Here is a 141,170-nt window from a genome sequence, read left to right as displayed (position 1 = left end):
TTTAAAAAAAAATAGTGTTTAATGGATTTCCGATGAATTGTTTGTTAAAAACATTTTGAACGAAATTCGCTTTAGTTAAATAGTATTTTTGCATAACTTTATGTATATGTGTTGAAGTAATTGTATTGGTGGGAAATTATCTCTATTTCTATTAACCTTACACAAATATTGACGAAAATCTCACAGTTAAAGAGATTTTTGATTGAAACAACAATAACAAACCCTCTCCAATCCCATAGCTAGGGTCTAAGGAGGGTAAAGTGTACACATACCTTACTCATAGCTCGTGAAGGTAGAGAGACTGTTTCCAAAAGATTCTTCACTCAAATTTTTAATTGAAAGTCGACTGTAAATGTTTCGTACGAGCTAATATTTGACGGAATTTATTAGAAATTCTACTCATTTTTAGTTTATTAAGAAAGTATTTTCTTATATTCAATTTTGTTGTTAATTTTCATAACCTCATGTATATTGTTGTATATGTTATGTATATTAGTGGGTTTTACATGATTGGAGTGATGAAGAATGCATTCAAATATTAACAAAGTGTAGAGAAGCAATTCCACAAGACAATGGGAAAGTGATAATATTGGAAGCAATAATTGGTGAAAAAGAAGAAAGTATTATTAGAGGATCAAATAATGAGAAGCTCAAAGATGTTGGTTTAATGTTGGATATGGTGATGATGGCTCACACAACCAATGGAAAAGAGAGAACTTCTAAAGAATGGACTTATGTTTTGAATGAAGCTGGATTTAATAGACACACAATTAGTCACATTAATGCTGTTCAATCTGTTATTCAAGCTTATCCTTCTTCATTTTTACGATGTTCGGAGACGAATTCAAAATGTAAACTCTATTGGTTTATCTTTAAGGTTCTTAGTAAGCATTGAACACGCATGTTATTTTTTTAATATTATGAATTCTAATCTACTATTTGCTGCAACAACATATCTAGTGTACTGATCTCATAAGCATTGGACATGCATGTTGTATTTTTATTTTATGAATTTAATCTATACAATTTCTAGCATGAAATTTGTTGTATTTTTCAACTTATGAACTCAAGCATATTATTATTATACTAGATATTTGATGCCCATGCCAGCACATGCCCAAAATATATGTTACTATTTTTTCCCTCAAATTTATGTGATATAAAGGAATTTTGAAGAATCAATCAAAAACAATTATATGTTTTTTTAAAAATATATTTGAAGTTATTAATTTGTTTTGATTTATAGTATTTTTTGCGTCATTTTTAAATAATATATGTTACTTCTGTTCCAATTCACATGAATAATCATAAATATTTTCAGTTGTTAATTTACTACGAATTTTAGAACTTTTGACGTTATTTTCAAATAATACATGTTACTTCTTCTATTTCAATTAGTCAACCAAATTTCTTATAATATTTTCAATTGTTAATTATTGTGATTTATAACATCTTTTATGTAATTTTAATAATAATATATATTATTTCATTTGTTCCAATTCATATAACAATAATAAAATTTTAAGAGTCAACTAAATATTTTTTTTTAAAAAAAAGAAGGTTATACCTCTAATATATTTTGTAGTTAAAATATAATAAATATAGTAGTTAAATTTCAAGAAGTATAACATGTTGAACAAAAGAATTAGAAACAAAACATAGACAAATTTTATGGCGGAAGAGGCACAAATATGACTTGATATGTGAGGCATTATTTTTAAATTAAAAAAATATTTACATCCCGCCTTTCTTATTCAATATTGTTGTTTCTCTCTCCTGTCTTACTTAATTTATGAATAAAAAAATATGTGGGTCCTATTCGTTTTATTTTACATTGTTATTCCTTTTCCCATACATTTTACTCCACATTCGTACACTTGTCCATTTCTTTTCTTTTCCCCTTTTTTTTTTATAAAAAAAATCTTTTATTCTTCTTTCCTCTAATATTTCAGATCAATTTTAAGTTATGAATTTTATTTATTCAATTTTTTTTATATAATTCGTATATATTATTTTTTTTCATATTTGATAGTTAACAAATATATTATTTTTAAATTTTTTAAATTACATAAAAATATGAGAATAAAAAATGGTGGAGAAAATTACAAAATGAAGAATAAAACCTTCATCTACGAAATAAAAGTTTAGATAGTCAATCAACTAAACTATTAATATCCCTCATTTGGTACATGTATTTAAGCATGATTGATTAATTTTCACTTATCAAATTGAATTATTTCATCAATTTTTATATTAATCAACCATACCAAATTAATGAAATTAGGTTTTTCGATTTTCTTAATTTTTTTTATCTCGATTTGAAACATTTTACAATAAAATGAATTTTATTTTTATGAAATATAATGTAAATATCATACTATTTTGTATCATTATTATTTATTTAATATAATTCATTGTAAACCGTTATATAAAAAACTACCAACCATAATGCCATAAAAATGGGAAATATATTATATATATATATATATTGATATTTGTATATACAAAATATTGTTTTCCTTGTTTATGCGTTAAAATGATAGTGTTTATATAATTATTTATAATAAATTGAAGTAGATATAATTGTATGAAATAGTGACATTTGCATCATATTTCATAAAAAAATAATTTAATTTCAGTGTAACATGTTTCAAATGGAACTTTAAAAAAAACTGAGAAAATTGAAAAACTTGATTTTATTGATTCGTTGTGGTTTGACAGTGAAAAAAAAAACTAACCAATCAAATGTATATATACATATCAAATAAACGATTTTTTTAGCTTAGTTAATTAACTATCTAGACATTCATTTCATAGATGAAAATTATAATTTTTATTTTGCAATTTCCTCCCATATTTTTTTCTTGTATTCTCAAATATTTTTTTTTAAAAAATAATCAACGTGATAATTATCAAATGGAGAACATATATAAATATAAAATGATATAAGAAAATTGGATAAATAAAATTAACCATTGAAAAAATTGATTAAAAAATTAAACAAAGAATTAGAAAAATAAAAAATAAAAAGGTGAAAGGAAAGAAATTACAAAAAAGAGGGGTGAGAGGAGAGAGAAATAACAATATAGAATGAGAAGGATAGGAGTAATTGGACCCATGTATTTTTTAATTCAAAAATAATGCCTCACATATAAGTCATACTTGTACGGTTGAAATTTTTCCAAAACATATATTGAAAACACATGATAAATGAAAATCAGAAAACACATGAGATGAGGAAAAGTAATGGGCCTAAATGTCTAACATTTCGGCTGAGAGATAAGTAATGGCTGGGTTAAATTGTCCAATAATTAAAGGTACAATTATAAAATAAGCAAGTATTGATTTATAACATATTTTATGTAATTTTAATAGTAATATATATTATTTCATTTGTTCCAATTCATATGATAATAATAAAATTTTAAAAGTCAACTAAATATTTATTTTTTAAAAAAAGGTTATACCTCTAATATATTTTGTAGTTAAAATATAATAAATGTAGTAGTTAAATTTCAAGAATTATAAAAGGTTGAACAAAAGAATTAGATACAAAATATATATTGAAAACACATGATTAATGAAAATCAGAAAACACATGAGATGAGGAAAAGTAAATGTGCCTAAATGAAAGTCTAACATTTCGGTTGAGAGATAAGTAATGGTTGGGTTAAATTGTCCAATAATTAAAGGGAAAATTAGCAAACTAGTCACAAAATCCTAACTTAATTAGTAAAAACATCTACACTTTAAAATAATTATTTAAAATGTCAAAATGTCAATATTTTAGAAAATAATTTGTATCCAAATATTATTATTTGCCTTTCCTTTTATTTCTCAAAACAGTCCAACATGAAATACATTCACTATCCATTTACACTTCTTCCTAGGCTTTACTACCATTAAATTTATTTTCATCTTTCACGTTTTTTAATTTTTTTCTCTTTCATCAACTTTTCAGTTTTCACCATTGTCCCCGTCATTCACGTTTTCTCATTCATCAAATTTTCACCATTATTCTCTCCTTCATTGTTGAAGAAGAACTAATTATTCAAGTTCATACCAATTTGTTCAGATCTATCAATTAATTCAAGAAATCTCTCAATAACTGATGAGAATTTTAAGTTATATGTTCCTTTTTTAAAAAATATTCTCCCTTGATTTTCTCCTTTCTAAATAGTTGTAATTTTGAAAATCAAACAAATAAAAAATACATAACAAACTAAAATATTGACATTTTAGATAAATATTAAAAGTGTGGCAAAGGAAACCTATTAAATGTCAAAATATTGACATTTTGAAAATTTTCTCATAATTAAAGGTACAATTATAAAATAAGCAAGTACTGATTTATAACATCTTTTATGTAATTTTAATAATAATAATATAGATTATTTCATTTGTTCCAATTCATATGACATGATAAAATTTTAAGAGTCAACTAAATATATATTTTTTTAAAAGGTTGTACCTCTAATATATTTTGTAGTTAAAATATAATAAATGTAGTAGTTAAATTTCAAGAAGAATAAAAGATTGAACAAAAGAATTAGATACAAAACATATATTGAAAACACACGATAAATGAAAATCAGAAAACACATGAGATGAGGAAAAGTAAATGTGCCTAAATGAGAGTCTAACATTTCGGCTGAGAGATAAGTAATAGCTGGGTTAAATTGTCCAATAATTAAATGTACAATTATAAAATAAGCAAGTACAACATTATTTAAGCATGAACATTGTGCAAAAATCAAAAATACCCTTGGCAAGGAAGCACACATGTCGTCCAACACTTATCTGCTTCCTAGTCTCTTATATATAGTAGTAATAATAGTAAATCCTAATGAATTGTTTATATATATAAATTTATATTATACATTGAATTTAGATAAATTCGATATTTGAATGTGACATCCTACTGATTGCATTTGCATGCATGTGCCTTTCTCTTATTGACATATTTTTGTTTGTCTGAATAGGGTAAAGAGTTTTGATCGATTTTTACTATTTAAAAAAAGAAGTAAATAAAACATGAAAAATGACTCTAAAAATAATTTATAAAAGAAAAAAGAACAAAAATAGTCCCTTGTGTCTAGAATATGTTTAAAATGATCATGTAAATATAATTTTGAATAGTTTTGTCTATTATATTTATTAAAGTAAATGTTTTTTTATACTAATAAATCCTGATAGTTAGATTTAACGAGAATTACCATAAAACTTAACAAGAGCTCCTATTTGGATGTACATTTCTTATATCCTTTTATTTACTATTTTAGTTTATTTATATTACAATTTTTTCTATTTTTGATTTATTACATTTCTAAAATTTGACATACTATAATTGTTTAACGAGTCTGTCAGAAATCTAATTTTAATCTATCATTTTTTATTTGGACCAAATAAATCCTCTAAAATAGAGCAAAACTTAGTTAAATAGCTAATCTACACCAGACTCATTCGATTCTAAATTTCTAACCAATAACCCATAAACAATCAAGATAGATAGTATCACATGTAGAGTTGTCAATATGGGTTGGCCCACCCCATCCGGACTAATCCATACATGCTTTGAAATTTGACGGGTCAGGCCAGGCTAGCCTATTTTCGATGTGGGCCAAAAAATAGTCGGTCCAACCCACAAGTACGTGGGCTACGGGCTTTGTCGGGCAAGCCCTCTTTTCTTATATATATATATATTATAATTTTTAAAATTAAATTATAATTTAAAAATATGATCATAAATATCGACAAGACAATATTATATGGGGCAAGTGTTACTACTTGTTAATTAAATCAACAAATAAAATTATCTTTATAATATTTATTAAGTTTGATTTCAAGTAAAAGCATAAATAACTAAATATAAATATTAACTTAATTGTTTTCCAATGATCATAATAAAACACAAAAACTATGACAATATTACATAGGCTACGGCCTATGTAGTGATTCCCTAGAAATTTTAGGAAATTTTTATTTTATGTAGTACATATTTTATAAACATAATTTGTATTTAAATTGTAATATTTCAAACTTTAAACCGATTTTGAATTTAGAATCTTGTTATTTAAAGGACAAATTACTTAACTACACTACACTTAGGGCTGGGCATAATATGGTTAAAACCGAAAAAACCGACCGAACCGATTTTTTTTAAATTTCGGTTTTGGTTTCAGTTTTTAATATTTCAGTTTTTCGGTTTTTAGCTTAAAAAATTCGGTTAACCGAAAAACCGAAATTATATGTATATATTCTTTACCCCTTAATTAAAAGGATCTCAGCCCATGTCCAGGCTCCAGCCGGCCCATAGCTAATAGCCCACAACCTTAATTCTCAGCCCATGCCCAGCCCAAATTCCAATAAAAAAAAATCAGAAATCCCTAAAAACTAATTTCCCTAAAATCAGTCGTCTAACTCGTCTCTCATCTCTCAACAGTCAACATACGCCGCAACTCTCATCTCTCATCTCTCACCTCTGAACTCTCAACTATCAACTATCATCGCTCGTCAGTCAACTCTCGTCTCTCAACTCTCAGTTACTACTTACGCGGTGTGATTATTCCTTCAGGCTCTGTCTATGTTTGTTTATGAGTGTTTTATTCATGTCTGTTTCAATAATTAGGTTTCAGAGAGATAAATAGATTTCTATTCCATCTACAATAGACCTCTCAAATTGCATAAGAAAGTGAAAAGTGGTGTTTCAGACTTGCAGTTGAAAAGAATTTGTCTGCTCCTTGAACATGTTAAATGTTTGGATATTTTAGTCGATAATATGGTAGTTTGTTAATGTTGATGAGAATATGCACTTGTTGTGCTCACAAGTCACAAGAGTTGTGACAGACTTGTGACTGTGAGTTGTGTCCTGCACTTGTTGAGTTGCTTCAAATTTTCAATACATGTTAAATTCCTGCACTTTTGAAGTCTGCACTTCCGATTTCTAAAGCTTTTTTTTTTTTCACTTTACTAAAAATTATCCAGATGCCACATGAATAACATGATACCCCTCTGCCCTTTGTAAACAACGAGCTCATGAACGGTACTTACTTTTCCAAGTGCTAGTTATTAATTTGGTCATTTCTCTAGCGTTAATTTAACAAGCACAAATGTGAATTGCAATGTTCATAATACTGCTTTGCTTATGGCCATGCCTGATGCCACAGCCCACAACCACAGGCCACTGTTAATTAAATTTGGTTAAACCGAAAACCAAACCGAAATAAACCGAACCGAAATTGTAATAACCGAACCAAACCGAATTTATTTCAATTTGGTTTGGTTTCACATTTTTGTCAAACCGAAAACCGAAAAACCGAACCGAAATTCACAAACCGAACCGAACCGACCGAACGCCCAACCCTATCAAATCACGGGTTAGGCCGGGCCGGCCCAACGGGCCTAGCCCATATTGACGGCTCTAATCGCATGAACTCTAAATCAAGTATCCAAACTAGCCCAACCCGACTGGATTGAACCCAGTAACCAACTCCGAGTCTAAAACCGGCCGAGTTGTATTTTGTTGCCCCGACCCGACCCTTGACGTTCTCTTCTCCCCCATTTTTGTCATTTTCAAGGTCTGCGAAATGGTTTTTGAAGAAACTGTAAATATTATGAAGGCAAAAAATCGTTCGAGCTAGACGAAGACGACGAAGAAGAAGATGTCAACGGAAATACATTCTTCTTTAATTTCAGAATCACCAGACGAAAACAGTCTGTAAGTGCAAAAAAATCCTCCAATTTATTATACTGATTGTAATTTGTACTTGGAATTTCAAATATATCATATTTTGTTAATTATCTGCTAAGTAAATGTTTTGTAATTTAGTAATTCATCATTTTCTAGCTCAACAACCTAAAAAATCACTAAAATACTTGTACTATTTCATTTTTGGGGATCATATTCGTTTTTTTAGAAAAATGAAATTAGGGATTTGAACTGGTTGAAAGGGGGACTGTAATTTGGTTGAGGAAACCTTGATTTTGGGAAGTGAAGGGCGTCGTTATGATAGTTTTCCAAGGGGTGACTCGTTGTGTGTCAATTGGCACTCAACAACAATTACTACATATCCAATGTATTTTCATGAATGGGTCTGGGGAGGGTAGAGTATATGCAAATTTTATTGCCACCTTGTAGAGATAGAGAGGTTTGTTTTCGAAAGACCCTTGGCTCGAGTGATACATGACAAGGCAGTTTTAAAAAGACACTACAAAGGTAGACAAGGCTTGACAAATAATAGAGAAAATGTAATACACCATACATAGTAGACTAATGTGATAAATGAAGACAAGAAACAACACAGTAATTGAAGAATAAGAAATTGCGAGACCTTCAATAGAATAGTCTCGTACCTTTTCTAAGCCACATTTCCTCGCAAAAAATTAGGTAGCTTCTGGCATATTAAAGAACTTTTTTTTTTATAAAACTCACTGGCCCATAAATCACATTCTTCTGAAATGGTAGGAAACTCATATATAATTCGATTCAACACAGACATTAGACAAGTAGTTTTAAGTGCAATGACTACTTACTGACTGCACCTATACGGAGTAAACTCATATATACCTTTTTTTTTTGTAAGAATCAAAAGAAGAGAAACACTACTACTTATATATAGAAAAAGCAATTTCTAAGACAAAACAACTTTCAATTGCAAGCATCACAATCATATAACTTCATCGCACAAGTTCCCTGCTTGTCAGATCCACATTTTACCAAGCAGTACAATTCCACTGGCATGTAACACAGTTTTTTTCTTTTGATAAGGTAAAGGTTTATTAACTAAGTACCAAGAAGGTACCAAAACCAAAAGTTACAAATCCACTGGCATGTAACACAGTTTGCAACACCAGAACTATTTACATTGCCCAAATCCTCAAAATGACGCAATTTTGTTCCAAAGTTTTGATCTTTTTACTTCCAAGTTAATTTGAGAGATAATGGACAAAAACACGTGAACTATCACTTTTTTCGCGAGTTTCACACTTCAACAATCGATTGTTCCCTTTTTCTTTTCCTACCTGAACTATCACCATCTATGTATTATAAGAGAAATAGTAATGATTTTTTTATGTTGAATGGACATCTTCCACCTAATAATCTAGTCTTTTGGATTGCGCTCTCCTGTCAGTCTACAACAATTGATATTAGGACAGGTCAATTAATGCTTGAGACTGAGACTCGAAGTGATGGCCTAATAGACCACTGAGAGTGGGTATCGATCTAGAAGGGTGCCAGATGTGACCAACTAGTAGAGTGCCAGCAGTGGTAGCCTAGATCCAAGTGGGGTGCCGGTTGTGATCAACTGAGCGCAATAAGGAAAAAAGGAATGAGATGCCAGTCGTGACCAACTTGGCCAGAGGGGTTCTAAGAGTGCCAGCCTGGATTAAAAAGAAGTGGTGCCAGTCATGATCAACAAAGTCGTTGGTCCTCAAGCAAGGAGAATTGTCGTGTGTCAATTGTTCCTCATTGATTAAACAGAGACATAGTAATGAATTTATAGGCTCAATGAACTCTCCCATCTAATAGGTAGTCTTTTGGGTTGAGTTCTCTGATTCAGACTGTAACATTATCCATAAGGGATTCCTAGTGGTTGAAGAGATGGAGTAATAAACTTGGGAGTTGGGATCAAGGCTGGAATCCTTGCAGATGCGAATCTAGGTGTACTCCTCCGGCTAATTATACCTTGATGGGTAGAGTTACCCAATACTGGTGTTGATTGAAGATAACATCTACGGTCTACCTAGTATTCATTAAGAAAAAAGATAACCTCTACCTAGTAAACTAATCAAGGTGTGCTCATGTTGATTCGGAAGCAATTTGCAAAGGCGCTATTGTAATTCGTGTTGAACTAACAGCAACAACAATATACCTAGTGTAATTCCATTAGTTGGGTCTGGGAAGGGTGGTGTGTATGCAACCTTACCCCTACCTTATGAAGGTAGAGAGGTATTTCCAATAGAGTATTTCGTGGTCAACTGACGGAAAATATTACTCCTTCCATTTCAATTTATATGGCGGTGTTTGATAGGAATGAAGTTTAAGAAAAAACTAAAGACTTTCGAATCTTATGGTTTAAAACCAAACACATTTGTGTGACTAGAAATCATCTCAACAACAACAACAACAACATATTGTCATACCCAGTGTAGTCCCAACAAGTGGGATGACTATAGATCATCTCATTTAGGGTAAAGTGTGAAATTTAAAGTTAAATTGGTTATACATACAGAAAGTTGTCATTCGTTCAGGGGCAAACTTAAAAAGAAAGTCTATCACATAAATGAGAAGTATGCCACATTTAATGAGACAGAGAGAATTGGTGATTTCTATTTTCTTCCCATGTTAAATCCTCCAATACTAATTTGTTGGGATGTTGCCAACTAGGTATGTGCAACATTGGCTTGGAATGGAATGGTCTAAATAGAATAACATGGATACAGAGGACTCATATAGTCCATCCCAACCAATTTGGGATTGAGGTATAGTTGATTTGAGTTTCTTATATGAGCTCCTTCCAAATATTAATGATTTTCTTGTAATTCTCTGAGTGACTATACTCTAATGATTTTTGAAGTCTGAACCTAGACACTAAGTGGCTGTAATTTTTGAGAGTATCCCTAAGGAATTGAATAAATTAAAGGAATGGAGGGGGTGAACTAGGATGGTATACAGTTGTGTGTAAGCAAAGTAGAGATGTCTCTTGGGAATCATATGACTATTCAAGTTAAATGATGAGACTAAACAATAGGTTGTTCCTGTTTTGACTTAATACTTCAACTTCTCTTTCTAATTACTAATTATGCTGCTTATTCAACTGTAGGTTCATGGACGTACTGCATGAAGCACCTCTATCCGGTCATAGGAAGCCTACGACCCTCATTGGGAGTATTTTCTACTGTTTCTTATTGGCAAGTATCAGTTCATGAATTCTTGGTGGCTGTGACAAAGATGCAAATTTAGCCACCTTCTAGGTGAACTAATTATGACAAATTGTAGGCAGGCTTTGCTGTTTTGGCGGTGGGAGCTACATGGATATTTCACCCGATAAAAGGATTAGTGTTCCCACTTCTTTGCAGCTGTAATGTTGCCCTCCTTGTTGTCACAGGTGCGCATTCTCTGTCTTCTTTCGTATGCTTTCAGCAAATCATAAGATTTAAATCTCCTGCATATCATTGTATTTTTCCAGCATATGACTTCCCTCTATAGCTCTAATTTTTCCAGCATGTGACTTCCCTCTGTAGGCATTTTTCAGCAATATTTGGTCTATCAAGTCAAGAAAATACGGTTACAGGTCAGTATTTTTACTATTTTTCATGATTGTAATATGTATGGAGCCCAACTAGCTTGAGATCAAGGTTTTGTTGTTGAAATGGCCATTAATGATAAATATTATTCTTTCAATGTGTAGCTTGAGATGAAAGTTATTGGGGAAGAGAGTTAAAAACAACACTGGAAGGGCAATTTCAAGCTTTCTTAGCTATAAATGAATATATGACCTCATTGACATAACTTTCATCCATACCTCACCCTTCTCCTCTCCCTTCTCTTGTGACATGTGCTCAGAAGAAAACATGGAGTTAAAAATCTCTCCTTATCTATACTTTGTTATCAAAAAAAAAAGATTCTCTCCTTGTATATAATCTTGGTAGAAATCATCTACTTGTGGGGTCTTTGGCATATTAATGATGTTATGGTGCCGAAAAAATCATATTATTCAAGTGTCATTCCTTAGTATGCACTCTGTTGGGTGTCCAAAGTGGGTGGTACCAGTAAGCTGGAGAAACAGATCAGTATGGTCAAAGAACCTGATTTACAAACTGTATGGAACTAAAGGTTTCCCAAATGAGGTAGAGCATAATCTCACTGGAGGCAAATTGTAGGAGGGCCTAAGACCTTGAAAATGGATCTAGGAAATCATGAATTGTACTTTTTAAGCAGAGGGACGAATTGAGTCGCATATGGATTTCAAACTTTTGCTATTTGTTTTCTTTCTCCTTTCTATTCTGTGGGTACAAAGTAACGAAATTCAGTTAAGCGAGTTGGCAACTTCTCTGCTCTACAATTCAGATACATATTCTCAGGGTTCCTGATATCTTTCTTTTTTGTTGAATGAAAGACTTCTGGCAACTTTACTTGGATGGGAAATAGAATTTACTGATATATATCAGCTATCAATATAGATCATCTTCATTTTAGTGTCTTCATTCAAAATCATATGTTCTATAAACAACAATTTCTAATATTTGCAATAATATGAACTTTAATTTTGTAGGGGTACTATATTTTCAGCCAGAAACTGAAGCATATTATTCGCCTACCATTTGCTACAATCGCATATGGTATGCATTACCTGATTCTCTAGTTTATGCGGCAGTCTTTTCTTTTACTATCCTTTTTCTCAATTAGTTTTGATCATCTCTACCACAAATCTGTGGTCAAATCAAATCTTGCTGTTAGTTTTCAACTATTTTCCTTATGACGGTGGTGTCTGGGCCAGCTTGTGTGCAACTCAACTATTCCACCGGGACTTGCTACCTCCCACCAACACAATTGTTGGTTTAACTTTGCCACAAGACTTAGGCAGATGGGAAGAAATCACCTATCATGCCAACTAATCTGCTATAAGTGAATTGCATCTCTGCTATTTTCTTACAGAAATTACAATTATTTTCTATGTATGATCTGTTAATTTGCACATGAGGATCTGATCTTGGACCTTCTCAATCCTCCACTATAGCTCCCATAAGGGAAAAGAGAAGCTGATAAATCTGAGTGTGAAGTAATTAATGAACACCGTGCTTAAAAGATACTAATATTCAAGAGATCAAAATGTGTGCATGAAACAAGCTAAGACCATTATTTTTTTTCTTTTTAAAGAAAGCTGTACTGTTGTAATTTCTTCTCAGATTCGTCTGTCATTTGAATAATACTCCAGGAACAACTAACTAGTTAAATTTTAAGTTGCTTCCGTAATTGTTTTAAAAAGTAAGAATTATTTTCCTTTTGTTTCTTTTAAAATGAATATCCATTTGAAACACTTCAATTACAGGAACCGCTGCGATGCTGCTTGTCATGGTTTGGGACCCACATATTGGCATCCTCTCTATGTTGACACTATTCAGGTTTACATTCCAAGAAATTGACTGCATCGATTTTCTTAATTCTGTGCAGCTCCTTGCATAAAGAGATGTTTATTTAGCAACTTTCAGTATTGAAATGGTCCCGGGGGACTTTTTCCTTCTTAATTTGAGGATAATTTCTGATGTATTATGCATTAGTAAATTATATCTTTATCTAGGTGTTCTATGATACAGCTATCTTTTAGCAAAACATAAATGTTAAATCTAAGTTATGCTAGACACTTTTAGGCGAGGTAGCATTCAAGTCAGAGAGGTGGTTTTGAGGATAAAATTTATAAAAAGCTCTTCAAAATCTTTAGGATTTCAAGTTTGGATAGGTGAAGAAACTTAAAATATGGAAGTATGATGGGGAATAATAACTTTATTTACTATCCATAGATAAGTTGTAGACGAGGAAAATGAGACTCTCAAGGAGTCATATATGGGACTTTCTTGGAGCTTTAAGTATTGGCCGCCAGGTTCTAACATGAAAAAGGTAAAGGAACTGAATCTCTCTAATTCTTATTTTAATTTGCTTTGTTTTGAAATAAGAATTAAAAAAGAAACATCTTAACTATACAACCTGAAATTTTCAAGTAACGGTATTTCTCAAAAAACTCTCACAAATGTACAGTGTAATGAGGAAGATGGTAAAATATAAGTTGCTGCCATTTTCACTTTAGTTTAGAGAGCTCCACCTCAAGGACTGAAAGCAGATGAATGTGATTTTTTTAGTAATAGAGACACATTTTCCAGATTTGCACAGATGAAGAGTGTAATGAGGCAGGGTAAATTCTAAACAGCTGTCGTTCTCGCTTTGGTTTAGAGATATCCACTTCAAGGACTGAAAACAGTTGAGGTGGATTTGATATATCATATATCAATATGTTCTGTTGAATCCACGAAAAATTAGGACCAAAAATGTCAGATTGGTGGGGTGGATGTGGCACATGAACTTGATCTTAGTTCCCCAAATATAAGTTCATCTAAATCCTTAAAGTTGTCATTCATGGGTGGAAGAAGAAAGAGCTTGAAGGTTTCACTGGTTCAGGCTCAATGTAAAGGCTGCCTAGGCTTTACAATTATCAAAATAGTAGGACCTCAAGGATGTGTATATATATCTGATCGCATTTCTGTTCCTTTAGTTACATGCATAGTTGGAGGTTGCGTGGGCTATAACTGTGGTATTGAAGTTTATATATTTATTCTTTGTGATGTTTTCTGAACTTGCTTCATTTTTGTAGGATCGTCATGCTGACGGAAGTAGTATGTGTTAGTTCTTTCATGACAGTCTATATTGGTGAGTAACCTCCTTTAGGGGTTGCTTTTAACAAAAGTCAATTTCCTTGGTAAAATTTCATCATTTTTAAACCTCTTAACCGTCTAGAGAAGACTCCTACTGAATTGCATGCTTGAGAGATGATGTTAAAACATAAAGCATCTTCATGTTTGAGAATTTGAAAATAGTTTTTCTTTCTTTTAAATGTCCTATTAGAAATTCTAACTTGTTCTATATTATTAGAAAGTGCAGATGCAAAATAAAGTCAATTAAACTTTCTACTCTCTTCAGGTTGCGTTCACCAGTACAATTCATTGGATTCCCAGCCCGATGTTTTAAAGTCACTTTATTCTCCACTTCAACCATCAAGTTCTCTGGAAGGTTTGAGGTACCTCTCAGGTTTACAGTCTGATTATGGAGAAACATTTTGTCCAATAATTGGGTGACTATTACTTTACCTTTAGGGCATGCTTGAAAACACTATCTGATTACATGGCCGTTTGAAAACTAGTAATCACACAACCTAATAGCTACACAATATAGTAATTACAGGGTGATACTCAATCTCATGTTTGGTTGCATGTAATTACGTAGTTGAATATTCTTTTATTTTCAATAAAATTTAATTGTAATTTGTTTTTTTCATATGAACATGTAAATGAGTTTTAATGTGTGACAAACATATATGTGTATAAGAAATATTAAAAATGAAAAAAGAAAGAATTTGAAAAGCCATCTGGTAATTAGACTTTGTAATTACTTCCAATTCTTTGCTCCTCTTGAGAACTGGAAACTGTAATTACTCCCCTCAACTACACCCAATTCCATGCTGACGAAGTAATTACTTGGCCAGTCGTTAAAAGGGTAATTACACCCAATTACGCCCTAATTCAATTACGAGGTGGCCATCCAATCAGGCCCTAAATTTGTATAGGATAATGGAGGGCTCTTCCATGATTCTATTTACAACAAGGTGCTATGTGGGTGTAATTTCTGTGCTCTTTTAGTCTATTATTTTAATTAAACAATGAGTTCAACACACTTCTCTTTTTGAGTCTGTAAATGTATCAAAAAATTATGCTCTACTCTACTTGACAAGGAAACAAAAACTGCAATGTGTTTGGCAAGTCAAATTACTCTCCTAGTCCCTATATAGATAACTCTGAAAAGCTTTACTAGGTTTTGTTAATCGCAGTTTGTTAGAGGTGTGTAGTTGAAAACTGGGGAAGTGGGGAATTTTCTTGAAAAATGTGATATCAAAGCTATAAGAATATAAAGAAGTATTTATTTTATGGCAAGTGTAGATCTTGATGGTGGGGATCTTTGCATTAGAGGAAGGGGTAAAATGAGTTGGAATGACCAAAACTGAGTTGGGTCAAACAAATTGGGATTGACAATATTGTCATCTTTGTTTGAGTTCATGTTTAATGAGATATAGTTAGTAACTAATAAGTGTTTTTGCGACATGATATCTTATTTGATCTCTGATATGATAAGCCTTTGGCAGTTGGGGAAGTGGGAGGCCTTGAGAGGAATAACTGATGCTAAAATAATAAATCCCAAGTATTTTTTTGTCTTTCCCAAACCAATCATTATATGCAACAGGGATTTGTACTTTTATCATGTCATTGCGACTATCTTTATGGCCCTCAGATAGGACTTTTGAGAAGAGATAGAAGAAAGCTTCAATGCTTCTAGATATTTTTTCACCACTGCTTCTAGATGATAAAATGATGATTTTGCTAAGAGCCTTCTGTTGTACAGGTACCAGGACGGTGGTCGACTGTCAGATCAGCAGATGGCGTTGTTGCAATATCAGCAAGAAAATATACACTTTTTGGGTGAGGAGGTAAGCAGTTATAAGAATCTCCAAGATCTCGCTGGCAATATGCTTCTCAAACTTTTTGGGGGTTGGGAAGGATGTAGAAACTGGACTCTGGGCTGCTCTATATTAGTTGGTAAATCAAGTAGTAATTAATAACACATAGAAGTATATTTATTAGTATAAGTTAAGAATGACCTGCTTTTCTTGGAAAGAAAGTACACGTCTAGACATTTATACGTCTTGTCTCTTCAGGATGTATATATCTCTTATGAACAAATGGATTTTAATCCTGATTGTTTCTTATGGAAATTTTTCTTTCTTTTCTCGAGTTAATTTAATCCTTTTTCTTCTAGATTCTTAGACTGCAAGAAACCTTAAGCAAATTCGAAAGGTCTAATGATGGGACTGCACCTCAGGTATGTGTTTCTGCTGTTCAAAACTGTGTTGCTGTTTCTGTATTACCTGGAAAGAAACAAAATGTACTTGTTGGGCTGCATGGCAAGTTAATTGTTTTAAGCTATACAAATAAAACGGGAAAATGGAAGAACTTGAGAAACATGAACTTGTAAGATCTTAGTGATCTCTGTCTGTTTAAGATGATCATCCAGCTTTTCTGTCCTATTAGTAGGGGCGTTAAAGCTTGGCCCCGATCCTATCATTTTGATCACTCATGTCAATGAGTTTTGATGAACTGAACAAGTAGTATCTCGTAGCAACTAAAAGGGGATTTTTTTTTCAAAAAGACAAAATGTCATAGATGCTGCGAACGATATCGCATACACTAGCAATCATATCCTTATTGATTCTCTCATGATTTTTTTTGTCTGATAGAAAAATTGATAACCGTATGATATGGGACTGTTGATAATGAGATTAGCCTCCTTGAATAGTCATTAATCACTAGAATTTGGGATTAAGTTTTGAAAGTGATGAAGTTAACGACTTGTCTTGGTTCTTCCAGGTAGATCTTGCTCACCTGTTGGCAACTCGAGATCAAGAGTTACGTACACTCAAAGCTGAGGTAATATGTGACATGCAGTTTTGTCCTTTTTCGTTTCCAACAGACCTATGGTTCTGAACAACACACGTGCACTTGTATGTCTGTTTTGTGGTGGAAGAAGTTTTTATATTAAGAATGAAATTTCTTTTCTCACTTCAAACTGGATATTTAGCGCATCTTGTTTTATCCTTTTACCTCTTCTACTTAAATACTTGTGGGTTTCAGATGAATCAATTACAATCTGAGCTGAGGCTTGCTCGATCTATTGTAGAGGAGAAGGATGCCGAGATTCAGCGTATTCGCAATGCAAACAATCAGGTGTGTTTTAAAAGTCAAGTAACCTTAAGCAATTGGAACTTTTTTGCTATTAATAATGAACTTGTTATAAAATTACATTGTAGTATTAGTTTTCATGTAGTCATTTATCGGCCGAATAAAAGTGGACCATTCTGAAAGGATTTAGCACATTCTTCTTTATTTCTTTGGTCTCTTTGCTTCCCCTGTTAATTAGCTTGTTGTTTCTCAACTGTCATAGCAAGTTATATCTAAATTGTTAAACGTGGTCCGCTACACAAGTCTTGTACAACAACCACCTAGTCGATCACATCTAGGTTTATTCTATCTTCATTGTATGTCTTGTATAGTATTTGGACTCTCGCTGTCTCGCTTGGTCATGCCTCTTTTTTCCGAAGAAAGGTGCATGACATCTCTCTCTCTCTCTCTCTGAAACAGTATGTAGAAGAAAACGAGAGACTCAGAGCTATTCTGGGAGAATGGAGCAGCCGAGCAGCTAAGGTAGTACTTATTTGTGGTTCATTGCTATAATATTGTCGTTTCCTTTTCCTCTATTACACCAAATTTTTTTGTCTTGGCTGGATAAAAGCTCGAACGTGCTTTGGAGCTGGAAAGGATGTCAAACTTGGAACTGCAGAAAAAAATAACCACACTGAAGATTCAAATGCGTGAATAGTTCAGCCTGACTAACTGCTACATCTTTTGCTGTGTACAATAGATGCTTGTGGTTCGGCTCTTCCTCGGACCTTGTGCATAGCAGGAGCTTCCTTTTCAGATCTTTTGCAATACCATTCTTGGAAAACCTAATGGTCCCATCTGCACATGTACAGATTAAGCTCAGACGTTTGCTCATCTTTCAGACTTTCAGCTTTGTATAGTTTTTTCCACTACTGTTTATCTCATATCTTTTCTTCCTATATTAGGTTTCTTTTGGATGAATCTGTTCTAACAATTTGCTTTCACTGTAAATTAGTCATTTTATTGCCATAGCCAAAGCTTACAAGGTTGTTTTCCCAAAGACCATGTGTCCAATATGGATGACATCAAAAGATCAAAACGTGTATTCAAGATTTTAAGTTTATGGTTCTAGACACATGTAGGCAAAGTTTTCATCATTTGGCATAATTGGCAGCATTTGACAAGTAAGCACTCCAACTTGATCTTAATTGATAACTAAACGCTCCAACTCATTCCCATTGTGTTGTGAGGGGTGTATAGATGATTATCTTAAGTTGACGTGTTAAATTGACACAATGGAGACTAATTGGGGTATTTAGATATGTAATACTCCACCCTATTTATGAGTTTCCCACTCCGTCCCACCCGCCAATTGCCATCTTTAATGGTGATGGAATTTAAAAGATTCAAGTTTCCTAAAATTTTCAATAGTAATTAACAAGTATAATATATATCCTTTTTGAGCAAAAAATAATAATTGAAGAAGAAAGCTTTTACTCTCCAAAGTCCATAAAGTTCTTCAGACAAAAACACACATTTCCCTTTTATCTCACACAGTAAAAGGAAAAGAAATTATACTGATTTGAAACCATACTAGCTCTAAGCTTGCTCTGTACTGAGATTCTGGGTTTTAGTTGCAAGTATATAAGAAGTAGCTATATATCGACATCGCGTTTTACCTGCATATTCCGAATTTGTTCCTGAAAAAAAAGAGTACAACACAATTTAAAGAAAGCACACTCATGGATATCAGTAATCTCTATTCTGCTTGAGACCATGGTTCCTGGTTTTCAGAACACTTCAGTTTCTTTTGATGTTTTTGTGTGTTGAGAATACAACAGGTACCAAGGCCAAAATGTTATACTGTCAACAGAACATTATGCTACTTCCTAATTTCTCATTGGTTGTGATGATTGAGCTGTTGCTATCATTTGAGCCATGATGCTAGCATACTGTACAGCTGTGTGCTGTGAAGTGTATTGATCAGAGAGACCATACTCTGAAAAATTTGGTTCAACGTGCACAAAATGACCTGGTAATGATCGTTTTCCAAGAGCTTCCTGCCATATGTCGAAGAATTCACCCATAATTTGGTGCGATGTCTCCCATGAGGATATCGGAAGATACTCCATCTACAAAAGAAATAAACATTGAGGCCAGCATGCTCACAACAGAAACTGCTTAAAATTTGTGGAGAAACACACTGGGAAGTTATGAACTAGGCAACATCAGTCCATCTAACAGTACATAATGATGAGATAATCATCGTCTCTATCAGCATTTCAAGAACATCAGTATAATTTGACTATTTTTAGACTAGCCATCGATCTATAGCAACTCTCCTTATTCAAAGTTGGGGTCAGCCGGACAACAAGATAGTTCCCACACAGTGTCACATGTGATACATAAAGCACGCTGCTCCTAGAGACACCAACAACTATTGACTTGATTCTTATCCATTTCATTGTACCTTCATTTTTTCCATCACTGCTTCTATTAATGTGAAAATATGTTTACGTCACATCTTTTAGCATTAAAAAAAGGACACAAGTAGTAATTATTTTTCTAGGTAAAGCTCTATAAATGAATTCCTCTCCAGGCAGAATCAAAAGCATGATCACAGAAATCCTACATAGTTATGTTCCAAAAAAAAAGGCTCAACCACATAGCAAGCATTCAATTGAGAAGAAATATCTAGAGGTCTTCATACCTCCATAACTATTCCCCTCAAGTTCTCAGAGTGTATTGTAACAACTTTTCCCACTCGCAGCTGAAAGTCACCAAGTTGATACTGAAACCCCTGTATAAGTCAAATACACTAGTGAGTATTTTGAAGTAGTGCTAAGTAAGTCCTTTTTTAGAATTCTGAAGGATAAACCAAAGCAAGACAAACAATGACAAGTCTGCAAAAAATATCTTCTAATAATCACCATAGATAGCAAGCAACATTCACAACATATAATACTTTTGGTATTGCAAGGAACAAACTTGACCAGTTCAAATGAATGAGTCCTGTTTGAAAAAGTATAGTTGGCCAATGACCAACCAATTGGATGACACAACTCTATAAGAATTGAAACTTTATTTACATGTAGCCTGTTAAACAATTATCATCTTGAAGTTCTTCTATCTTCACTCTTTTTATAAAGTAAAATGATTATATAAAAGTGTGGAAGTTCTTCTATGGAAAGGAAATAGCACTAATCACAAGATTTACCTGGTGAAATGAACTTAAGTTACATTTCCAAAAGCACTTAGAGAACTGGGGGTCAAAGACTTACCCTTAAATAACAAAAGCATGTTGATGAAATGTAATTGAAGGTTTAAATAAGACGATACTGCCTTATGGAAAGACATTAGTATTGCAAAAGGTGGTAGATTCAGTCACTGGTGCTCTAAAGCTATTAGCATTTAGCACACCTCATGGCACATGATTATGGAAGAGCATTCACAATCTTCGGGGAGCTCTTCTCCAATGATGCCATTTTCAGATTGGTGATGGGGCAAACACAAAGTTTTGGACTGAAAAATGAGCAGGGGTTACAACACTTAAGGATGCTTTTCCAAATCTCTTTCTCATAGCAAGGAATCCAGACTCTTAGGTTGCACGAAGCAGAGAAGGCAATACATGGAGCCCAATTCTTAGAAAGAAACTGAAGGGTTACTTAGAAATGTGAAACTACTGGAAAGATGCACTACCAGCTCTCAACAGGACAAAATGAAATGGGGAAGCTCTAAGAGTGGAATGTACTCTGTCAAGGCTGGTTATGCTGATATGTGCTCAAACAACATGCTGATTAATTTGTGGACCTGGAAACTAGTTTGGAAAACAAAACTTCCTTCCAAAGTGTGCTGATTCAGTTGGTTGATCTTAAAGGATGCCTGCCTCATGCAAGACAACCTATCTAAAAGGGGTCTGCAGTTGAACAACAAGTGCTTCATATGTCAGTCAACCTCAGAATCCATAAACCACCTTTTTCTCCACTGTCCAGTAGCTTCAGATATCTGGCACACGTTCTTTAATATTTTTGGATTATACTGTGCTATGCCCTTCTGTCAGAGATGCCTATGTGAGCTGGAGCTCAAAGAAAGTTGACAGTACCATCAGGAAAATCTGGAATATGGTACCTGCTAGCATTTTTTGGTGTATTTGGAACGAAAGGAACAACAAATGTTTTGATTGGGTTTCAACTTCAATAGACTTCTTCATTTGGATTTCCTTAGCTCTTTTGTTTTGTTGCACTTTTTTCCTTGTTTTTTGTCAGCTCTATAGTTTTTGTAGCACTCATTTGTAAATGAGATGTCAAACTCACATCTTTTGTAGTCCTCTGCCTCTTCTTGATGCCCTTCATGTTATATATCACTTACTTCATCAAAAAAAAAAAGGGTTCTTCAATCTTCACGAAGCATTGAAGCACAATACATGCAGATGATATCACTCATAACAAAGCCGAGGTTGTAGATAAAGCTAGATAAGTTAATCATCTTCCTACAGTAAGAACAATAATTTGCAGATCTCAGTAATACCAACCTCAAAATTAAGTGCAACCCTCGTTTTGTATGACTGCAACTTCTCCATTATCGTCTGAATTGATGACTCTGCTTCAATGATCAACCGTTGCCCTCTAATTACCATGTAATACTTGTTGGGCTGTTCTTGAAGTGAAATCCCCAGAAAATCTCGGGGAAACTCCAGTGAATTTGCTTGCTCGACTAATAAAAAAAAATCACTCCACTATCAAATCTCCTATTAAGGTGCAAAAGTACCCACAAAAAATGACATGTAAGGTTGCTTTCTGGAAAGAGGGCAATGCATAATGTGTAAGTTAGATGTACGTCATCAGTTTGAAGCTTGCCGCAGACAAAAGCCAAGTATTAAAGTGGCTAAGTAGACAAGTGGGCCAATCAATAGATTTCTTGATTATAAGAAAATGACATGCGAGATTTTGAAACAGGTACACTAGTGCACAAGATATGCATTATCAAGTAAGCCTAACTAGCTTGTAAATGAATATCTTAAACTCATACTAACATATATATATATCAATGTATGTGTTCATCGGTTATATAGCCTAGAAGGCCAGGGCTTTTCTCCCAAAAGCCAAAGGACAAGACACCTTTTTCGGCCTCACTAGAGGCTGCTCAACTCAAAGGGAGTCCCAACTTTTCTTTTAAAATGTTCACTCGGTAAATCTTTACATCGTTGCCCAAATCTTCATTTTTAGTAATATAATTACCCTGTAAATGTTCAGATGCCCCCCACCCCCACCCAATTTCCTCTATGAGTTACCACTCTCCCGAAAGGCTGCCACACAGAAGAGGCCCAATCAATCAATTAACTATACAAACTTGGGGTCGGCTATGTGAATCCTCCTTGACCATTTTACTCTATTCTTGACTCAAATCATTCCAGATACTACTTTGCTTATAAATAATTTACCATATAGAAGATGAAACCTTCCCAAAAATCCAATCTTTTTAAGGAATTCAAATTAAAAAAGACCACCCTTTACAGTAAATCACAGGTATAACCAAAAAAAAATGCAAAGATACTAAACTACATGGTTTATTAAGCAATGAAATACCTCTAAGCATGGGTTTATAGAAACTAAGAGTATCTTTCCACCTTCCTTCTTTAACACCATTAATGCTCTCAACACATTGAGATACTTCTGTCAGTATTTGAGTGTTGACTGTTGTCCCTGCATTTGGCTGCCAGTGCAAAACCCTAGCAACACACAAATTGTACACCTAACTTACTTAATCTAACACCAAAATCTACAAATAATGTTACTTTTTAGTGAAATTCAAAATCCTTACCATTTGATTGGCATACTGTTGATTGCAGAAACAGCTCCTTTTTTTCCTCTCACCGGGAAATTCGCCGGAGAAAATTAAACCCCAAATTCCCTTTCCTCTCACCGGAAAGTTTGCCGGAGAAACTTTTACCTGAAAATCCCTTCAGCTCTTCTCGGCGGAAAGAACTAAGGTGATTCTTGAAAATACATACGAAAAAAGTAAAAAGAAAAAAAAAAAACATTATTAAAAAATCAATTTGACTAATTTCATCAATAAATTAGATTATTAATTTGATATTTTAAATAAAAAATTTAGATATTCAAAAACTTACGAAAAAGTACTATAAATTTCAATTTTTTGCATATCAATATGATGAAAAGTACATCATAAAATATTAGTCAAAGTTATTATCATTTGACTCTAAAAGAAAACTATGACAATTAAAAATAAAGTAGATAATAACTTCGAAATTTTTTGCTTCGTTGGACATAAGTATTTTATTGCATATCACAAGGATTTTGAAATTGAACTTTTGACTAGCTCAATAAAAGCTCTATAAGAACTAAGTTTGCATTTTACCAGACATAATTTATAGGTTCTGAACTTAATTTTTGCCTTTCTGTAATTATATTATGATATGAAAATATAAATTTATATCGAACAAAAATTATTTATTACTTTGGTGTCCAAGGTATTTCGATCACTTATTTTTTACTTAAAAATGTTAAAAGTCAAAATTAAATACCACAAAATTTGAGGGCAAACATTAAAAACCAATGATTTTCCACTAGTTGCCTATATTTTGGAGTGCTCTTTTTAACTTTTGCCCTCAATATGATATCTCATCTCTGTTATTGTTAGTAGCATATTAGTCCAACAATCTAACATTTAAACTCATAAAAATTACAATATGAGTAGTAATGGAGTCAAAATTTTCGCTTCGTAGAGTTGATATAAACATAATAAACAATAGATGACATATAACAAAAGCAAGAATAATTGAATTTAAGTACAATAACAAAATTTGAATGAGAAAATTAACACACTATATAGCTGGGCTAATTCATTGATGGAGACATAAAAATTCTTTGCCTCAAAACTAATGTGGTGATAAACTTCTTAGATCTAGCAAGAAGAATAAGAAATATGTGCCATGAGCCTAAAAATCCTGGTTCCGCCTCTGCCTCCTTCCTTTGGTACTCTTCCGCAACTGTGGTCAGCAAATTCTCCCTAGCTCATTTCTTCAACATTTTCTAGGAGGTCGATAATTTGTTGGGAAATGTCAATATCATCAATAACATGTCCTACAAATGAAACACAAGATAAACCAAATGTACTATTGTTAAATGAAGATAAATTCGACTTCAGTCTAGTTACATGTCCCTATAAATCAAACACGAGATATATATAGCAACAAACAAGTAAGGTCTGCGTATACTCGAGCCTCCCCAGACCTCACTTATGGGATTACACTGGGTTTGTTGTTGTAATTACGATGTCTTCAACATTACTGTACATTCAATGTGTTCTCAAGATAGAACCTGATGATAGCATCCTATGTTACAACAAACAGATTAAGTAAAGGTAGAACTCGAGATAATCAAACTTTCAGCACGAGCATCATTTAACAAAACATCCCCGTCAAAGACTCAAAGACGACCCATTATGATTTACAATGTTGGCTGTACAATCCACAGTGATTGATCATATCTTCCATTTTATGAGCTATCTACTTCTTTCCTACATGCTCGTTAGAAACTCCTTGGTGAAATGTGGTATTGTGTCGACTACTCTTGAACACTCAAGCAATTAAGTTCAAAATTATGCACCCGATGCTATTATACAGTTCTAACAAAACAGTGGTCTGCTACTATTTTTAACTAGTTTAGGACCATAATCTAGTAGACCACGTAAAGTTATAAAAACTCGGCTCCTAAGGTCTAAAAAGTGGCAGCAAGTCCCCCTTCCAATTTCCAGAATGTTCTTGCTGATGATACACACAGGTTTGGTAGTAATGAAGTAATTTCAGTGAAAAATGAGACAATCAACCAAGTCGAAACAAACAACTAAAAACGAACAGTACTGTAGAAAGGAGACATTTAAGAGAGTAGCCTTCCCCCTTGCCAACTCTTAATAGGACATTGACATTCAACAGTATGTTAAAATACCGAACATATTTGTGTTTCGTTCTCCTCCTTACGACTGCCCACCTCCTATCTCCCAAAAGAAGAACAAAGCAAAAACTGATATCATAAAAGTATGGCTTCCGAGGAAAGAACATAAAAGTAGCAACTTCGTTGATGAATAATGAAGTCCCTTGAGGTGTCTAAAACTCCATAAATGAAAATCTCAAGGTGATTTATGTTTTCCAAGGCAGATGCATGGTTTACGTGCAAAGTAAGATGAGACAGCTCTATTATGCAATCCTCATATCATAGTATTCAGATAAATGAAAGACCACCGAATGATAGAAGGCATAAGCAGGGACGATACCAAGAATGGACTGTGCTTATTGGGAAAAGATGGCCTCCACTCTATCCAGTGACGCTTGTAGTCGTCCAGAATTCATATTGAACAACGGTTCACCAGTGCCTAAAGCCCTGAAAAAGGAACCCAAATTTCATGTTAGGTAAAGGCGCCACCAAGTTTCAGTCAGTTTTATTTCTTACAAGATATAAGAAGCCGGTGATTTTCTTTAAAGTCAAGCACAAATGAGGATAAAGTAACTTGCCCAGTAACTTCTGGAAATACATAATCTGCTTTCCATCCAAAACGGAAATCCACACCAGGACATAATCCAAGAGATGTTTTATTCCGGATGCTGGAGATACCATCTCCGCCAAAACAAGTCGTGAGCTTCCATTTCCAACCAGTTGCCTGCAACTGAAAGCTATGGCCTACACCAACCTATATAAGTTCAAACGGTTACCCTATAACTTTTATGCTGATAAGAAACGGAAATAGTACAGTGTAGGGAAGAAGCTGAAAAAGTTCAACCTGAAGATTTAGAAATTTTGTCACCAGGATCTTCTTGGAAAGAAGGCGGACTTCATGATGCAAAGGTTCATATATGAACTTCCATCTCCGCTCAGGGGCTAAAGGTTTTAAGACCAGCTTAGCCAGATATTCATTGTATGGGACATTGTAAAACTAGTCAAAAGGCATCATAAAAGAAGAGTTAAAACTTAAAACCAGAAATACCCAACATAGACACAAAGTTAAAATGCTTGCTCTCAATATCCTTTCAGGTGATTTCAGCAACAACTACAGTGTTACTGCAGTAATTTTGCATATTGTGTCAATTCAGATTTCAGTATTGTGCATTAACTTTTATACTAACGAATTGTCTGGAAAGAAGCAGATCGCATTTCACCCAACAACCATCTCACAACAGATTATGTGTAAAGTATCCAATCATTAACATTAGCAAACTCTATATATTTGAGTTTGCTCATATTGCCAGTCTCAAACTTGCATGAAGAGTTGCGATAGGTTGATAGTCAACATAAAACAAGTCAATTTTTGATAATTCCTCACAATATAAAACATGTTTTTTCATGCTAAAGCACTGAGATAAGCTTAAATCAGAGTGACATGGCAAGTGAGGATTCATATAGCCGATCGCAAGAATTCAACACTTACACTGTTTGCAAAAGCTTAAATCGAGTAATACAAGTGAGGATTCATATAGCCGATCGTAACTTTGGAGATAGTTAATTGTTGAATAACTATGACATAAACACTTGCTCTGTTTGCAAAAGTAAATTGCTCAATCTCCATCCAAGGAAAAGAGGATTGCTCATTTGTATTAACTCATACTAACAAGTGCAATTACCTGAGTTAAGCTGAAAGTAACCCAAAAGGTCTTGAAACTTTTTAATACAATAGTCCCACTAAACTAATTAACAAAGGAAGCATCAAGGAAGAACCATATTCATATAATCAACCCTAATTGGTTTGGGACTGAGACTTAGTTTATTCATATATCACTAACGATATAGATGTCAGTGCGTACACTCTACCCTCCCCAGACCCCACCTGTGGGATTACATTGGGTTTGTTGTTGATAACTTAATATAGATGGTTAGTGAGAAATTAGTACCTCCAAGTTAACACCAACTCGATAGCCCTCAATTTCTTTTCTGAACTTGAGAAAAATCTCCGAAGGCATCAGATTGACATTGTAAAGCTCATCCCATGATTTGGGTTCTTCTCCACTTTGACTCAGACCACCCTCCTCCATTATCGGACCCGAGAATCAACTGAAACTGCAAATGGATCAACAACCAACCACCTCAAAATCAAATTGTTACACATTCAAATGAATGTTAATTCGTACTAGTTCATCAAACTTAATGCCAGAATCAAATCAAACTGCAACCAGGTCAGCAGCCAAACGCCACAAAATCAAATGTTAACATAAAAAGTGATTTCTCTATATCAAAAATTCGGCTTTAATCGAATTTACGTTAGAACCAATTCAAACTACAAATGGGTCAAGGACCAAACACCTAAAGATCAAATCTTTACACATAAAAATGATCCGCCNCCCCCAACAATATCAATTCACATTTGCTCATCAAATTTTAAGGCCAAGAATCAATCCAAAGTCCAAACTGCAAATGGGTCAAAGACCAAACACCTAAAAATCAAATCTTTACACATAAAAATGATTTTTCCCCCACAATATCAATTCATACTTGTTCATCAAATTTTAAGGCCAAGAATCAATCCAAAGTCCAAACTGCAAATGGGTCAATGACCAAACACCTCAAAATCAAATTTCTACACATACAAATGATATTCTATACTCCTATTTAAACTTGTTCATCAAACTTTATATGTCAAGAATCAATTTAAACAGCAATAGCCAACTGCTAAACTACCTTAAAAAAACAAATCTTCACACATAAAAATGATTTCTTTATGTATTAATTCATACTTTTTCATCAAATCTTGATGCTAGGAGGAAAATATGACAGATATAAGGGAGAAGGGTTACACAAAAAAGGGGTTTTGTGTATGGGGGATATAGCTCGAAATACAGCAAGTACATACCTTGAGGATAACTGGAACGGGGAGAGAAGCAGTGTGAATTCAGTACACAAATTTGCTGGATATTCACTGTTTCAATTGAATTCTATTATTTTAATTTGATACAAATTTAAGTGAGTGAATTTGAAATTAAGAATTATAAAAAGGGTTTAGTTTTAAATATATAAAATAATAATTAATTTATAATAAATATAGTCATTTTTTATTTACATAAAAACTATAAGAAATATGTACCAACTATATAATATAATTTGTCAAAAGTCATAAAAAGTATACACTATACAAATCAGCGATACAATATAGTTTGATACCTAGGTGCGCCAAAGCTGGACGGACACAGGATCATTAACACCTTGTTTGGATGGTTGTTACCCATTGTATTGAATTGTTAGTTTAAATACAATGTTTATATTGATTGTTAGTTAAATTTTATTGTATCGCTTAAAGATCTTTATGTATGAGAGCATCAATGGCGTTAAAGAAGGGAAGTGGAAAGATACTCTCAGTTTCTATAAACCCATAGAGGCATTTCCTTGTATAATAAACCATGTAGTATCTTGCATTTGTTTTTTGGTTATATCTATATTCTATTGTAATCAGTTATCACCGCCACTAGCCATCATTTACAATCATTGATATCAACCATCATTACCACAATAACCACCAATACACCAATTACGCAGGGATAGAGCTACAGTCATTTAAGGGTGGTCAGTTGAACACCCTTCGCCGAAAAATTACACCATATATAGAGGTCAGATTCTGGGTTCAAGGGATAAATATTTAATGTTGAACAACTTTGACATAAACTCTTATGTTGCACAGTGGTTAAGCGTAATCATTTTCACCTGAGGTGTGTAGGTTCGAATCCCACGTAGTAGCACACAACTTTTTTGGTTTTATTTTGAGAGTAGAACACAACCTCACACACCATTATTATGTTCGTCAAGTTTCTTAATTATTAATATTACAGTTTTAATAATATAAAGTAACATATATGAATACATTATTTTAATTTTGAATATTTCGTAATCATGTATTTCTAATTTTTATCTAGGATATATTGCACTTTCGAATAGTGAAAACAAAAAACCAACATTTTACATTAAAAATTTGTGTTTATATATGTTAACAACTTTAAACCCAAAGCTAAAATCAATACATGCGTTTTATCTTCTTTCTTTTTTTAAGAAAAACAAAATTCTACTGGTGTGATTTATGTTCTGTAAAGCTAGACGCATTTGTTCTATCAATATTTCACTTTAAAAACAATAATCATATATTTTCATCATATAAAATCAATGCATAAAAAAAAAAAACTCGATTGTTTATATTTGATATTGACAAATGTTGAGATCGTTCATGGTAGAATTCCTAGGTTAAACAAGTAACATTCAACTCACTTATTAAAAAAATAAATTCTTGAACACCCTTGATGAAAATTCTAGCTCCGCCACTGCAATTACATACTCAATGAATTTTCACAAGTGAGGTATAAGAAGGGTGGCGTGTGCGCAAACCTTATTATCACTACAAAATAGAAAGGTTCCGATAGACCTTCAACTCAAATAAAAACATTACAAAATAGTTTGAAAATGAAACAACGGAAATGAAGAAGGCAAGACAAAAATGCTAAACAAGTATGACAAACACACTAAAAATGGAACAGTTATCACCACAAAGTAATACAATAATCAAAGTGCCAATAAATAATAACAGAAATGTAATAACAAGACTCTTAAAGGTAATACTATGACTATTAGTATAAGAAAGACTAGGAAATATAACTCTCAACTACCGAACTAATCATCTACCCATTTATGACCTCCATAATCTTCTATCCAAGGTTGTTTCCTCAGTAAGCTGGAGTTGCGCCAGAGTGCAAAAGAGCCCCAAAACGACGCATTTTCAAGTGTAAAAGAGCCCCAATGCGGGAAAGGCCGAATTTACCTTTTTTCGTATGCTATAGTCTATGCATTTTTTATAATACGTGATTCTGACTTGTTTTTGGTGGAAAAATTTATGGATGTTCATTACGACTTTGTTAATGAAGTCAGTTTGTCCCAAGGGGTAAATAGACAAATTTTCAAGTTCAAAAGAGCCACAATGTGGGAAAGACCGAATTTATCATTTTTCGTGTGTTATAGTCCATGGATTTTTGGTGATACATGATCCGAACTTGTTTTTGACCGACAATTTTTATGGACATCCGTTACGACCTTATTTATGGAGTCAGTTAGTCCCGATGGAAAAACAAACGCATTTTCAAGTTCAATAGAGCCCCAATGACGGAAAGACCAAATTTCCATTTTTCGTGTGATAGTCCATGAAGTTTTTGTCACACGTGATCACGACTTGTTTATAGCAAAAGTAATTTTATGCACGTCTGTTATGACTTTATTAAAAAATTCAGTTGACCACGAGGGGCAAAGAGACACATTTTCATGTTCCGAAATAGCACCAATGTGAGAAAGATCTAATTTCTCAATTTTTGAGTGCATAGTCCATGATTTTTTTATGATATGTGATCCCGATTTTTTTTTGATAGAATTTTGTTATAAATGTCCATTACGACCTAATTAATGGAGTTAGTTGGTCACGAAAGACAAACATACACATTTTCAAGTTCAAAAGATCTGTAATGTGGGAAAGACCAAATTTACCATTTTTCGTGTGCTATATAGTCCATGGATTTTTGGTGATACATGATCTCGATTTTTTTTGGACCTTTACGACCTTATTAAATGAGTCAGTTGGTCTTGAAGGGCACACAAACACATCAAGTTCAAAAGAGCCCCAATGCAGGAAAGATCAAATTTACCATTTTTCGTGTGCTATAGTCCATTAATTTTTGGTGATATGTGGTCCCAAATTTATTTTGGCTAAAATTTTTTATAAACATCCATTACGACCTAATTGATTTTTCGTGTGTATTAATCCATTGATTTGATGTCTCACTAAAAGACTGTATTAGTGGCAACTTAAGTCGCCACTAATACTATAATATATCGCCACTAAAAGACTGTATTAGTGGCAACTTAAGTCGCCACCAAAGGAATATTAGTCGCCACTAAAAGACTGTATTAGTGGCAACTTAAGTCGCCACCAAAAGAAAAATACATCGCCACTGAAAGACTGTATTAGCAGCAACTTAAGTCGCCACTAATACTATCATATGTTGCCACTAATACTATTATATGTCGCCACTAAAAATCTATATTAGTGGCAACTTAAGTCGCCACCAAAAGAAAAATACGTCGCCACTAAAAGATTGTATTAGTAGCAACTTAAGTCGTAACTATACTATAATATGTTGCCACTAAAAGACTATATTTGTGGCAACTTAAGTCGCCACAAAAAGAATAATATGCCGCCACTAAAAAACTGTATTGGTGGCGACTTAAAGGAAAATATTCGCCACTAAAAGACTGTATTAGTGGCAACTCAAGTCGCCACCAAAAGGAAAATACGTCGCCACGAAAAGACTGTATTAGTGGCAACTTAAGTCGCTACCTAAGGAATATTAAGTCGCCACTAAAATACTGTATTAGTGGCAACTTAAGTTGCCACTAAAAGACTTTATTAGCAGCAACTTAAGTCGTAACTATAATATGTTGCCACTAAAAGGCTGTATTAGTGGCAACTTAAGTCGCCACTAATACTATAATATGTCACCACTAAAAGGCTGTATTAGTGGCAACTTAAGTCGGCATTAATGCTATAATATGTCGCCACTAAAAAGTTGTATTAGTGGCAACTTAAGTCGCTACTAATACTATAATATGTTGCCACTAAAGGCTGTATTAGTGGCAACTTAAGTCGCCTTCAAAAGAAAAACATGTAGCCACTAAAAGATTATATTAGTGGCAACATAAATCACCACTAAAAGAATAATATTTCGCCACCAAAAGACTGTATTAGTGGTAACTTTATTAGCCCATGATCTGGCGCCTTGAAGCGCCTTAAAAACATTTGAAAAAGTTTGATGAGGACCTCCGTAATGAGTTTGGAAACCACCACGTATACTCATACAATTTTTTTTAATGCCTATTTCTGCATTTACAAGTCTCTTTTTTAGGAATTACCCAAATTTCTTTATTTTTTCATGTGTATTAGCCCCTGGATGTAACGCCTTTGACCACCCAATTTTTTTTTTGTAAAAACTTTATGAGTACCTCTGTAATGAGTTAGGAAACCACCACGTGTATTCACACCATTTTTTAAAACCTATTTCCGCATTTACAAGCTTTTTTTTAGAAATTACCCAATTTTTTCTATTTTTCGTGTGTATTAGCCCATGAATCTGGCGTCTCGGAGCACCCTAATTTTTTTTTTAAAAAAAATTATGAGGACTTTCGTGATGAGTTGTGGAACCATCACGTATATTCACTCCATTTTTAATGTCTATTTCTGCATTTACAAGCCATATTTTAGGAATTACCCAAATTTCTCGATTTTTCGTGTGTAATCCCCATGGATTTGGCGCATCAGAGCATCTAACAATTTTTTTTAAAAAAAAAATATGAGCACCTCCGTAATGAGTTGGGGAACCACCACGTATACTCACACCATTTTTAATGTTTATTTCCGCATTTACAAGCCTATTTTTAGGAATTACCCAAATTCCTTGATTTTTCGGGTGTATTATTAGCACATGAATCTAACGCCTCAAAGCACTAAAAAAAATTTGAATTTTTTTATGAGGACCTCTTTTATGAGTTGGGGAACCACCACGTATATTCACACCATTTTTAACGCTTATTTTCGCATTTACAAGTCTTTTTTAGAAATTACCCAAATTCCTCAATTTTTTGTGTGTATTAGCCCATGAATTTGGCACCTCGGAGCACCCAAAAAGAAATTGAAAAAACTTATGGGACCTTACAATGAGTTGGGGAACCACTGCGTATATTCACACCATTTTTTTAATGCCTATTTTCGAATTTACAAGTCTTGTTTTAGAAATTATCCAATTTTTTTGATTTTTCGTGTGTATTAACACTTGGATCTAACACCTCGGAGCACCTTAAAAAAAAATTGAAAAACTTTATGAGGACCTCCATAATGAGTTGGGGAACCACTACGTATACTCACACCATATTTTAACACCTATTTTCGCATTTACAAGCTTGTTTTAGGAATTACCCAAATTCCTCAAATTTTTGTGTGTATTAGTCCATGGATTTTTTGTGATACGTTTTTTTTTCCTAAATTATGTATGGACATATGTTATGACCTATTAATAGAGTCAATTGTTCACGAGGGCAAACAAACGCATTTTCAAGTTCAAAAGATTCCCAATGTAGGAAAGACTTAATTTACCCTTTATCGTGTGCTATAGTCCATGGATTTGTGGTGATACGTGATCCCGACTTAATTTTGACCGAAAATTTATATGGACGTCCATTACGACCTTGTTAATGGATTCAGTTGGCCCCGAGGGGCAAACTGACACATTTTCAAGTTCGAAAGAACCCCAATGTGGGAAAGACCAAATTTTCCATTTTTCGTGTGCTATAGTCCATAAATTTTTGGTGATCCCGACTTGTTTTTGGACGAATTTTTGTATGGACGTTCGTTACGACCTTATTAATGGTGTCAGGTTTTTTTCGAGAGGCAAATGGATGCATTTTCAAGTTCAAAAGAGCCCAATGCAGAAAAGACCAAATTTACTATTTTTCGTGTATTATAGTCCATGGATTTTTAATGATATGTGATCCCAACTTGTTTTTGGCCAAAAAAAATTCTGGACGTCCGTTAAGACCTTATTAATAGAGGTAGTTGGTCCCGAAGGGAAAACATACACATTTTCAAATTCGAAAGATCCCCAACGTGGGAAAGATAGAATTTACCATTTTTGTGTGCTATAGTCCATGAATTTTTGCTGATACGTAATCCTGACTTATTTTTTACCAAAATTTTTTATGGACTTCTGTAGTGACCTTATTAATGGAATCAGTTTGTCATGAGGGGCAAACAGACGCATTTTCGAGTTCAAAAGAACCACAATGCGTGAAAGATCGAATTTACCATTTTTTTTGTGCTATAGTCCATGGATTTTTGGTGATACGTGATCTTGACTTTTTTTTGGCCAAAATTTTTTATGGACATTCGTTACGACGGATCCATGGGCTAGTACACAAGAAAAATCAAGAAAGCCGAGTAATTCCTAAAAGTTGGATTGTAAATGCAGAATATGTTTGAAAAATGGTAGGACAGTACGTAACGCTTCCCCCACTTGTTACGGAGGTCCTAATAAATATCTCTAAGAAATAAATTTTGGATGTTCAAAGCGTCAGATCATGGGCAAATACACACGAAAAACCAAAAATATCGCATAATTTCTTAAAGTGGCATGTAAATGCGAAAATGTCCGGAAAAAAATGATGGGATTGTACATACCGCTTCCCCAACTCATTATGGAGGTCGTTATAAAGTTATTTTTGGAAAAAAAATGGGGTTCTCCAAATCGCTAGATCCACGGTTCAAAGGGGTAAACGTCGACTTTTTGAAGTTCAAACGAGGTCCGGAACAAGAATAGGATTTTTTCTATTTTTCGTGTGTTATAGTCAATGAATTTTGGGTAACATGTGCGCCTAACGTTTTTTTGTTTGAACTTTTTTGTGGACGTCCGTGACGATCTATTTAATGGCATGCACTGGTTCAGAGGGCAAACATCGGCATTCTCAAGTTCAAACGAGGCATGAAATGAGAAATAGAGATTTTTCCATTCTTCGTGTGTAGTCCATTGATTTTGGGTGATATGTGAGTCCGACGACTTTTTGACTGAATTTTTTTGTGGGCATCGTGACGATCTATTTAATGGCGTGGATTGGTTCGGATGGGTAAACGTCGACATTTTCTAGTTCAAACGAGGCACGGTACGGGAAATAGGAATTTTTCCATTTTTCATGTGTTATAGTCAATGGAGTTTGGGTGGTATGCGTTTGGTGGTTTTTTTACCGAAATCCATATTTTTCAAATATTCATGTACTAACAAACACGAAAAACTGAGAAAATCGTTTAATTCTTGTTGAGTAGCTCCTAAATACTAAAAAGGAGGGTTGGATCATGGTGAGGCTATAGGTATTATTCTCCTACGTCATTACGGAGGGTCATGTAAAGGTTTTTTCCAAAAAAAAAAAGTTTGAAATCCATATCACCAAAAAAATCATATACTAACACACAAATATTTTTTTTGAGAAAATTGTCTAATTTCTGTTGATTGGACCCCTAAATACTAAAAAAAAGTGGTGCGAATCATGGTGAGGCTATAGGTAATGTTCCCTAGGTCATTAAGGAATACGGAGGGTCCTGTAAACTTTTTGCAAAAAAAAAGTATCAAATTCATATCACCAAAAAATCATGTACTAACACACAGGAAAAACAAAGAAAATCACCCAATTCACGAAAAATGCTAAAAATGTGATGTAAATCCTTTAGAGGCTATGGGTATCGTTCACTAGGTCATCGTTTATGGTACGAATAAATTGGGGGCACAAAATCATTTATCCATTTATTAATATTCATGGACTAATACACACGAAAAACTAAGAAAAATTTGAGTTCTTATCTCATGTTCTTGAAATGCTAAGAAAGTGGTGTATATCCTATAAAGGCTATGAGCATCGTTCACTAGGTCATTACGGATGCTAGCAAAATATTGGGATGCTAAAAAATTTGATTAGTCATATTTTCAAAATTTTATGGGTTAATACACATAAAAACTGAGAAAAAACTAAATTATTGTTTTGTGATCCCAAAAAAAAAAAATCCACGACTAATACACACGAAAAATTAAAAAATTGAATTTCTAATTTGCATCTTCTAAACGGTAAAAAAAAAGTCGTGTAGATTCTATAGAGGCTATAGGCATCCTTTACTAGGTCATTACGAATGTGAGCAAATAATTTGGATGCTAAAAAATTCAATTAGTCATGTAAATATTGTACACTAAGTCATTATAGATGAACCCACAAATTTGAGGTCAAATAAAGTTGATCAATCGAAAAATTCATAAACTAATACAAATTAAAAGAAGGTAAGGAATACAACAAAATATCATATCGATAAACTTAAAAGTGCACGAATTTTAACCAACTTACCTCCTCTTTAACTCAACATATATAAAATATTTCTTTTAGTAAGCCTTATGCATTGCGAATCTAAATTAAATGCAGAGCCAATCGTTTCGCACCAATTTACTAGAACATCATCACAACTTTACTATTTCAAATACCAAATGAATAAACAGAAAAATAAGTTAAAAGGAATTAATTGCCATGTAAACATACACAAATCATGATCAAATTTAACCTCTCTTAACAGGATCAAAGTTGGAGACACCAATAATAGCACCAATAATAGCACCAAGCACAACTCCACCAGACACAATGCTAAGTAAGAAGTTCTTGAGTGATGGTGACAAACCCTCAGCAGCATGTGCTACATCAGGTACAACCATTGATGCTGTGAGTACACCTGTTGTCAACCCCACCATTGCTTTTTCCTTAATTGAAGATGCCTTGATGACTACAAACTTTTTTGAAGTTGCAATTTGTTTTGAAGTCCTAATTGGCAATGGCTTGAAAAAAGCTTCAACAATTGGTTGCTTGTTTTGGGTTGTGTAAGTTAGTGGCATTGCCATTGAAACTATTGAAGAAGTAGCCATTTCTTTTGCTCTCAAGAATTACAAAACAAAAGTTAAAAGGATTATGGTATTGGTAGTAATATGATGTGATTTGAGAGGAAAAGGGGCCACTTAGATTGAGAGGATAAAGAGAGGATTTTTAATGAGAGGTGGAGAATTGAAATTTGGTTGTTGGCATATTTTTGTTTTGTTCTATGTGGCTGATTTTTATTGGTTATATTGGATATGGTTATCTTATTAGAAGGTTGTCATAACTTTATATCCACGTAGGCTGAAAAAAGATCCATGGTGCATCAAATTTTTGAGGACTTCGAGTGTTCGTTTGATCATGAATATTTTTTTAAGGAAATATGAATACCCCCACCACCACACCCCCTTCCCCTCCTTTTTAAAAAAATTGATTGTATATGAAAAAATTGTTAATTCTTAGTAGACGTAACATTAGAATTTGGCTCGTCTTGATGTACAGTGATAATTAGTAATAATTAGTGATAGTCGTGATTGGTGAAGATGATTGGCAGTAATGGTTCGTGGAGGTATAGTCAAAGTCTAATAGAATGGTTGTATATTTATGAGTGATGATAAAAGTGATTGGTGACGATGGTTAATAATTTTGATTATATAATGAAAGTTAGCGATAAAATTGATTGATAAGCTAGTGGTCAATTATGGTGATGGCCCTGTTAAGATTGGTAATGGTGATTGGGCAGTCTTAGTGAACGAAATTCTAAGAAAGATCACCTTTATAGTTATTTTTTAATTAAGTAAGAACATCTTCACAATTTTGCAATTATATAAAAATACAAATACTAAAAAAACAAACACTCGTTTTATGTGTCTCGTATGCATCTTTTTATATTTAAAATGAGTTTCTAATCCTACTTTTTGCTTTAGCTTTAATGGCATTCTTATATAATGACATGTTTAAGATCATAAATTTCAAAACGTTTGGTATGCTAGGAGAGATACAAGTGGGAGTGACCTTCGTGGCAATCAAGATGAGATAGATAAGGTTGAGATGGTTCGAACATGTCTAGAGAAGATGCACATATGCTCTAATAAGGAGGTGTGAGAGGTTGACAAGACATAGCACACTAGCAGCTCATCGAGGAGAGGCTCAAAATAGGAGGATATGAAGGTCAAGTATTAGAGTAAAAGTTTAGTAGATAGTTGAGCGATGTCTAATCTCCCTTGCCAGTTTTGGTATTATTACACTTCTATCTTATCGTCCGATTTTTATTATTACATGTTGATTCATTTATTTCAATTATCAATCGTTTTATTTGTTGTTGCTACTTGCTAGTGTTTCTCTTTAGCATTATATTCACCATGACTTCTCCATTACTATATTTTTTTTTATGCTTGAATTTGATATGCTTAATTGAGCTGAGAGTTTATCGGAAATAACCTCTCTACCTGCATAAAGAAGAGTTAGGTTGCGTATTTACCATCCCGTATATATAGTGGGACGGGATGGGACGAATTTTTATCCCCCCAATCCCGATCCCCCCCGAATCCCGGCCAGGTCGTCCCTTGTCCCGTCCCGTCCCCCAGTCCCCATCCCATCCCCTTGCCAGCCCTAGTGTAATTACATTTTAAATGATTTGATAGTGTAAAGATTTTTCACACTAGTGTACATACACTAGACCCAAACTAAAATAAAGGCATTTGTGTATTTATGGAAAAATTAAAACTAAAATTTAAACACTACCAAGGAGTGTAGTAGGATGGACGAGATTCTCCACCCTCAACTATATACAATTCTTATGTTCAAGTATTATAAGTGGAGAAACATATGATATGGAGCACTTCTTTTAATGAGCCATACACATTGCAAATTTAAATCAGTCCTATAGAAAACTATTTCACACGATCTTAAGAGAGACTAGTTTCACTGGTGCGTTATTATGAGCATTTACTATTTCGAATATCATATGAATAAATCGAAAAATAAGCTAGGGAATTAAATTGTCCATGTTAACATAAGACAAAACAATACTTGAAAACCAAACAATATCATATATATAAATACAATCAATTAAAGAAAAGGCACAAAATTAACCCCTCTTAACAGGATCAAAGTTGGAGACACCAATAATAGCACCAATAATAGCACCAAGCACAACTCCACCAGACACAATGCTAAGTAAGAAGTTCTTAAGTGATGGTGACAAACTCTCAGCAGCTTGTGCTACATCAGGTACAACCATTGATGCTGTGAGTACACCTGTTGTCAACCCTACCACTGCTTTTTCCTTAATTGAAGATGCCTTGATGACTACAAACTTTTTTGAGGTTGCAATTTGTTTTGAAGGCCTAATTGGCAATGGCTTGAAAAAACCTTCAACAATTGGTTGTTTCTTTTGGCTTTTGCAAGTTAGTGGCATTGCCATTGAAACTATTGAAGAAGTAGCCATTTCTTTTGCCTTTTTGCTCTCAAGAATTACAAAAACAAAAGTTGAAGAAGTATGGTATTGTTAATATGATGTGAATTTGTATTGAGATGATAAAGAGAGGGTTTTTAATGAGAGGTGGAAAATTAAAATTTGGAGTTGGCATATTTTATTTTGTCCTATGTGGCTGGTTCTTATTGGCTATTGGCTATGTGATGGATAAGGTTATCTTATTGTAAGGTTGACATAATTTTATGTTGAGAAAGCACCTATGGTACATCAAAGTTTGGGGACTCCAAAACTTCCTAGTTGAAGCATATGAGAATGAGGAAATATGAAACATTTATTTTTGTAATTTAATTATTTGAATGCATTTCTTAGTATTAAAATTATTTCAAAATTTAAACAATGGATGATTAATTTTTTGTATAATTAAAACTATTTATTTTTTCAATGTTTGAATATGTATAATTTATTTATCTTTATTTAAAAATTAAAATTAATAGAAATACATTTTAAATATAATTAATTAAATATTATAATCACAAAATATTAGAAAAAAATTTAATTTTCATGTAGTAAGGTGATATTGGTGGAGGAGGTAGATAGTGATGATTGTACAATAATGACTAGTTGGTGATTGACGGTGGTGGATGGCGTGCAGTAATAAGTGGTCATGGTTGGTGGAGGTTGTCGACAGTAATGATTGATGGTGGTATAGGTAAAGTCAAAGGTAATAATTGTCGAATGATGACTATCAGTAAAGAGTAATTAGTAGTAATGACCGATGATTCTGTCATTTGGTTGTGTGGCGGAAGCTAACAATGGTGGTTGTCAACAGAATTGATTGACCATGTGAGGGTCGATATACACGATAGTCTTGTAATTGTTGGTAATTATGATAGGATATTTGGTCTCTATTCATAAATAAATTTTTGACTTGTTAAGACCAACTTACATTTTTTTATTGAATTTGTGAATTTGACAAAGCCATATTTCAAATATTTTTACTTGAAGTTGTGACCTTGACAAGACTTCAGATATATAATGATTTTTCGAAGCTAACCTTAAATATTTTTTTACCGAAGTTGTGGACTTTAAAGGTCAAACTTCGAACATTTTTTAGTGAAGTTATAATCTTGCCTAGAGCCCTGGACTATATAATAGCTAATCAAGGCCAACTTTAAAACTATTGAAATCGTGACCTTGGGAATGCCTAACTTCAAAAGTTTTTGTTTTCGTCTAAAGTTGTGGCCTTGGCAAGGCCAAACTTCGAATATTATTATCTGAAATTTAGCTTAAAAATATTATATTCAGATTTTTTTTTTATCTAAAGTTTGACTTGACAATCTCAAAAATTCACTTTGACATAATGTTTCACTCATGGTACCTTTAATGCGTGAAGTTTGACTTTCACTTGGTGTTTCACTCATGATACCTTTATTTTACTTCACTCATTGTACAGTCAAACATTTTTTTTAAAACTAGGTACAACTTATTCCTTTTCACTCATGCATTTTATTATTTTTGTCTTATAATAGACACTAAATTTTTGAACAAGAGGTATCATATGAACCCCCTTGCTTCAACGTAGCTCCGCCACTGCTTTTAGTGTATGCACACTAATCCCAAATCAAAATTAAAGCATTCGCATATATTTCTAGCAAAATTACAACCAAGGAATTACCACCGAGTAGTGTGATAAGATGTACGAGAATCATGTATATCTAGTAAAATTGACATACATATCTTAGGTTTGAGTTGTATAAATGAAAAAAATCATGATATGAATCACTTCTTTTAGTGAATCCTAAACATTCCAAATGTGAATTAACTATATAGTAAACTCTTTCGCGCTATCTTAATAGAGCCTATTAAAAGCACTATGACGAGCCTTTACTATTTCGAATACCAAGATGATTAAACCAAAAAATAAGCTAAAAGGAATTAAACATACACAAAATCATACTTGAAAACCAAACAATATCATTTATATAGAAAGAAAGCACACAAAATTAACCCCTCTTAACAGGATCAAAATTGGATACACCAATAATAGCACCAATAATAGCACCAAGCACAACTCCACCAGACACAATGCTAAGCAAGAAGTTCTTGAGTGATGGTGACAAACCCTCAGCAGCTTGTGCTACATCAGGTACAACCATTGATGCTGTGAGTACACCTGTTGTCAACCCTACCACTGCCTTTTCCTTAATTGAAGTGGCCTTGATGACTACAAACTTTTTTGAAGTTGTAATTTGTTTTGAAGGTCTAATTGGCAATGGCTTGAAAAATGCTTCAACAATTGGTTGCTTGTTTTGGGTTGTGTAAGTTAGTGGCATTGCCATTGAAACTATTGAAGAAGTAGAAGCCATTATTATTATTTTGCCTTAATTTTTCTTCTTTTGATGAGTTGTTCTATGTCTCTATATTCTTGTGTTGTTTGTTGAGATATGTAAGTTGTGCTTTTGAGAGCCATTAAGATATGAGAGGTGGAAAATGGGGCAATTGGTGTTGCACATCTCTTCTTTATGTCCTACGTGGGGATTCTTCACTTGTCTATGGTGGATAACCTTATCCAATTGCAATCCCTATCATAATTTTAAGTTTAGTAGTAGCAGCAACAACAGAGGCGGAGCTAGAATTTAAAGTTTATGGATTCAAAATTCTAGCCCTTTTGTTACCTCCTCCTAAGAACTTTCACTTTTTTGCTCCCTTGATGACTGACGGACCACAATCTTGGGGTTGGAGGTGAAAAGTGTTTACTATCTACGCAACTCTCTCTTGTTAATTCTAGTCATTTTAAGTTATTGAGTTCTAAATTAACAGTTTATACTTTATACATATTGAATAAATTTCTTATGTCAAATACAGAATTTGAAACAAAGTTGCTAGGTTTGATTAAACCGTATATCGAAGACTAGCTACCTATATCCATGTCCATTAGCGTAACGAAATTAGTACACTATCAAAGCACCCAAAAGATAGGTACAAGTAATTAAGCCTTCAAAAATGTGAAGTCTTTAATCTTGTAGATTGGTCCCTCGATTATTGATAAACTATTATTTTGGTTCAATTGAAGTGTACACGTGTAATCCATCTACCCCATGAATCTTTATATTGGACTAAGGATCATATAGCTTCAACAATGAAATAAATACGAAAAAGGGGTCCAAAAAAATATCCCTAATGTATTAAAAATGACAACACAAAGTTGCCCTTCTTCCAATTATTAGGCACAAATTGTCCTTAAAGTTAATTAAATCTCCTCATATGTCATCTTATAATTACATTAAAAGGGTTAACATTTTAACCCCAAAAGTGAACGTCATGAAATTCATACCCTTTTCAAGAGGGGTATGGATTGAAGATGTGGAAGATATATTGGTTGAAGCTTCTTTCAAGAAGTTTTCATTTCTTCAAGAACTTCATAAACAGTCGGACACTATCAATATCTGAGTGAGGAGTCGTAATTGATTGGAAAGTGGCTTTCTTTACTTTAGGAGCCACTGCCATCGTCATAAGCAATGGAGAACACTATTAAACGGCCACAAAAAAACTAAAAATGGATAAACATATTGAAATAGAAAGGGTGAATCTTAGTAGCTTAGTTGACTGACTATCTAAACTTTCACCTTGCTAGTGAGGGTTCGATTCCTCACTTGTAACCTCTTTCCCCTTCCCTACCTTCTAATTATTTTATTTCATTTTTTGAAAAGAAAGGTGAAATAGGAAGGGAGTATATTACATCAAGAGGGGACAGAAAAAACTATTATAATATTTACCTAAAGATACACAACCTACTAAAAGATAAGCTTCACAAAGTAAATTAAAATCAAATTATCCATCAAACTTCCTGTTAAAAATGACAAAATAGGAGCTATAAAATCGACTTTGCTTGAAAAGTGACAGCAAATTTAGATGTCAATTTATTTGTCTTCTTCATTTGATTTCATGTTTCATCACAGTTTATTTAGCCTACAATATTCCTTCTTTATACTCCTTTGATTCCACGGCTTCATAATTAATAGTAGTTCATTATTTTTTTCCTCTATAAAAGTTAAAACATCAAACAGATAAAATCAAATTTCTTCCTTACAAGAATTTAAGTTATATACATTAATTTACACATCATATCACTCATAAAGGTAAATCCATTGATGCACACATTAACTAACAGGTAATCTCGTAAGGATGGTATGTAACCTATTATCACAAGTAGAATTCCACAAAGTATAAGAAAATAACATTATAATTAATATTATCCATGTAAATAACACTCCCTCCATGCCAATACAAATACCTATGACTTGTTTTAGACGACAAGTACTAAAAGTACGCAAGGTATACTATCAGATCACTTGAAGAAATAACTAAAGAACTGCCCATAAGAAGTGGAACTACTAAGCTGATAAATTAGACAGGTTAAAATGCACATATAGTACTTTTTTTTCTACCTCTTGTGTAATACAAGTTAAAGTCGTAGTAATAATATACTACTTTACTTGGTTATATATATCACTAGTTGGTGAATCAAATCTATCTCCTCATAATATTTGCTTCTCAAACAAAAAGCTTCAACTAATCAACCATGCCAGAAGCTCCTATGCCTTATATTCCTTCATATTCTCCTCCAAAACAATTGAACTTACCCAGTTTGTATTGCGCTCTTATCATTGTAGGAACAGCAGTTTTCCTGCTTGGTCTCTACAATTTCATTCACACTCGATGGTGCAACGAAAACAACCACACGAATCAGTCTCTTGAACAAAACACCATCCAGGTTCCTAATAACCTTAACGTGAACACAGTGTCCAGTTTCAGGTACAAGAAAGAAGGAGGAGGAAATCAACAGGAAAAGAGCAGTGATTATGAGTGTGCTGTGTGTTTATCAGCTTTCGAAGAAGGGGAAGAAGTGAAGCAACTTCCAATATGCAGACATTCTTTTCATGCTTCTTGCATTGATATGTGGCTTTATTCTCATTTGGATTGCCCTTTGTGTCGTTCTCCGGTGGAGCCACCAGTGCTTCACCGGAATAGTTTCACAAGGCAAGAGGGAAGTTCTCGAGACGGGTTGATAGTTCAAGGAAGTTCAGTTTAGTTTATTTTCTTTCATTTCATTTTGAGATTCTTTTCATAAAGGTATTTTCTTTCATTCCATTTTTGTGTTATGGTAGTTTCTGTTTCTAGGAAATATTGGTTTTGCATGAAGGCGTTCATTGATGAGGAGATCCCAGTGGGTGTGGTAATAGAGAAAGATGATAGTTGCACCCAAGTCCAGTGTTGTGAAAGGCAATCGCCATTCGCCTCGTCGCCAATAGCGAGAGGCGAGGTGAGACGACCCTTCATCGCCTATAAGCTTAGTGGCAAGGCAATCTTCAAAGGCGACGAAGGCAAAAAAGGCGTCGCCTTTTGTATTTTGTTAAAGTTAAAAAAAAAAAAAAAAAAAAATCAATTTAGGATTTTAAAAGTTAAAAGGTAATGTTAGGATTTTCTTTCCAAATTTGAACAGTTGGACTCTTAGACTTTGACTCCGATTCCAACCAATCGACTCGACTAGACTTCTCCGGCAAATTCAAAGTCCAACCAATATGTATTTCTTCTTCTTTACTTCTTTAGATTTCTTCTTCATCTGTTTCTTTTTCTTTATTCTTCTGCGGACGTCAAAGTAACTTCTACCTCTTTCTTTTCTCACTTCTTTGACTTTTGTTCTGTTTTTTTCTCATTCAAATTCTAAACTTTTAGTATGTACTATCTACTTCCAGTATTTGAATTGAATTTGCTAATATTTATTGCTATTAAGATTTTGATTATTTATATATGTAATTTAATATTTTAATTTTTGGTATTAATTGACAACGCACTTTAAAAAGGTGTGCCTTGCTACTCACCTCACGGTGGGCAGACCTATGTCGCCTTCTGTCATCCAAAACACTGCACCCAACATGACTTGATGGTCAATGAAGTGGGTTGAAAATGATGAGGTTTCAAGTTCAAATTTCCATAGACAAAAACATAAAAGTGATTCCTTTCAATCTATCCAATCATTGGTGGATAGAGTTATATTAATTCCTATGCTAGTGGGAGATATCACTTAGCCGATGGAATTACTCTCTTTTGTTTTTACATGTGGAATTAGTCAAGATGTGCGTAAATTGGCCCAGCCGAAACACCAGGTTACAGAAAAAGAAGAAAAAGATGATAGTTACAGGAAAATGCTTGTGTTCTATAATGTGAAAAAATGATGACCTGTAACAAGTTGTGGCAGATTTGATTTTTTGGAATATAATACAAGACTGTTACCTTCTCAAAAAAAAAGAATAAATAGAAAGCATAGGGTATGCTATGTTTTGCAAATTGCAATGACAGACACAATGCCTGATCATGAATTCCAGAATTTTCACAAATATTACAAGGCCATATAAAGTTTCCAATTCATTCTACAAGCAATTTACATTTTCCTCAAATTGTCTAACCTTGCTTGCAGATCACTGTCTATCCCACCATCGTCATTGTCAGTTGCCTCAGCTTGTGCAACCTTGCCTTTCGCTGCTGGAGCAGCCACCGCAGAAGAAGGAGCATTGACAAGCTGCCATTAATTCAAGGACCATAAGTAATTAGAGCATTGCAAACATATCATATACATCCAAATAGGTGTAACTAAAGAGTGGTAAAATACCTCATTGTTGATATTAATTCCAATCTCATCAAGGACCTGGCTCACCAACTCTTCAGTTTCTTCTTCTTCCTCATCCCCTTCCAAAGCATCATCAATGGCATCTCCCATCACCTCACTCACCATTTCCATCTTTTCATTTTGCATCTCAAATTCTTGCATTATTCTCTGCAATGCTGGCAAATTCATCTGCCTGTTCATCTGTCCCATTGCCTTTGTAACGCCTTTCATTGCTTCACCCATTGCTTGTGTTGATTTCAAAGTCTGATACCAATGATAATATTTGGGAATTTTGGAAAGAAGAAAAGAGTTAGGAAACAATTGATTTTTCAAGACAACCAAATATATGCAATTGAAAATCAACCATGTTAGGAACTCTTAATCAATCACAGCATAAATATTTTTGTCAACCAGTTTGCATATGCCTAAACAGTTTGAATGTGAAGAGAATAAATCATTATCAGGACATGTTAGTAGTTCCCTTGCAGCACCAAAAACAGAAGTGGATCCAGGACTTAACCCTTATGTGTTCAATCCTTTAAGATTCTTAGGATTGAACACATTGTATTTTTAAAATTATGAGTTCATACCTACTATTTATTTTTTTGAGAAAGGTAACTTATTCATACCTACTATTTATTGCAATTATAAAATACTTTTGCACAAAAATTTATGCTCTACGTCGAAAATAATGAGTTCAAATGAACCCAGTACCGCCATTTGTCTCCGCAATTGATGGAGAAGCTTTCCCAATTTTCCATTAACTGGTGACGGGAACTTACTGTTAAGATTGCAGAGTTTACTCCAGAGGAGGGAAGGAATAAATCAAGGATACTGTTTTGCAAATATTAAGCTTTGTAAACAACAGTTGAACGTATTTTATTCTCAATAAAGCTAACACTTCTCAAAAGCAAAACAGTAGCAATAGCAACAACAGCAAGAAAAACTGACGATAATGTAACTACCTGAATTCTGAGGGAGACACCTTGAAGTTGGGACTTAAGCTTGTAAAATTTTTCAATCTGATGCCTTGTTCTGATAAGATCTTTCGCCATCACCTTCACAGCGCCCTAGAATCAAAAGAACTTCAAATCACAAATGGGCTTAAGTATTGTTGTTAATCCTATTATTTCCTTGCACTATCTATAGAATAATACATTACAGAATTCAAGAAACAAAAGTGACGAAGTAGCCAGTGCCTTTTTCCAAGACTCGATGCACTTGCACTAACTGCATAATAGATTTTCTGTTCAACTAATTGAACCAAAAGTAAAGCTTAACTAGAAAACATAAGAGCTGGTGCTTTTTGGGTTCAACTCTGTGCAATGTTTGATTAACATTAACTACAGTACAGGCCTTCTTCAGCACTTCGTTACGTACAGCTAATTTTTAGTACTAGTTCAAGCAACTCAACACTAATAACAGAAATGCATGATAGGCTCCACCATCATAGAATAATCTACCTCTTAAAAAATCACAGCATGTGTGCCATTGATTTGAAAAAGTAAAGAGGCAAATAAAAAAGATGTAAAAAGTACTCTTTACTAAGTGGGGTTTAGATCCAGACAGAAGACATACCATCTGTCCTTGCTTTGCACTTTTCTTTATCTCTGCAATTAGTTTCTTTTCTTGTGTTTGTAAGCCCTGTCTCTCCCTTTCTATTTCTCGGATAGATTTATCAAGCATACGCTTGTTTTCACGCAGGAGTTCTGCAAATGAAAATAAAACATTAGAAACCAATGCAAGGAAATCCTTCAGAAAGGACTAACAACAATCACATCCCATCAAATTCCAAGGGAACAACATAGAACAGCATCATGCACTGACTTATATAAGAAACAACAAAATGGGGAAATTAGCAAGTAAAATTCATAAAACTGAGAATTAGCAAGAAAAGCTGTATTCTAGGGATTTCAAAACTAGTTCTCTATAAAAGAAAAGTGACATGAAATTTAACAAATATATAAGAAAATAAATGATGTGGGGAATCCCACATTGCCGTAATATTATTACCACATGCAGAGACTTTGAAAAATTTAGGAGAGGTGCATAGATAAATTTAAATTTCACAAAGAGAATTAAAAGTTCCCAAATTGCTCCTAAACAGATTGAGTTAATGGTAGTTTTTCCAACAACAATGAACTTCCCACTCACAGTGTAATAAAATTTTGAGAAGTAATGGATAGAGATAAGGTCTAAGAGATACAAATACCCTGGTAACGTTTCCAGCATAAAAAAAAATCGGAAATCAAATTCCTCCATAACCCCAAGTCCCAAAAAAACAACGAGATTTTGTATAGACTTGCAGAAAACAAGTGAGGCATAATAACAATAGGTTCAGACAAGGACGGGGAAAACAAAATGTTTGTAATTTGTAAAGATAACATTTGGGATCTAAAGTCACTCAAGGTAAGAAAATTATGGAGCTTGCTCTGATAAGTAAGCAGGTAAACCAGACACAAAAATAACGCCGAACTAGGTATTAAGGCATTTCATTAGTAGGAGGTGACTTCCAAAAAAAATAGGCAGCATGAGCACACACACATACACAGACAGAACATGCAATAGAAAAGCACCTGCACTTATCTGTGTCAAGTTGGTATTCATTTTCTTTTCTTTTTTTGGGTGTCAACGTAGTCTACCATGTGCAGTTGAACAAGACCAAGACCAACACAAAATTGCCATTTAAGTGTTTAAGGTTTAGCAGTAAAAAGTATAAACCAGAGCTTTCAAGTTTTAAGCCTTCTTGGCCTTTTGGCTAAGATCAAGTGTAGTATATGTCACTGTCAGTTTAGTATGATATATATGGGACAACACGCACGATGTCCACTCAATCTTTTACAGAATTAAACTTCCAACATTAAATTTGAGTAAGAAAATGCTCACAATCAGCAAAATAAAAAAACTCCAATCATTATACAATCTAGACAATGGAATACACATAACCAGGAATCATTTGGAGCACAATAATGTCTTCCTCAAATACCATCTGAAGAATGCCAAACCTTAAAAAGACATGACATTAAGGTGGCCAGATGGCCAGATGGCCAGACCCAACCTCTTGCCATCACTATAGCAAAATTTAAACTTAAAACATTCTAAATAAGAAACTTCATCATCCAAAGTCCACCTATGCATCATTTGTTTTTCATCTAAACTCACTAAACAAAAGCATCAAAACCGGATAAACTACAACTCACATCAAATAGAGATTTTACAAAATTATGAGCCAACGGTGTCAAGTAAAAAATTATCGACTTTACCATACTTCCCAACAATTAAAGGTGATCATGTGCCAATTCACATAGATCACAGAAACACATCACGAAACATGAAATATTCAAAAAGCAATAACTTCATTGAATAAATAAAAACAGGACACTAAGGCAACCACAGCCAAACTTTTGCCATCGCTAGCAAAATTTAAACTTCAAACATTCTAAGTAAAAAGAAAAAATCATTATCCTAAGTCCACTTATGCATCATTTTCTTTCCCTAAGCTCACTAAACAAAAAGCATCAAAACCGGCTATACCTAATTTCTCATCAAATATAAGATTCAGCAATTAAGATCCAGCAGTTTAAAGTCGCACTTATCAATATTACCATACTTCCCAACAATTCCAGGTGATCACGTCTCAATTCACAAAGGTTGCTACAGCCAAACTTTTGCCATCACTCCAGCAAAATTAAACATTTAAACACTCTAAATTTTTAAAAAATCATTATCCTAAATCCACTTATGCATCATTTCCTTTCCCTAAACTCACTAAACAAAAGCATCAAAACCTCATATACCTAATTTCTCATCAAATAAGAGAATCTACAATTACAAGACAACGGTTTAAAGTCAAAACTTATCAATTTCACCATATGTTCCAACAATTCGATGTGATCACATCTCAAATTCACATAGATCGCCAAAACAGGAATTTTCAAACCGCAATAAATTCATCGAAATAACAGTAAACAAAACATCAATTCGATCGATATCAAACATAAATTTTCTGATAAGAAACCGAACCTGCCGGAGTTTTTCTCTTGCCAAATAAAAAACTCATCGTGATTGATCGATCGGCGATTGATTTTTCTTCTTCTTCTGAAAAACCGTAATAGTATTTCGGATTTTTTGACGGAAGAAAAAGGGGAAAGTGTGGGGTTTTTGGGTTAAAGAAGATTCTTTTATGTACAACGCGGCAATAGTGGTTACCGAATCCATTCTACAACACGGCGAAGTTAGTGCGCGAATCCAAAAACGAAGTTTCCGGTCAGAGATGGGCTTTGTCTAATGGGCCGCGTATTGGACTCCAGGCCCATTGTGAACTTCACAATATTCGATTTTGAATATAATTTCATGGATTATGGACCCCCCCTATCGCGTAGTTTAAATACATATATATATATTTTACGACCGTTCGTTTAATTTCATGTTATATGAGTGTTGGTAAGTGAAGAACTTTTATGTCTAGAAAAATGTGAGTAGTGGAGATGAGGATGTTGATGTGGATGTGTGAGCGTATAAACGAGATAAGATTAGAAATGAAAATATTCATGATTAGGCGGGAGTGGCTCTCGTGGGTGTTATGATGTGGGATCCAAATGAGACTTGAGATAGTTTGGACATGTGTGAATAAGAGATTTGCAAATGCCTTGTTTTAGGTGTGAGAGGTTGACTGTACTGGTTGTGATGAGGGGTATAGGTAGTAGGTCTAAGGAGTATTGGAGTGGGGTGATTAAACAAGATATGACGCAACTTCAGCTTATTTAGGTCATTCCATGACAGAAGGTTGTAGAGGTCAGAAATTATAGTAAAAAGTTAGACGTAATTTATTCTCTTACTTAGTAGATAGTTACACTCTATTTAAATGATTATTAAGTATTATTTCATAATACATCATATTATTTTATATTATATTATATTATACTATTCTATATTATTTAAACGAATACAATACTTTAATAGATTATATTATTCTTTATCGTTACATAAAGGAAGAAGTACATAAACAAAAGGATGGAGAAAAAAAAAATACCCACTACTTTGCAAATTTGGTAAACCGACAAAACATGGGGCATTTTGGATAATTATTTTGTCGTTTTCTTTGCCGTCGTTTTGTGTCCAAAAGCCGCCAAAACCCACCGGGTTAAAGTAGCCCCAAACGCGCCACGTGTCTTCCTAGAATATGATTCTTCCGCGTGGTGACAACCCAACTTACTACACTTTTTTGTTATTATTATTCGAAATTAAATTTGTGTCGCTTTAAATTCATTTTAAGAGAAAAATATTTTCTAATTTTTTAAAGTTCATACATAGTCAAATCTATAATCTCATCATGTTTCATATTTATATTAAAATTTGATTGATTTAAATTTGTTATCGTATAAGATTAATTATTTAAGAAAAAAGTGTTTTTTAATATATGTCTGGTTTGGATGGTTGTTATCAAGGGCGGCTCAAATTTGTTGGTGGCCTAAGGCCAAAATCAAACTAGAAGCCTTAAAAAATATTTAAAATATTTTTATTTTAAATCTATTTTTCTAGTTTTTTGAGATGCAAAGTTATTAATAATTTTTGTGTAGTTAATCTCTTTTAATAATTTTTTTTCAATCGATAATATAGTCAAACCACTTCTAAAATTTATCAAGAGCACCTTTCTGAAATTTTATCAAGTTATCGATTTTTCTTTTTCATTGAAGTTTTGAATGATCGGATTCATATATTTTCTAGTTGACATATTAAAATCTAACAAATATTTTAAACACTATTTACAATATCAAATAAAAAATTTAATAAACATAAGACACAAAACAAAAATAATATTAGAAATTAGAATGCTATTACCGGATTCAAGAAGTATGAAGACTTGATTTCCGAAAATAAATTAGGTTGCTGCAATATATTTTTCTCCAAATTTAAAATATAAACTATACAATAGAACAAGTAAATTTTTAAGTTTTGAATAAGAGAGAGATGTAAGATTAGAAAAGAGCAAGAGAGAAGAAATAGAAGAGAGGAAGAGAGGAGAATAGAATATATAAAAAATAAAATTAGAAAAAGAATAAGGTAAAAACAAAAAAGATAACTTGTACATTAAAAAAAAAGCACACAACTTTTTATTGGAAATGAAAAAAAGTAATTGTCATATCTATCACTTCATTAATGTCGTTTGCATTTGTTGTCTTAGTTCTAAATTTTATTTTATTTTTTAGTTTAATCCTACCTAATTAACTAAAAATGGTCCCCCCAATTTTGGGAACCTAAGGCGAAGGACTTTTTTTTTATACCTTACCAACCGCTCCTGGTTGTTTCCTATTGTGTTGTATAGTTAGTTTAAATATAATATTTATTTGATTGTTACTTAATTTCTATTGCTTCAAATCGTTTAAATTCATCGTTAGCTGATGAAAAAAAGACTCATTTTATGTAATGATCGATTTGGTGTGATCTCGTCGTTATCTTAATATTTTTTTCTCATTTTATTTTTATTTATTATTTAATAATCATAATTCATCTTTTATACTACATTTTTATAGTATAGCTCTACCATGTACCCTATTTTTTTATAGGTTTATCATTCAAAATATAAATGTGTGATATTATATAACAACGAAAAACGGTTTCAATCTATCTACACACTATATTACAATGTAATACATATGATATAATACGCAAAAATAAATTTAAATCGTATAAGATTTACTTAAGAAAGAGTTCTGTTAAAAAAAAAAAAAGGAGTCATTTGTCCAATTAATGGATAAGTCCATTAATTGCCTCAGCCATTTGGAATATACTTAAGTTTACACTATCAAACCCACTCCATAATGTAGCGCGTCTTTTTCACGTACCAAAAAGGATTAAGTAAATTAAGTATTATGTTTAAGAATACTACTTTAATATTTGGTAAAATAAGTTACTTTAAAACAATTTTTTTAAAGCGGAGGGTCTTTAGAGAATATATTTTTATTATTTAATTATATTCTTAGAGATACCCCTTTACGTGTGAAGTTAATTCTTTCATATTGATTTAACACGTAATAATTATTTTTGACATAAGCAGCAATGAGATTTAATTTCAGAAATTCTATCTAATCTAATATTATATTGAAGCGTGTGATCATCTTATTTAAAAACTTAAACCATCAAAGAGAAAAAACATACTCTCTCTGTCCTTAATTACTTGTCCATTTTTTCTTTTATAGTTGTTCCTAATTACTTGTCCATTTTAACAAATTAAGAAATAACAATTTTTTTTACCGATTATACCCTCAATTAAATAACTAATTACTTTGAAAAATATAGAATTTTTCATCCACTTCATAATTAATAGAGATAAAATGGTAAATTTACTATGTCATTAATTATTTTCTTAATATGTGTGACAATTCTAAAATTGACAAGTAATTTGACAATTACTCGTTATCGTTATTGTTGTTAGTGAGGTAAAAATTTAATAGCGAAACTATAATTTTTAATATAAAAGTTCAAAATTTTAAAAAATAAATATACAAACTAATTAAATAAGGTTCGACATTAATATATACTAAAAAAAGTTATTAACAATATATAAGTTTAGATGATGAGGTATTTAACAGTAAAGGGCGGCTATTATAGGGAGCTATTTTACTAGAGTTACAGCGGAGTGTACAGAGTTGATGATGACAGCCAAGTAAATTAACTTTTGTTTTATTCAAGTGGGACCCAACGAAGAAGAAAAACATTAAAAGATGATAAAGTACTAAAGACAAAAATTATTAAAAATATTGGTGTTGGTGATGCCTTTAATGTGTTCACTATTTTTAATTTAATTTTTATTGTATTTTGGACTTGTATGTAATATATACTCCCTGAAATTACAATTTCTTTCTCCATCTTATCATTATGTAAAAAAATTTACAGTGGAATGACAACTATTTTTTCATTTACAACTAAAAATTTTGGTTTCAAATTTTAAGAATGAAATAATCTTTGACTTACTTTCAATTTAACTTTTCAATAATAACAATACCAATAATATATTTAAGGGGTCGTTTGGTTTGAAAATGAGTTATGATGGGATAAGTTATGTTGGGATTAGTTATGATGGGATAAGTTGTGTTGGGATTATTTTTTATTGAGTGTTTGGTTTGCTGTATTCAAAATAATAAATTTTAAGAACAATTTATTTGTTTACAAAAATGCCCTTCATTAATGTAAAAAATGATATAACAAAAGGGTTGAAAGAGACATTTTTGTCATTTACCTATTTTATCCCGGGATAAGTTATCTCGGGATTACTATATCACCCAAGGAGAGGGATAACTTATCCCGGTACTAATTATTAATCCCGGGATAAGTTATCCCGAACTTGCCAACCAAACAACAAAATAAGCAGTACTATAATTTAATCCCGGGACTATTTGGTATTATCCCTCACACCAAACGAGCCCTTAGTGTAATATAACAAGTGAGATTTGAGAAGAGTGCGTTATCATTCTATCTTTTTAAGGGTAAATAAATTGTTTTTAATAGAATCTAACTCTTTTTTTTTTTTTTTATATTAAGTAATTTAACTTAGTAAAGATCTAAAATTTGAACTCAATTTATGTTATCCAAACATCATTGATTTAAAGAAAAAAAGGAACAAATTTTTAAAAAACTTGGATTCTTGAATGTAAAAGTTGACTGAAAATAAAAAGAAAGTTGAATATTTTGAAATGCCCCAAAGAAGTTTGGTTTAAATTAAATGCAGACAGAGAACAGAAGTAAACTGTTGTCAAATGTTTGTAGTCCCAAAGTAGAAAAAGTACAATTAAATTAAAGTAGAAAAAATTAATTGTTAATTACTCATCTTACTGTACAGTGTACACATCATAGCCAGCAAGAAGATGCACAGAGATTCTTATGCCATTTCTTACAAGGCAAACAAAAAAAAGATTTCTTTTTAGAGAGAGAAGAGAAAGAGAGAGAGAGAGTTTCAAGGAAGGAGACATGCTTGATTTCATCCCAACAAGCAACACTTGTGTTTATTTCTTTTCTCAACTTTAGTGGATTCCACAGGTCCTTCTCTCAATCCATTCACTTTTGTTTTTTTTTCATTTTTTATGTTCTTTCATGTTTAAGTATTGGATTTATTTATGTGTTTTTGCCCAATAGTTTTTTTCTTCTTTTTTGTTTTGTTGTTGATTTCTAAATTTCCCTTGATGGGTATTGTGTATTGGTTAGATAAAGAATGTTCTACATAGTGAAAATCTTGAAATGCATGTGGACTTTAAAGTCAAAGGTGTGTTTTTTAAGATGGTTTTGTATATGAATAAGAGGAATAATGAGTGAAGTTGTAATCTTTATTGGTTTTCTTGTTGTAATAGTTTCATTTTGCTATTGATCTCTAAATTTCCCTTTTTGGATATTGTTTATGTACTGGTTTGGTTAGATAAAGAATGTTCTACATAGTGAAAATCTTGAATGCATGTGGACTTTAAAGTCAAAGATGTGTTTTTTAAGATGGTTTTGCATATGAATAGAGGGAATAATGAGTAAAGTTGCAATATTTATTGGTTTTCTTCTCCTAATTGTTTCATTTTGGTATTGATCTCTAAATTTCCCTTTTTGGGTATTGTGTATATACTGTTTTGGTTAGATAAAGAATGTTCTACATATAGTGAAAATCTTGAATGCATGTGGATTTTAAAGTCAAAAGATATGTCTATTTAAGATGTTTTTGCATATTGATAAGGAAAAAATGAGTAAAGTTGCAATCTTTATTGTTTTTATGTATACTTTCTGTTTATGGGTTGTGACAGGAAACTGGGCTTTTTCTTGTTATATCCATGGATATGCTGTTGAAGATAGTAACATTTACAGAGTGGGGTTCTTGATGTAATAAAGATCTGCATAATTGATTGATTCTTTCTTGATCTTTTGTTCTATATATTTAGCATTATTGGTAAATTTGCTGTGATGTGACTTGAAGGTCACGGGTTTGAGCTGTGAAAACAACCTCTGTAGAAATGCATGTAAGGCTGTGTCCAATATGCTCTTATGATCTGTCCCTTCCCGGACCCTACACATAGCAGGAGCTTAGTGTAGTGCACTGGGTGGATTTTTTATGTGCATGCCTAATAGTTTTCTTCTTCTTGAAGTTTCATTTTGCTATTGATCACTAAATTTCCCTTTTTGGGTATAAGAATGTTCTACAGATTGAATCTTGAATGCATGTGGAGTTTAAAGTAAAAAATATGTCTTTTTAAGATGGCTATGCATATTGATAAGGGGAATAATGAGTAAAGTTCATATCCTTATGGGTTTTCTGCATATTTTTTGTTTTTGAGTTGTCATAGGAGAATGTGTTTTTTCTTCGAATATCCATGGAAGTTCTTTTGATTATAGTAATATTTGGAGAGTGGTGTTTTTGATGTAATAAACATTTGAATATTTGGTTGAATTTTTCCTGATCTTGTGTTCTAGGTTCTGATCTAGTGTTTTTCGCCTTATCTTTTTGAAGAGTTTGCTGGCTATGTTGCTCTGACTCTTCAAAAATATAGACGGGTGCGTGTGGGATACTCCCAAAATAGTGTATTTTTGGAGAATCTAAGCAACATGGTTTTTTCTTGTAATATATGACTTGGTATTTTGATCAAGTCATCTTCTGGATATAAGATTCTCATGATGTTAGAACAAGATGCATGTGGTTTTTTGTTTTACTTTTTCCCATTGTTAATGGTATTTTTGTTCATTTCATTTTAGGTGGTCATTTTGCTATCTGATCAAATCCTTTTTGCTATGGTTTTATAGTCATATATATGAGTAGAGTATATTGGGTAGGTCAATGGCTCTAGTGTTAGATATTGATGAAATGCTAGTTACTGCATTTAAACATCAGTCACAGAATGCTTGCCCACAATTCTGCTTCGGAAACTTCTCTTTTGAGGCGAGGTCCATCGAAAACAGCCTCTCTATCCCACAAAGGCAGGGGTAAGGTTTGCATACATCGTACCCTTCCCAAATTCCGCTTGTGGGACTACATTGGGTATGTTGTTGTTGTTGTTGCCGCATAAGCCTGTTTGTCCTTGTGTATTTTATCACCTTATGGAGTTTGTGTTGCAGTTCTACACATCATTCTCAATTAACACCTCACATTCCTTTCTCGGTGTTCGCTTGCACATGCCATTGAGTTGTTTTGATGACTGCATGTGACTATGTTCCACTAGTTCCCTTGTTGACACTTCCTGCAAATCCATCCTGTTATATTGACAAGCTTAATATAGCAGAATGGGGAGGTAGTAGTTCATGTAATAGGTCAATAACATCTTAAATGACTGCAGTTCTAGTTAGAGACTTAGAGTAGCTGTATATTCGTCTATGCAGTATAAGTCTGCAGTTCTGTATACCCTGCTTAGTATCCTTGAGGATTCATGCTCTACTCTTCACAGCCTGAAAATAGTCTGTCACTTATCGTCACTACAGATAGGAATGCTTCTTTTATTTGTATCTTCCTTCCGTCAACTTCGTAGAAATGATGAGGTAGGCTTTGATGCAAAAAGTAACGATAATCACATTATTTTTTTGAAGGTTCTTGGTTCCTGAGCTTTTTGAAAAGAAGATAAGAGCTGATAACTTGCAATATTCATACAAAATTTTGTGACAATTGCATTATAGCTTTAGTCATACGCTACAGTTTGTAGTTCAATATTACTTTGGTAGTTATATGCGACCCAAAAGGCCCTTCTAATAAATAGTGAAGGAAATTACTGTGTAGTGTGTCCTCGTGTGTGTGTGTGTCTATGTGTGAGTGAAAAATAGCACAGGTTTATTGGAAGGTTTTGTTGATGTTATTGTTTCATTTTTCATGTACGCTATGTGCTGCTTCCTCTAGTAGTTGTTATATTTCTTTATTTCTGTATGTTCTTTGATACGCGTTACCTGAGCCGGGGATCTTTTGGAGACAACCTTTCTACCTCCGTGAGGTAGGGGTAAGGTCTACGTACACTCTACCCTCCCTAGACCCCACCTTGTGGGACTACACTGGGTATGTGGTTTTTGTTGTTGTTGTTTGCTTTCAATAGCTAATCATGGTGGAGTTCCAGTGAACAAGAAATTTCACATAAAAAATTGGAAAATTGTCTCAGAAGTGGGATTTCCATCTCCTTGCTGTCAGGAGATATGAAGTCTTTGGATCCGGACTTACAAGGCGAGACATTGCGGTTGACACATTCAACTCTTAACTCCCAAGACGAAATGACTGCATCAGGGAAAACAAATTCTCAAGATCAATGTGCTTCCTCAGATTATGGTACAGATACTTTAAAGATCATTTAACTTTTTTGCAAGTCTCTTCTGCTTATATTTTAATCTTCACTAGTCCAGTTTAATCAACTGACCAAGAACGTACTGCTTAAATTACGATAATGAATGAATTATGGGTGGCTCCTTTTCCTTCGAAGCACATCTCTGGTCCTTGCTTATACCAAATGATTTTCTTAGTCTCATCAAGCTGATAGCTTTCCTCCAAGATTAATATAAAAAACTCTTCTGTCTATTTGGCTAGTTTTTTTTTCCGATACATAAATAGCGTCTCTTTCACACCAAGCTTTAGCCTTTTTACTTGACGAAGTTCTTTTGCTTATAATGATTGGTCATCTTACATCTTACTTTTGATTTTCCAGTTCATGATGAAAGATATGGAAGAGATATGCAAGTTCAAATAAAGCCTGCTCTTTTTTCTTTGCAAAATGAATTGGCCTATTCAACTGTATGTTGTTTCTTTTTTTAGAGATTTTTGCCTTAGCTTTTGGCATAATCTAATTTATTGTTGTCTCACGTTGCAGGGTTTCTCTGCATTTGGCTACTCTGATCCCTATATCAGTGGCTTATATACTGCTTATGGACCTCAGCCTTATGTGAGTACTCTGCTTTGGTTTTTGTCTCTTGTATGTACTCCCTCCGTGCCAAAATAAGTGTCACTTTAGCTCGTTTCACATCCGTTAAGAAAAATAATGGATAGTTTAGTAAGTTACTCCTATTTATTAGATGTTTCTTGGGAATTGAGCACTATTCAGAAGATTGTCTTGAATTCCTAAGGTGACACTTATTTTGGGACAATTTTGTTTTGCTAAAGTGACACTTACTGTGGGACGGAGGGAGTACTTGATTGCAAAAGCTTATATCATTTCTCTTCTTTGACTTGTCTTCATTCCGGAGGCTACCACTTTCTGTTAAGTTTATTTTTCAGATATTCTCCTAATATTTTAGGCAGATAATTATCAATAATGTTATCAAGGATCATAAGTTTTTGTTGATCTCAAAAATGTTGTGGATTTGGTATGTGGGAATATGCAATTTTATGATACACGAAAGCACAATATTTTGTTTCCCTGAATCAAGCTTTAAACACTGAACAGAATTCTTTCATTCTAGTTGTAGCTGCTGTAAGTTTGCAAAGGAGATGGATAATGGTATCACATACCGACTCCTAATTATCTCGTAAATGTTCTAATTTTGATACTTGGACAATGCAGCCTCATATGATGGGCATAGCACCTGCCCGTGTCCCACTCCCCGTTGATATGGCAGAGGATGGACCAATCTATGTTAATGCAAAACAGTACCATGGGATCCTAAGGCGGAGGCAGATACGTGCAAAGCTTGAGGCTCAGAACAAACTTGTCAAAAATAGAAAGGTATTTTGGGTACTTTCTGCTCTTCTGCACCTTTAGTAGGTTGTTAAGCTCATTTCTCTGTCTTGATTCATTCAATGACAATCAATTCGCTGCAATTTTCTCTCATTCATTTGTATTTAGGAATAATCAATACATGATCAGGCATTATTCCGTCAAGTGCTCAGTGTTACTGTTTAAGTCAGGATTTCCCAAGTCTCTAGTTACTGTGGTTCTTCGTTAATGTTGTACTACATTTGTCATCATTGTCTTGACTAATGAAACTTGTCATACTCCTGCTTCATTCTTTAGAGAATAGCATCTAATGTTGTATTCTAGTATGAAAAGCTTCGTCATTTTGATCATTATGGCAGAAGAAACATGCAACTAGGTAGGTTATAGATATCTAACGAAAGGAAAAAAAGTAGCCAACAGACAATCTTCTTCCGGTGAGTGGAGGGAGGACACTAGTGGCTTTGCATTTCCAAGTTTTGGGGCAAACATTATGTGCTACTCGAGCTAGTCTGTAACACCAGTAAACAAATAGGGCCATGTGCACAGAAGCAAATCAATTAGGAGGACTAGTAGAAAGTCCAGGGTTGTGCAGTCTTCAATTATTCGCTTCATTTAACTTCTTGACTAACACTTCCATCATTCTTCAAGATAAATTTTGGGCTTATTCGTCTGGTCAATTTTTTGCGTGCAGCCATATCTTCATGAGTCACGGCATCTTCATGCAGTGAACAGAGTTAGAGGGTCCGGTGGACGTTTCCTCAGCTCAAAGAAAGTTCATCAATCTGATCCAAATAGTTACCCTACTAACTCAACTTATTCTCTAGACTCAGTTGAGCATGAAGGTTCAACTTCTGCTTTCTCAAGTGTCCGGCAAGATGTCGTCCACAATGGCATCAACTTCCAGCAGCAACCTGATCACATGGCCTTCAGTGTATCCTCTCACATGGTTATTACCATGCAAGGCAATGGGACTCAGCAACGTGCTCCAGTTGTCCGGTGATTATAAGTTCTTAACTGGCTAAGACAGTCACCGGCAGGCAATTCATCCTTGGCTTTTACTCTTTTTCCATTATGTCTCTGGTTTTTGCAAGTGTCAACTTGTTTCTACTGTTATAATGGTGAATTTGGTTGTTATTAATCCTAGATTTATCGAACCTAGATTGAAGAAAAGAACGTCTTTTGTTCTGTATTAGTTATCCGTTTTGCTGCATGTCTGCACCTAGCATGGAATGGTTATGCAGTGAAGTTGTTAAATGATAAACTGAAAATGAAATGAAACAAAATGGTTGCTGGTTGTGTATTGAGTGATTCAAGAGGTTCATGTAATGCTACTATGTTTAGTGAACTTGAATTGAATCTATCTTTTGTTTTGTGTTTTGGAACTACTTTAAGAGCACATGAACATTTTCCTTGAACGCTCTTTGACTTCTTCGTGTATTTATTTCATCATGTTTTCAAACACCTGTAATGAAAATTTTGACTCCGACACTGATTATGACCATCTATATAACATCACTCAAAAGGATAAGCATATAAGAGAACATCAATGTAACAAAGGAGAAAACTGACCTTAGCATAATTGATTAAAATGTAGTACAACAAGAAAACAAGATGTGAGATTTCATTCACAAGGAAAACTGCTTCTGTCAATCAACTAGATATTTTTCCTGCTACATGAGGAGTTGATGAATAAATCAGTCAATACTGAGATGATAATTCAATTATTGATACAACTTCAGAAGTTCATCCTTAAATTTCGCCTTTAGGGGTTCGCGCTTCAGTTTGAGAGCTGCAGTGACTAATCCAGACTCAGGCGTCCATGGCTCGGGTATCAACTTGATCTTTGCAGGAATCTCAAACTTGTCCAATCTTGCAGCTTTGCCTACCTGCATTTCAGTTAACATTTATCTACACTTTCAGCACACTCATAGTTGAAAAACTTCCCAACACAAATTATTGCTATAAGAATTAGAGATGAGGCTCATTCACTTTTTGCAATGACAGGTAGCATTCTTCAATTATGTCTCCTAGGATGTTCTCTCTTATGATAGTATTGAGTTATCTATGTCGAGCTAGTTAGCACCGAGCTGTCATAGGCCAATATAAACCCACAAGTGGGGTCGGAGAGAGAGGGGAGGATGCACGCAGACCTTACCTCTACCTTTGTGGGGTAGAGAAATTGTTTCTGATAGACCCTTGTAACTGATGCAGGAAGCAAGAAAGAAAAAGAGACAACAAAATAGCAAATGTACAAAATAAGTGTAACAACAAATATTAATACACATTGGGAAAAAAGGGACTACGTGATACCTAAATCATACTACTAGAAGTACGACAACACTCGACTACCTATAGCTACTAACCTCCTACCCTAATCCTCGACCTCCATAACGTCCTATCTAAGGTCATTTCCTCCTCAATAAGGATCGTCATTGATGATAATTCGGATGAAAAGGAGACAAACCTTTGAAAGTGATTGCTGGACCTCATTGACTGCTTCAACTTTGTTGCACAGATCGGAAAAAGCTCTATGCTCGATGCCATTTTCTTGCGCCCATTTCTCAAGCACCTTTTGTGAAGGAACAACTAGTGCTACGCAGTAATTGTGAAAGGGGTCTGCATAGGCCATGATGTTATCCACATAATTGCTTGAGGAAAGTGCAGCCTCAACCTGCAACGAGCATCAATTCGTCATTACAATTGCCATAAATCAAGACTTCAATAGCTGCAAGACATTCAGGATGAAAGAGAGCAAAGCAAAAAAAACAAATAAAACCCAGATTAAGGCCAAAATAACAATCCCAGTAAATATTATTACATCCCTCAGTTTCAATTTGTTTTGTCTGGTTTTGACTTGGCATGAAGTTTAAGAAAATAAAGAAGATTTTTGAAACTTGTGATCTTAAACTAAAGAAACGTACCTTTCCAAGTGAGATATACTCCCCGTGCTGAAGTTTAACAATATCTTTCTTTCTATCAATGATTTCGAGGCATCCATCAGGATGAAACCTTCCAATATCACCAGTGTAGAACCAGCGCATCCCTCTCTCGTCAACCTGCATTTAAGATATTAACAACATGAACAGGCTTGCGGTATAACCAAATTCAGTCCATTTACAAGCAGTAGCTCAGAAGTACCTTGTACACCTCATTAGTTTTATCGATATTGTTGAAGTAACCAGCAGTCACACTGTTCCCACCAACAATTACTTCACCCCGAGGCATCGGCTTATCAGCAATTGTGTAACCTCCTTCTTCCCAAGAAATAAGCTGTATTGTTAAATACATTACATATTAATAACAAAACACCAACACTGTCATAAGAAGCGGAAAATTCCTAAACTTATTGAGTTAATAAAGTTTGCAAGAAAATGAACAAAGGGGAACAACGGTCTCCAATACGTATTCTTTAGTTTCTGGATTTACTAACTTTTTTCTATTTTGTCCATACCTTTATATAGCAACAAGGAAGAGGTGGACCAACACGACCAACAGAAGGATCATCCGACTCGGAAAAGGCTGCTCCTGCAAATGTCTCTGTCAAGCCATATCCCTGACCAATAGGCGCTCTGCAGCAACAACAACTACGCCTCAGTCCCAAACAAGTTGATTACAAAAATTGTAACATTAAACAGTCCATCCAGACAGCAGTGTCGAAAAAATTGTAGAGTGTATTCGGAAAAATTTTCTGATGTAGAGAAAGCAGAAAAGTTACCCCATACAAATGTTGATAAATCTTTGTGTATCTCCTGACAGAGGTGCACCACCGCAAAGCATGAAAAGGATATCTCCTCCGAGTACTGAGCGTATCTTTTTAAAAATCATCACCTCCCATAATTTTTTCTCTAGCCCCCATGCTCCAAACCAGCTACCTTCTATAGCAGTCAATCGGCGTTTAAAGGCAATATCGAAAAGTTTCTTGGCAGATCCTCCCTTTTCCTCCACCTAGATTAAGAAAAACATAATCAAGAGATTATTACTTCATTTGAGGCCCCATAATCCCAACTAAACTATGCACTTTATCTCAGAAGGTCCAGTTTAAACCTTCTTTATAACACCATCCTTAACACGATCCAGAATGGCTGGAACTGCTGCCATTAAAGTAGGCTTTAAAGCTGAGGCATCTCCTTTGGTCCCTTTCATTATTTTATTAGATGTATCTGTCAAAGTCAGAGCCGAGCCATAACCAATTGAAGCACCAGCAGTCAACATAACAATCTGCAAAACCAGAATCACTTAGAACTACTTGAAAAACAGCTTCTGCTACTTCCTAAGAGAAATTATTTTCTCCGAAAAGCTTAGCCGAATACTTCACTATTTTAAAAATAAGCACTTTTGACCTCCCAAAAGCTTGCCAAACAGGCTATAAAAGAACAAACGATGTATAAAGTCTGAAGATTACCTCAGCCGCTAACTCAAAAACATGAGCTAAAGGTAGGTACCCCAAATAGACATCATTGCTGCCAAGTTTTGGAATGACAGTCATAACTGCAGCTGCCGTGGCAACAATGTTGCCATGAGTTATCATGACACCCTAAAAAAACAAAACAAAAGAGCTTAATTGAGAATCATTCAAGTAAATATTTTAACACACAAAGAGGTTATAAAGAAAATTAAGTTTGTTCAAACTGTAAACTAAAAGAGAACAAGTAATGCATTTTTCTTTTCACTAAGGAAAAAGTATTGCATAGGAAGAGATAGATATCGAAAGTATAAGACTTTTGAGGTTACATCATGACAAAATTTAATACTCATTTTGTATTTGTTGGAAGTCTTCTTAAGGTAAAACGCCAAGCGCGTGTCATGACTACTTTGTCTTTGAAAAGGCATAGTGCTGTTATAGAATCCACTGTTACAAAATTGAATAAGCTTTATGTCCTATCAAAAGCTAGAAAAGGAAGGAGCTCTCTTTTTTTTCAAGCCCTTCTCTCGAAAGGAATATAGTGCATTGTCGCCTTTTGGGAGGTTTCAAATCAAATCTAGTATAGAAATTTTGTGAATACATCTTAAAAATCTTTGGTTGAAGATGTATATAATAGGTGATTTTGCTAGAATGACATATTATTCCACCATTACCCTATTCTTCAATTTTAGCACTACCGTTGTTTCTTTTACTTTGGTTATCTTTACTATTTTTGTTGTCAATACTTTTCTTTTCTTCGATATTTTCATCATAGCTTGTTTTACTATTGTATGTTCAAACCTGTTTTGAAAAATCGGAAACAACCTCTACCCCACAAATGTAGGGATAAGGTCTGCGTACACCCCAACCTCCCCATACCCCACTTGTAACATCACACCGGGTATGTTGTTGTTGTCATAGGCAATAATGAAATTTTAACTGTTTGACTCCTGCAAAGGATACTTCTAGTCTGTAACCACTCTGGCCACGAGCAAACCTCTGATACTCTATCCCATTGAGAAATTGAGAACATATTTGGTTGGAGTTTTGACGTTTTCTCTTGCATTCCAGCTCAAAGTTAAATATCATATCAGAAGGAAAAACTAAAAGCAAGTTGCATTATACCTTAGGCATGCCCGTGCTTCCACTTGTATACATGATCACCGCGATATCTTTCTTTATAGGCAGTATTGGTTGAATAGGATTACTTTTACCAAGGTTTTCAACTTCCGAGAAAGATGTCACCCTCCAGCTGTCAATATTTGTACAAGTGCTTGAATCTATTGCAGTCTCATCATCTTCAAAATATATGACATTCGAGATGGTTTTCAGGTTAGAACCGATTGCAGCCAATTTTTTAAGTTGCTTGGCGTCACAAATCAATGTGGATGCTTGAGTCTGTCAATGACCACAAGTGAATTCAATTCATTGCATATCACTAGAACCTCGCGTAATCTAGAAGAAAAAATATTTAAATCTCCCACCTCATTTAACGAGTGTATAAGGGCATCATCTCCCAAAGAAGCATAAATAGTAACGACAGTTATATTCTGGCGGAAGCATCCCTGAGAACAATAATTTCAACTATAAAACTTGTTGTATTCCTGTAGTAATCAGATAACAAACAAATACAGAAGGCACTTGTTGCCTGATTTTGACTTGACACGGAGTTTAAGAAAGTAAAGAAGACTTGTGGTTTTCAACATGCCACGTGGAAAGTTGACATTATAGAGTTGCCAAAAAAGGAAAGGGACATTCTTTTTGGAATGGACAAAGAAATGAAACGGAGGGAGTATGAACTACTTTAGTATAAAATGAGGTTAACTTGAATACCTGAAAGGCAATGATCCACTCTGCCCGAGTTTCAGAGACTATAGCAGCACGAGTCTCCACATCGTGACCTAAATTAACAAGTCCAGAGGCAAAATTGCAAGCCCGATCAAACGTTTTCCCATAACTCTCCCAGTGATACTCGCCCAAGTAAAGTTTCTCAAACTTCCTTCCATCCTTTGCTGTTACAAAGTCCCTACTAACTAGTTTTCTTGTTCCAAGACAACGCTTACTCGAATGTTTCCTACAAGACTTTTCAAATAAAGCTGTCATAGTTGTAGCCCCTTCCCACGGAACTTCAATTAATTTGGCTGACCTAGCATTGCGCATTGCAAGACCTGCCTCACCACCAACTTTAACCGGAACTCCTCTCTGTTTTACCTTTTTCTTCCCCATAAGCACAACGGAGAGGAATAAAGGTACTATCATCGCAATTACAACCACAGCAACAACCCCAAATGACCCCTGGTCATTGAACAAGGAAACGTAACTACTGCTGGTCATTCTCTCCACTACATTCGTATTTGGATTACTTCCGTCAGAACCTTCCATTTTATACGATGTATGGATGGTTCTACGCTCACACAAAACTCTTCAAAATAGAACAAAGAGATACCTAAGACATGCATAAAACATAAATCAGTACCATACGTTAAATGAACGGCAAATGAGCTAAACCACAAAACTTAACAAAGACTTGTTCCTTAATAAGTAAAATTCATTAGATAAGTATCATGAATGCATTCAAATGCGAAAATGAGTAAACTAATGATTCGAACTTCACTGTAATTACACAGTATCTTCAGCCTGATTTAATTTAAACCCGCTCCATCTAGAAGCTATGCTAAACAGGCAAAATGGGGTTCACTGCAACTCCCTTAGTCGAAAAATCACGCTATATATGCAAGGTCAAAATTTCTTATGTAAATATAGTAGATGTTAAACTCTGTTAATGAAAATCTAGCCTCTGCCACCGGATGGAACGTGAGAAGAACAAAGAGAATCAACCTTTAATATGAATATTGCTGTAATTTAGAACTCAAGCAAACTTTGTGGTTACTCCCAAACAGTGGCAGATCCAGAGTATTGTGTGTGGGTTCACGGGAACCCAATAGCTTTTTTCTCAAACCTTCTATATATATTAAAATATTTGATGGTGAACTCAATTGTTATCGTATATTAACTTGAAGACATTGCAAAAACCCATAAAACTTCAAATTTTGGATCCGTCTTTGCTCCCAAACCTCTTCATTAATCATTATCCTCGAAATTTTTACTATTTTGAAATCACCTAATTAAAACTCTGCATTCCTATATATAGTTAAACAAAAACCAAACTATTGGAAACAAAGACTTCCCTTAAAACTAAAAACAGAACCTGTTGATGACAAAATGAAACAAATAATGAAATATCATTAAAATACTATACAACACATACTCAACGTAAAAAATATAAAAATACTAGGTGATTTCTTCCTATCTGTCCAAACCTTATCAAAAATAGTAATCAAGTACATTTGTTAGTGGAAGGTAGCAAGTAGCCCGCAAAATAGTCATGACACAAAAACAACTCAAACACTACCAAACAAAACATACTCGATGTAATCAGATAAGTAAAGTCTAGAGAGAATAGTGTATACGCAGACCTTACTCGTTACAGAAAAAACTACACTAAGTTAGCATCCACTTAATTAACTTCACAACTATAAGTTTAAAATTTATGGATCTAATTTGAACATAATAATTATAAATGATAATAATCTAATTCTAAAATTACAAAATTCACTAAAAAAAAAGTACCTTGAGAAGTTGAGCAAAAAGTTATTTTGTTGGTTTTTGAAGGTTCATTCATGCAATGATGCTAAATGAGGAAAGTTGATGGAAAACTTTTTCAGTTTCCAGAAGAATATATAGGGGTAGATTTGTCTCAAAATTTTGTATATTTTCATTTCAATACCAATAGTTTTGGGGTATGCAAATTCACTCCCAAACTTTTTAAGTGTCTTTTAGCTTCTTATAATTAGAATGTTCTTCTGTTGTATTAGGATTTAATTAGGAACTTGCATAAAGTATCTCACGTTAGCAGGATTTAAAAAAGGGACGCATCCTTAAAAAGAGTGATATAGATAATCTATCATAATTCAAGTATAAGTGATTATTTTTACGGTTTGATGGGAACAATTTTACCGTTATCCCAAGGTGAAGGGTAACGATAGAATAAGTGAAATTCATCCATTCTTAATTAAAAATTTTGTGTCTAAATTCCGCAACTCAAGAATGGGAAAAACATATTGGGTACACCAACTTTAAAAATAAGTCAGATAATATATGAATGTAAATTTAATTGGATTTCAATACGAGAACAAAGTATCATAAAGAGAAATTGAGGATGGCTTTTCAATTTAGTGACTTCGAAATTGATGCCACCTTTGCAATTCTTAAGCAATATTGTCAATATGGGACTGACTCTAAAATACCCATGTCTTTATTTATTTGCGTTATATATAACAAGTTGACGTTGTACCACAAATTATAGACACATGGCTTTCATTTAGTGATTTTTGAATTTTTTTGGTAATTTTGGGGACTTAAGCTTTCAAAATTTGATTCCAAATAGGCTAATTTCAATTCAATATGGAAATAAACAATGTTGTGTTAGGTTGAGTTTCGCGATACTCCTTCTGTTTATTTTTATTTTATTTATTTATTATACTAAAAATAGTTATTCGATAATATTTATTTAATTTGAAAAATTAAGAGAGAGAGTAATTTTTTTTTTAATTTTATGCAAAGGCCCACTTTCCAAGGTTCAATCTTTTAGGTATTGGTAACACATAGAAGGAACAATTGAAATTTAGCTGGAAATATTAATGGAGCTTCTTTTATTTTTTAAAATTTTATTTTATTTTCGAAATTCAATGAGTATTAAAAGCTACCATTTCCCAATTCAATTGTATAATAAATGCAGATGAGAATTGCTTGTAATAAATTCATAGTGATATAAATTTATTTTCCCAAAATAATTATTACTCACATTCTACTTCTAGAAACGTATCAAGGTAGTTTACGTTGAATTATGAAGATTGTGAAGCAAACGCGTATATATATATATATATATATATATATATATATATATATATACTTATGGACTTCTACGTCGATTTTAAATTATTATAGTATATGATTAGTTGAATTACAATCAAATATTTATATATATATTTAACAAATTTTTACGTAAGTTGTTTAGGATTTGTCTCTTTTATCTTTCCAAGAACATGTATGTTGTGCTCTAGATTCGCCATTGTGTCTCTCTAGCTTGCATACATCTCAACCATCAACTATTCCATCGGATTAGTTGTCACCTCCACGAACACAAAAATCGAATAACTCTGTCTATCAACACCCAAATTCTCTTTTCATATTTTTATCTGAGATGTAATTGGAGGATTATGAATGAAATGATTAAAACCTATTTTCTCTAAATCATCATCTTCCTCTCTCCCCTGTTCTTGACTTGTATTTCTTACATGATCACACTATCGTAGTTAAAGCACCAACAACAACATACCCGGTGTAACCCCACGGTCTGAGAAGTGTGGTGTGTACGCAGCCTTATTCCTTCCTTGAGAAGGTAGAAACTGTTACCGATAGACCCTGAACTCAAGTAAAGCACCACCTCATAAAAAAAAGAGAGGAATAAGGAATGAATTATACTGGGAAACAATGATATAAGCAAACTAATGTGCTTCTTTGGCTAAAATGTACCTGTAATATTTGACAGTAGAGTACCTGTGGTCTGATATTTGAATTATTTTCTGGAAAAATAAAATTAAGACATGCAAAATGCAATAGTGGAGGAAAATTCAGTAGCTTTACTTCAAAAACTTCTGGGAAGTATTAGCTACTAAAATGGAAACGCTTTAACTCAAATAAAGCACCAAGAAGGAACTCCGGCAGTTGTTCCAGTCTCCCAGATGACGGGATATAAACATCTGTTCCATCGATAGTTTATACAATAACGAAGAACTTCAAGAAAGTAAGCATGCTCTGCTTCACAAGAGGCCACGAAATTGATGTGTTATCTAGAGATTCAATAAATGTCATTTCATGTATATGGCTCTGAAACCTAAAGTCATTCCATCGAAAAGAAGTCAAATATTTTCTTGATACATCCCACCAACATACAAGCATGCAATGGGTTATTAGGCCGCAACTGTTAAGAGTACTGATAGAACGATAAACTCTTGTCATCAGACACACTTGCAAGCATACAGGACCGAACATCAGTCCTTGATGTTGGTCCAAAAGCCACAGCCCAAACCTGATCTGTATGATTGGTTAAAGTTTGTGTAGCCGCTCTCATCTTAAGATCCCACAGCCTAACTGTCTTGTCACTTGACCCTGTTGCAATTGCTGCCCCGTCTGGAGAGATATCAACACTCAGAACCCAACTTGCATGACCCGATAAAGATGTGAGCAATGTTTTACCCTCAGCATCATACATATGCACATGACCATCATCTGATGCTGAGAAGAGTATTCTTGAATCGTGAAGTGAAGGTGAAAACACAAGAGAACGCACAGGCATGGTATGGCCATCTAAGAAGTGAAGGAACTTGGCACGAGCTACATCAAAAACAGAAATAGTCCCATCAACTGATCCACAAGCAAGAAGCCTACCATCAGGACTCCATGCAACTGAAAGGACAAATTTCTTGTTGCTACTTTTATCAGATGGTTGTGAGGCTCCTTGACGAGGAATTGCCATAGTGGTAACAAGTTCCCAATGAGCAGTATCCCATAGCTTGACTGACGAACTACCACCTCCAGCTGCTGCCAGATTGCTACCCTGGAAAATGTTTGAGAATCATAAGGAGACTGCCTAAAGCTTCCCATAAAGATATGCGTCGAAAAGTTAAATCATAAAAAGGAGACATTGCTCTTCCGCAAACATTGAATACCAGAATACAATAGATCAAGTAACATACATACTGACGGAAGAAGTAGTGATGTATGATGAGAGAGATTTCAAAGTAAACCATCAAGATGTATGTGGAAGTGACAAGTATACATCTCAACACCCTTTTAACTTATAATAAAGGAAATGAATTCCCAATTTTTAAAGACTTTATAGAACATAACAATTTTCTTGTTCTTTTTCTTCTTTTTGATAGGTAAATTGACCCCAAATAACTTGAGACTGAGATGTAGATGATTGATTTGACAGTTTAGTCAAACAAAAGTTCTCATCTTTGTCATAATCCATAATATAAGCAGATCATAGCTATTTTAAGATCAGTAGATTACCCACTTCTCTATTGCCAATTTGCCATTGCAGTTCCAACAACATTTCTTATCCAATAACATGAATGTTCATAAAGATGAACAGCAAGAAGCAATGGTTGATACAGAGTCCACTTAATATCCTATCGCTTCATCAAATTTGTGTTTGTTTTCATCCAGATCTAAGAACTAGATCAGCATTACTCCTCACAATCAGTACCAGCCAGAAATTGAAGTAAGGGAAACCCCTATTGTTATACTGACTTTTAAGTAATTTTTGAAGGAACAGGACAAAAAGGTAGAGGTACCAAGGAGGATATTTCCGTTGAGATCGTAATCACGATATTGTATAGGAATGCAAGAGATATGAATATTCCCTTAGGCCCTAACCTAAAGTTCAACTTCTAGTACAACCATTAACAGTTTGACTAGCACTAGAAGAACAAATAATATTTGCCAACAACCAATCAAAAAGGATAGGGAAAAAGAGAAACCACTAGATGATTGACTAACAGTGACACCCAAGTTAACCAATCATATTTGAAGCCTCAATTCCAAACTAGCTGGGATCGCCTACTTAATTCATTGATATCCATTTTGCTCGGTACATGACCAGACCATATCATTCAAAAACTGGTGAATAATCTCTCTTAGAAAAAACATTAAATCTTTCATGAAACTAAAGCTTCTCTCAGCACTAGCATACAAGCCTCTCAACGAAATCAATTCTAACCAAACAAAGACTGTAACTTTATGCATAAAGAATCGTACAAAATGAAAAACACTACAATTTTCCAACCTATATATTTCACCACATTATCAATCATAAAAAAGGATGAAGCAATTTCACTGCATCTTCATACTAAAGCTAAATTTTAACACCACTAACAAGCAATCCAAACAAATACGCATGCTGGTGCACTAAGCTCCTACTAAGCACAGGTCTGGGGAAGAGCCCGACCACAAGTGTCTATTGTACGCAGCCTTACCCTGCATTTCTGCAAGAGGCTGTTTCCAATGCATCTTCAAACTAAAGCTAAATGTTAACACCAATAACAAGCAATCCAAAAAAAGGCAACTTGGTGCACTAAACTCCCGCTATGCTTGTGACCCGGGAAACAGCTAAATCACAAGGATCTAATGTATGCCGCCTTAGCCACTATTTCAAATCTCGAACCTGTGACTTCCTGATCTATTGTAAGCAGCCTTATCCTACATTTCAGCAAGACACTGTTTACACAGCTCGAACCTATAACCTTGTGATCACATAACAACAACTTTACAATGCAATCAAAATTTCATTTTCCTTTACTTACATTGGGACTAAATTGCAATTGCCAGACTTCAGAAGGCGGAGCTTCGAGAGTAGCAATAGTGTTATTAGTATCAACCTCAAAAACTCTAATAAAGCTATCTATAGAAGCAGATGCGGCAATTCTACGAGTAGGATGTGTAGCAACAGATACAACGCCGAGACAATGACCGGTGAAAGTTTGAACACAAGTGAAGTTACTCGGGTCCCATAACCTCACAGTTTCGTCAAGACCTCCGGTGAGAAGTAACGCCGGATATTCCTCCGTCGACCGTACCCACGCCGCCGACCAAATGGAATCGTCGTGAGCATTTGTTACACTGTCTAGTGAAGCTAGTTTCATGGCGATTTTTGGATTGGGTAGAGAATTGAACCCTAGTGAAAATTGAAGGGCTATGTTGTGAAATTCGGTAACGGAGAAGGAGACGGTAGAATTTTATTTATATATTTTGCAATTTAGTCCTTCATATTTTGATATTGTCGTTACACACTCTAAAATGTGAACCTCGTGGGAGGGAAAAATTGTACTATGAGAAAATGCTGATTTTTTGATTAACTTTTTTTAAAAAAAGAATTTCAAAACATGTGATGTTAATGTTATGAAATAATAAATAAAAATACAAGAAAAAAGATATGGAGAAATATTTTATTTTCTCTTCAAATTGGTGAACAATATAAATTAATTTCAACTTCTCTCTCACACTTATATATAATAAAAGAAAAAAAATTACAAGATATTTTAATAAATTGCAGGATAAGATTACGTATAATAAATCTTAGTAGTTTAGTTCTTGCTTGGCTTCACACATTGCAAAAGTTCAATCTATCAAAATATTATCTTTATTAAAAAAATAGACTACTAGCGAACTGTTTGCGTGAGGTACTTGCTTATTGCAAATTTCTTGGTGAAATTGTTACAAACCTTTTCCAAAGGAGTTGTTTAAAGGTTGTAATCATCACTATTTGATTGAGCAAATTGCAAGTTACTTATTTGATTGAAAGCTTTTTTTAAAAATAATACTAATAATAATATAAAAATTTCAAATGAGCATCAACAATTTAATTTGTTCATTATACTTCCTAATATAATGTTAAACTGGAGATTATTGATTTACACATAGAATTATAAATTACTTGAGTTGAAGATCTATCAGAAATATTTTCTTTATTTTTGAGGTATAGATAAGATTTGCGTGCACTCTACTCTTCGCAAACCCCACTTTATGAAACTATACTGAATATACTGCTGTTGTTGTAACCGTAAATCAATGGCATAAAACACATTCGTCTAACAACCATGAAAAAGTAAAGTATTATGACCAAAATAATTAGTTCTCTCAAATTTCAAGAACCATAGATAACTCTATTTTAGCTATTTAAAACTCTAAAATCTTATTAAATTAGAAGTTAAGGTGTCCATCAAGACATATCTTCACTAATTAAGACATTCACCATAACATTATTTGATCCCTTGGTTGTATACGTGACAATAATTAATAATTGAGATGGAAAGATCAATTAGTTATAATAAATTATTGGTAAATAGTTATCGTATGTGATTTATTTTTATAATTTGAAATGTTGCGTGTGATACAACATATATATAGAAGAAAAGAAAATATAAATTATAAATTTTCGTGTTCAGACATGCAAATAGACTTTTAAGAAAAAAATTCTTAGAAAAACCAACCTTTGCCAAATTGGTGTATTGTTTATAATTATGTCAATTTGTCAATTTTTCTTTATGTTTGTTGTCAATGGAGAAATCAATTTACCTAAAAAAAAAGACCTTTGAAGAAAGGTGAAGTCAATTGATTTAGTTGGTATGAAGAGTCAATTTGTGGTATTTTGCCGCAATAGCCGGCATGTGGTGTTTTGATTTTAGGAAAAATCGAATTTTCATCCTGTAATCTATTTTAAAATTATTGTTTAATTTATATATATATATTTTTTTTGTGTATTGTGTGATTGATATTGAGTCATTTTAGTTTGACTTCGATCATCTCGAGTTGAAGTTCATGTATATACTACTCAAGTTCAAATAAATAAAGTTTGACAAAATTTATTGAACTTCTGCCATATATGACTAAAATTTAAATAAAAATGATTGAAGCGACACAAAAATAACTGAACTGCATCCATATATGGATCTATGAAGTTAGTCTTCAAACATTATATAGAAGTTATTCTGAGATGGATACACATGCAATTTTTTTTTAAAAAAGTATAAATTAAATAACAATGCAAATAGAACATTTATTTAATTATTGTCAAGCTGCTTCACAATATCTATTTAATTATGAATAGATCAAACGTGTACACTAAACTATGCAGTTGGTAAATGAAATTGATATTATGCATTAGTTAACTATAGTTAATTGACAATAATATATTTTAAAAGATTATGTTATATATATATATATATATTTATTAACTTGATATAAATATCAATTCATAAGCTTTTTCCTTTTTTTAGCTAACATGACATGACCTTTTTGATAAGCAAATAAAGAAGAGTGCAAGTGTTCTATTTTGGTGAAATAAGTATCACTCCTTAATCAAAAGCGTTAGACGTCGAATTTTTTAAGATACAAAATTATTGTTCTTATAAATTAAAACACGTTTTACCTCTTAATATAAAATTTTTTGATACAAATTTAAGTTAAATCAAATCTTAACTAAATATCAGATATCAAATGAAACATAAAAAGAAAATAACTATCGCAACATTTACAAAATAATTATCTAAATGGTTTTATTGTTTGTTTTTCTAGAAAGTACTCTTAGGAAGTTCTATAGAATATTTCACTTAAAAAAAAGAAAGTTCAAACTTCAAAAAGAAGACTTATAAATAAAGTAAAAAAATGGGAAAAAGGGAAGAAAGAGCCATAAATAAATAAAACATGAAAAAAGAAAGAGAAAGGTCCACACAACACAACAGAAGAAAAGTCAGCAAGTGTAATCCTTTGATTCAGAAAGTGTTTTTATCATCTTTCCCACTCATTTCCCCACTCATAACACAATTTAATTTTCAAAATTTATGGAGGACATGATGATAAATAAAAAATACATTTTTTTTTTTAAAAGTTGATAAATAGTCAAATATTGCCTCATTTACTTATGGAAAAGGAATGATAATAATTTGGAACACCTTATTTGTCCCTTCTTATATATGTGAAATTGAACAAAAATGAATTAAACTATTAACAATAAAAATATTTTTGGATCAAATTATTAATTTAGAATAATTTTATTATAATATAATAAAAGGGCATTTGATTCTTTATTATTATTATTATTATTAATTTCCTATAATTTTATTATTTAATTTATTACTCCATATTGGTGTAATTATCGTATTATTTTGTTGTTGTTTGTCGTTCTTTTTTTAGTTATTTTCAATAGAATTCTTTTACAACTGCATTTTTTTTTTGAACCTGGATTAAAATGCTTTATTTGAACTAAGAATCTATCGAAAACAACTTTTTTACTTTCATGAGAATCGAAATAGAAATAAAATTTGTGTACTTCACATCACACTCACCTCCATTTATGGAATTAAATCTGTTATTATTGTACTTGTTTTATTTTTCAAGCTTTTCTTAATTTGCATCAAGCCTACTTTTTCCTTCTATTTAATTCACCATTACCATTTGTCTCTCTATATGTATATAGTATAGTTTTTTTATTCATAGTCTAGCTTAATAGTTACAACAACCACATAATTTCTGCTATTATTTGCAAGAATTCTACAGAGTCTTTCAGTTGACCCAGCTAAGCAGAAATGCCCCTAAGCTCTCCAATTTTTCCCAACAATTTTTTTTTTCAAAAATATAATTATTTAAACTTTTAACTAGAATACAAAAAACCCAGTTACCTGGAAGCAATTTCAACTTTGATCTTTCAAGATTTCTATAAAAGAGTGAACTTTAAGAAGAATTACCAAAACCCCATCTGCCTGAAAGCAACTTTCACTTTGGGTGTTCAAGATTTCAATAAAAAAGTGATTTTTAAGAAGAATTCAAGAACCCCAGTTGCCCAAGAAGCAATTCTTACTGTGATTTTACAAGATTTAGCTATGAAGAAAGGATCTTTTGCTCCTAATCTTAAACTTTCTCTTCCTCCTCCTGATGAAGTTGCTCTCTCCAAATTCCTGTACTTACTTTATCTCTCTCTCTATATGTGTGTGTGTGTAAATGTCTTCAAGAATATTTATTTATGTTAAATTCATATGTACTATGTGTCTACTGACCTGAACTCTTGGATCCAGTTCTTGTATGTCTTATTTCTGTGTTTTATCTAGCTATGGTTATGTATTTTGATGAGATGTTTTTGGTATTTTGTTGTATAGGACTGAATCAGGAACATTTAAGGATGGAGATCTTCTGGTGAATAGAGATGGAGTTCGAATTGTTTCGCAGAGTGAAGTTGCAGCTGTACACTTTCTCTTTTGAATTACTTATGCTGTATTTGTTCAAGGAACTGTTGGTTTGATTTGATTGAATTGCTTTTATAGTTCTGTAGTCTGGCTTGGATTGGGTAGTAGGATGATCCCTTGCTGAGTTTACATGGGATTAAGAGTATACTATTCTCTAACTTGCCTTTGGAAGCTTGAAGTTTGAATTCGAATGTATAGCTGACCTTAGATAGGAGGGTATGGATGTTGCGGATTAGGGTAGAAGGTAAGTAGGTAATTGAGCTTTGACTCATTTTTCGACGGGTTTAAGCTTGGTGGGTGTTGGGGAACACCGTGTCTATTGTAGTATTAGCCTTATACATGTATTTTCTTGCCTTTGATGATATCTGTTGTTTATTGTGTTTCAGTTATCGCATTATTTCACCGGTGTTATTGTTTCTTTTCTTCAAATGCTTGTACTGCTTTCCTTAGTAATTGACATGTTTTCTATGCTGTTGTATTCACTTTTCCGTAAATACTTTTATTTGCTGCATTGAACCGAGTGTTTTTCGGAAACAAGTTCTCTACATCCATTAGGTAGGGGTAAGGTCCAGGTACACTCTAACTTCCCCATACTCAACTAATGGGATTACATAGGGTAGGTTGTTGTTGTTTGATTCAAATGTTTAGCTAACAAATCTAAATGCACAAAGAATTGAAATTTTTGAATGCTTATTCCTAGCCAGCTTATGAAGAATTTGAAATGGAAGCTAAATTGAAGATCTAGATATCTTGAGCTGCTTTTCTGCATCAGGATATTAAAGCTGTGATTAGGAACTCATCTTATATGAAGGGTCCAAATAGCAATTTAAGCATTTGAATCTAGAGCTAGACATATTTTTATATAAGCGATACTAATTAGTTGGGACTGACTCTTTGTTATATTAGTACGTTTACTTTAGGTCCAAAATTTGATAGGAGCCTTTTAGTCTTGTTAGAGATTTATATACGGAAATGTAGAGAACCTCTGGTTCTAGGGAAACTATTGTTTTAAATAATATCGGACTAAGACGGACTTAAATGGAGCGATAAGAGCAGTAGGGATTCACTGAGCTGATGCCAACTTGCTTGGAATTGAGGTGCAGTTGTTGTTTTAATCCATACCTGGACATTTTGTGTTCTTCATCTTCCTTTGTATCCACTTTCGCAATCCGTTGCTACTTTCATGGCGTCTTTACTCTGGCATTTGCAATTTTTTCTTTAGCCTTCAGTTATACAGCCATCAGACAACCAGTTATGCTTAGCTGATTTTGAAGCAGTTAAAGTTATTGGAAAGGGAAATGGTGGTATTGTGCGGCTGGTTCAGCATAAATGGACAGGGCAATTTTTCGCTCTCAAGGTATATTTGGCTTCCATCTCTATTCTGCTTATCTTGGTTGTTGGTTATTCCCTTGACTAGCAGTAGATTATTTACATATCAGTTTGATATATTTCAATAATTTGGTGTGATATACCTTTTAATAATGAAAGAAGACGAATTGAGGATTGGGACACAAATGCTTCCGTAGAGATGTTTCCTCCCTACTGTTCCGATTCCTGTCTTATAACTTGTACTATTTTTGGTAGCAATATGTTAACTATGTTGCTCGGACTCTTCAAATAAGTCATCGGGTGCGTGTTGGATCCTTCAAAAGTAGTGCATTTTTTGGAGGATCCGACACGGGTGCAACAACATTTTTGGAGAGTCTGTGCAACTTCGAATATGTATTACAGACTAGTGGTGTTGCAGTCTAATATGGCTGCCCTCCCACCCCCTACCCCTCCCCCAAAGTCTGAAGAGTTGACAGTATGGCAATTACAGACGGTTTCTGAATATTGAGGTTGCTATTTTACCCAATACTAGGGTGCTTTCAAGTCTCACCATTCTATTACACAAAGATCATATTGACTTGCTCTTTGCAATTCAGTGGGTGCCATAATTTTCAATTAGGGGGTTCAAAATATGAAAGTAAATACATGAAGAAGTCAAAGGGGGTTCAATATCACTATATATACATAAAAAGTAATTTTAACCATGTATAGTGTAATTTTCCACTGAAGGGGGTTTGGATCCTACCTGGCTCCAAACCTGTTTGCAATGCTGATGGAGGGGTTTGTCTATTGGACAATCTGTCGGCTGAAGTCAACATATGCTTTAATTGTCAGGCTCTTATTCACTTAAATATTTTTAAAACATGTTACCTGCAATCTCCACTACTCTAGTGATTAAACTATTTTTCAGCTTACTGTGTTCTTCGGGCTGCCTTAGGATATTTGTCTTCTAAATGAATAAATACATTAAGTTCCCCACATATGTCACTATTGTCTTATGTTACCAGATATACTTGTTTCCCTTCCTGACGAGCAGTTTTATATCATTCAGGTTATTCAGATGAATATTGACGAGTCCATGCGCAAACATATTGCTCAAGAACTGAGAATTAATCAGTCATCCCAGTGTCCATATGTTGTCATATGCTATCAGTCGTTCTTCGACAATGGTGCTATATCCTTAATTTTGGAGTATATGGATGGTGGTTCCTTAGCAGATTTTCTGAAAAAGGTCAAAACAATACCTGAACGATATCTTGCTGTTATCTGCAAGCAGGTAGCCAGTGAACAAATTGTATTCCACGAGAGAAGAATTTTTTCAAGTACTAATGTTTCAACCTTGTTCCTTCACCAATTAGGTTCTCAAAGGCTTGTGGTATCTTCATCATGAGAAGCATATTATTCACAGGGATTTGAAACCTTCGAATTTGCTAATCAATCACAGAGGTGATGTCAAAATCACAGACTTTGGTGTGAGTGCAGTACTGGCAAGCACATCTGGACTGGCTAATACCTTTGTTGGAACATACAACTATATGTCTGTGAGTATCTGTGACCTGTTTTTTTGTAAAAGCGAGTATAGAACTGCACTGCTAGGTAATTTTCACTCATAAATATCACAGAGAAAAATATATTCCTAGCATATTTTTCTGCAACTTCATCACTCCCTCCATTTCAATTTGTTTGTTTAGTCCGTTTAAAAAGAATGCCTCTTTCCTTTTTGGAAACTTCTTAATTCCAACTTTCCACGCGGCATGTCTAAGACCACAAGATTAAAGGACAATTTGGTACATTTGACATATCTTTAATTTAAGACCATGAGATTCAAAAATCTTCTTTACTTTCTTAAACTTCGTGTCAAGTCAACTAGACAAACAAATTGAAATAGAGGGAGTAGTAAAAAACCTCGAAGTTGCTGATGTTCTGTTGTCTGCTACAGCCAGAGAGAATTTCAGGAGGTGCCTATGATTACAAAAGCGACATTTGGAGCTTGGGTTTAGTCTTGCTCGAGTGTGCAACAGGTCATTTCCCATATACACCACCCGAGGGAGATGAAGGATGGGTCAACGTCTATGAACTTATGGAAACCATTGTTGACCAACCAGAACCTTGTGCACCTCCTGACCAATTTTCTCCACAATTCTGCTCATTCATATCTGCTTGGTAAGCGCTATAGTTATGTACCATCTGGAACTATTAATCCAATTGTCCTATGAGTGTCTGGTAGATGTGTTTTCTAGTTTGGAAGCTCACTACACAATAACTTGTTTCAGTGTCCAGAAGCACCAGAAGGACAGACTGTCGGCAAATGAACTCATGGTAGTGATAATCAACCTTTTTTGTCTTTCTCGAAGTTGCTTATTGATCAATTACTAATGTAGTGGCTATTTGGGATTCATGTAATACAGAGTCACCCTTTCATCACCATGTACGATGACCAGGATATCGATCTTGGATCTTACTTCACTTCCGCAGGACCTCCATTGGCAACACTTACTGAGCTATAATTGGTATGCTTGCTTAAGTCTTTGTTAAATGTACTCCTTTTGTAGCTTTTAGAAAGAACTAATTTAAGATAGAAACTTCTTGTGTGTTTATTTTTATAAGTATATATTCGAGTGTCTTTGGCGCAAATTATCTTCATCTTGGATCAGAGCCATTAGCATTATGTAATTGTCTGCGGCTCTTTTCTTTTGTCCTCAGATACCCAAGGGTTATTTGGTCACAGAGACCTTGCCTCTCGTTGCAACTCACTCAACCCTCTAGCTAGTTCCATTTTTCTTGTATGAGCAAGCTTGTATTCATTTCTATTTACGTACACATTTGCTTATAGTGAAGGTTGAAGAATATTAGGTTATTTATCTTCCTAATATCACTTTATTAATATCTGTGTCCTGGGTAGTTTCAAATTGTTAATAGCTGATACAGTTATCTCTGGCAGTAAATGAATATGTATACCAGCAAAATGGCTAGAAGGGATGGATTAGAAATGAATTCTTAAACTCCCTATTTCAAAAACTCCTTTGTTGCTTCTGGAATATTAAATGTGAAGCTGTTTCATTGTTCACAGTTTGGTTTAGCCTCTCAATGTTCTCTCATAAACCATATTTCGTTGATTGGACAAACTCCTTGCCTGTATCTGACTTTTGACAATATATCGTAAAACTAAGTGGTCATTTTTTTTTTTAGTAAAAACATTTGTTTGTGGAGGACACGTATTAGGGTAGTAGGTTAGCAGGTAGAAGAGTATGGTCTTGCTTATCCTTCCGTACTATTAGTCGTAGTTCATTACTCTTGTAGTTTCTTGTTCCTCGATTTCTGTTATTATCTGTTGCTTCCTATACTTCGATAGTTGTAGTTTTTGTTGTAGTTATTGATGCTTTGTCATGCTTTCTATAGTATTTTGCCATGACTTCTTCATTTCTGTTATTTCCTTTTCTGAACTGCTTAGATCTCTTTTTCATCGAGCCAAGGGTCTATCGGAAACAACCTCTCTACTCCCAGGTAGTTGTTGTTGTTTGTTAATCCCCTCTACTGGATTTTCTATTACCACTCGTATCTTACTTCAAAGTCATGATTTAACGTCCTCAACTGTTAATTGTACTTGTGCTCAATTTTTTTATTATTTGACTTCCCTTAAATATGTAACCAAAAGAGCTTCAGAATCTTTTCAACTGGTGTGATTTCAGCGATTACATTGTGACGAGCCTTGCTATGTATGTGCAGTCCTTTCGCCAACCAGATAATTTTTCCGATATAACAGCTCTATCCTATTGTCCAAAAGCATGATTCTTCTATGTGTGCCATTCTTGAAATTTAGTCTTGACTTCTTATTCTCACAGGTTTTCTACAATGTCTTGCAACTGATGGAATTTTGGTCAATTAGCTTTTCCAGTCGCAACGTTCCAAAAATTAGAAGCCTTTTAAGAAGGCATTGAGAATCAAAATGAAGCAGATGGAGCCATTGTTGTACTTTTCAAGCCTCTGGTAGGTAGCGTTGGGAGTGTATCTATGACATTTTCTACTATGTATGTGATTCAAATGGGAACAACTCTAGATATCCTTTTGATATGACTTATTTTTGACATTAATCCTTGGTGGTGCAAGTGTTTTTGGTTTACAATTTGACTTCTACCTTTTAGCACATGAAGTTGTTTATTATCAGTGTTGAACTGAGTGTAAAATTATTAAGCTCCCATTTCTCCTAATGAGATCAATTTAGAGACCTTTCAATGAATCAACTTTTCGAGGATCTATCAGGAACTACCTCTCTAATCCACAAAGGTAGGGGTAATATTTGTGTACATCCTATCCTCCCCAAACCTCACTTGTGGGGGATTACATTGGGTATTTTGTTGTCAATGAATTAACTTCGTTTTCTAGATTGAAGTTTTGCATGTCTAAAGAGTTACGGAAATTACAGGCCAAGTATTTCAAAACATGAAAAAGTTCTTGGAATCATAATGGTTATCATTATACTATCGGGAACAAGCTCTCTACCCCACAAAGCTAAGGGTAAGGTCTATGTAAATCCTACCCTCCTCAGATTCTACGTGTGGGATTATACCACTTGGTATGTTGTTGTTTCTGTAATGGTTATCGTTATGCTATACCCCATTAATATAAATGTAAGTAATATAGATATAGCTAATCCTGTATGGAACTGGCCTTCGTAAACTGGAAGGCTAAAAGTATGCAATATTTGCCTTTTTCTTTATCAGGCTAAGATACATTCACAATGTGACTAACTGGGAATATCCAGTAGTACATTTTCTCTTTGAACTTCCTTTGAGATTTCAATTTCCACAAATTATGTCGTAAAATGCATAATTTAATTCCTACAGAACTTACGACCGAGGCAAGCAAAAGTTGTCTAAATTGATGCCAAATGAATTAAGTCATAGATATACTGCACAACTTATCCCGCATAACTTAATTCCTACTGAACTTGTGTCAACCGAGGCAAAAGTTTTCTGAACTTATGCCGACCGAATCAGGTCATAGATAAGGGTACTTTGATGCACAAATTTCATTAAATGAGCAGTAGGGGTGAAAATTAAAGATCATCGTATTTAAGGACAAAAATTAAAGGCCACCCCAAAAGAGACGCAATTCGTGCAAAAACTTGCCATTTTTATCCAATCAAACGTTAGGCGTATCAAACAGTTCAGTCATGGTCCATCCATTCTAATCCAGCTCGCTCATTTGACACCTCTGGCTGTCGGAAAAAGATACAAAAACTGATTTAGAAGGAAGCAAACTATTTGATTTCCCCATTTTCTTGGTACAGCTGTGTGAATGTACAAAATCTGTGAATAAGAACTGAAAGGGTTCTAGACAGATATGATTAAAGGCCATTCTTAGCTCTTCCTATATGGGTAGTCAAGTTAAATGCTTAATGTTTGTATACACAATTTTCAAGTTTGAAAAAAGGAAAAAAAAAACTCCTATTGATAGCTGCAAGAAACCTACCCAGAGATCCTATATTGTCACTTTTACTGTTAAAGTGTTGTAAATAGCAATCTGCTTTTGTGGACAAAGGAGCAATGGTCGGAACTCGAATTGAACACTCAATGTTATTACCTCCAGAAAAAACCATAAAAATGGCATGTTGATCATTTAGTTTTATCGTAGAACTTGGATGCTCATCACAGAGTTACAGTATCTGCTGAAGCAGCGAGGACAAGCATTTCATTGTCATCGATTGAACACTTGCCTGAGAAATCCACTGCAGAATCACCTACAAGGATATAGTGGCGGTTAAAACCCTTTTATATACTTGCTAAGAGAGGAGAGAAATCAAAGTAGGGGCTCCAAACAGTTTAAGGGTAGCATTGGAGCAATGGTAAAGTTGTCACTAATGCTTGCATTAGGTTAGGCTGTCTACACTCTACACCCTTCCGGACCCTGCTAACATGGGATGGTTTATGCACCGGGCTGTCCTATACACAACTCATTCAAAAAACCAGCACATACAGAACATTATACATGAAAGATAACACAATCAGCAAGATACCAAAGTTTTCTGTTTCCAGCAAATACATACAATGTCAAGTTTGAGTGCAAGACCAATCATCCACAAGAAATTCAAGCTGGTACACAGAAATCTAATCAGGCTGCAAGCGGTTAAACGCTTATTCATGTCATATACGGTATACGCTTATGTCTTAAGTTCAATTAAGGCATTAAGACGTGCATTAACACATGTACAACAACAACATACTCCGTGTAATCCCACAAGTGGGGTCTCAGAGAGTGGAGTGTAGACTGAAAGGACCTTTGGGAGGTAGAGAGCTTGTTTCTGATAGACCCTCGATTCAAGGAATACATTGACACATGTGAGCATTATTAATCATTACCAGCCAAATTAGAGGTACTTCTGTCATATTAATGATATAGAAGCTCAGAATTCATTCAAGTGCTTATATACATTGTACATGTCACAAAATGCATAAGAATTAGCAGTGACTTAGAAGATGATAGAGCATTCAACATGAGCTCCATTCAAAAGAAGATGACAGAACTATTAGTCTGAGAGTATATGGAAGTCACCATACCTGAAGAATGTCTCAATCCCTTGACAGCCTCAAAATTCTTGTAGGTATAGCCAACAAAACTTAAATCTTCGGGAATCAGACGCTTCTGCCAAAGTAAATATTACAACAGAAAAGAGTTACTTAAGCATGACGTTATTGCTCAGATAGGACTCTATACTCATTGTAGCAAATGGAAACTCACCTTCCGATTGGGTCCTGAACTATTTTTTGCTGGTGCTTGATTTGCCTGCAGTGAGTTCCAATTGTACATCAGTTGCGAAAGAATTCTCAACCAAGTGTTGTTGGTAACAACAGTTAAACATGAATATCAAAATGATCATCCAAAACAAAGCTCAAGTATTAAATGAAAATAATAAATGCTAATTTTATCAGTTATTATCCAGAAAATGGTCCCTCAATTCTACTTTCCATTCTCATTTTGCTTTTAATTCTCCTCTTTACTTTTTCACTTCTTATGGGCTTTACTTTTTCATCTCCAACACTGTGATGCAAACATACTTTAGAGGAATTACTGTCCTGCATAGATGAAAATCTCATAGCAAGTTTGTAATCAAGTAGAAGATAAAGATACTAAAAACAAGTCATCACAGTCGTTGGTCATTGGTACCATAGGCTCATCTTTAGTAAAACGGCAGCCTGGTGCACAAAATATCCCGTCTAGGGAAGAGCCGCACCCCGAGGGGTGTGATGTAGGCTCATCTTTAGTGTCATCACGAAATTTCATCAGAAAAGGAGAGTAACACCGCTGAAATCCAAATCAAGACTCCGTGGATTGCGTGAAAGAAGGATACTCTATCAAAGAGTTTTAGAAATCGTTCTTGGTGGAAAACTATGTGTAAAGGATCTTGAATAAATTCACCAGTTCTTTCTACTCTGATTTCCTGGACAAAAGAAAGAGGCGCCTTCACTTTTGTTTTATCATGTGAATCTTTTGTATCTGGCAATTTGGGATCCCCATCTCCATGCCAATGCAAGATATGCTTCGGAGCAAACTAAATTAATATGAATCATATGGAAAATGATCTTCAGGGCATCAAAATTTCGATCTTGTCATGGTTGAATATAACCATATAAACTTTTAATAATCAAAACATAGGAGTTTAAGCCCTTTGTAGAAAGATAGCCACTAAAAATGATTCAGATCAATATGGCATTGTCATCAGAGAAAAAGGGATTAGCTAGCCCTGCCCTATCCCGGGAATATCCCTAATCCACCAAAAGAAAGAGGATTTAAGTAAGAAAATATTGATATCATGTTCCACCGCAGAGACGGATCTACGATTTGAAGTTTATGAGTTCCTACAACAATATAAAGTTAATATACAATTATAACTGAGTCCACAATCAAATATTTGTAGTTATTTAGTGGATTTTTAAATACATATATAGGGTTTAGGCAAAAGCTACTGAATCCCGTGAATCCATAGGTAACAGTCGGTATTCGTACTGTATTCCAGTAGAGATGAATATTAGGTACCAAAATAAACAGAGGTCATAAGATCACCAAGGTTAACTCTTGATCGCAAATACCACTAAGGTAGCTTGTGTAGTAGCGAAACATAGTGTCACGATTAAATTATGAAGATGAAAAATCACTTCTCACAAACATCCTCTAAAATTTGGAAAAGAAAACAGAAATGGGATAAGATATAAATGGTAATTTACCTCATCAAACTTCATGAAATTTTGAGTGTCAAGAGCATCATTGACTTCTGGCTTATATGCTGCCTCCATGTTATAAAGTTTATCCCACTTTATGTCTTTGAACCAGGGGTGAGCCTGATTATATTCATGAATAAAGCATAAGAATCTATAATTGATCAAAAAATAAGACTATCCTTGTAACACAAACCTTTATTTGCTCTGCTCCTCGACAACCAAGACGACTTTCAGCATCACAAAGCAACTTACAGATCAGGTCTTTCGCTTCAGGAGTTAATCTTGCTTCCTCTGGAAATTTAATGTGATTTCTCCAATGAACAATCTATAGAACCAGAACAAGTGTCAAAACATAGCATTTGAATCATGCTACATAAGCATCGTAACTGAACTGTCATAAGACGGAACAGTTGCACAAGCATTTCAAATTATTCACGAGATAATTTGATTGTTAACTAAACAAAAAGGGAAAATGGATATCAATGTTGAACAGGAGAAAGGAAATTTCCTTTCTAAAGTTTTAAATTTCGTAGTGCCTCTCTATCCCTATGAGGCAGAGGTAATGTCTGCGTACACTCTACCCTCCCCAAACCCCACCTGTAGGATTGCACCGGGTATGTTGCTGTTGTTGTTAATGCTACTGCTTAAAGAATTTGCACACACTTGTGTGGACCACTATACCTTTCTACATGTCGTTATCGGGTCTTCGGAGTAGAAAGGGGGATAACCAACGAGCATCTCATACATGATGGCGCCAAGTGACCACCTGAATGAAGCAAAGAAAAGAGGATAATGGATTAAAGTCTATTAACTTTACTTTGTCTATTCAAGGTGATCATACCTAAAAGAAAGAACATAAGTGAAACAGTCACGTTTAAACTTTGGAAAGTAAGGAAATCAAAAACTTTAAAACATCAGCCAATTAAAATCCACGTTCATCACAAATAAGAAAGCTAACCAATCACATTCCACTCCATAGCCTTTCTTCAGTAAAACCTCAGGAGCAATATAGTCAGGAGTGCCCACTGTTGAAAATGCCTGCCATAGCAACAGGTTATATTAAAGTTCCAGTAACTAAATCAACAAAAGATCATTTCTTGGAATAGTAAATGATATTTATAGTTCGTTTCCATTACTCATGTGAAGCTAGGCAGATACTGGTTGGCAGTCACATTTTGATAAAGTTCCGATGTCTCATTCAAAAAGCATAAGAGGTATCTGAAAATGAAGTTCTTAACTTGCTCACAGAGCCTTTGCAGGATAAATGAGTGAAGTAGACTTGTAACAAACTTGGCATGCATGACATTTACATTATACACCAGCTTTGGGCAGGGGGAGCTATTGGGTGAAAAAGTAGTCTCGTCTTTACAGTTATAGACCAACATCTGTTGCTTAAGAATATAAATAAGAGTACTACACAACACTAGTTATTCCCATTCTTAACAAAGTTCATCTAAGAACTTCAGTTTTGTCAGATGTCTCCACTGTGTAAAGATTTTTGTTTTAACAAAACTTCATACTTTTGAGAAGGAACGCCTCGGTGCTAAATTCAACAGAATCATGTACTGACTTTGCTAAAATTTCTCCGGTAAAGTATCAACTAGAGCTGCGTATCAACAAGGGCTCTTTTTAATTATAGCAATATTATTTATGCATTTTTTAGATCCATATGAATAAGCTTATCTAAAGCAGAAAATTCAATACGCCAGGTCCCAAAATTATGGAGATAAGTATGTTACTCTCCCGAAACAAATTGTTCTGGTACTATATATTACTCCCTCCATTTCAATTTGTTTTTCTTGCTTTCCTTTTTAGTCCGTTTCAAAAAAGAATGCATCTTTCCTTTTTTTTGGCAACTCTTTAATTTCATCTTTCTACATGACCTGTTTAAGACCACAAGATTAAAGGATATTTTGGTACATTTAATATATATTTAATTTAAGATTACAAGATTCAAAAGTCTTCTTTACTTTCTTAAATTTCGTGTCGAATCAAAACCAGACAAACAAATTGAAACGAAGGGAGTATTCTTCCAATTTTTAGTTTTTCTTCTCCATATCTATGATCCTTGAAAAATCAACCAAAATAAGGATTCTGGATTAAGTTAATAATTTATGAGATAAGCTGTGTTTCTGTTAATACTTAATAACGTTCTACTTACTAATTTTCTCCTGTTTATTTGCCAATGCTGCAGTTGTTCAAGGGAGCTATTCCACTTGTTAGCAGATCCCTTTTGCTCACCATCAATCACTTCATTTTCATTTATAGGAGATAAATTCGAACAGTCAAGGGGCTTGCATAGACCAAAATCAGACAGCCTCATGTGACCATTTTTGTCCAAAAGAAGATTGTCAGGTTTTATATCCCTGTACAAAACATTATGTAAAAGACATAAATCATTGAGATCATTTCAAATCTTTCGTAGAAGTCTCCAGTGTATACCATTACTCTTTACCAAATACAGATTAATAACTACCTGTGAATGTAGTTATGCTTATGAATAGACTCTATGGCCAAAACACTTTGAGCAATGTAAAATCTTGCGACTGTCTCAGTTAATGTCTCCTCCCTCATCAACAACGTCATCATATCACCACCAGGCAGATATTCCATTACTAGATACAAGTAGTCAGCATCTTGGAAAGAATAAAAAAGTTTTACAATAAAGTGGCTCGCTACTTCAGCAAGCAAATTCCTTTCGGCCCTAACATGTTCAACCTGTAATGTAAAGTGATGGTAAGAAAGACAATCAGATCACTTCTTAAAACGGAAAAATATAGCTTGTTCATTCATGCTCAAAACTGACATCTAAAGAACTTTAGTTGTTCTCAGAGGCTTTTATTGGTTAAGGTGGGGAAGGAAGATGGTACAGGGGGGAAGGAGTATAGAAGACGGAGTTTCATGTCTTCTCGTTGTTCCAGTTAGGGAATTATTTTGATAGAGAAAGAGGTTCAAGGTATTACATTTGCAAGGGAGAGAAATTCATGTTATGACATTAATGACTTGAAAGTTGGACGGGAAATACATAAATACTAATAGCAAAGTAGTAGGAATAAATCCTATTTAGAAAAGAAGATGGATAGCAATTGGCCCCTTAAGCAAGTTAGGAAGGATTTGGTCTCACCTGCCCTCTACTTAGCATTTCAGCCTTCTTCAATTTTTTCATTGCATATATATTTTTAGATACTTTATCCCGGCACAACCTGACCTGCAAAATAGATTTGCATAAAAAGCAGTAACTTATTATCAGGAGTCAGTGCTGGTAAACAGGAAACACATTCTGTGTGACCATGAGGTCATCGGTTTAAGCTGAGGAAACAACCTCTTGCAGAAATATAAGGTGAGGTTATGTACAATAGATGCAATAGCCAATATGGCACATCCCTCCCCAGACCCCGTGCATAGCTGGAATTTAATGCATCGGGCTGCCCTTAATGTCCAATAAAAGGAACAAAGAAATTTATCTTCGTGAGCACTACAGACGCCTTTGAAAGCAATTAAGATATTCAAACTTAGGGCACTCCAATGACAGAAATTATCATAACACGGAGCTACATAAGAATAGTGAGAGATACAAAAGTAAAAGCATCATGAGTGACTCCAATTATTAAATGTCTAAATAAATTTAAAAATCTAATGATGCATCTTGAGAAGGTAGAATATGATTATGGATTTTGCATGAGAATGGAAGAAATTCATTGGACATGCTCCTTCTGGTTAAGCATATGAAGCAGATGATCAATGAAAGGGATGACATAGAAACCAACTCTATAAAAGTTCAACTTATTTCATAGTACATAATTCAGACCTAAAGGTTGAACAGGCCAGATAACAAAAAACATAGGGGGGTGGGGGTGGGCTGGGGTGGTGGGACATAATACCTGAAGAATGAAATATTTTTCAATCTAAAGAGAGAATCTCAAACCTCTCCAAAAGCTCCTCTCCCAATGATTGTCAAAAGCTCAAAATCATCAACAGAAATCTTGTGACGCTTTAGTCGGATATACTCTGTCTCTTTTCTCTCCAATTCCTTTAGAAGGTTCATTTGTTCCTCCTTTGGTACACCAGAGCCTTCCAATTTCCTTTCTAGCAGTGAACGCCTACAGTTTATATACAATAATACATGAGGGGATACAGAAAAGAATTGTCAAAATTCCATCTAATATCACTCTCCTTCAGTGTGATTGGCTCAACTTATATGTATGTGAGCCTACAAAGTGCATTTAACATAACTCGGTCTGCAACAGTTTAGTTGAAGACAATTTTTTATTTCAAGATTTAGAGTCGTACAATTTGGAGGACAAGAGGTGCTCCATTACAATAACAACTAAGTAAACAAGATAAGACACTAGCTACATGCATTTCTCCGAGACCTTTGTTGATCAAAGGCAACCCCTAAGCATATGTTAGCCACTTAGCCTAGTCCTTATACAGAAAAATCATGACTTTACCCAACACTGGAGGAGATAGAAACTCTTAGCTCTAAAAGATTGACGCTCTCTTCAGTGATAGAGACCATAAAAGATCCTTGCTCTCTTATCCATCCTGACACACTACTATGAGGAGAAAGAAAAGTGCAGAAACCCTTTCCATTTCAGAAGTGGTGAAGTACAAAATCTTAACAACAACTAAGCTTCAATACCAAGCTAGTACGAGTTAATATTGAATCCTCACTATCCACTTCCTCCATTAGAACCCGTTTCATTCTAATATTCATTAGTTCGGGGTTCTCTAAAGGTTCTATTGACCTGCAAATATCTAACAGATAAAAAAAAAAGATCCTAGCTACACTGGACCTAATATAAGCACAATGTCATAAGCGAGCCTTAATCCCAACTACCTGTTGTCTCCTACATGGACCTTTTTCTTTCACTATGTCCTATGTTTTGCTAAATTGACAAGAATTTTGAGAGATTGTAGGTCCTTTCAAGACAAAGTAGGTCCATGTGATTTTAGATATATCGTGTCCGTGTTTACTACCTTCAATCATCAAGGTTGCTTGCTTTTATTTCTTGATAGAGAAAAGGAAATTTCAGGGGAGAAGCTTTCTAAAGACAAAAGGAGAGAGTGACTCTCTTGCTTGTCAGCTTAGAAATAGATTTTGTCTTGAAAATAAAGAAGAATTAGGAGTTACATTGTCTTTCAATCCAATCACATAAGTTTGCATATCCAAATGAATGTGTGTGTATATAACATGAAAATCCAAATACATTGATACCAACTACACATTCAACATAAAAACTTGTCTAGATAAAATGTTCCCATTCCAAAAATCATAAACGCGAAAATTCCAACAAATATTCTACATATAAATTCATGAATTGATAATTTTTATATTAGCTGTCAACTTACTACATTGGTACCAGCTACATTTCGCAGATATTACCCATTCAAAACTAAAGGTTGTCCAAATCACATGTTGCATTCCAAATAAATGTTGTATATGTACATCCACAAAACACGAAATCCAGAACAAATGCCTACACCAAAATTCCTCTAGCTGGACACCCATCACATTGGGACATGGAGCTACACCTTGCACACATTTCCAATTCAAAGTCTACAATTACCTAAAACTCGCACGTTGCTTCCCAAATAAACGTTGCATATATTCATATACACAAAACACAAAATCCGAAATAAACACCTAAATGAAAATTCAAAATCCTATCATTTTTACCCAGCCGTCAAACTCTCTGTGCCACATTGAGATGATCAAGCTACAGACTGCACACATTTCCAATTCAAAATCTAAAGTTACCTAACAATCACTTGTTGCATCCCAGGTAAATCCGAAATAAACGCCTAAACGAAAAATTCAAAATCCAATCATATTTACCAAGCTGTCAACCTATCTGTGCCACATTGAGATGATCAATCAAGCTACATATTACACAGATTTCCAATTCAAAATCTAAAGTTACCTAAAAATCACTTGTTACATCCCAAATAAATCCGAAATAAACACCTAAACAAAATATTCAAAATCCAATCATTTTACCAAACTGTCAACCTCTGTACCACATTGAGATGCTCGAGCTACACTTTGCACACATTTCCAATTCAAATTTAAAATTTGCATTTACATAATGATGAAAATTCATTATCCGATCATTTTTACCACATTGAAACGATCGAGCTACACTTTGCACACATTTCCAATTCAAATCCAAAATTTTCCAGAAAAAACCACAATCACATTTACATAATCCCGAAAATTTCAAAAATCATATAATTAGAAGAGAAAAAATACCTTTGTTTACGATCCTGGATTAGTTTCATATGCGATTTATAATGATCTTCGATCAATTTCTTCGCAGCAGCGACTCGTTCTAGAGTCAAACTAGAACCTAATTGCTCCTCCAATTCTTCCTCTTCCTCCTCTGTCAACGCTACCGTTCTATGTTGTTGTTGCTCTTCCTCCTCTCTGTTCTTCGCCATAATTTAATATCTTCGATCAATCGTCTTCCTATATCAGGGCGACGATTGAGCGAATCGGCGAAGATGAAGAAGAAGAAGGAGGAGAAATTCAATTATTAATTTTTTTCGATACGAAGATCGTTAAAAGGGAGAAATGAAGATAGAATTGGACGGAGGGAACTTTGAGAAGAAAAAAGAAGAAAAACAAAACAGAAAATGGGAGTGTTAAAAGAGGAAGGCTGTTAGTTTTTTTTTAAAAATTTTTAAATGGACTATAATTTTTGTTTATTGATGACGTGGCACTGTATTTTCGGCTGGGTCCCAGTTTGTAATTGTGGGTCCCGTTGTGTGGAGATGCCACGTCAGACTATGGAAACATTTTTGGCGGTAATCCTGAGGGGTTTCGAAAACATGCTAATATGTTCTAATGCTAATTTCTAGGGGGTAGGGATGGTAATGGGGTGGGGTTATGCGGGGTAGGTGGGATGCAGGTTGGGTTGAAGTGGATTTTTTTAAAATTAATACGGGTTGCGGGTATATATGATTTTATGTAGGTTTAAGCGTAATTTTAATTTTTTACATGTTATAAGAGTGATAGAACATTATTTATTAAGATAATTTATTTAAAGCTACTAAAATATTCAAGATAATGAATGAAATGGTTCAATAAAAATAATACAATTACTTACATGTTTTTCAATTGCCCTCTAAAAAATAAATTTTTAAGTCACTATCCTATTAAATTAATACGACTTAATGGAAAAAATGAATTTATTTTTATGAATTATATTTTTAGTATCAAACTTAACTAGAAAAAAGAAAATATTAAAAAAATTATGCAAGGCGGGATGGGCTAGATTGAAAATGAAAACAAACTGTTACGCGGGGCGGCGCAGATAGAAAATTTTGCGGGTTAGTTGGGATGAAATTTTGGAGACATTAGAATGAGTTGAAATAGAAATTGGGTTGGGTCTTGACCCGCCAAGTTTACTTTGGGTACAAATGGGCTTAAAATTGGGTTTGATAATGACCCGTTTAATTTCAATAATTTTAACATATTGTAATTTAACTTTTATAACCACAATTTGAATTTCAACTCAGGAATTTTTTTTAAAAAAAAGTTACAAATGGATAGATAAATCCTAAAAGATATAAAATAGATTGTAAATCATACCTTCAATATAGGAACATACATTACACCAATGCAAATAAAGAGTCTTAAAACATATTGAAATTGTAGATTAAATTGGGTTCAATTGAGGATTCTTTTAAAATGGGTTAATGCTTGAATAAGTTGAGATTGAACCCAATTTAAATAATCTTAAGCCCGCCCCTTAAAATTCTGAACGAATTGGACGAATAACATATAGTTGGGCTCATTTTTGACATCCCTTCTATCAAAATTATGTGTCGAAATTAGTAATAATGACCTTCAAATTCTTGAACAAATGAATAATAAAAGTTAAAATTCATATATGGAATTATTAAGATTAAGAGTAACTCAAAATACAAGTCATGATATTGTATACTTGGTGATTGAGAACACTGTGAGAATGAATATCATTTAAATTTTAACCATCCTTAATAAAAATAGTTAGATCAATAAATTTTAGATCATCGCCTTCTATTGATTTCTATATGTTAGTTTTATGTCTTCCAAAATTATCAATTATTCGCTATTTGAAATTAATTTTTATTTATGCGTGAATTGAATAATATTTAAATTATATCACTAACAAAGTTTTTTTTTTTTTTGATGAATAGATAAATTCATCAAAATATTTTAAATTCCAATTCTTTAGCAATTATTGTTCCTCGAGAATTTCATTCCCCAACTAATTTAAATACCAAATTGATTTTTTAAAAATACCCATGAACTTTCCCAACTAATGTTGAACCAACCCTTACAGCTTTGGTGAAGTCATCTTTTTAATTACCATTTTGAATAATTTCACGTAAAAAAAAAAATCAAAAAATTTCAACCTACATATGATGAAACTTTAATTTTGAGTTATGTAAAATGAAGGATTGTCTTGTGCAATATTGCGATATAGATGAGAAATAGATGGATGTTATGATAAATGAGAATGTTATAAATGGATGTTAATTGTTATGATCACGACGATCCGTGAAAAAAAAGTACTCTTCAGGTTGGGAATTATTGAGTTTGGATGAAAAAAGTATTTATATGGTTTATGATTTATTAGTTGAGAAAATGTCTAAATTTTCTTTTGAACTATATGAAAATATCAAATTTACTTCTGAATTATATATTAATGATGTAGATTAATTTTCATTAGTTAATCGTTAATCAATAAGACTAATTCTAACCATACTATAGTAATTAAATTTGTCTGTACATTCAAATGACGGAAGCTTAACACATAATGATATCACATATATCACAATTAAGGATTATCTTTTATATAGAGGATAAATTTAAACCTTCTCTCTTCATGTCATTATCTTTGCCGTCAATCACTCTTTCTTCCTCATTTACCCTTATATAATTAGACATTTTGTATTAAACAAATATTTTATGTTCATATTCAAATTGTTTAGTGCATTTCTATTGCTGGTAAAGATTATGGTGGAGCGATAAGAGAGAAAAAGTGAAAGGAGAGGGGAAGAGAAGATACTCCCTTTGTCTCAATTTATGTGATTTACTTTTCCTTTTAGTCAGTCTAAAAAAGAATGACACATTTTTATATTAAGTAAATATTTAGCTATAAAAGTCTATTTTACCCTTAATGAAATGATTACAGCCACACAAATTTTTATTATTCATTTTGGACCACAAATTTTAAAAGTCTTCATTTCTTTCTTAAACTCTGTGCTGAGTCAAACTACCTCATATAAAATGGGACGGAGGAAGTAATATATAGTGAAAGTGATATCGACAATGATAGTAGAGAGAGACAAGTAGGAAGAAGGAAGAAAAGATGATTGATGATAGAAGTAGTAGCGGGGAGAGCGAAAGGAGGAACCAATTTTTTTTTTAAAAAAAAAGAACTCAAAATTAGAAAGAATAGCTAAATTTGTCCATAAACTATGTGAAATGTTCAAATTTGCCTCTAGCTAGATTATTAAAAAGGTTCAATTTTTTCCTCTGTTTCTTTTAAAAGAGTCAAGTATTGTAAACACTTCTAAATTTGGCATGAATTATCAGTTTTATCACTGAATTATTGACAACCTTAAAAACACTTATTTACTTGACTAACTCAACTTAAATACACCCCTAATCTTGTAAGTAAAAAACACCCTTAAATTCTCGTCAAGTTTAGAAGTGTTTTCAACACTTCTCTCGGCTTTTTATTAAGAGTCACATACTCCTACAAAAATTTGAGATCATTGTTATGCCATGTGACAGATCAGGGTGTACCTAGTTAAGTAGATGAGTGTTTTAAGACTGTCAATAGTTTGAGAATGAAATAAATAATTCACATTAAATTCATGGGTATTTTTAGTACTTCTCTCTTTAAAAAATTAATCTTAACTATGAACATGTGACATCACTGAATGCTAAACTTATATCATTTAAAAATAGGGAAAATGCATAAGTACCCCCTCTACCTATTCCCGAAATCTCAGAGACACACTTATACTATACTAAGGTCCTATTACCCCCTGAACTTATTTTATAAATAATTTTCTACCCCTTTTCAAGCTATCTGGTTGATAGTGCCACGTAGGCCGAGAAGAGGTAGAAAATTATTTATAAAATAAGTTTGGAAGGTAATAGGACCTTAATATAGTATAAGTGTGTCTTTAAAATTTCGGACGTAGGTTAAGGAATACTTATGCATTTTCCCTTAAAAATAAAATCAAACTTAGCTTGTTTTAATAATGACAAAGACTTATTTGACTTCAACTATTAATCGAGGATAAATCTATTCCATTTCACATGATCCAATAGCAAATTTAAGTTTTTTTACCTTTTTACTAGAAGGAATATTTTTGGTCTATGTGCTTGGGAGTTGAGACCATCTACAAGGTACTAAAACGAGGCAGTCAAATGACAATTGGAATCATTAAAATTATCTCTTTGACTGTCAAAAACAGTTGGTATTTTTTTGGATTATTATCAATTCTAGTCAACTTCAACCAAAAAATACATCTGTCAGTGTATTCTAAGTCCAACAAATTATTGAGGAAAAAGACAATACTATTTGTTATATATCATCATGATGCAAGCATTACATGTGAAAAAAAATAGACTACCAATTGTTCCACATAAAAGAAGTTGACCATTATTCTTAAAATGAAATATTTTTTTACATTAATCAATGTATTTTTGTTAGTTATAGAAATTATCTACCTATATTATTGTTTATTGTTGTAAGTCAAAGGCATAATGTGCCTCAATTCGTCTTTCATGGGTAACCAACGTTGATGTGGCACATAAAAAGGTGTTTAGATGATCAGTATTCAACTGATATATTGAATGGGAGTTGAGATTCATTAATATACATCTTCGAAAATGGAGTGTGAAGTTGTTAGTTGAGATCAAGTTAAGATGCATATATGTGTATTATGTCTAAGTTAAACTTGTATATTTTATTATATCAAGTAGAGGCCAAGTTAAAGTATACATGAAAAATCAGACATGTTGACCAATCATTAGTTGATCATATTTTTGTCCAAGGGAGTTGATTGGTACCTTTTAGTTAGTATTGTAAGTTGAATTTCTTTAATTTCTTTGTATCTGTTTACTTATTTATATTTTAAATTTTCTTATTGAAAATTTCGATTGTGTTTTTATTCACCACTCACAAGTAATTACCTTATAATTGCATAAAGTCAGAGGTAGTATTTTCCACAAGCCATGCAGTCAACAATTGTTGATTGCATGTGTCATTTCCTATCTAAAATCCAAATAAAAGTAAACTTAAAGTAGAAGCAAGTCAACCTCATTTGCTCCCCTAGTTCCTTTATGGACCCTTAGGCTATTAATGAGGTCAATGAAAATGCTAAAGTAATAACTAACAAGATCAATTTGAAAAGTTAGTAGAGTTCAATAAATAGTTACATAAATGCAAAACTTTGTACACATGATGATGTCACAATTCTACTAGCACTTGAGTTTCATTTAAGATTATGCTCATTAGCATTGACGAGAGAGTGTCAGATCCTCCAAAAAAGTTCATTTTCAGAAGATTCAATATAGATGTGGCAACATTTTAGGAGAGTCAGAGCAATATACATCAACATATCTAATGTAATTCCACTAGTGAAGTCTGAAGAGAGTGATGCATGTAGTCTTACCCCTACCTTTGAGAAGATAGAGAGGTTGTTTCAAATAGATCCTCATCAGCTCAAGAAGTATGAAAATAAAATACAGTAGTGAAGAAATCATGCTAAGACAAAGAAGAAAAGAACCGTGACAACAACAAATAATACAACAATTGAACCAAAGTAAATAGAGAAGTAGTAATAATAACAAGGAGGAAAACTTCCAAATTTTTTTGCTAAATTTCTTTGATAAAGTATTGAGTCCAATTCATAATGTCCTAAACAATATGCAAAACTTGAAATGGAAAAGCAAATCTTCTATGAAGATTTATAGTAACTTATTCTATAACATGACTTCAATAAACCATGTAAAGAATTACCCCCAAAATCAAACCTAATATTCAACCTCTAAAACATGTAAACTAAATCTTGAATTTCCATATTCATCATAGGAAACTAGTCCCTGAGTAATTATGATGTAATAGCTTGTGAGCAATCTGATCTCTTACTTTCATAGCATTCATTGATCTCACAACAATTTCCGGAACCATTTCATCATCAACCAAATCGAACCTCAATTCTTGACGTAATTCTTCACCTCTCATTTCACAAATATTGTGAAGTGTACAACAAGCCCCAAGAACAACAGGCAAATCTTGAAGTTTCACTTCTGTTCTTTTCTTTAAACAACTCCATCTTGCTTTCAATCTCATAAATGCTTCTTTAGCAACTTTTTGAACATCATTCACTTTCTCATTAAACGCATGTTGTGTCCAAGTAACATTCTGATGAGTAAATGGAACTAAAATCCAATCCGTTAATGGAAATCCTGAGCTCCCAACAATGTAAGTACCATTCAAGTTTCCTCTGTTTGCTCTTTCGTAAAGTATGGATTTTTCCAAGACTTGATCATCTGTCATTGAACCAGGCCATCCTATACAAACATCTGTGAAAATCCCCTTAGGATCAACAACCCCTTGTACTGTAACTGAATAAGATGTCTTCTGATTCCTCTCAGTATGCCTTTTGTTGAAGTAACTCGCGACACTTTCCTTAGGCGCGATAATTGGTACATGTGTTGTGTACATTGATCCACCTACATTTTGTATCCCTGAAAGGATTTCAAACTCATGTTTAATTTCCTCCATCTTAATCTCATCAGGCCATTGTATGAATTTCGCCATCAACACACCTCTTATAGCTGTGCATACCTCGAGCACGAGCTTATGACAAGTAGATATACCTAACCCAAATCGCCTAGACACTTCACGGAGTGGCTCCCCTGTAGCCAATCTCCAAATGCATACAGCTACACGCTGACGAACAGGTATCGCCATACGTAGCATTGTGTCTTTTTTTGTCACTACTGATTCTAATTCAGAACATACAAAATCAAACGTAGCTTTGCCCATATGAAAAGCTTTCTTGAATTCCTCTTCAGGGAAATCAGGATGGTTACATTGCTCCCACCATGCATTTGATCTGTTTTTCACCCATAATCTCCTCTGCTGTAAAGGCTGCTGAGAAAAACCAGAACCAGAGCCAGAACCAACCTCAACTACATCCTCTTCCTTCTCAGCGGCATTTTCACGAACACGTTTGGTGCCAGATACAACACCATGATCCTTCATTTCAAGATCAACTTTTTGGTTCTTGAAATCAAAAAGGGTGTGATTTTCAACTGATTTTGATTCTGGGTGCGTTTCGTTTTCGACACCCAGAAATTTATTCAGGATTTCCTCAACTGGGTTGTGATCAAAATCGTTGATTTTTATTTTTTTCGACATGGATTGATGATGATCAGAAGATGGAGAAAGAAAGTTGAGTTCTTGAAAAAAGTTTAGAGAATTGAAATCTTCTTGTGATGGAAATGAGAAAGAAGAAGTGATTTCCATTCAAATAAATGAAACTTTTTTTCTTCTTTTAATATTTTTCAGGTGTGAAAGTATTTGAAGATTTTGTCAAAAGTATGAAAGAAGAAAAGTGTGTGAACACAGAAGAAGTAATGAATTGAGGAAAATCAAAAATGGAGTTTTTGAATATATAGAGAATTTTAATACACGCGGTGAAAGGAAGGGGTGGGTGGGGTAGGGTGGGATGGGGTGGGGGTAAGGAACTTACGCGGTGAAGGAAGATTCTGGGGGGGGGGGGGGGGGTAAGTGGACGGTGGATTAAGTGAGTTTTGAGATAATTGTATTTTTGGTATATGAGTTATCTTATGGTTTAATAATAATAACAATATACTTGATATGATTTTATAAATGAAATTTAGGAGAATAGAGAGGGTAAAATGTATGTAGATCAGTTTTCGATAGATATTCAATTCAAAAGAGAAGTACATGTGAAAAAAGATGGTAAGAAAGGAGAGAACAAAATAGCAATTGACTAATAACATGTAGTAACACGTGATAATCGAATACTACTACTAAGAGGAGAAGTCAGTTTCAATTAAGATAGAATGTTAGTAGGTGGTTGAGTGTTGTCGATTTGTCGTTTTCAATGAGTTTCAAGTTAGAAAGAGTGATTGTCATGAATAATTTTTCACGTGAATTTAGTTAAATATATATATCTCTAAATATACTTCAACTATCAAATATTTTTTTTAAATTTTTATTTAGATACTACTTTACTCAAATATTACATTTTTATGTCCAAACGTTTACCTAATTTTCAATTAACTAAAAGTGTATTTTTTACATTCATAAAGTAAATATGTGATATTAAGATTATTTTAAAAAATTCCATTATCTTAAAAATTATTGAGTGACATAAAACATAATATTTACATCAGTAATTGAATGATTTAACACTAAATAAATCATTAGTGAAGTTTTACAATCTAGTCTCTCGATATTCTCAACATAAGGTCTGCATACATACTATTCCTCTCTATCCCACCTATAGAATTACACTGAGTTTATTGTTATCGTAAATGTGCATATTAATTAATTAAAAACTAAATATACTTAACCAAAGAGGCCAAAATTATATTATATATATCTTTGAGGGACTAAAATGCTAATTTTAAGTGAAGGCTTTAATATTAAAATCTTAATACGCGGTTGGGAAGAATAAAAAGCGATAGAATGCCACGTTTCGAAAATGGGAAAATGGATTAAGTTAAGCAAACTTGATAGTAATTGATATGGAAAATTATTAACACTATGAAACTTTTGTAAAATAAATAGAAAATTTAATTTAAAGAAAACTTTAAATCTCATGTGTTTGGATAAATATTTTGGTTAAAATTAAAAAAGGAAAATAGAAATTAAAGTTGAAATAACATTTGTATTTGATACGAAGGAAACTATTTTCTTGAGCAATAAGTGATTTTTTAATTTATTTTTTAAATGTATAGTAAGAGTAAAAAGATAGTATTATATTTTTATAGTAAATAATACTTGTACATTTTTTTAAATTGTTTGTTCTGGATATTTAAGAGGTAGATATTTTTCTGAAAAGACAGCTAGAGAAAGGATGTAATTTGAATAACATCTTTTCACCGTGAATAAGTTATGACTTTTCTGATAAGACATAATAACTATGTTCACACTATGATTTGTTGGTTATAAATACTTGTCCGTTTCTTCGGATTGAGAGAATGCACTTTTAACACCTTTTTACTTTGAACAGATTATGACTTCTCTGATAAAGCACAATAACACCTTTTTACTTTGAACAGATATAAAACTTCTCTGATAAAGCACAATAACACATGTTCACACTAAGCCTTATTGGATATAAATACACATTCGCTTCCTCGGATTTTTACTTATGAAACATCTAAAATACTCTCTTTCTTCTACATACTACTTTTTGCATTAAACAATAAGTTTTAAGTGTGATTTGACTTGTCTTTTGAGTTTGTTGAACATTGGTGTTTGAATTACCGCTATATATGTGATGAAAATCCACTCTATTTTGGGAGAAAATAATCCTATACTTCAAATACTGAAAGAGAATTAAGGTCTTTAAGAACACACTATGAATTCTGAGCTCAAATTAATTTTGTTTTCTTCTACATTTATGTATTTACTTAGTTTTTGTTTTCAATGTATATTGTCAAACACAAGAAATTCTAACAATTTGTATATATATTTCGCTTAATCATGATTGATTTATATGTATTTTCATCTTTTAAAATCATTTAATCATGTTAAATAACTTGCAAATAACGCCCGGTGGTAATCCCCATTAACTTTTTACACCAAAAAGGAGTAAAAACACATTAACATTGGATTAAATAGTTTAAAAGTGATTTATATCTCAACATTTCTTCTTGTTAATTACCAAAGTATTGTTCTTCCTTCTTGTAAGATGTGCGCCAAGTTTTTAAAGAAATTATTGACCGATTAAACAATTGATTGTCTTTTGCACGCCTCCCTTACTTTTGGGAGGTGTAAGCCCCATAAAAATTGTTTACGTGAAACTAGTAGGTAATGAAGGTTAGAATTCTAGCCTATTCAGAGTAGTATCTCACTTATGACTCGAGCCCCCCTCGAAAGTAGGCCTTCTTCACCTTACACTTAATCGACAAGTGAAGGGGTACGTCGAAAGCCACCTAAGAAATAGTGAAGTTTCAAAATAGGGTCTTCCCGTCCAAGTGCAGGTAGTGGTGTAGCCACATAGAGCGAAGGGTGATCAGTTGACCCTTCTCATTCAGAAATATTATAAAGTATGTAGAAAATTATACTATATATTCAAGTCAAATTACTTTTTATGCACATTAAATCTTGAACACCCTTAGTGGAATTTTTGGCTTCGCCATTTTCGGGATATGCTCCATGGATAGTGAAATCTTGAACGACTTTCTACTATTATCCTTACAGAATAGAATATACTTCAGACTTGTCTATAATAACAATATACCAGTGTAATCCCACAAATGGGGTATGGGAAAGGTAGAGTGAATGCAAAGCTTACCCCTACGTTAGGAAGTAGAGAGATTGTTTCCGACAGACCCTTGGGTCAAGGAAAAACTATTCAAAGTCATTCGGAAAAGAAATGAAAGAAGTGGAGACGGCAAAATACTATAGAGGGCATGACAAAGCAATCTTAAAAAAAGGAGCAATAACTACAACAAAATACTACAATAATCGCAATACAATAAACAACAAATAGTAACAAAAATTCAAGGACAAGAAACTTCAACTAACTAGTTAGTATGGAAAAACGAATCATCGCTCAACCATCTACTAACCTTCTACCATAATTCATTTCCTCCTATCTAAGGTCATGTCCACAATAAGCTGAAATTGTGTCATGTCACGTCAGATAACCTCTCGTCAATACTTCAGACTCGACTACCACAAGAAATCATGAATCAGAATGTATGGTCTCACTCTCAGAATTATGTTACATTTTATACACATTTCTACTGGTTTCCTACAATCAGGAGCTATACAATACTTCAAAAGATTTACAGTTGCTAATGTACACTCGGGTATTAATGTATATATACGAACATACTGCTTGACGACTTTGTCCTAAAGTCACTTGTGTATACAACAGTCCTATTACTTTTCCTTCTTTTCTTGGTTTCTCTAGTTTCCTTTTTGGCTTGATATCGTCATGAACGTTTAGACCCTTTGCACTGAAAATACGGTGGAGGTTGGTTGAAGATGATGTTATGCAGCATTCAAACCAGCCCTGAAGTGAATGAACTAGAAATAAGGAAATGAACTATCCACAGCAATCACTAGTTTTTCTCTATCTGAACGATGTTGAATGTTGATCTCCACTCTTGTATAGCAAGTCGCAATGTGTGGTTTGGCGTGACCAGCTTGTGCTGTAGTCTCTGTTTTGTCATGGGTGATACACTGTATCTGTCGAGCCATAACTTTATTGCTCTATGCTCATACGTATAGCCATCAGCTGCTATCTGTGGATCTTCCATTACTTCCTGCAAAGATGTTGCATGATAACAAGAGCAGAAAGCAGAATGAGATGCATGCACAAAAATTGCACTAGAAATGACAAGGTCATCCTCTGGAATTTCCAGTTCTCACCTGAAGGATCGGGCATAAGTACGGAATAGGTGCCCGGATAAGGTTCTTCTCTTCATTGGTATGCATGTCAGCATATTCAGCAAGTCTTTTCAGAAGTGGAAGAACTTCAGTATCAAGGTCAGGTCTCTCTCGGCATCTAAGATTGCAGCATTTCAGCGCCATCCTAGCTAGCTCTTCTGCTTCAATCCATGGCCAATCAGGAACTGAGTTATCCAGTATATCCACCAATGAATTACAATTTATAGCATTCTCAAATTTCATTATAAGGCCATTAGGACGACGAGCAGCCAGTAATTGAAGTATTATTATTCCAAAAGCATACAGATCAGATTTTGGTCGGAGTGTGCCAGTTCTTTGATACTCTGGATCCATGTAACCAAGGGTGCCAGCAAGAACAGAGTTCCTGTATTCTGTAACATTTTCTGGTACAACATCTGATATAATCTTTGCTAGACCTACATCTCCTATTTTGCTCACAAAATTTTTGTCCAACAATATATTTCCTGGTTTCAGATCTCGATGAATAACAGGCTCAGGCTTTGAGTTGTGTAGGAATGCAAGAGCACATGCCACTTCAAAAAGTATCCTGAATCGAGAAAACCAGGGTAATGTTTTGCTGTTTCGTTCCAAAATGTAATCTTCAAGGTTTCCATTCTCCATATACTCATAAGCAAGGCAACCATTTTCTGGACAGGCTCCAAGCAGTAAAACAATGTGTGGGTGATGTAACTGGCTAAGAACCTCCACCTACAAATGATTACTATTACATCAACAGAAGTTGAAGATATCTGCTATAAACGACTACAATTAAATTTGGGACTAACCATATCTGGTAAACATTCCATAAATTCCTGACACAAATAATTGTGCACAAGATCTAATACATGATGTATGCTGAGGAGTGTTTCTCAGGAAAAAAGGGCAAGGCATGTAAGGTGTGAAGTTGGAAGTTTTGTTATGTGTTAACAATGATACTGCAAAAGTGTTTGAAATTATAAACTACAGCACCTAGAAATATAAGAGGGGATTGTTCCTCTCTTATTAATTGATATGGTAAACTCCATCCCCCTACCAAAGAGTCAATAATGGCCCTTTTTTTCACTTTCCTCCCTGGTGACTCGAACCTCAAAACTCTTGGTTGAGAAGGTGGAGGGGTCTTTCCACTACACTATGCGTAACTTTTCAGTAAAAGGAGGCATGTCTAAAATTGCGTAACTTGAAATGAAAGAGGAAACAGCAAAAGCTTGAAGAAACACCTCTTTTAGAAATTCCTCTTTCTTTTCTGATGCATCAGAATGAAGAACTTTGATGGCAACAGGGGTGTGCTCAAGATCGCCTTTGTAAACTTTCCCGTATGCCCCTTCACCAATCATCTTAGACTCGGAAAAGTAATCAGTTGCAACCTCAATCTCTCCTCTAGTAAACCTTCTATATCTGCCATCAGATGATAATAGTGCATCAACAATTCTCTTTTTCTCCAAGGACTGCTGAAGAGCCTTCAACTCTGCTATCTGCCTCTCATAGACCTCTTTGGAAAGCAATTTTCTTGCTATCTCAACCTCCTTCTCAGCTTCCATATGCTTCTCCTTTTCTTCAGCAGCAATTTTCCTTAGATTTTCTTCTCTTTTCTTGGCGGCATTCACTTTTCCAGACTCTTCAAGGTATTGCAAAGAAAATAACTGGACCTGAAAGACAATGTGCGAGGTAGTGTCAGATCTTGCCTGTAGAAGTGGACAGGTTCATGATGCGAGGCATCAGTATCTTGCCAACTGGAGTTACCATAGCTCACTAATGTTGTAAAGCTATTAACACTGACATGGAACTAAGATAGATTATCGAGATCCTGATTCTAATCAGTAGCATATATTTGTTGTTTCCAGTATGTAAGACGAGCACTTCATGATTACCATATGATTTGAGGTAAAGTCGGAAGAGCTTTACCTTGTTCTGGGCATGGGTCAGGTCCTCACATGCTTGATTGTACATTGCTAAAGTATCCTGTAATTCTAGGCGCAACCTCTCCACTTCGTCCTGAATGTCTAACTGTGCAAAAACAGAAATGACATGATAAAAGCACCACATCAACATCAACATATATATAGATTTAATTATTCTAAATAATGTTATACTTTCAAATGACATTTTTAAAATATAAACGAATAAAAGTTTTACGAGGAACTTGAAGAAACGCATTAGAGAAAAGTTATCAGGTCACCTGCTCTGAGTAAGTGGAAGAATGACATCCCTTGACTGCCTCCAGACCTGTGGTCACATCTTCCAGATTTCGATTAGTTCTGTGTTGAGGACTGACATAACTAGAAGAGTTCCCATGGACAAATTCGAGAGAATTCAGATGGCTAGCTGCAACCGATGATGATCTGTTATGGACAACACTTCCTGCGGAGACGGAAGATGCACTGGATTGTTGTTTATTGATCGTACGAAGGTCACCTTCTGTTTCAAAGTATACAAGCACTTTTTAGAAGTCAGAAACTGCTATTCCTGAACGGCAGAAGAGAGAGAACTTCAGAAAGTAAGATAAACGATTGAGAGACCAAAAGATTTTCAATATACCAGCGGCCAACAAGGGATTTAACGAATTTGTCATAAGCTTATTTGAGGACACCACATAAACATCACAACAGTCTGGAGCATGCTTGAGGATAATTGATGGCACGCTTGATCCCTTCAGCTTCCTAGTAAAAATTGATCTAAGGTTTAGCACAACTAGCGACTGGAGATCAGACATCCCCACCGAATCATGAAAAAATTACTTTCTTCTAACAAAAAAATCATCAGAAAAGGTCAAGTTGCAGCCAGAGATTATAGAACCTGGTATTCTCAAAATAAAATATGATTGCTAAATGGACATTAAGCGACATTTAGAATAAAGATGAACTACAATTTGGGTAACTCTTGATAAAATTTAATATTAGAAGAACAAGCCCTTGATATTATTACCAGTATAAAGCTCCAATCAACAAATATACAACTTTCTTTCAACCCGGTGCACTAAAGCTCCAGCTATGTGCGGGGTCCAGTGAGGACCGGACCGCAAGGGTCTATTGTACCAACCTTACCCTGCTTTTATGCAAGAGGCTGTTTTCACGGTTTGAACCTCTGAACTCCTGGTTACATGGCTGGAACTTTACAGGTTACGCCAAGGCGCTCCCTTCTTAATCAACATATATTATGAGTGAATACTGATAAACCAAAATCCAAAGTCATCTTGACCCACATACCTAGCAAAGTAACTGGGGGAGAAAGAGCCCAAGACTAAACTTTTAATCCCAGAGTCATTTACATATTTTAGAAGCACTGTTGCAGGATTATTCCCTTCCAAGACCAAAGTCTCAACCTACAGGAAGTTCAGACATAAATACACTTGAAAATTTAATTTACTTCAACAAACCAAAACACAAAGGAGGAGAACTTTTTATTTGAGGAAGATCTTACATTTTTCCTTTTGCATAAAATCTTAAATGGGATAAAGATTTCTTCACATTTAGCCCTCTTATCACCCGTATATAGTTTCACCACATTAGCCTCAAGCCCATCAACAGGAATATACTCTCCTGCTACAATATTGATCAGACATACACATTATTAATAAACAGACGAAACAAAATAAAAAATAGGAACTTGTACATTCAAACTAAAAACTAGTACTGGGAAAGAGGAATTCAGCCTCAACTACCTCACACAAATCCAATCAACCAGCTCACTTTCATGAAAAAGCAAAGCAATTCAAAGGTAATATATTTCTCCATGAACAATTAAGAAGTACAATTTTTTTTTAATTTCCTTCCCAACACACTAATCAATCTATCAATCAATCAACTAACCTCAATCCACAATTAGTTGGGATCTGCAATATGAATCCTATATCCATTCCGCTCTTTTCAGGGCGATAGTGATAAATAATTTGGTCTGATTTTAAGAAAAATTAGGAGTTCTATTTACCTATTTAGACATTTTCTTTGTTGCTTTTTTCGAAGTTTTGTTTTTAAAAAACCTTTGTGGTTACACATTGTGTTAATTTTTCACTCCAAACTTTTTTTTTGATAATCGTGATGTACAGGCCAGCTTATGCGCACCTCGACTACCATCCCCTTCCCCTACCACCAGTATCAGATATCATATAACTCTGTCTACCTATAATAGAACAGATGAGAAGAAATCACATGAGCATATGTCTGAACCTACTTCATTGACCACTAGGCCACATGCAGCCCCTACTTCTCCTAGCATTAGCCAAACTAATCATTCTCCTCTGCAATTCTCAATGAACAGCATGATTTTGGCCTATCATTTGTTCAATTTGGGAGCTGATTTTTCACTCAAAACTTGGAAAAAAAGCTTTTTATAAAATTTCTCTTCATGAAAATTTTAAAACATTTTACCAAGTGAAATGCATGTACATGTTTCTCACAATATACTATAATACTAACATGAAATTTTCAAAATAAAAGCATTGCGCAAGAGAATTTACATGGAGTTGGAATTGTAGTTATTGTAGGCATAACATGAACTAAAACAAATCGATTCGCTTTAGGCAACAGTTTCTCCACAGCCCACTTCACCGCACGTTGACTCCCACTCCCTTCTTCACTCTTAACAGCTACCGCCACCGTTACATTCGCCGGCGCCGGAGAAACACCAGTATCTCCGTCAACCTTCACTTTCATTTTTTTTCGAAACAGAGAAGAGTGAGAAAGAAAAATAATTTTTGGAGACTTTAGGGGTCAATTTTCAGTTATTTAAAAGTTTGATATTTGGGCCATAAGAAGACCGGGTCGGCCCAAAAGACGTGCAATGGTCGGTTAGATGATTCTGGGCCCACTTGGACTATTTGGATTGTTTAGAATTTTTCCTCTATTTTTTAAAATTATTTTTATAAAATCATTTCATTGTCAACCAATAAAAAAAGGATCTTAATATTTTTAGTCAGTCTGCTTGAAAAAAAAATCTCACATGTAATCGTTGTATTTGATTTGAAGGTCCTTTGAAAACAGTCTTTTTACCTTTTTGAGGTAGGAGTAAGATTAGCGTACACTCTATTTCTCTCCACTCCCCAGATCCTACTTATGGAATTTTACTGAGTATATTATTGTTGTTGTAATAGACATTCCATGTATACACATTGAGTGAGAACAAGTTATATAGTAATTATATTGATCATGAAAAATTGTGAAAAATAAAATATTTTCTATTGTTGGTTTTGTGGGGATGCAGTATTATGGCATAAAAAAACATTTAAAATAATGAATGGATGCATTTAATATTATGGTATCGCAGTCGATAAAGTGGAAATAAAAGAATGTCAAAATTTAAGTTGTTTGATATAGGATACAACTATATATATACAAGTATGACATAAATAGTTGATGTTCGCACAAACTAATTAATTTGATCACAATATGTATAGTGAAAGAGATTCTTGTTCTAGCACATATAGTTGTTTGAACATCAAGTATATGTCAAATGAAAGAAGAGAGGATATATTTTGGATACCTTAACTTGATTCGTTGATTACTTATTTAGTTGATTGATTCTTAGAGAGATAAACATACAAACAACGATAAAAGTTAATTTTTGCTTTCATTTTCTACTAGTTTAATTACACTTGAACTTAAAAACAATTTTCTAATCTTAACCGCATGAATATAAAATAACGAACTCATCAATTAAAGCACATAAAAAGTGAAATGTTTTTCCTTAATTTATATTTCTCATCATTGACTTTGAGACCAACTAGTTCAAGGAGAAGATATCATATATATATTAGTGTCCAACATATATACAATAATAACAATAGTGAATTAAAATAATTTGTGAAAAGAGATGGAAAATGCTTCTTTTAAATTGTTTAAATAAACCTTTTTTAAAAATTTAAAAGAATGTTTCAAACTTCAACAGCTCACATTCATGCACTATTAATTAACTTTTATATACATTGTATTGAGAACATAAAACAATTACTCCTATTACACTAGCAAATTATCTAAAAGAAAAGGAATAAGGCACAAGGACCTCCCTAAATTATGACCGAAATCTCAGAGACACATCTTAACTAATTTAAGGTCCTATGAACTCATTTTTTTTGTAATTTTGTACACATTTTTGGCTTACGTGACATTCAAACATCTCTCATGCGCCTCAACCAGTGGCGGAGCCACTTTATCATTAGGGGTTCATCCGAACCCCCTTCCGCAAAAAATTATATTATATTTACATGGTTAAAATAATTTTTTAGGTATATATAATAGATGTAGAACCCCCCTTCGGCTACTTCGTGTGTCTATTTTTTCAGATTTTGAACCTCTTATCGAAAACTCTGGCTCCGCCACTGGCCTCAACTATGCGGAATCACGGAGTGTGCCACATAAGCCAAAGGTGTACAAAATTACCAAAAAAAATGAGTTCGGGAGGCTAATAGGACATTAGTTTAGTTAAGGTGTGTCTCTGAGATTTCGGTCATAGTCTAAAGGTACTTGTACCTTATTCCAAAAGAAAATTACAGATAATAACAATTCATCATAAGTGAAAACAATAAAAATAAAGCAGGTAATTTATGACAAATTAAAAAAAAAAAAACTAGCAATATTATAAAATTTATATATACTGGCAATGTATATAAATTGGATCAATACATGATCTTGGACAAAAAAGAAGCAGATACAGAAACTGAAACTATGCAACTTATTCAAGCATATTAACCTAGTGAAAATGTTATATACAAGCTAAGGCCTCGAGAGACCGCGATTTCTGTTATGAATCTGAAGTAATGAGGCCTCTGATTCAACAACTATTGTAGGAGGAATTTACTCTAAAATGTAAGATAAGTTCTTATCAATGTTGCACCAGTAGGATCAGATAAAAGATGTCTGATTAAGCCTTTTCTCATGTCATTTGGTGCAATAACAAACATGTAGAAGGCAAATAACATGAGGTCTGCTGAAGAAAGACTTGAACCAAGAAATCCCTGCCACATCCTGAAAGAATAACGCTTCTTGTTACTGAAAGATGTAACTTATATACACTGACAGTATAAAGATTTTTTACGCTATCAACCTACGTTTACTTGTTGAAGGATGTTACATTCCTTATTTTCTATGTTACTAATCTTAACTTATTATGAACGATTACATGTAGTGTTTTCTCGTTAGTACTAAGATTACAACAGTCTCACTATTCAATTGAAGTGTCTTATGTAGATATTTGTGTGGAAGTTATTATTGTATAGAATTTAAACTCATTCGAGAATGATGTCATATCATCAAAGATAACTGGGTGATGGAGCAAGATCAAGGCATACCATTTTGGCACACGGAAGAATGCGCGGAAAAATGACCTTATCCCCTCAATATCCAGCTGCAATATGAGTGCCAGCCCAAAAAGGAAAAATGATCTTTGTCGTTTTCGTTCTTGTGGCCAAAGGGTGTTCCAAGCTGAATAAAAGATGAACACTTGCTTAGTTCAGAAAGATCAGAATCTATGTTGCTTGGACACTCCAAAAATGTTGCCGCACCATGTCGGATTCTCCAAAAAGGCATTGCTTTTGAAGGATCCCGAAAGACAGCCAGTGGCATATTTAAAGAGTACGAACAACATAGGTTGGAATGATAGTGAAGCAATCAAGAACAGCAGAAATGGATATCATGTACCTTGAGTTGAAATACTAGGGATACTTGAACTAGTAAGCATGTTCTTCATTTGATTTTGTCGTAAAATATTTGCAAGTACGGAGGCGCATTTTGGAGCTTCGGACAGTGATCTAACAACTGAATAACCTGTTTATGCAGTAGAGGAAGTTTCAGAAAGCATTGCATTTAAAGAACAACACATAAGGTCACAATTTCGAGCTGTGGAAATAGTCTCTTGCAAAAATGCAGGGTAATGTTGCGTACAATAGACCCTTGTGGTCCAGCCCTTCCCCGGACCCCTTGCATAGCGGGAGCTTAGTGCACCAGGCTGCCCTTTTTTTATATTAATTAGAGTTATGTTTTTTCTTCTCGTACTACCTGTGGCTGGATGAACCATGCTAGCAGCAGCACCAAATGCAAGAGTCTTTTGTTCTGTATTTGGCAAAGATCCACCAACCGGTATATAAGACCATTCCTGCGTAAAATTTCACTAAGGTCATGGTTGTCGTTCTCTAGACTAAAAACAAAAATTGCACATAACGAAAGGTGGATTGGATTACCTCCTCGTAAATTTCTTTAATTCTTACACCAAGGGTGTTCAATCGTAACATCAGTTTTTTCTTTAACAGATCGAATGGCATTGCATCTTTTGAAGCCAAACAAGTTTCCTGCAGATAGACACAGATATTAGTCACACATAGCCAAGTGTAGTAATGTGTGGCGCATAATAACAAAAACTAGTTGGTTAAATGTCAAAAACTAACCTCGAAAAAGACACGTGTTGGAGACATGGGCATTGCATAGAGAAATGTTGGATATTTAGCTTCTAAAGATTGAGCGTCGTGTCTGACATAGTCTCTATAATCCATGAAAACCATCAGGCTCGGGTCATATGGATTGTTATCGACCTAAAACAACAAACGACCATACAATTACAAAACCAACCAAGCTTAGATGTCATAATATAGTAGTTGCATTTTTATCTGATGAATAGGAAGTCTGATTCTAAGTTAACAACAGAAACAGAATAGCCAAATTGAATGCATATATCCGAGACGAGTACCAATCTATTAAACCGAGGAAGGATAGACCAAGACAAGGAAAAATGCAACAATTTTCTCACATTAACCTTGTAAAGTTAAAAGTATTTGAGTGCATAACATGCAAAAACTTCAGAATTACTCTATGTTAGATGATTTTTCTCTACCTCAACTTCCACTCCATAGGCTGTTTGAACAGAAACTCTAGGACCTCCCAACTCATACTGCAAGAATTTCCCCGAGGCTGCTCCCGATGCGACAGTCACAAACCTGTTATCGTAAGTTAGAAGTTTCACAATGAGGAAGCAGTCAAATTTCAAGTCTAAAAAATGACAAAACTATACCTGCAGGGAATCACAACATCACCCTCGCACTCTACAAGACTCTGGCCATTTGTGGCCTCAACAATCCTATCCACTTTCGAGTTTAGATACAAAACACCTGCCTCCACACACCTAGGAAGATTAATGTGAATTACACCTTTAAGGAAACTAAAATGATGAAACATTTTGTAAAGAATAAATTAACGACTCAACTTGTATGACATGAGGAACAAGTTAAGTGAATTTAACCTTTTGAGTAACTCCTCATGCAGTAAATGGCGACTAACTCTTCCATAGGCACGGCCAATAAGAATAGGATCATCATCATCAAGATATACAATGGTATCCCGCCAAACATGTTCAATGCAGGCTTGAAGACCAAGATCTGAAAAAAGAAAATATAAACATCATTTGAAAGACTAATCAAGCATCAAAAACCTCAAAACAAATAATGACAGATCCAGTGTTCATGCATGTAATTAAAATAAAGTGAATCTTTTACTATCATCATCTTAATTCTATTCAATTTTCACAAAGCCAAGGTTAGTTATTTCCCGATATCACCAAGTCTTCCTATCGTTGGACCATTGATATCCCATGACATGCTTTTGAGACACTTCTGTAACTTTCTGTTATTCCTTGATCCATTTACTCATTTGGTTCTTGAAGAGAAATATGATAAGGTTTTCGACTTTTTGAACTACTAAAATAAACCACATATTTCAAATTTCTCCTAGCATACACATTTTCTTGTGATTACCATCATACTTTGTATTCTATGACCCTTCTTAATATTTACTATTAATGAAAGTTAAACGCGAGGGATCTAATCATTTTAAATTAGATTAAGATAAAGGATCATATTGTCTGAGAAATAAACAATCACTATGAATCTCAAGAAGACAAATTGCTAAAAGGGAGAATGTAAGTCCAATGTGCTTCAAGAAATCTCTTAGTAATAAGCCTACATGCAGAAGTCTGATTAAGGTCCGGAAAAATTAAGATATCCTGTTTCATGAAAGGAAATGTAGACACGAAAGGACTCTTTGTGAAAATATAATAAGGATTACAACCTTTGAACTCATCCTCCCATACGCCATAGTTATTTGTGAAAGGAAGATCAGGCCCAACAAGCCCCACATTCAACCCCAATTTAGCAGACTCCGCGGCAAGAGCAAGACCAGCAGGACCACAGCCAATAACCACTAAATCCAGTACAGTTTGTCCAGCTGATATTTGTCGCAACTGCAAGCTGAGATAGTATGATGAACAAAGCAAAAGTGTTTGCTACAGTATAACGACAACAACAACATACACGGTGTATCCCACAAGTGGGGACTGAGTAGAGTAGCAAGTACATAGACCTTACCCCTGCCTTTGTAAGGTAGAGAGGTTTTTCCAAAAGAGCCCGATAGGAACTGAAGTTTTATATTGGATAAAAGAGATTGAAAATGCAAAGAGAGACACAAGCAGGGGCAGAGCTAGCTTAGGCCCAGGGGGTCATCCGAACCCCCTTTGGTCGAAAATTACACTATTTAAACATGGTTAAAATTATATTTTGTGTATATAATGTAGATGTTGAACCTCATTCGACTAGTTGTATGTTTACTTATTCATATTTTAAACCCCTAAGTGAAAATCCTAGCTCCTCCACTAGACACAAGTATCTCATATCTCCGTAATAATCTCTTTACATATAAAAGATATATTACAACATACCTACACATCACAGGATCTTTTATTTATATAATAGCTAACTATAACTACTTCATAACCATTTAGGATAAAGACACATAACTTCTAGTAACCATAAGGAACTTCCAAATAACTCCTAATAATGGTAAGAAACTGATCAATCCTCCATATGTGAAAATTCCAGGAATTTGAGAAGATGTGGATCACTATCTTCTCCTATCTTTCTTCACTTCTTCCTCCTCGAATAACTATGGAATATACATGGCTTATAGACCCTTGGCTCAAAAGGGAAGAATCCGACAGGACAACAAAGTAGCAAGATACAAAACAAATGCAACAACATATAGCAATACACACTACAACAAAAACAGTTTTTAGCAGCAATAAATATGTACATTAACAAAGAGTGTTAAAGTCTTTACCGTCATTAGTTAATTATCATTAGATCCAGTGTCACTATAGCCTTTAGAGACATTTACAAAGAGTGTTAATTGCCACTAAAAATACATATTTAGCAGCAATTAAGTTATTGCCAGTTAATTAACTTCAGCTAAAGATTATTTTTCGTCTAGTGACACATCAAAGAATAAGAAACTACGCAATAACTAAGAGATATTACTAAAAGGATAAGAATGTCACTCCCTCTAAGGTCATGTCCTCGGTAAGCTGAGTCAAACGACTACTATATAACTTCAAATTATTTACATAAGGGGATCAAGAAAATCAATCACCTCATCAGAAAGCTTAGACTGCTGATCCATATCTTTTTTCTGCTGCATTTGAACAAAAACAAGTTGCGAACCACCGGCTTTTATATAATCTTCTTCATCAGCAAAATCTTCTTTATCAACTACACAACTCTCACTTCCACTACTACTATTACATTTCACTTGCATACTACTCATAGGCCAAAAAGATTGATTTTTTCTTGGCATAATTCTCCTCCCAACTAATGGTTTCAATCTCGGACGCGTAAAAACCGCCATTGCTCCAACATTTTGAGCTCCAACACACTCCATTTTCAAGTATATCCCCTTTCTCTAGCTTCTTTGCTTTTTTTTTTCTTCAAAAATGTTCAAAATCTGAGATCTTTTTCCATTATTTTGGTCAATTGGGTGTTTGAAAATTGAAAAATCTTGAAGAAATTTGCAAGAATTGAAGATTAATTTGATATAAATTTTGGGAATTTTGCTGTTTTTTTTGGATGGACAAGAGGGGAAAACTGAGAGAATAAGTGATATGGATAGGGAGGAGGGAAGTTTTTGCTGATGTGTACAATTTTTATTTCATGAATGGACACGTGGATGGATTTGATTTGCTGGAGTTATTTCATCTTGACAATAATTCAACTTTTTTTATAAAAAAAAAATGTTTTTTTCTACACTATCTTTTGCATTTGATTCTTTGAAGTTTTTCTAGAAAAAAAAAACTTGTCAACATTGGGTTGTTTTCAAACATGTGAATAAATTTCTTTTCGTTATTGTTCTTTCTCCTTTTATTTGTAGCAAATTTTTTTTATATTTGAGTTGGATGTGTTTTTATTCGAATTAAGGGTCTATCAAAAATAGTTTATCTATCTTTACACGGTAGGATTACATTGAAAATGTTATCATTGTTGTTATTGTTGTTACAAGTTCTTTAATAGGTTATACCAGTATAATTAATTGCAAAATTTAATTAGAAACTAAGGAAGTGTTTGGACATGACTTGACTGAAATTGAAAAAAAAAAAATAGCAATTGCAGTTAAGTTGAAATAAAAAATATTTGAAAGTTCAAAATGTAAAATGGAGTTCAAATTTTGAAAGAAAAAATTAAAGGATGTTTTCCATAATTTAAATTCTATATATATCAAAAATATTTTTTAAAATATAAAATACTTTCAATTTTATTAAAATTTTATATACCGATTCTTGAATGTCTGGTAGAATCAATATTTAAATTTATTTTAGGTTCCTACTCATTTTAAATTCGATTCAATTTTGATTCAACTTGCTTAAAATTGGTTGACTATAAAAGGAATGTTCTTAGTAACATTAAACTAAGAGTGAAGGGTCAAAAACAAATTACAATATCTTAATTTATTATGTGTCATATTTGAATTATCAGGTGTATGAATTTCTTCATGAACTACCATCAAATGTTTATCAAAACATACATTAACGGTCCATTATTTATTTTTTTCTATATGAAATCTCACCATCATTCAAGTAGAAAAATGATTAACTGATAATTGAGATGTGTTTTGATAAACATTTGGTGATAGTTTCAGATAAAAAAACTCACACATTTAATCGTTCAGCTATAAACTCAAAAAATTGAGATACTTTTACTCTTTAACTAAAGAATATGATGGTTCTTCTATTTTTAATATATTATAAATATTAGAGATTCCTTTAAAAACATTTAACCATTTGTTTATGAATACATCAAATCCAATTTCATTGTTAGCAAAAATTTCTTTTTTTTCCTTTCATTTATTACAATAACGCGTTTCATGTCATAAATAAACTCAAACATATATGAGGAAAAAGATAAATTTAATTTTTTTTATATAAATGTCCTCGACTAGAAACAGACACGTCAACAAGCAAATGCCTACTTTTAGAGTTTTAATAATTCAAAATACCAAAAATACCCTTAAGAGCTTCAAACTAAATGCTAACAACCAACCGTTTGCTTGTAGACTCTTATTAATAATATAAGTATATATATATAAAAGTAATAGGGAAAATGGTCTGAAAAATATTCTAACTTTGGCCGAAATTGTTGTTACGATACCAAACTTTATGCAAGACCTTTTATCCCCTGCACTATTTAATAGTGTATTTAAAAAGTATATATGTGCCCACATGGACACATTATTATTTATAATTATGTAATATTTATGATATCCACGTGAGAATATATATATCTTTAAAATACACTATTAAATAGTGTAGGGGGTAAAAGGTCCTTCCAAAGTTTGGTATCGTTAATGCAATTTCGGTCAAAATTCAGATATATTTCAGACCCTTTTCCCTAAGTAATATATTACATAAAATAATTTTTCAACAAGGTGAAAATTATAGGATGTTTGTACCATATTGGAGAAAATAATGTTTAAGAGGAGATTGGGGCATTAATTTTTTTTTTTTAAAGGTCTACTCATCATCACCTATAAGTAACAAATTTGTGGAGACAAAATCATTTATTGAATTGCTCCTCCAACTTATCAGCATATGATTTGAACATGGCAATATTGGTTCAATTGAAATTTTCTTTTCTGTTCATTAAAAGTTGTTGAGTTGTCTCTTCTATATTCATGTCTACAGCAAAACACTTTAGTAGGCAAGTCATGTGATTAGGTAGACTTGTCCGTTTGGATTCGCTTAAAAAAAAATAGTTTTTAAGTCAAAAAATAAAAAGTAGGTGAAGACATACTTTAGATTTTTGACTTATTTTAAGTCATTTTAAGCATATTTTAAGTAATTTTTTACTTTGTCAAACACTTTCTAACTTATTTTAAGTTATTTTTTATATTTGTCAAACACTTTCAGAAATCAAAAACTAACTTAAAGTAAATTTGACCAACTTTTAATCAAATCCAAACACCCTCTTATGCCTTCACTTGGAAAATATATATATATCAAGAACATAAATTTATACAATGAAGAACATGTAAAGATGAAGTTTTGATAATATGTCATGTGATTAGGCAGACTTATGCCTTTACTTGGAAAATATATATCAAGAACACAAATTTATATAAAGAAGACACATGTAAAGATGAAGTTTTGATAATATGAACAGTGGATATAAAATTAAAGGTCTGAAACATGTGTAAAACGTTTTCCTAAAAATAATATTTGTTTCCTCTCCTCTGCAAGATTGCCATTAGGGGTGGACGTTCGGTTCTTTAGTTTGATTTTTCAATTTTAGAAAAGTGTTCATCATATATCAAATTAAATTAATTCGGTTCAGTTTTTTCTACTTTGATTCGATTTAGTTTAGTGTTTTTAAATTGATTTTTTGGTGGGAATGAAAAATAACATGAGGACAAAACCAAAGTATAAGATACTTAAAAGAGAAATTTAAAATTATGTTAAGGAATGATGTGTCTCGCCATGGAAAACTTATTGTGCTAACTAAAAGACTATATTTGTCTTTGTCAAGAACATTATGCCTCCAACTACTTCTCGAGAAAAACAAGGACAAAGACGGGCTCCTTTACATAATGTACATTGATAAAAATATTTGGGTTCCTCTTGGAAAATAATATTTGAAGTTAACTATTGAATTGTACATTTGTTGCTACTTTGATTTATTGATAAATGATTTAATTGTTAGTTGACTTCTTATTTTTAGTTAAGAGAATGTCCATATATATATATATATATATATATATAATTTTTTTTATTTAATTTTTAATTTTTTTAAATAAAAGTTTGGTTCTTCGGTGCACCGAAGTTCTGAGACCCTTACACAAAACCGAAAAATCAAACTTTTGAAAAATTAACATTGACATCGAACCGAAAAATCAAAGTAATTCGGTTCTATTTTTCAGTATTTATGCCCACCCATAATTGCTATGAAATTGCACGCAAATAATTTTAGAGGATATGATAAATCTATGAATTTCTGCACTAAGCAAAGAAAAAACTGTTTCCCATGAATATAGCCTATTTTATTTTATTTTTTAAATTGAGAAAAAGAACTAAAAGAAAAATGTAAATCCTCCAAATATTAGTATAAAGTTAAATACTTGAATATACTATCAAAAAAGGATAAAATATCCATAGGCTCTATTCTCTCTAAATCTCATTTTGTAGAATTACAATGGATATCTTATTATCATTGTTACATGTATATTTTATTTTTAATGTAATAAATCAAACATTTACCACATCCAAAAATTAAAAAATTAAAAAAATATTTACCACAAATATATATTTATTAAATAATCTGTCATTATTTAATTTCCACATAAGCAATCATCCTCTACAAACAAGATTTCACTAAAATATTCAAGTTTTTCTTTAAATCAATTATTTTCAATTTTTTTCTCTTTATCCTTTCTCACAAGAGTTCCCTTTTTTTAAAATCTTCATTTAATGATGACCTGAATCTGTAATCTCAAGATTAAAGTATCTAAATAATTAAGATGTTATTTTTAAATCCAAACACTAAATGGTAAATTTCATAAGTATACAATAAAATAGTTTCATTTGCACCAAAGATAACGAACTTTTCATAAACATAAAACTAGCCCAGAATTAGTGATTTATGTACACGGAAGAAAACAACAATTCCAACAAAATGGCCATATGTATATGTTATGTATCAATATGTATATATAATGTATTGATATTGTATAAATAGTTTATACTTGTGTATATATGATGTTTAATTATATATCAGAGATGTATATATATCTATATACATTGTTGATACGATAAAATATACACTAAGTAGACATTGCAGTTTTTAAATTTTTTTTTTTTGAACCAACTTAAATCTCCTCTAAACAATTTCAAAATTTAGATATGAGCTCTTCTCAATGTTTCGAGACTTAATATATTATTCACTCGAAACGAATCACATTTATGGCATGTCGATTTTTGAAGTCAAGGTTTGAATAATGAAAGAAGAAAAAGAAGAAGAAGGCGAGGAAAACAATGAAGAAATAAGGAAGAAGAATTTTGCTTTGTTTGGATGGTTGTTACGTACTGTTTCATAATGTATTACATTGTATTTTATTGTGTTATATTACATCATACTGTATTGTTTTAATGAATACAATGTTTGGATAAATTGTATCGTTCTCCGTCGTTACATAATGTCACATATCCATAATTTAAAATGATAAACCTATAAGAAATATAGGGCAAGAGATATAGATACTATGAAAACGTAGGATAAAAGATGAAATATGATGATTAAGGAAACAACGCGATCAACCCAAATCAATCGTTACATAAAATGAGTCTTTTCGTCGTTACCTAAACTATGCAATATAATAAAATTTAAAAAACAATCAAAATAAACATTATATTTAAATTAACAATACAACGGTCAACGAGTAGCAACCATCAAAACAAGGTGTGAAGGAAGAAAGGGTTTTCAGAAGAATGTAACGACGAAAAATAATACAATTTATTCAAAGTTTCAAACATTATATTCATTAAAATAATAAAATATGATACAACACAATATGTATATATTACCATTTTATGGGAACTTTCACATATAGCCACTCAAAAATAGTCTAATTACTCTTCATAACTATAGTTTGATAGTTACAATTCGTAGCTACATGTTATAGGGAGGAGAGAGGTGAGCGAGACTGGGAGAGAGAGGGGAAAGAGTGGGAGAGAGGTGAATTGTATATGTATATCGGTTAGATAATTGTATATTAGACATATGTATTTGTATACATGGCAAGAGAGATTGGGAGAGGGAGGAGAGAGGCGAGCAAGAGAGGGCAAAGAGTGGGAGAGAGGTGAATTGTATCCGTATATCGGTTAGATAATTGTATATCATACATATGCATTTGTATATATGGCAAGCGAGATTGGGAGAGGGAGGAGAGAGGCGAGCGAGAGAGGGCAGAGAGTGGGAGAGAGGTGAATTGTATATGTATATCGGTTAGATAATTGTATATTATACATATGTATTTGTATATTCTAATGAATTATACATATACAAACGTGGTTAATTATACAAACTCGAAGTCAACTCACATAATTAATGTATAATATTAATCGCGAGTGATAATTATAACAAACTATAAGTAATTAATAATATAAATTTACCTTTTTATATATTATAAAATATACGTAACCATCCTTCCTTTAAAAAGATATCGTGAACAGGCGCGGATATTCACGAGATACTGTTCTGGAATTCGTCATAAGAAACTTCTAAACGGCTTTAGTGTGAATTCAACAAACAAACAAACAAACAAATTTCTTCTTCAAATCTCAATTTTCATGGCGGCGGGAAGCTCCATACGTATTTTCCTTAGTTGTATACTTCAACAATTGCCTATATAGAATCAATTCGGTACGTAATACGTTCACGTTCTACTCCATTTTTTTGCTTCCAATTTCAACTTGATTATTACTTTCTAGTGATTTCTAGAATTGAACCGATGACGATCAATCCGGACAGTATTACATCGTCGAGCGACGACAACAACAACAACCTCCGAAGGCGGCGTGGAAGTGGCGGCGGCGGCGGTGGTGGTGATAAATCTGTGGATGATGTGACGGAGTTGGATTCGAGCTCTGTGGATGCTTCGAGTAGCTCGGATGATTTAACGAGTGACGTAAGGGATGGAAGTGGAAACGGAGGATTGGATAAGGTGAGTGAGGCTGTGAGTACGACGGTTGGGAAGATCAGTGATGGAGATGGAATTCAGGAGGAGCAGAGGAAAGCGAATGAAACGACGCCGTTGAAGTATGTTTATAGAGCGTCGGCGCCGGCTCACCGGCGGAACAAGGAAAGTCCTCTTAGTTCTGCCGCTATTTTCAAACAGGTATGCTCTTCTTCTTACTGTTTTGACTTGGTTTTCGGTATTACTGTAAGTTCTGAATTTGAGGTACTTATTAATCGTTTTGTTTTGTTCATTACACCACTCGCTTAGCAAGGATTCAGAACTTTTTAGCTAGTGTGATTGGTTGCTGAGGCAGATTCATTATTTAAATTTTATGGATTCAAACTCAGACATACTATTTGTTGTGATTTTAATCATTTTACGCATAAATTTATGCATTTGCACCGATAGTAGTGCTTGAACACTCCGTTGTTGATTAGCATTTTGAGCTACAGAAAAAAGTTGGTCTTCTGTTCAGCAGACCTTGTTGTTTTTTAACCTCAGCACCAAAATTCTTTAAGAATATGTTCCTAATTCTAAATAAAATTTGTGTTAGGTTCTAGTAAGTATTGAGTACAATTATGTCCAACAGAATCCATTAATCCAACTAGAAAACATTGCAAAGATGACACTTTTGCCCAAGGGGCCTAGTGGATAGTGGCCAATGAAGTTGTTGAGAACCCTGTGGTCTCATGTTCAATTCAGCGGAAACAAAAAATACTAGGTGATTCTTCCCATTTGTTCTAGCCTTGGTGGATAGAGTTACTTGTTTCATGTTGCTGGTGGGAGGTGGCAGGTATCACGTGGACTTAATCGAGGTGCACCGAAGTTGGCTCGGTCACCACGGTCATAAAAAAAACCTTTTGCACAAATGGCAATAATTTTGTTTTTACTTACACATGTACTTCAAGCAATAAGTACCTCCATATTAGTTGGAAACTTAGGCTGGTATCAGTAGGCTTGCTATTGCTGAAAGCTGCAAACTACCTTGAGTATACTCAGTTTGATCTCATAAGCAAGGACTTTAAATTAAAATCTCAGGAACCTATATTTGTTCTCGGTTTTTTGTTTAAGTTCTTTTGGGTGCAAAAAGATTACTCTAGGAGTACCAAAATGGCATGCCAGTTGCCGGCTTTCTGCCAGTGAGCATCTCACCAGCAGCTATTGTTACCTTCAGCAGAGAGCAAATAAGTTTTGTTAAGAGGGTCATGAGTCATGACCCTGTATGATGGAGGAAGATGCTATTTATGATGAAGCCTGGTCGCTATGATTTTGAGGACAAGATATGTGGAATAGATGATGAGTGAATGCGATGTTTGGTTTGATCAAAATAGAAGCTTTTGCTGGCTGTTGACTTATAAAATTGTATTCCTATTGTATTGTGCTTGATTTATGCATGGAAAAACAGTAGGTAGACAATAATAGAATTAGCATATACTGTTTTAATTTTTTTTTGAGCATTCACTATTGTTTCATAAACTAACCAAGGCAGTGGAAGTTGACAATTTCTGGTGTAAAGAATCTCAAATTCACATTATTTGGATTGCAAATCAGGTGTCTTATGACTGATATCTAGCATAATTAGCCTGAATTCCCTGTAATTAAGTGGCTGTAGAGCGATTTTCTAATTTAGTTGGTGCATCTTGTTGTAGAGTCATGCTGGCCTACTCAATCTCTGTATAGTGGTGCTTATAGCCGTAAACAGCAGGCTGATTATTGAGAATTTGATGAAGGTACGTATCTTTTTCTAATGTCAGTTCTCTGTTCCAGTTGGCTAGATAGTTGAAATCTTCCCAATATATGCGTCATCTTTATTGACATCAAAGAATCACTCTTAGGGGTAACAATGTGGCTGGCCGCTGGCCAAACAAAGTGAATAGCTTAGAATTGTAATGTTTTTATTTTTTAAGAAAACAATAGAAAGAAATCATAGGTATGTTCCCTGAGGCCCTACGTGTTGAGTTGTCATTGCATGTTGATGAATATGTATTTGATTAAACATTTAAGAGGAACCCATATCATGTTTTGAGGATGCTATGTTCATGGAAGTTTTGGGAGTATTTCCACCCTTAAATCTACTGGGAAATATGAAATTTGATAAACTTGTAGCTTCACCTTCTTTCCAAAGTGCTATGCTGTTGCTAGAAGATTATGGTCTCAAAATCCAAATAGTTACCATGGAAATCTGGAAAGGGGATGGGGACAATGGGTTTCGGAAGAACCTGATGGATTAATGAGAACTTGTGAATTGCAATTAGAATCACAAATTTTTAGGGATTTTTAAAAAATTGAAAAATGCCAGAAAAGTTTTGCGGGGGAGGGGGAGAGGAACAAGGTGAAACGACATATTATCATGGGGAAAAGCACAGTGTGACGGCTGAAGCCTCATCCTGTCTGAACTTGCCCCATTGCTCTCTCTAATCCCTGTAACGTTTTAGCAGCATAGAATTATAAGATATAACTGTATTTCAGAGGGTTCTTAGTATTCATGTTGCACATGACAATCTCTTGACTACTATTGCAGTATGGCTTGTTAATTGGGTCAGGCTTCTGGAGTAGTTCAACATCAGTAAGAGATTGGCCACTTCTGATGTGCTGGTAGTGTTCTTAAGGCCTTTCTTAATCTGGGTTTTATGCTGACTTGAGAAATAAGACATTGAAGTTTTTTATGTGCTTGCAGTCTTAGCCTTCCAATTTTCCCTCTTGCTGCTTTTCTGGTCGAGAAAATGGCACGGAAGAAGTATATGACTGAACATGTAAGTCAGAATAACCTCTTCGTTCTTCCCTTCCTCTTTTTGTTAATTCTTCCATATCAATGAAATGTGACTGCTCAGACATGGAATAGTCACAGTGTTCAAGAAGGTATACACCAGAATAATTCTGGCTCTCGTGACTAGTCTGAACTCGTGTTACCTTTATTGTTTGACTTTAAGTTTAGCCAGTAACTTTTCTAACTGATCCTGCAGGTAGTTGTCACTCTTCACATAGTTATAACGACAGCTTCCATTTTGTATCCAGTTTTGGTCATCCTCAGGTTTGTTCTCATACTGTGGTCATGAAACTTTGATATATACATCCTCCTAAGAAGGTGCTAAGTGAGCCTTCACTGGCGGGATGTCTCTGTGTGTGTGTGTTGTAAAATTGAGGCGATATTATGGTAGAACTGGTGAATTTAGATGTCAAAGGTGCACTGTTATCTGGGTTTTAGTAGTCGTGCTTATGAACTAATTTTAATTTCCAAGTTGGATTTTTGGTGAAGAGATCATCTTTAAACATTAACCTGTTGCATTTTTGGATTGTAAGGGAACTTTATGGATGAAATAGATTAAAAAATTAGAGAAGTAGTAAAAGAAAATTAGTCATTGATCTGAATTAGAAATTTGTTGCATGCCACTATGTCCATATGGACAAGGGAACAAGTGAAACATTGCTAATTCAGAGTTTAAAGCCATATTTGAACTTAAATTCACATGGTTTATACTTCATCTATTTCAACGAATTGCAGTTTTTATTCTTTCGTCCATATAAGGATTGTTTATGTAGAATTATTATTTGTGCACTACGTGTATATGTTTTTATTTTTTCTTCATTGCTCTTTTCTTCTCTATAGATAGTGGTTGCCTAAAGTCTGATAGATGGTTCTTTTCTACGCCTTTTGCCTTTGATTACACTGGGTCGGATAGCTGCTTGTTCAAACTTTGTAGAAATTTAAATTGTGAGGAGAGAATCTTCAATTATGTTTGCAATCTCTATTTTCTTGCTCATGTACATTGAAAAAACTAGTGAGTCAGAGGTATTTTCAATTTCACAGGTGTGATTCTGCTTTTCTATCGGGTGGCACACTGATGATGTTTGCTTGCATTGTGTGGATGAAACTGGTTTCTTATGCACATACAAATTATGATATGAGACAGCTTGCAAAGTCTGTGGATGAGGTATGACTAGTTTATTTCTTTGTCATGGATCCACATCTGATCTTGATCAAGGCTTCTCCTGAAAATTTTCTAGACAAACCAACTTTTCTATTTAAGCTTCGGTACTCTTTCTGGAATTTTGCTCATCTGAGATGATGTTCCGAATATGGAGTCTCTCAGTTAAGTTTTTAAATGTTTTCAGGGTGAAAATTCCGAAATCAACTACTCTTACAATGTTAGTTTCAAGAGTTTGGCTTACTTCATGGTTGCTCCAACTTTATGCTATCAGGTAGGATCAGTTGACCTTTCCGAAGTTGTCAGTGATTTCATTCCTTGGTAGAGTACTTACTGTACGTGCATTACAGCATCTGATGTTTCTCTAGATTCACCAAGATTTAATTTAGATAACTCTGTCGAGCAATTTAGTTTGATTTTTGAAAAATTCCATGATCTTTTGTTTCCTGCCAAGTCTGCACAAATTTAAAGAGATTGTAGGTCTTTGATACTACTACCTTCTGTGTGATTTTATTGCCAAGCATGTCCTTGCCAGAAGTATTCATATGCATGTTAAATGGTGAAGCAATTGGACGTATTTAAAATTTTAATTTATGCAAAAAAGATTAAATTAGAGGCATCAAATATTGATATGGCCGTTGGACAATTTTTTTTTAGTCACGTGCGGATATTATTTTGGAGTAGTACTTGTATTATTGCGAACATGTGCAAATCCTACTTACGTTTGGAAGTACTTGTATTTCATACTGTATAATACTTGAATGTGGTGTGGGCAGATTCAATGGGGCTACAGTTGGTGAATACTACAACTGAGGCCCATCCGGTCCTTTTCCCCATAGATTATAGTCAAATTCCTTTCATAGTAATAGGAAATCAATTATCATCAGTCGTCTCAAAATGAAAATTTTGTGAACATTTTTACGAACTCTCTCTTACTATTTGTTCCACCAACTCATTAGTTTTTGGATATCTTTATTCTGTTATCTGAAGCTTAGCTATCCTCGCTCTGCATCCATTCGGAAGGGTTGGCTGGCCCGCCAACTCATCAAGCTGGTAATTTTTACAGGATTAATGGGATTTATCATTGAGCAGGTAAGTTCTCTTGAGCTTGACAGTTCAACGTGCCTACACCCCTGTCAAAGTAAAGTATACTAACCTTGGGCATCTTAATACAGTATATTAACCCGATTGTGCGAAGCTCACAACATCCATTTGAAGGAAACCTTTTATACGCCATCGAGAGGGTATTGAAGCTTTCAGTTCCAATTTTATACGTCTGGCTCTGCATGTTCTACAGCCTCTTTCATCTTTGGTATGTCCTATAAAATTTGATTTATAAATTTAGTATGCTTATGAATTTTATTTGTAGTTCATTGTCTTTCTTCCCATATTTTTTGATGTTCCAATCTAAGTTGCAAGGTTTTTATACTGTAGACTAAAACAAGTGTTAGGAACATTCTTACTGTGTATTTGTCATCATGCTTTCCATTTTTTTTATATGTTTAACTAAACTGTTCTGTGTCACTTATGAACCATGTAAAGTGCAAATCACATTATACTTTAAACTGGATTATCTAACTGCCACAAGTACTGAGTTGAGGGGGCTAAAAACTGAAGAACCAGAAGGTGCAAAATTGGAGGTGCTTAATGAATCTGAATGGTTTTAATTCAGTAAAATTATATTCCTCCTTGATATATCTATCCAAAGACCAACACATAGGTAGCACCTGTTAAATGCTGGAGATGGAATTTGATTGAGTGTACTGCAAGACTATTGTGTTAGATTATGAAAAGCTTCACATTTCAAGATGAAACGCCAGGGACTTTTTTTGTTTTATCTGAAAAACTAGAAAAATATGGATTATTTTCATATATGGATTATGTGTTCTAGCACTGCAACAGAATGAGTTCTATTTACATAATATGTCTCTTTGTAGGCTAAATATACTTGTGGAACTTACTGCAACGAAATAGTTATATTTACATAATACATCTCTCTGTAGGCTAAATATACTTGCGGAAATTCTGCGATTTGGGGATCGTGAGTTCTACAAAGATTGGTGGAATGCAAAAACAATTGATGAGGTAGATTAAAACATCAAACTGTCTTGTTCTTTTTGCTTCTTCATCCCAACAATTTCAGAGCTTGCTAGAGTTTCTCATTTATTTCTTTTTTGTGGTTGCACCATTGTGGCTGCTGTTATCAGTATTGGAGACTTTGGAATATGGTATGCACTTCTACCTTCTTTTTATGTCATTGCCGATTCTTATGCATGCAAAAAATGTGTTTGTCTTCATTACCTAGAAGTGGAACTTTCAGAAGACTATTAATATCTTTGTATGCACTTGTTTCGGTCTAGTTTGGTCTTTGTCAAACATTTTTTTGGACATTAAGTAACCCAAATGTTGGTGACAACTGCAGCCTGTACATAAGTGGATGGTTCGCCACATTTATTTTCCATGCTTAAGGAATGGCATACCTAAGGTACTTTCGGAGTTCTCTCATCCTAGATTCTAATTTATTTTTGAGCTATCTTCTGTCTGCTTAATTTCTAATCTTTTGTGCGCTATTACAACACCAACATACCAAGTATAATCCCACAGGTTGGGTTTGGGGAGGGATGTACACAGACCTTACCCCTAATTCATTTGGGTAGAGAGGTTATTTCTTATAGATCCTCGGCTCGAGAACATGTTTGAAAGAAGTGCAAGAGTAAAAAGCAATGATGAAAATAATGAAGAAAGAAAAGTAGCGACAGTAAAATAGTGTAGATACCCAAAGTAAATGAAACAATTGTGAATTTGTGATAGTAAAATTGAAGGATAAGATAATTTATCCTTTGTAAGCTGAGGTTAAAGTTTTACACAAAAATACTGCTTCTCTTCTTTTTTTATCTGATATAAGGTAAATACAAACATACTGCTCTTAACCATAGCACTTATTAATATTGAAAAAAAGAACAGAAAAAAAGACAACAAGGGATATGCACGCTTACATATTGAAGAAACAAGCTTTGATGTGATTTTCAACACTTCAACTTTAGTGGCCTTGCTAGATAACGAAATGCACTTCAAAGTAGAGCATATAAGCTATTCGGACAGATGAGCTTTTGTGCGCTATTAGTATCTTAATATACACTAGACATGGATGAAAGTTTTTTTCTATTTGATGAAAGGTTAAAGTGCTATTAGTATTTGACAGAGAACAGTGTAATATACTATCAAATAAGTGCCTTTTGGGTCCACACATTTTACTTCATATCTTTCACATCATTATTTTTATTTGTCAGTTTAGTAAGGCATGCCTAGTATTAAGCGCTATAGTCACTGCTTCAGATGTTTTTTCCACTTTCTACTTTACAGAAGTTTTGGCCTTGCTATTTGTATACTAGATCTTATTTTATGATCTATTAAATTAGCTTTATTACCACTTGATTCTTGCTCCAGGGAGTTGCAATGGTGATCTCTTTCTTTATATCTGCTGTTTTCCATGAGGTATGTGGTTTCCGTTCCTTTCCCCAGATGTGCGGGTATATTATCTTTTAAGAACAAACAACAACTACGCCTCAACAAAATGACTGGCTTTAGATAACATGTGGTGTTGTTGTTGTCTTCAGCTATGTATTGCTGTTCCTTGTCGGCTATTCAAGTTTTGGGCATTCCTTGGAATCATGTTTCAGGTATATATTCGAGGATAAGAAACGAGCTCTAGTCATAAAATAGTGACACTGGAGTGAAGTCTTATGTATCTTCATTGACAGTATGAATATTGACATGTAGTGATGTTTCTCTCTGAGCAGATTCCCTTGGTCATACTCACGAACTTTCTGCAAAACAAGTTCAAAAACTCGAATGTATGTCTTTCCGCCTTGTTTTCATAAGCTTAAGATGATTTATTCTCTTTTTCGTGGGCATATCCTGACAGTACGCGGCAACTTTTTTCAGGTGGGCAACATGACATTCTGGTGTTTTTTCTGCATTGTTGGTCAACCAATGTGTGTGCTTCTGTATTACCATGATGTGATGAATAGAAATGGTAGTTCAAGTTAAAGCTTCATCGTCGATCATTTTGTTAGACCGCGACTCGCGAGTGAGCATTGCAGTTTTGAACTATCCAAGTGGTAAGCTATAAGTCTACAAGTACAAGGAATTCCTGATGCTTTACTTATATGCTGAAACGGAGAAATTTCTGTTTTAAATTTGACTCAAAGGGAATTGAACAGAATTGTTGCTTTGTATTATATCTTTCATTTAATAATAAAGAAATGTACATTATTATTTGTTGAGGTAAAATGTAATAAGTTCAAATTAGTTAGTGTTTTAATTTCGAATTTTCCCTATTTCCTATTTCACATGCAATATTGTTATACATTACAACGTTGTTTGAACAAATGTATTTATAACTAATTAACATGCAAAGGTTTCGATTTTTAAAAAAACAATGAAATTGCCTTCTCCAAGTCCAAATTATGTCAAATTTACTAATAATTTATTATTATTTTTTCATGTAAGAAATCAATAATCATTTTCATAGATCTCTTCTTTAATTCAAATCGCAAGAGTCTCTAATGAAAGAAGAGATCTATAAGATCATTTCCACTCAAATCTTATTTGGCTAGCTTGCATTAATCATTGATCCTTGTTTCACAAATACACTTGTTGGTTTTTAGCTCCATTAATTGAAAAATAACTATTATTACGGGGTTTCAAATAAAGATACTATGGAATTTCATTTGTAAATTTATAACTCTTTGCATTTTTTTGAGAAGTTTTGTTCAAAAATCTCGTCCGAGAACTTATATAAAGAAGGAATACTTGCGGGGCAACGATTCTTCCATACTAACTTAATTGTTGGACGCTGCTAATTTTGTGCTATTTTTTCGATTTAACCTCCTTGTCCACCTTGTAAGTACCGCTATTACAATCAACGTGACCAAAAGTGACAAAAACAATTGAATAATAACCTCCTAAGATAACTTAAAACTAATTCCACATTAGAAAATAAACACAATTGGTGGAAGAAATAAAAAAAAATTATGTTAATGAAAATGGAAGACTTAAGATCCAATTTTTATGAAGAGTCAAGAATACAATTAGAAAATTTCACTTATATTGCTAGTGGAACTAATGTCAACCCAACTACTTCATATGTATATAACAACATTAACAAAATGGAGATGTTCAAAGAAGTAAAATTCAAGAAATCAAAGTCAACTTCAAATTAGTGGAGTCCATTGTTGAAACTAGTGATAATTAAAGAAAAATGCACACAAGGACTTTTTTTTCATTTTCGGGGCTCGAACTCGAGATCTCTAATTAATAAGGATGGAGGGATTCCAACCGTTCAACAAGGTAACGAAAATTAAGAGCCATTAATTATTGATATTGTTCAAGAGTAGAACCATTATATTTATAAAATTATATATATATATTTGAGTTGTGACTTGGTTTTCATTCAAAGTTATTAAGTCAAAATTATAAAATAAATAAAAATAAAAAATAAAAGAGGATGTGTTCTTGACTAGATTGGTCCACTTTTTGACTGGAATGGTCCTAAGTGAAACAAGAAAATTAATAGTGTTATTCAGGGTAGGTAGGAATCATGGTTAGGACTGAGGAATTTTAAATGTGATGTATAGAGTTTGACACATTTCCGATATTAATAGGTCGAAAAATAAAGTGTTACAGGTTTTGAATACAGTCAATCCTAACTAGTTTGAAATTCAACGCGATTGATTGATTGACTTTTTGGGTTTACTGGTTGGCATTATTTATGGTGTTTAAGTAGAATAGGAAGAAAGATAATAAAACACTTGAAAACTTTGGTTCTTATATTTTTAGAGTCAAAGAAAATTAACAAAGTGGTCGGAAATAAATGAACAACGAAAAAAGGACCAAAAATATCCGTGAACTATTGAAAATATAACAAAATTATCCTCCATTTGTTTTTTTATGCAAATTCACCCTTGTTGTTGCTTTGTAAAGATAAATAATAACAACAAATTCAATGTAATCCACAAGTGAAGACTGTAGGGTATAGAGGCACTTGTTTCTGATTGACGGTCAACAACCTTCCTCCTTTATTCAAGCCTGAGACCAGCAATGTGAACGAGCTTAAACAAGTTTAATTTACAAGATTTGGACATAGAAACTTTGCTATATACTGATAAAGAGCTATCAATTCAACTTCAATTCATTGATGCTAAAAAAAATATGAAAAAATTGTACAAATGTTAATCAAAGCCATCCTTCAAAACTTTGATAAAAGATGATTAATTAGGCTAAATGAAGCCATCTTGTACAAATAAATCAAACATGAATGAACGAATAAATAACGATTTTAGTTAGTTTGTTGCAGCTACTTCTCCGTCTGTAGTCAGAGGTCATGATACTATAAACGAACAAATGAATGTGACTCGTGGTCCTGATCGAGCTAAAGAGATGAGTCGGATACTGAAACCTGCTTTCGAGGCATCATCAGCTGGTGCAAATGTAAAATGTTGCTTTAGTTAGCTGCTGCAATAGGTGTCCTTGGACTAGGAAGTCCCATATATGCAATCCTAGGAGAAAGACGAATCTTCGGGCTTGGTCTTGGTGAGGGGATCGGGCCATACATGTTGAAACCTCCGTTAGCAACACGAGGTGACAAGTTAACTTGTTCAAGTGCTCGGAACTGTAGCTCTGTTGGATATTCCCTAACACAGCCAATACGAGGTCCGTTTCCTGTTGACCATTTTCGAGACAAACGTTTAGCAAAGCTAAACGATGTGTCTTCTTGTTTCTTGTTTTCATGTTCATCATCAGTTGTAGTGACCTCTGCTTTCTCCTCTGTTTGATCATTTGCATCAGAAGTACTTCGCTTGGGTGATTCTTTAGTAATGAGTGGTTGGTGATTCGAGCCCTCGTTGTTAACTCTAAATGAATGATCATCATCGTCAACAGAACATCTCTGAAATGAAAAAAAATATCATCTTTGTTAGCAAATGTGTTTCTGTTCAGACATTTCATGACTATATAACATTTTACGCCACGAGGATGCATTACCTTAACGTTTGTAAGATCTACGCTATGCTCCTCGAGGAAACTAATGAATTCCCGGAAGTTCTCTTCTGTGGGGTGATAGTGTCCACTGTATGGCCAAATAGCCTTCAAAACACCATCATGAGCGACGAGTCTACCAGCAGCAGTGGTTGCACCACCCGATAGAAAACTCGAGTGCTGAAACACACCTTTTTTCTTTTTTCCTACATACAATGTTCTTGTTGTGCTAAGAACAAAGATCCATTTTGAACCCTCTACTGTCTCCACAAAGACACCGTTTTGTTTATAGACAAGTTTCCCGTCCTGAATAACTACTTCATACGATTCACGTTCTTTCTGAAACAGTAAAAGAACAATCATAAGATTCAATTATGTCGTAAAATGGATCATTTCGCTGTTCTTATCATTTTTTATGATGAAAATCGCAGAATTTGGACTTACCGGTCCAAGATACTTGATGCATTGATGCTGCAGATTGGTCCTAGGACACTTCTCGAGATTTATTTCTTTTCCATCTCCAACATCCAACCTACAACGAGAAATTGACAACGTAAAATGTCAGGTATGTTATACTTCAACTTACGGATACATCTACTAGACGTATTCAAAATCTTGGAACAAAACACTCACCAGTAGAAGAAAGGTTGAGAGCTTTCACTTCCGAACCATATATCGTAGTAGAAGTGTAAGTTGTGACCATACCGGTGTCGTGGATCAATCTACACATCATCAGAAGAAATAAACAATCAGTTTCGTGATCATCGGAACTCTTTTGAAGAATAAAGTGACTGAAATAATTCAAGATTTCGAAAAAAATTCAAGAACTTACAGCTTCTAGCCAATGCTGCAGGGCAAGTTTTTGAGCTTTTTCATCTTTTGACAATCCTTTACCAACTTTAGCAGCTCGTGTACGTGCTCTAGCCCACCGCGATACAGCAGTTTCCGGTTTCTCCACGTTGAAGAACGAAACAGAACTCCGTTTGAGAGCTGCGAAATCCAAAGCCTTCCACCTATACATACATATACAACACAATCACTTCAATAAACCGGACAATACAACAAAGACATATACAGTATAATCCCACAAGTAGGGTCGGGAAAAACCGGACAATACAACAACATATTCAGTGTAATCTCACAAGCTCAGTCAGGAAAAAATGGACAATACAATAGACACATCAAATCAAGATTCTATTTTTCAAAAATGTTAAGACCCCATAAACCAGACAATATAACAGAGACATTGCAAATCAAGATTCAGTTTTTCAAAAAAGTTAAGACCCCATAAACAGGACAATACAACGACAACATATCCAGTGTAATCCCACGAGTTGGATCAGGAAAAAACGAACAATACAATAGACACACTAAATCAAGATTCGATTTTTCAAATAAGTTAAGACCCCATAAAACCAGACAATACAATCAAGATTCAATTTTTTCCAAAAGAGTTCAGACCACATATACCAGACAACACAACGACAACATATCCAGTGTAATCCCACAAGTTAGGTCTATAAAAATAAAACGAACAACAAAATACAATAAAGACATTAAATCAAGATTCGATTTTTCAATCCACATACCATAGTTCTTCAACCACAACAGCACAATCTGCAAGATTTCTTCTTGTCCTATAACTCTTATACACTTTCTGAAGCTTAACAGCAGCAGCATCAAGCTCACTAACAGGTCGTGGAGAAAACAGAATCGAAGGCTCGGATAATGAAACTGTTGCTCTTGTCTTTTTTTCGTTCCATTCTGATATATCTAAGTCTTGAACCAGATTCTTGAATGATAGAGTTGTCTCTAACATCAGTTTCTTTGGATCACAGTTCCTTAAATTTATCGAATTCTTCCTTGTCATCTTATCGATTTCATTATTTGATTGTACTATAGTTTCCAAATGTGTTCCTTTAAAACTATTTGATCGAACAGTCATCTCCCAAGTTCTTTTTAGCAAGATACTAAAAAGCCTTTTAACCTGCAAATTTGTTGGATAATTCCATTAAGCCAAACAAACAACAACAACAACAAACACATCTCGAAGTGGTAGAGTGTACGCAGATCTTACCCCTACCTCATGGAGATAGAGAGACTGTTTCCAAAAGAAACTCGATTCAAGATCAAAGAAAGAACTACAACAACAACAACATACACATCTCGAGAGAATAGAGTGTACGTAGACCTTACCCCTACCTCGTGGAGATAGAGAAACTGTTTCCAAAAAAAACCTCGGTTCAAGATCAAAGAAAGAACTACAACAACAACAACATACACATCTCGAGAGGGCAGAATGTATGCAAACCTTACCCCTACCTCGTAAAGATAGAGAGACTGTTTCCAAAAGACCCTCGATTCAAGATCAAAGAATGAACTAAAAAGAAAAATATTACTAGCAAATATAACTAAATCATCAATTCATCATCTTCATATTTTCTCTTCCTAACACTACTTAGAATAAAAAAAAAATCAATTATTGCAAGTTCTTGAGCTAAATCAACAAACTTTTGGGATTCTATGCAAAATTGAACAAAAACATATCCGAGGCAGATTCAGAATTTAAACTTTAACATGTTCAATCTTATCACTAAACTCATACTACAAAACTATATGTTAAAATCCATTTTTTCGTTGGAATTTTAGTAATTTCTTACATATATATTTATACTTTCGTATCGAAGTTACATCTGCCTCAGAAGCTTATCGAAACAGAGGCGGATGCATAACCAATATTTTCGATACGAAACATAGATATATGTTTGAAAAAACATTAAAATTCTCTTGAGCTAAATTATCAAACTTTTGGTCAAAAACTTACAAAAGATTAAACTAAAGCCCATCCAAACATACCAAAACTCAATATTTTCAATGCGAAACATACGTGTGAATTGTACCAAGAATGTGTTTAGTACTAAGAACCTTAAAACTCGAAAACAAAAAACAAAACCCCATGTCCTAAATTAACAAAAAAAGATTGGAAAAAAGTAAATTACCTGAAATATCTCAAAAAGTTGTAAAGATGAAAAAAAAAATCCCAACTTTTTTTTTCTTCAAATGAACTACAAAGATGTCTATGAATATGACTAACTATCTCATGTGATGTACTTTATATATGAAAAATGAAAAAAAATTAAAAGCGTGGATTTGTAGAAAATGAATATTTTTTAAAAAAATTGAGTCAAATAGTTCGTCTATACATGGAATAGCACGTGGAATGAAAAATTGTACAGTGAATTGCAGACTAGCTAAGTTTACTGAGAATTTACTTGAATTACGAAACGCGTCGATAATAACATATTCAGTATAATTTAACAAATAAAGTGCAATAAAAATAAAATATATACGGATCTTATTGTTATATTTGTGATTGTTTTTAATAGATCCTCGATGCAAAAGAAAAAAAAAATTGAAATAGGTTGCAAGAAAAATATGACAGTGTGTAAGATAATTAGATATTCCCTTTGTCCCAATTTATATAATACACTTTTCATTTTAGTACCCTCGATTAAATTTTTTTTTTAATGAAACAATATCAACGTTATACGCAATGGAATCCGGAGAGAAAAGGGTGTACATAAATTTTACTTGTATCTTTATATGGTGTTGTTTTCGATAGATCCTTGACTCAAAAGAATTTAAAAAAAAAATTAAAATTGTCACAAGAAAAATATGACCAGAAGATATTTTCTATGTCCCAATTTCTGTGTTAGTTCATTCATAAAAAATGTCACATTTTTATAATTATAAATAATTTTAATTTTAAAATTCTTCTTTTAATTTATTCTTAATGAAACGATTTGTAATCTTACAAATATCTAAGATTTGTTAGGCCACAGTTTTTTTAAGTTTTTTCTTTTCTCTTAAATTTTGTGTAAAATAAAATAGTGTCACATAAATTAAAACGGATGGAATACAAAGCAAATGAAGAAAAAAAAATTAAAAATCTTGAATGTGAATGGAAAAAATTTTAAACAAAAAGAAAATTTGGAATTTGTGGGTTGATTTTTATAACTTTCGTAATGTTCAAGTTTGAACCCCACGAACTAATATTTTGATCAATTCAAACATTTGGAAAATTGGAAAAACTTCACTTTTTTGTTTTTAAAAAGAAAAAAAAAAACAGGAAAGTTTTTTGTCCTCCTTTGTACTACAAAAAAATCAGAATATTTAGATTGGAATTTTAAGTGGTCAAAGAAAGTAAGCTTTCTAATAAATTTTAATTACTTTTTTTTAAAACTTTTTGGTGGAAAGTAATGTTTCTATGTAGCTTCTTTCCATGAAAAAACACAATGAGAAAATATGGTTTTTGTAGTCTTGGATTTTACTTTTTAGTCTAGTTACAACTTCTAAAAGTCAACTACTATAGATCTCATTGGTATAGTTGAATAATTGAGAATTTCTTCATTTTTAATCAGGTTTGAGTTTTAGCTATTAAGATGGAGAATCTTTTTATTCGAAGTGTTTTATTCCCTCAGTGGTCTCATTTAATGAGAAATTAAAGAAAATTTTGATGTAATTGATAAAGTTATTGTCATGTGATCAAGAGTTTGCCATGTTCGAGAAATGGAAACAACCTTTTGTACTCTTGCAGTTGCAGACACGTAGGATAAGGTTATGTCCAATAAAGTTCATCATTTTCGAATTATGCATATATTTAAAGCTTAGTATATCAGATTTTTCAGTAGACTCATTTGATATAAATTTGGATTAACCGGCCGATTCATAGATAATTTGTGTCATTTACATAAAATTATCCTATTATTTTTAAAGATGAAATTTATCTTGTTGGACTAATGGGGTTATAAATTATAAATAGTATAACATATGGTGCAACTAATCCAATGTAAATAACAGAAATAGCGTATGCTAATCACTTTTCGTCGCTATTATTTAATAGTTTCAAATTTCACAAATAAAACAAAAGTATATTATTCTATAGTTTCACTCGGTGAAATTTACAACTTTATTAGTATACTACTTTTTATTCTTATTTTTTCAATTACATGAACATAAATCCGATTTGTTACATTAGTAGCTACTATTAGATATTAATAACAATAACAAGTTCAATATAACTTCATAAATGAGGTTAAAAAAATGTAAGATTACAAAATCTCACCATCTTTACGGAAATAGAAAAGTCATTTCCAATTTACCCTCTGATGATAATGTGAACGAGCTCACGCGAACGCAGTCACTTTATCTTTACGGAAATAGAAAAGTCATTTTCGATTTACCCTTTGATGATAATCTAAACGAGCTCATGCGAACGCAATCACTTTTACCTTTACAGAAATAGAAAAGTTGTTTCCGATTTACCCTCTGATGATAATGTGAATGAGCTCACACGAATGCAATCACTTTTATCTTTACAGAAATAGAATAGTCATTTCCGATTTACCCTTTGATGATAATGTGAATGAGCTCATGCGAACGCAATCAATTTTATCTTTACGAAAATAGAAAAGTCATTTTTGATTTACCCTCTAATGATAATTAATATGAACGAGCTTACGCGAATGCAATCACTTTTATTTTTACGAAAATAAAAAATATCATTTCTAATTTACCCTCTGATGATAATGTGAACGAGCTCACGCGAACGGATATTGATGGGTTGTCAACTACTTCTGCGGTCTTGGTTGATGAAAGGGGCCAACACGTTATCGAGTATGCTGATGTTGCATTTTGTCTTTTTATCTAAAATTTTCCATGTCCATAATGATTAAAATGACTGATTTACCCTTATTATATTTGACTTTTATTTATTTATTTATAGTAAGTAGTAGTAGTTGATGAACTTTAATGAAAACAAAAAAAATTATTATTTATTTTAGTGTTCATTTAATAATGTGCAATTGGGGGAGTTGGTAGTTACAAAAATAAATGAAAGTGGAAAAAAGTACTTTTAGTACAATTTGGTGGGAAGTTCAAAGTTCTTTTGTTGTCGTGGTATCTCATTCGATGTTAGATATTTATATTATAATTTAATTAAATTTAAATTAGCGCGTTTGTAGCATTTATTTCTGAAACCGACGTTTTCAATAAATATTATCTTTTCTCAAGGGATTGAATTCAAGTTCGTTCTTGAATGTCAATTGTTAGATGTGACTTATCAACTTATACATTTTTTCTCTTATTCGGCAGCCGCTATCCTACAAAAGTACAAGATAAATCTTGTATCAATATAACAATCTGCAAATTATACATGAGAGGTTAATCATACTAGATAAATCTCGTGTGATGAGTTCAATCAAGAAAGGGGGTCTCGTACCTTCCTATTTGGGAGATTCCATGTTCAACTAATTCAATCACTCTTATGAGTGTTGTGTTATATAATTTGGTTATTTTGAGATTAGTGGTAGTTTAATTCATTTTTAAAAACCACTCCCTATTATAATTTCTCTATTTCGTAGGTTGAATTCGAGACATCACACCTCCTATTTAATTGTTGGTAAGTGATATTTGATCTTGCTTAGTAAAAATAATTCAAAATTAAGATAAATAATTAGATAAAGCTTTCTCAATATATCTCTAGTGTTATATGCACATAATACACTCATAATAATTAATCTTAGTGATGATAATTGGATGATTGACCTATTTTTTATTTATTACTATAATACTAATATTACTTATTCCATTCCGATTACTGTTTAAATTCTTTTTATGCTCATTAAAAAAATAATAAATATAAATATAATTTATTAAGTTATTTTTATTTAATAAAAATAAAATTATATTAGTGATATTGTGAAAAATAATTGTCAATTTTTAATCATAGATTTTTAAAGTAATAATTATTTTTCAAAATAACTTCTTCTATTTAGATGAAGTGATTGTTAATTTGAAGCAGTCAAAGTAAGTAGTTAATGAACTTTAATGAAAAAATTGAAGAGATTTCTTTTAATGTTCATTAAATGCTCAGTTGAAGGGTTGGTGGTTGCAAAATAAATAAAGTGGAAACAAGTAATTCTTCTAGTGGGATTTGTTCTAGACTGGTAAATATTAGGATCAATTGAACCTATTGATTATAAATATATATTATTCACTTTGAGAGGTATATCAATAATTTTTATACTATACAACAATTTGACTTTTGGTATAGACACACATATATTTTATAAGTTAGAAAACAATTAGCATTACTATACATGAACTAGGGAAGAAATGTGAGTGCACGTGAACTTAAGTTTGATCCCCACCTAGATATGCTACTGCATATGATATCTGAAATATAATAGTAGTTCAATTGATTTAGATTTATATACATACTAAGGGGAACGACTCTTTGTTATTAAGAATTTTTCTATTCTCAAAACTCAACCCCTTTGATCAAGCATGAAAAATCTCATCTATCTCACTGTACTCCTTAATTTGGTTATTGGTAAGTGATATCTGGTCTTGATTAATAAAAGTTATTCAAAGAATTAAAATAAATAAGTAGTTAGATTAATTTTAGTCTCAATTCCTACATATATACACAACACACATACTTTAGTATAGTTTCAAATATAACATCAAGAAAAGGTCTGTGTAAACAATTTTTCCCTTATTTTTATAGGGTAGAATCGTAACAAGGTTGTTTGATTGTTTCAGATAAATCATGACAAAGTTATTCAAAAAATCAAAGTAAATAGTTAGATTAGTTTTAGCCTACATATATACACAACAACAACTTACTTTAGTATAGTTTCAAATATAACATAAAAAAAAAAGAAAAAGATGAAGTATAAGTAAATTTTTTCCTTTTTTTTTTTTATGAGATAGAGGTGTAACGAGATTGTTTCGATAAATCATGACTCAATTCCTACACATACCTAATAAATAAATGATATTAATGGTAATTACATACTACCTCCTTGATTAATCCAATATAATAATATTGGGTGCCAAACCTAAAATCTAGACTTTGAAAATTAATAGTCAAAATCAAACAGAGATTGGTCAATAATGAGGACAAATGCC

The 141,170-nt window shown here is 33.5% G+C and overlaps 18 protein-coding genes and 1 long non-coding RNA gene across 23 annotated transcripts; 6 read left to right on the top strand and 13 right to left on the bottom strand.

Moving 5' to 3' along the window:
• The first annotated feature begins 6,441 nt into the window (after window positions 1-6,441).
• LOC125862247 (uncharacterized) lies at window positions 6,442-7,298 on the top strand. Its single transcript, XR_007446027.1, has 2 exons — window positions 6,442-6,556; window positions 6,985-7,298. It is a non-coding gene; the product is annotated as an uncharacterized LOC125862247 (long non-coding RNA).
• On the top strand, window positions 6,979-18,538 carry LOC125862234 (protein FIP1-like). Of its 2 annotated transcripts, none has more exons than XM_049542263.1 (15): window positions 6,979-7,042; window positions 7,620-7,717; window positions 10,824-10,915; window positions 11,004-11,108; window positions 11,245-11,294; window positions 12,276-12,342; window positions 13,053-13,125; window positions 14,367-14,422; window positions 14,693-14,793; window positions 16,170-16,250; window positions 16,580-16,642; window positions 17,188-17,247; window positions 17,452-17,544; window positions 17,959-18,021; window positions 18,110-18,538. In XM_049542263.1, exons 2-15 carry the CDS (start codon window positions 7,662-7,664, stop codon window positions 18,194-18,196), a joined length of 1,047 nt encoding a protein of 348 aa, XP_049398220.1. In that variant the 5' UTR covers window positions 6,979-7,042; window positions 7,620-7,661; the 3' UTR covers window positions 18,197-18,538. The 2 variants fall into 2 exon arrangements, with proteins under 2 accessions (XP_049398220.1, XP_049398221.1); XM_049542264.1 differs by lacking the exon at window positions 6,979-7,042 and adding an exon at window positions 10,388-10,482 and having other exon boundaries at window positions 7,562-7,717.
• A 758-nt stretch (window positions 18,539-19,296) lies between these two features.
• On the bottom strand, window positions 19,297-23,472 carry LOC125863270 (mediator of RNA polymerase II transcription subunit 20a-like). The gene is made up of 5 exons (XM_049543453.1): window positions 23,299-23,472; window positions 23,064-23,206; window positions 22,010-22,191; window positions 20,189-20,278; window positions 19,297-19,610 (listed from the first exon to the last, which is right to left on the bottom strand). The coding sequence occupies exons 1-5, from the start codon at window positions 23,310-23,312 to the stop codon at window positions 19,368-19,370; spliced, it is 672 nt and encodes a 223-aa protein (XP_049399410.1). The 5' UTR covers window positions 23,313-23,472; the 3' UTR covers window positions 19,297-19,367.
• Window positions 23,473-24,258: 786 nt separating this feature from the next.
• On the bottom strand, window positions 24,259-28,443 carry LOC125863251 (uncharacterized). Of its 2 annotated transcripts, XM_049543429.1 has the most exons (6): window positions 28,336-28,443; window positions 27,380-27,545; window positions 26,275-26,427; window positions 26,009-26,184; window positions 25,771-25,877; window positions 24,259-24,581 (listed from the first exon to the last, which is right to left on the bottom strand). In XM_049543429.1, exons 2-5 carry the CDS (start codon window positions 27,518-27,520, stop codon window positions 25,787-25,789), a joined length of 561 nt encoding a protein of 186 aa, XP_049399386.1. In that variant the 5' UTR covers window positions 27,521-27,545; window positions 28,336-28,443; the 3' UTR covers window positions 24,259-24,581; window positions 25,771-25,786. The 2 variants fall into 2 exon arrangements, with proteins under 2 accessions (XP_049399386.1, XP_049399387.1); XM_049543430.1 differs by lacking the exon at window positions 24,259-24,581 and having other exon boundaries at window positions 25,770-25,877.
• An 8,089-nt stretch (window positions 28,444-36,532) lies between these two features.
• On the bottom strand, window positions 36,533-37,051 carry LOC125861848 (uncharacterized). Its single transcript, XM_049541734.1, has one exon. It carries the CDS (start codon window positions 37,001-37,003, stop codon window positions 36,644-36,646), a length of 360 nt encoding a protein of 119 aa, XP_049397691.1. The 5' UTR covers window positions 37,004-37,051; the 3' UTR covers window positions 36,533-36,643.
• Window positions 37,052-38,978: 1,927 nt separating this feature from the next.
• Window positions 38,979-39,503, bottom strand: LOC125861847 (uncharacterized). Its single transcript, XM_049541733.1, has one exon. The coding sequence runs from the start codon at window positions 39,397-39,399 to the stop codon at window positions 39,040-39,042; it is 360 nt and encodes a 119-aa protein (XP_049397690.1). The 5' UTR covers window positions 39,400-39,503; the 3' UTR covers window positions 38,979-39,039.
• Window positions 39,504-41,341: 1,838 nt separating this feature from the next.
• Window positions 41,342-41,855, bottom strand: LOC125861845 (uncharacterized). Its single transcript, XM_049541732.1, has one exon. It carries the CDS (start codon window positions 41,751-41,753, stop codon window positions 41,391-41,393), a length of 363 nt encoding a protein of 120 aa, XP_049397689.1. The 5' UTR covers window positions 41,754-41,855; the 3' UTR covers window positions 41,342-41,390.
• Window positions 41,856-43,969: 2,114 nt separating this feature from the next.
• LOC125861672 (RING-H2 finger protein ATL74-like) lies at window positions 43,970-44,479 on the top strand. Its single transcript, XM_049541523.1, has one exon. It carries the CDS (start codon window positions 43,970-43,972, stop codon window positions 44,477-44,479), a length of 510 nt encoding a protein of 169 aa, XP_049397480.1.
• A 1,215-nt stretch (window positions 44,480-45,694) lies between these two features.
• Window positions 45,695-50,289, bottom strand: LOC125862979 (vacuolar protein sorting-associated protein 2 homolog 1). Its single transcript, XM_049543117.1, has 5 exons — window positions 50,078-50,289; window positions 47,633-47,763; window positions 47,020-47,124; window positions 46,058-46,318; window positions 45,695-45,967 (listed from the first exon to the last, which is right to left on the bottom strand). The coding sequence occupies exons 1-5, from the start codon at window positions 50,112-50,114 to the stop codon at window positions 45,830-45,832; spliced, it is 672 nt and encodes a 223-aa protein (XP_049399074.1). The 5' UTR covers window positions 50,115-50,289; the 3' UTR covers window positions 45,695-45,829.
• Window positions 50,290-54,942: 4,653 nt separating this feature from the next.
• LOC125863276 (nuclear transcription factor Y subunit A-4-like) lies at window positions 54,943-61,092 on the top strand. The gene is made up of 6 exons (XM_049543458.1): window positions 54,943-55,090; window positions 58,159-58,322; window positions 58,696-58,781; window positions 58,858-58,929; window positions 59,548-59,709; window positions 60,392-61,092. Exons 2-6 carry the CDS (start codon window positions 58,193-58,195, stop codon window positions 60,698-60,700), a joined length of 759 nt encoding a protein of 252 aa, XP_049399415.1. The 5' UTR covers window positions 54,943-55,090; window positions 58,159-58,192; the 3' UTR covers window positions 60,701-61,092.
• Window positions 61,093-61,307: 215 nt separating this feature from the next.
• LOC125863244 (long chain acyl-CoA synthetase 8-like) lies at window positions 61,308-69,602 on the bottom strand. 2 transcript variants are annotated; one of them, XM_049543423.1, is made up of 12 exons: window positions 69,501-69,602; window positions 65,936-66,548; window positions 65,587-65,667; window positions 65,228-65,500; window positions 64,103-64,234; window positions 63,745-63,918; window positions 63,416-63,645; window positions 63,152-63,269; window positions 62,839-62,970; window positions 62,622-62,756; window positions 62,165-62,371; window positions 61,308-61,586 (listed from the first exon to the last, which is right to left on the bottom strand). In XM_049543423.1, the coding sequence occupies exons 2-12, from the start codon at window positions 66,482-66,484 to the stop codon at window positions 61,422-61,424; spliced, it is 2,196 nt and encodes a 731-aa protein (XP_049399380.1). In that variant the 5' UTR covers window positions 66,485-66,548; window positions 69,501-69,602; the 3' UTR covers window positions 61,308-61,421. The 2 variants fall into 2 exon arrangements, with proteins under 2 accessions (XP_049399380.1, XP_049399381.1); XM_049543424.1 differs by lacking the exon at window positions 69,501-69,602 and adding an exon at window positions 67,733-67,747 and having other exon boundaries at window positions 65,936-66,524.
• Window positions 69,603-69,792: 190 nt separating this feature from the next.
• On the bottom strand, window positions 69,793-72,993 carry LOC125862982 (WD repeat-containing protein VIP3-like). The gene is made up of 2 exons (XM_049543121.1): window positions 72,532-72,993; window positions 69,793-70,781 (listed from the first exon to the last, which is right to left on the bottom strand). Exons 1-2 carry the CDS (start codon window positions 72,868-72,870, stop codon window positions 70,149-70,151), a joined length of 972 nt encoding a protein of 323 aa, XP_049399078.1. The 5' UTR covers window positions 72,871-72,993; the 3' UTR covers window positions 69,793-70,148.
• A 3,238-nt stretch (window positions 72,994-76,231) lies between these two features.
• LOC125862081 (mitogen-activated protein kinase kinase 2-like) lies at window positions 76,232-82,514 on the top strand. Its single transcript, XM_049542069.1, has 9 exons — window positions 76,232-76,682; window positions 76,879-76,963; window positions 78,188-78,322; window positions 79,346-79,570; window positions 79,653-79,835; window positions 80,234-80,457; window positions 80,568-80,613; window positions 80,703-80,804; window positions 82,137-82,514. The coding sequence occupies exons 1-8, from the start codon at window positions 76,606-76,608 to the stop codon at window positions 80,799-80,801; spliced, it is 1,074 nt and encodes a 357-aa protein (XP_049398026.1). The 5' UTR covers window positions 76,232-76,605; the 3' UTR covers window positions 80,802-80,804; window positions 82,137-82,514.
• Window positions 82,515-83,538: 1,024 nt separating this feature from the next.
• Window positions 83,539-93,106, bottom strand: LOC125862998 (uncharacterized). The gene is made up of 12 exons (XM_049543136.1): window positions 92,764-93,106; window positions 90,436-90,610; window positions 89,635-89,718; window positions 88,987-89,228; window positions 88,672-88,876; window positions 87,469-87,548; window positions 87,192-87,276; window positions 86,704-86,835; window positions 86,517-86,630; window positions 85,033-85,077; window positions 84,852-84,936; window positions 83,539-84,034 (listed from the first exon to the last, which is right to left on the bottom strand). The coding sequence occupies exons 1-12, from the start codon at window positions 92,949-92,951 to the stop codon at window positions 83,943-83,945; spliced, it is 1,527 nt and encodes a 508-aa protein (XP_049399093.1). The 5' UTR covers window positions 92,952-93,106; the 3' UTR covers window positions 83,539-83,942.
• Window positions 93,107-98,433: 5,327 nt separating this feature from the next.
• Window positions 98,434-100,170, bottom strand: LOC125863058 (protein ALP1-like). The gene has a single exon (XM_049543199.1). It carries the CDS (start codon window positions 100,055-100,057, stop codon window positions 98,609-98,611), a length of 1,449 nt encoding a protein of 482 aa, XP_049399156.1. The 5' UTR covers window positions 100,058-100,170; the 3' UTR covers window positions 98,434-98,608.
• Window positions 100,171-103,846: 3,676 nt separating this feature from the next.
• Window positions 103,847-108,876, bottom strand: LOC125863376 (U-box domain-containing protein 34). Its single transcript, XM_049543565.1, has 9 exons — window positions 108,663-108,876; window positions 107,627-107,748; window positions 107,413-107,528; window positions 106,745-106,866; window positions 106,386-106,624; window positions 106,112-106,213; window positions 105,427-105,855; window positions 104,171-104,917; window positions 103,847-104,064 (listed from the first exon to the last, which is right to left on the bottom strand). The coding sequence occupies exons 1-9, from the start codon at window positions 108,856-108,858 to the stop codon at window positions 103,861-103,863; spliced, it is 2,277 nt and encodes a 758-aa protein (XP_049399522.1). The 5' UTR covers window positions 108,859-108,876; the 3' UTR covers window positions 103,847-103,860.
• Window positions 108,877-110,774: 1,898 nt separating this feature from the next.
• Window positions 110,775-116,114, bottom strand: LOC125862427 (lycopene epsilon cyclase, chloroplastic). The gene is made up of 11 exons (XM_049542490.1): window positions 115,606-116,114; window positions 114,253-114,424; window positions 113,429-113,564; window positions 113,201-113,311; window positions 113,024-113,126; window positions 112,581-112,724; window positions 112,377-112,484; window positions 112,195-112,291; window positions 111,838-111,963; window positions 111,489-111,621; window positions 110,775-111,165 (listed from the first exon to the last, which is right to left on the bottom strand). Exons 1-11 carry the CDS (start codon window positions 115,891-115,893, stop codon window positions 111,000-111,002), a joined length of 1,584 nt encoding a protein of 527 aa, XP_049398447.1. The 5' UTR covers window positions 115,894-116,114; the 3' UTR covers window positions 110,775-110,999.
• A 5,670-nt stretch (window positions 116,115-121,784) lies between these two features.
• LOC125862419 (diacylglycerol O-acyltransferase 1A-like) lies at window positions 121,785-130,428 on the top strand. Of its 2 annotated transcripts, XR_007446043.1 has the most exons (17): window positions 121,785-122,391; window positions 123,882-123,962; window positions 124,754-124,827; window positions 124,910-124,985; window positions 125,196-125,263; window positions 126,041-126,164; window positions 126,346-126,432; window positions 127,149-127,250; window positions 127,334-127,470; window positions 128,162-128,243; window positions 128,366-128,386; window positions 128,581-128,643; window positions 129,606-129,653; window positions 129,776-129,838; window positions 129,959-130,012; window positions 130,104-130,273; window positions 130,313-130,428. XR_007446043.1 is itself a non-coding variant. In XM_049542480.1 (16 exons), the coding sequence occupies exons 1-16, from the start codon at window positions 122,005-122,007 to the stop codon at window positions 130,206-130,208; spliced, it is 1,572 nt and encodes a 523-aa protein (XP_049398437.1). In that variant the 5' UTR covers window positions 121,785-122,004; the 3' UTR covers window positions 130,209-130,428. The 2 variants fall into 2 exon arrangements, 1 of the variants encoding a protein (XP_049398437.1); XM_049542480.1 differs by having other exon boundaries at window positions 130,104-130,428.
• Window positions 130,429-132,335: 1,907 nt separating this feature from the next.
• On the bottom strand, window positions 132,336-136,299 carry LOC125863106 (IQ domain-containing protein IQM1-like). Its single transcript, XM_049543247.1, has 7 exons — window positions 136,196-136,299; window positions 134,786-135,183; window positions 134,029-134,209; window positions 133,830-133,918; window positions 133,641-133,728; window positions 133,203-133,535; window positions 132,336-133,107 (listed from the first exon to the last, which is right to left on the bottom strand). The coding sequence occupies exons 2-7, from the start codon at window positions 135,139-135,141 to the stop codon at window positions 132,664-132,666; spliced, it is 1,491 nt and encodes a 496-aa protein (XP_049399204.1). The 5' UTR covers window positions 135,142-135,183; window positions 136,196-136,299; the 3' UTR covers window positions 132,336-132,663.
• Between the last annotated feature and the right edge of the window lie 4,871 nt (window positions 136,300-141,170).

This window comes from Solanum stenotomum, chromosome 4, assembly GCF_019186545.1.
Source record: "Solanum stenotomum isolate F172 chromosome 4, ASM1918654v1, whole genome shotgun sequence".
In the NCBI taxonomy this organism is placed as follows: Eukaryota; Viridiplantae; Streptophyta; class Magnoliopsida; order Solanales; family Solanaceae; genus Solanum; species Solanum stenotomum.
This window is presented reverse-complemented; position numbering and strand designations above follow the sequence as displayed.

Coding starts and splice junctions, on each gene's coding strand:
- LOC125863058 (XM_049543199.1), bottom strand. CDS start 100,057: ATGGAAATCACTTCTTCTTTCTCATTTCCATCACAAGAAGATTTCAAT.
- LOC125862081 (XM_049542069.1), top strand. CDS start 76,606: ATGAAGAAAGGATCTTTTGCTCCTAATCTTAAACTTTCTCTTCCTCCT. Junction 79,571..79,652: donor TTGCTGTTATCTGCAAGCAG/GTAGCCAGTGAA, acceptor TTCACCAATTAG/GTTCTCAAAGGCTTGTGGTA. Junction 80,458..80,567: donor TGCTCATTCATATCTGCTTG/GTAAGCGCTATA, acceptor AACTTGTTTCAG/TGTCCAGAAGCACCAGAAGG.
- LOC125861847 (XM_049541733.1), bottom strand. CDS start 39,399: ATGGCTACTTCTTCAATAGTTTCAATGGCAATGCCACTAACTTGCAAA.
- LOC125863270 (XM_049543453.1), bottom strand. Junction 22,192..23,063: donor CTATAAACCCATGCTTAGAG/GTATTTCATTGC, acceptor TTTTTTTATTAG/TCGAGCAAGCAAATTCACTG. Junction 19,611..20,188: donor TGAGGGGAATAGTTATGGAG/GTATGAAGACCT, acceptor TTTCTTTTGTAG/ATGGAGTATCTTCCGATATC.
- LOC125862234 (XM_049542263.1), top strand. CDS start 7,662: ATGTCAACGGAAATACATTCTTCTTTAATTTCAGAATCACCAGACGAA. Junction 7,718..10,823: donor TCACCAGACGAAAACAGTCT/GTAAGTGCAAAA, acceptor ATTCAACTGTAG/GTTCATGGACGTACTGCATG. Junction 17,545..17,958: donor TTCGCAATGCAAACAATCAG/GTGTGTTTTAAA, acceptor TCTCTGAAACAG/TATGTAGAAGAAAACGAGAG.
- LOC125863376 (XM_049543565.1), bottom strand. CDS start 108,858: ATGAAAGTGAAGGTTGACGGAGATACTGGTGTTTCTCCGGCGCCGGCG. Junction 107,529..107,626: donor TTTTATGCAAAAGGAAAAAT/GTAAGATCTTCC, acceptor AACTTCCTGTAG/GTTGAGACTTTGGTCTTGGA. Junction 104,065..104,170: donor ACTTATGCCCGATCCTTCAG/GTGAGAACTGGA, acceptor ACATCTTTGCAG/GAAGTAATGGAAGATCCACA.
- LOC125861848 (XM_049541734.1), bottom strand. CDS start 37,003: ATGGCTACTTCTTCAATAGTTTCAATGGCAATGCCACTAACTTACACA.
- LOC125863244 (XM_049543423.1), bottom strand. CDS start 66,484: ATGGAAGGTTCTGACGGAAGTAATCCAAATACGAATGTAGTGGAGAGA. Junction 65,501..65,586: donor TTATACACTCGTTAAATGAG/GTGGGAGATTTA, acceptor GGTCATTGACAG/ACTCAAGCATCCACATTGAT. Junction 61,587..62,164: donor TCCAGCAATCACTTTCAAAG/GTTTGTCTCCTT, acceptor ACTGAAATGCAG/GTAGGCAAAGCTGCAAGATT.
- LOC125861672 (XM_049541523.1), top strand. CDS start 43,970: ATGCCAGAAGCTCCTATGCCTTATATTCCTTCATATTCTCCTCCAAAA.
- LOC125862427 (XM_049542490.1), bottom strand. CDS start 115,893: ATGGAGTGTGTTGGAGCTCAAAATGTTGGAGCAATGGCGGTTTTTACG. Junction 113,312..113,428: donor CATGAGGAGTTACTCAAAAG/GTTAAATTCACT, acceptor TAATCTTCCTAG/GTGTGTGGAGGCAGGTGTTT. Junction 112,485..112,580: donor CAACACGTGTCTTTTTCGAG/GTTAGTTTTTGA, acceptor GTCTATCTGCAG/GAAACTTGTTTGGCTTCAAA.
- LOC125862998 (XM_049543136.1), bottom strand. CDS start 92,951: ATGGCGAAGAACAGAGAGGAGGAAGAGCAACAACAACATAGAACGGTA. Junction 87,549..88,671: donor AAATAAACAGGAGAAAATTA/GTAAGTAGAACG, acceptor TTGCTATGGCAG/GCATTTTCAACAGTGGGCAC. Junction 85,078..86,516: donor ATTTCATGAAGTTTGATGAG/GTAAATTACCAT, acceptor AACTCACTGCAG/GCAAATCAAGCACCAGCAAA.
- LOC125863106 (XM_049543247.1), bottom strand. CDS start 135,141: ATGACTGTTCGATCAAATAGTTTTAAAGGAACACATTTGGAAACTATA. Junction 133,919..134,028: donor TGCAGCATTGGCTAGAAGCT/GTAAGTTCTTGA, acceptor GATGATGTGTAG/ATTGATCCACGACACCGGTA. Junction 133,108..133,202: donor TAGATCTTACAAACGTTAAG/GTAATGCATCCT, acceptor TTTTCATTTCAG/AGATGTTCTGTTGACGATGA.
- LOC125862419 (XM_049542480.1), top strand. CDS start 122,005: ATGACGATCAATCCGGACAGTATTACATCGTCGAGCGACGACAACAAC. Junction 129,654..129,775: donor TATCTGCTGTTTTCCATGAG/GTATGTGGTTTC, acceptor TGTTGTCTTCAG/CTATGTATTGCTGTTCCTTG. Junction 130,013..130,103: donor ACAAGTTCAAAAACTCGAAT/GTATGTCTTTCC, acceptor AACTTTTTTCAG/GTGGGCAACATGACATTCTG.
- LOC125862979 (XM_049543117.1), bottom strand. CDS start 50,114: ATGAGTTTTTTATTTGGCAAGAGAAAAACTCCGGCAG. Junction 47,125..47,632: donor GTGCAAAGCAAGGACAGATG/GTATGTCTTCTG, acceptor TTTTGATTCTAG/GGCGCTGTGAAGGTGATGGC. Junction 46,319..47,019: donor GTGTCTCCCTCAGAATTCAG/GTAGTTACATTA, acceptor CATTGGTATCAG/ACTTTGAAATCAACACAAGC.
- LOC125863276 (XM_049543458.1), top strand. CDS start 58,193: ATGAAGTCTTTGGATCCGGACTTACAAGGCGAGACATTGCGGTTGACA. Junction 58,782..58,857: donor ATGAATTGGCCTATTCAACT/GTATGTTGTTTC, acceptor CTCACGTTGCAG/GGTTTCTCTGCATTTGGCTA. Junction 58,930..59,547: donor CTTATGGACCTCAGCCTTAT/GTGAGTACTCTG, acceptor TGGACAATGCAG/CCTCATATGATGGGCATAGC.
- LOC125861845 (XM_049541732.1), bottom strand. CDS start 41,753: ATGGCTTCTACTTCTTCAATAGTTTCAATGGCAATGCCACTAACTTAC.
- LOC125863251 (XM_049543429.1), bottom strand. CDS start 27,520: ATGGAGGAGGGTGGTCTGAGTCAAAGTGGAGAAGAACCCAAATCATGG. Junction 26,428..27,379: donor GAGTTGGTGTTAACTTGGAG/GTACTAATTTCT, acceptor CCTTTTGACTAG/TTTTACAATGTCCCATACAA. Junction 26,185..26,274: donor CAAAATTTCTAAATCTTCAG/GTTGAACTTTTT, acceptor GAACTTATATAG/GTTGGTGTAGGCCATAGCTT.
- LOC125862982 (XM_049543121.1), bottom strand. CDS start 72,870: ATGAAACTAGCTTCACTAGACAGTGTAACAAATGCTCACGACGATTCC. Junction 70,782..72,531: donor AATTGCAATTTAGTCCCAAT/GTAAGTAAAGGA, acceptor AACATTTTCCAG/GGTAGCAATCTGGCAGCAGC.